The 129,436-nt window shown below is 38.4% G+C and overlaps 2 protein-coding genes across 7 annotated transcripts; one reads left to right on the top strand and one right to left on the bottom strand.

Annotated features, from left to right (window-relative positions):
• Positions 1-34,023: 34,023 nt before the first annotated feature.
• TRAPPC8 (trafficking protein particle complex subunit 8) lies at positions 34,024-87,189 on the bottom strand. 4 transcript variants are annotated; one of them, XM_058831642.1, is made up of 31 exons: positions 86,832-87,189; positions 81,198-81,392; positions 78,492-78,575; positions 75,667-75,756; positions 74,169-74,343; positions 73,629-73,782; positions 72,420-72,501; positions 70,735-70,982; positions 69,050-69,165; positions 67,611-67,761; positions 66,197-66,297; positions 64,612-64,717; positions 62,952-63,083; positions 60,783-61,007; positions 59,633-59,741; positions 58,706-58,900; positions 58,384-58,514; positions 57,229-57,303; positions 56,418-56,544; positions 55,225-55,382; positions 54,010-54,452; positions 51,209-51,356; positions 49,833-49,929; positions 49,316-49,384; positions 49,156-49,196; positions 47,384-47,569; positions 46,779-46,880; positions 40,196-40,243; positions 38,689-38,834; positions 37,048-37,137; positions 34,024-35,062 (listed from the first exon to the last, which is right to left on the bottom strand). In XM_058831642.1, exons 1-31 carry the CDS (start codon positions 86,986-86,988, stop codon positions 34,828-34,830), a joined length of 4,416 nt encoding a protein of 1,471 aa, XP_058687625.1. In that variant the 5' UTR covers positions 86,989-87,189; the 3' UTR covers positions 34,024-34,827. The 4 variants fall into 4 exon arrangements, with proteins under 4 accessions (XP_058687625.1, XP_058687627.1, XP_058687626.1 ...); XM_058831644.1 differs by lacking the exon at positions 78,492-78,575; XM_058831643.1 differs by lacking the exon at positions 40,196-40,243.
• Positions 87,190-109,377: 22,188 nt separating this feature from the next.
• RNF138 (ring finger protein 138) lies at positions 109,378-121,167 on the top strand. Of its 3 annotated transcripts, none has more exons than XM_058833166.1 (7): positions 109,378-109,883; positions 110,781-110,946; positions 112,448-112,563; positions 115,458-115,526; positions 116,017-116,122; positions 116,934-117,007; positions 118,371-121,167. In XM_058833166.1, the coding sequence occupies exons 1-6, from the start codon at positions 109,423-109,425 to the stop codon at positions 116,970-116,972; spliced, it is 957 nt and encodes a 318-aa protein (XP_058689149.1). In that variant the 5' UTR covers positions 109,378-109,422; the 3' UTR covers positions 116,973-117,007; positions 118,371-121,167. The 3 variants fall into 3 exon arrangements, with proteins under 3 accessions (XP_058689149.1, XP_058689148.1, XP_058689147.1); XM_058833165.1 differs by having other exon boundaries at positions 115,461-115,526; positions 116,900-117,007; XM_058833164.1 differs by having other exon boundaries at positions 109,381-109,883; positions 116,900-117,007.
• The last annotated feature ends 8,269 nt before the right edge of the window (positions 121,168-129,436 follow it).

Raw genomic sequence — 129,436 nt, forward strand, 5'->3', positions numbered from 1 at the left:
TCAAAATGAGGTGGTAATTTTGGTCACAAAGGAAACATTTAAAGGATACACAATGTTACAATAAAAGGAAACAACAGTTTCGTAACATAAGCCATAATGAGTCTATCCTTTGTCAGCAGTACAGTCTGTACAGTAAGAACTTCTTTCCTCTATTTCAGTTCTGGTTTGACCTTTTTCAGCTGAATCCAATGAATACTGGTACCAGAACATTGGCACCAATTAATATATTTGGACCAATCTGCCGGTTCAACATGTGCTGCAAGAGCAAGACCACAGAGAGAATCATGGAACCAGTTACGTTAGAAAAGAACTTTTAAGACCATTGAGCCCAACCATTAAGTCAGCACTGCCAAGTCCACCCCTAAACCATGACCCCAGATGCCACATCAGCATGTCTTAAATGCCCCCAGGAATGGTGACTCCGCTACTTCTTTGGGTAGCCTGTTGCAGTGCTTGATCATCCTTTCAGTGGAGAAATTTTTCCTAATACCCAATCTAATCCTCTCCTGTGCAACTTGAGGCCATTTTCTCTCATCCTGTAACTTGTTATCTGAGAGAATAGATCAACCTCCATCTCACTACAGCCTCCTTTCAGGTAGCTGTAGAGAGCAATAATGTTTCTCCTAATCATCCTTTTCTCCAGGTTAAACCACCTCAGCTCCCTCAGCTGCTCCTCATAAGACTTGTGCTCCAGACCCTTCACCAGCTTTGCCAGCTTCTCTGGGCACAGTCTAAGTAAGGAGCTGATTAGTTGAGACAAGCACAACAAAATCAGCTCCCTTTCAGCTGAACTGGGCAGGGACAAGAATGAAAAATAGGAGGGGCCCTAATAGTGTGCCTTCTGAGAGATCACTCTGCCTTAAAGTTAGTTAAAAACTAAAACATTGGGCCTGTCAAATTTGGCTTAGCTGGGAGTGTTGTTTACTTGACCTGCTGAGCAGACAATGCTCTGGTCCTTCAGCTCTCTGGCCCTGCCTCTCCACTGGAGGTGCAGCTGGGACACACTGAAGGAACCTCATCCCCAGGTATTGAGATTGTTTAGGGGTGGTCTGATGCAGAAAGATGTTTAGAAGACGTTTGCAATGGGGGAATGGCAGATTGGACAGTGAATGAAAAGCAAAGTATTTTCAAGCTGTGGACTTCGCCAGTATTTTAAAACAGCAGAGTCATTTCTGTTGTACAGCTCTGTACATCAGAGAGTGCACTGACTGTGACCACAGTCCATGGAGAAGCTGTCTGTGTTCATGCATGTAGAACTGTAAAAATTGCCTGTAGAAAAAAAATATAATTTTCCTCGAGCAGCAGGTAATCAGCATTCAGCAACAGCCTTGTCTCAGCATGAAGCCTGATAGGAAGCAGAGAAATAAGATAATTGAAAAGGAAAATGTTTCAGCACTCAGGACAACTTCTGCCAGTCTCTCTGAACTAAATCTCAACAACTGACTGGCAGACAGTGTCTGCCAGTGTCTCCCTGTCAATGGAATAGGTTGTCCCTGACCCCCTTCAGAAATTGAGACACATCAAACAAAAGACAACAAGACTCATCCTCATTTCATCTCACAGCTATTAATTTTACGGTGTGACTCCTCCAAATAACAGATGCATAGCCAGAGCTGTGCCCAGATTCCAAGTGACGGGAGACCAATTTCCACCACCTTGACTCCTCTAATTACACTGACAAGCCTCCTGAAATCTCTGCTGTGGTTCTTCATCTGAAACAAAAATGCAGATGATTCTCAATAGCGTCTGTTGAGCTGAGAGGAATGAGAGGATTAATTAGTTGCAGTTCATAAAACAATGAGATGAAAATCCGTAAGTAACTGCAAAGTGTAATTGGCAATAATGATGCAATCACCACAGTGCAAGAAGGACGGAACTGGGCCGAGATATTTTACACCTGTAACAATATACATCACTTGCACTGAGACCATGGACAGGGAGAAGTCTGGATCACCAGCTGGCTTTTCTGCTTTGCTGGCTGGGGCAGCTGCCTGCTTTTCCTCGAGACTGCCATGCAGGCAGAGCAGCTGCTCAGCAGAGAGGCATCTCCTCTCCATCTCCAGAGGCCAAATGATCTCCATGGGTCTTAGCAAAAGACCTTTACCGGGGCATTTCTCAGCTCACTGCTGGGGGTTACGGCTAACTTTGGTCTCAGGGTCTGTGAAGTGCCCTATGGAGGAGGGGTTGTGCAGCAGACAGTGCAGTTCTAACCCTTCCAGCCTCACCCCACACCCTGACCCAAGCTGTCAGTCTCCGGATGGTGGGGCAGCCACACGGCAGTGCCTGCCGCCCTTGCAGGCACTCCCAGCTACCACCCTTCTTCACCCAAGGACAAAGGGTTATTCGTGACTAATACTGGTTTTCCTAGCTACAAAACGTCTTCTGTAATTTTATGTACTGCTGGTGATCGAATTTAGCCACACACATTCATCAGACAGCTGCAAGCTTGATTAGTTCTGAGGATAAATAAAATTAATGAATTTAAGGACATTTATAATGCACAAATTTTTGTCCTAACAAACTCTATGAAGAAAGCTTTAATAGGCCTTTATAAAAAGAAGAGAAAAAAAATCAAAACAAAACCCTTCAGGTTTTTTATAAATTATCAGAGAGATGTGTAAAATGCAAGAAAAAATATCAGATATGCAAATAAGCATATGCCTTGCAAAACCTAAACTGCAAGAATCAGTTATATTTAGGAAGACCAACCTGCTGGGCATCATTTCAAACAGTTTATAAGTGTTTCTAAAGACAATTATTACACAAATATTAAAGCACAATTTTAAACACTGTTTATGGAGCGCACCTACAACTCTAAAGGCAGAAGCAAAAATATTAATGCGCTTGAAGAACCTTCGCAAGTTTATTCTTGACAAAAGTATGATATTCAACTGAGGGAGACAGTAGAGAATCCATTCCATTTAGAGTAGTATTTGATTCCAGGGTAGAAGAAAAAACATAATGAATGTGCTATTCTTTTCAGTTGCCAATTGTGATACCTGCCTGGGTATTTTAATACCACAAGGATTTTTAATTAAGAGAGATGACATGTTCAAAGTGAGAATGAAAGAGGCCCTGGCAACAGAGAAACTTGCATTAGACTCTTGTAAGGCACAGAGAGCTCCTCCAAATGACATTATTTTCTCTCTTAGTTTAATAGTCTCACAAATTTTATTTTGCAAGAAGAAATGTCTGGTGATTGCCAAGTAATATATTCCACAAGTTTTAAGATAAATGTTTATGGCTTTTAACTGATTATTTTATTAGGTTAAAATCTGTTTATGAATTTGTGGAAGTGTCTAGGAAACCACCACTATTAAAATAGTGTCAGAGAAGAAATTTCCTATTTACAGGTGATAACAATTTAGAAATCCAAAGTTAAACTCATTTGATGTGGAATTGAGAAATGGGGTATTTTGACAGAATGAAACTAGTTAAGAAATGATGAAGAGGCAAATCCACAAGATGGAGTGAACTTAATATTTGTCTTCATTTACATACTGTTCAATTTCTTTGCATCAGCCAAAGGTCTGGCTCCATCTCTGAATATGAATATACATGGATTTTGTAACCCACAAATATCTGTGGCCAGTATTCAAGAGCGAAATTTAAATGTCTGTGGCCCTTGAGAATTACATTAAGAAGAAATGGATGATAGAATCAATTGTTGCATTTCACAGGAGGCTTATTTCACCAGCTTTGCTGACCTTCTCTGGACATGACCTAAGTAGGGAGCTGACTTGCAGTTAGTCTTTGGGATTGACATAGCCCTTGTATTCTCACTAATAAAAGACACTTGGCCCACATATTTTCACAGAGCTCTCAGTCTACTTCTTGAACTGCATCAATGCAGTTTCTAGAGCAAGGAGGGGATTCATCTTGCATAATTTGAACTATTCAAAAATTCTGTAATTCAAGCCCCAATGACCAACTGGAACTCTATGAATATGCCAGGAAAAAAAGCTACTTCTGTCTCAGGTAGGTTGTTTCCAATGATGAGTATATTTTATCCCAAAAGCCATTGTTGAGAACAGCTGATCTGTACGTTTGTCTTTTTATTTCATTACATTAACTCACAAAAGCCACGTATCAACTCTGTACGCCAAGGAGAACTGTTCATAAGTGAATATGACTTTCATACTATGAAATGACTGTGAGACATGTCTACTACCCCTTTTCCTTACATCAGCGTGTGACTGGTTCAATTATCACAGAATCATTGAATCAGAGAATGATTGGGGCTGGAATGGACCCTGAAGAGCATCTACTTTAAATTTCCCACCACGACTTCCACTAGATCAGGTTACCTAGAGCCCTATCCAACCTGGTCTTGAGCACTTCCAGGGACAGGACATCCACAACTTCTCTGGGCAATTTTTTGAGTGTCTTACTGCCTTCTGAGTAAATAATTTCTTCCTAACATCTAAACTAAAATCTCCTCTCTTTTTGTTTATAAGCATTTTCCTATCATTATTTGTCCATGTAAAACATGGTGCAAAATTTATGCACCTTGACAGGTGTCAGTTCTAGCCTTTGATTTCCTTCTATGGAGGCGATACCTCCTGAGGCAGCAATTCGCTGTGCATCACTACACAATCAGACACAGGGAAGACAATAGACATGCTGGATTACATCCCAGTGTTCTCATCAGTCTGCCCTAGATTAGTCTCTCATTGAAGCAAAGAAGAGACATACTGCTTAATTTTAGGCTCAACCTATAACACACAGGTGCTAAGACTCCAGAAGCAGTAATCTGAGACTTTACAGAACACAAGGAAATTTGGCATAAGATTGGGTGGCTGGTTAAGGGACAATGTGATGATGTGACTTAGAAAAATATGTGTAGGACTTGTATGAAGACATTACAAATTTAGTTGTTATGGAAACAATTAGAAAAGGCACTAACCCATTACAGTTTGTAACAGGTACAAAGGTTTAGAATCAAAAACCTCTTAACATCATTAAGATTATTTAAATAAACTATAATGGACCCTTTGTTATGTCTTTATGATAAAAATATGGAAAAAATAAACTTCAACTTTGTGAGCTATCTTTTAATAATTAGACATAATCCTGGAAATTTCTAACATCCTTTCTTAACAAAGGGGCCCTCAACATCCTGCTGTTGCTCTGCAGTATGAATAAAAAAGCAATGACTTCTTCCCATATCTTGCAAGACAGACAGATTTTCATTTTAATTATTTGTATTTCCACTCACAGATCTCATTGATCAGAAGAATCCCTGTGGTTCTGTTTGTCATATAGGGATATAAAAAAGATGGTATCACGGTACTTATAGCATCCCCTATACACCCAATACCTGTTTGGACTGGAAAGTTTGACATTACTTACAGAGTTTGCCAAGTATAAATCATTACATAAAATCTAAAAATTTATAAAAATGTAGCCATATAGCCACATAACAATTTCCTAAGGTAAGGCAAGGAGTGAGTCACCCTCGCCCTGCCTCTTAGCCTAGGCAGTACTCGATCATAGCTTGTGAACAGTGTGATTTGGCTGAGAGGAATTTCCAAAACACTTTTAAACTTATCCTTCACGTGTAGGCAAATTTTCTATACAAAAGAACTTCTTCAAAATATCTCATGGAGAAGCAACACAATTGCCTGTAAATTTCTGAGTGGTGTCATCTACCATTATATTTGGTATGTGTACTATATCTTACACAAAGTGGTTTTTTTTTTTCACAAGTCAAGAGATGTTGGAAGCAGAACTTGACGTAGGCCTCAGGAGAGTGGAGTAGAGGGGGAGAATTACCTCTCTTGACTTATATAAAAAAACCTCTTTGTGTCTGTAAAAGAAGCACAAGATATAGTACACATACCAAATATAATGGTAGATGACACCACTCAGAAATTTACAGGCAAAAATCTCTTGGGGAATTATGATTGAGCTGGAATTTGGGGAAAATTTTGTGGTTTTGTGAGGAAAACTTCAAAAGAAAAAGCACAAGTTACAGAGGATACTTCTACATTACAGGTAAATAGAAAAAGAAAATCAATTAAGTCATCTTTGTAGTTAGATCTTCAGCCGGGGTATGTCAGCTCACTCATGCAGACTGGAACAAACCCTGGCTGTTGGCACAAGCTGATTCAGCTGCTTCAAAACAGACATTTATTGGAGTATGTACTGAATGAGACAGGATAAATCCAACTTGTTGCCACATTTGAGTAAATGATGCTTTACAGGACAGAACTACCGGTAAGAACATCCCTGGTGCAGTGACATTCAGCCAAGCCACCCAGGCACAAAGAGGCAGCAGTACCCTGCTGTCAAGCCTACCAGAAACAAAGTTACTTGTTTCCATGAAAGAAGTGGAAACCATGTGCACGTTAAAGGCTTTCACAGCTTCCCTTTTAGGATTACAGAAAATTTCTTTAGTAAGAATGCACAGTGCTTGGAAAAGATCCTGACTTCTAGTGGAAAATAGATTTTATCAAATGATGCATTTTGAAAACTAATTGAAGAATATGAAACACTTGATCATTGCATTGTTTACTAAAATAATTATTACAACAGGAATATCATTGCCTGACTTCTAACTTTTGAATGTCTGACTTTTGGAGTTTCACATGTTTTCAACAGAAAATTACTCATTTCCCCATACAAAATGGGGAATATGCCATTCTCAAATCCATATAATAAATAAAATATCCATATAATTCCTGTAACTGTACATGCAACATCCTCTGAGTATTGTGACATCTTATCCTTAAGAGGAAAAGAACAGATTCATAGATGCCCATCATTGAAAAGGAACAACAAAAGCCAGAGGGTCTGCAAAAGCTGAAAAATTTTCTTTGGGAGAGAGAGAATGAATGAATGAATTACCAGTCCTGGCTCCAGCATCATCAGGTTTTTTCACAGCATGTTCTTACCAACAAACTTTGGTTGGCTTCACAGCCATCCAGCTATAGATGTTTGAGACATATACATTAGCATGTTAACTTCTGGGCTTCTACAAGTATCTGAACTTGTTTTTTTTTTTTAAAAAAGGCTTTTTTTCACACATCTTTCATCATGCTTTTTTTTTTTTTTTTTTTTTTTGCTTATCCAATCCAGATTTTTCAATTTGTCCATCAAGCTTATAAAAATTAGAACTAGAAATACACCCCATCAACCATGCTCAATACATTCAACAATTCAAATTCTGAAACTACATGTGTTTTTTCCATGACCTATCAGATGAAGTATTCTTCACAGCCAATCTGTTTCCAAATAAGAAAATCTCTTGTCCTAAGGAGAACTACCAACACCTACAAACAGATTTCCAGATTTCCAGGAATCAGCACATGATGCACGAGCCATTCTCCTCATTTTTAGCTCCCATCTTTCCCTTAAAACACTCAACAAGGTCATTTGCATTAAATTACCTATTGTAAAGCATTACTCATTATAATTAAGAGAAATTATATGAAGAAAGAGAACACATGCATTACAAAAGGTCTATTTGTCTATACATTTAAAAACTGATGCAAAGCATTTTTTCAAAGTTATGTTCCTGACAGGTTTTAGCAATTCATTCTGGCTGAAGGGATTTTTAAACCCTTCTATGTAGTCCTACCATGAACTGGTCATCCATGTCCTAGTTTTTCTCAGAACAGACCTCACATATTGGGTCCAGTGTGTTCTGGCTATTATAAACAGATTCAAAGCATGCTTCCTGCACAATTGACATCAGCGAGTGTCAGCCCTAGCCTCACACATTTTGATATCCTCAGGAATTATCTTGGCAGGATGGACTGTTTGCATTAGGTAACATGAAATCCAGAGCTGTTGGATGCAGAACTTGACGTAGGGCCTCATGAGAGTGGAGTAGAGGGGGAGAATTACCTCTCTTGACTTGTTGGCCACACTGCTTCTGATGCAGCCCAGGATGCAATTGGCCTCCTGGGTCACAAGTAAATCATAGACATTTCCAAATAATAATTTCAGCCCAAACTGCATCTCCAGATTTAATCAGAAGCCAGAAATCTGACTGGAAAAAATACCGTCCTAAGTAAAGCACACAGATTTTGCATCTCAGAGACTGGACAGAGGAATCCAGGCTGGTGATCACAAAAACACACTAAGATTCTGTTAAGCAGGGTGTAAAAGCATCAGCATGTGCAAAGTCAGTCTAGTCTTTCATCACCATTCTTTTAGCACCAGCCCAGACCAGAAGAGCACTGCAGGCCTGGAGACAGGACAGGGCATTGTTGTGATAGAGGTGGCAACAGATAAATAGGCTGCCTGGCACTGGCAGTTCTCTTAATAGAAAACTGTGGTGTTGCCACTCATTTTCCTGCTTAAATTATGAAGACATAAAGCTTTCTCCTGCATGTGCTACTTAGCCAGGAGCAGCTGATAAATTAAAATTAACACCCAGAACCCTCCCAGCACCCCAGCCATATTAGAAAAGGGACTGGAACAGAAATTGCCATCATTTCCTGCTACAGATCCTCAGATCTGTCTATCTTTTATCTGCTGCCATTAGCTTCCTAGATATTTGCAGTCCCAGTTTTCTGTGTCTGTACTCCTAAAGCAGTTGAGAGTACAAGCTTCTTTGCATTCCAGTGACATTTATTTCCTCAACAAAATACATTTCATTTACTTTAAAATGCAAGGAAACAAGTATGTATCTTACTACTGTGATGCTAGGCTGCCCCAAGGATTCAAGACTGGTTTATAACAGCAGTATTTCAAAGAGCAAATGGAGATTAAATATAGGTACAAAATATGAATATTGAAATATCAGAAGTTACTCTCCTACCTTGTCACAGCCCAGCATGGACCTAATAACTTCAAACTTCTATTATATGTCATGTTTAGTTATCAGTACAATAATTACATAACAGGCTTGCTTTCTAATTATTAAATCTATAAATACTGAATTATCTATGTATCTGTCATGTCATGTTTAATTTCAGCAAGTTTTAATGGAAATCATGTAGATGCTTGAGATCACTCCATCCTTGGTACCTACATCTCGGCACATATGTCACTATTTTAGCACCTGCCTACAGTTTCAGACTTGACAGCTATATGTATGTCAATTAGCTGCAAATTCCACTAAATTAGTGCAAGCTGCAGATCTTCAATCAGCCTGAAGAACATTAGGTCTCCAAAAGCAGCAGCTTCAGTGTAACAGCCAACTTCTATATTTAAAAGTTACATTTAAAAAAGAATTATATTGTCCAGAGATATGCATAAATTTTGAGAATATATTGTGAGAGTTGTTTAATATATTTTCCCTACACTCCACCATTACTGTAATGAACTCTTAAGACTTGGACAACTGTTTGGTGTATCAATGTATTCACTATATTAAATGAGATATGTGAACCATCTAAAACATAAATCCTTTTTAAAACCTTCACTTTCAACTGTTATATACCTTTATGGAGGCTCAGACATTATTGCTTAAGATTGGCAGGATTATCAGGAATATCAGAAGAATGAGAAATGTACAGAAGACGAGCAAAGCAGAAGGTTTGGTTAAGTTCAAGAAAGATACTTTTAAATTAGGTCATGGAGTGGTAAAACATTGTGCTCCTTCGAATCTTTTAGGAAGTGCAGGATGATTGGAGCCCGTAGGCACAGATGAGGTAAACCTGCATGCTGTCAGAGACAGTCCATCCCACACACCTGAGTCCAGCACCAGGAAAAGGCAGGGAAGTAGAACTTAGATGTGTTCAGCCTCTTTCACGTCTTGTCTCTACTTACAACAGAGAACCTTGTCAGCATGCAGATGCTTTTGGCAAAAAAAAAATCAATAAAGGATAATTCACTGTAAGAATAAAGTTTACAATAGAAAGTTAAAAATAAATTTTCTGCTTCTTAAGAAATAAATTGCTAAGAGCTGTTGAATAAGAAGCCTTGAGCATAAAAGAGTTAGAAGAATCATGCCTTCCAGAGATTGTGTAATCTAAATCAAGAGGATTGCTTGCTGTCCTTCCTGTGAATCATATATGATCCATCATTTGTCTCTTCTGTAGAACCTTCTGCTTATCTCAGCAGCCAAATTAATTCTTGTCTGTAAAACAGAAAGAATATTTGCAGGGGGTGCTTAACTATTCTCAATTTATTTGTGTGATATGCTTACTGCAGCAGAGCCTTAAAGGATTCCAAGTTCCTGGAGGCTACAAAGAAGGGGAAATGTGCTCTCAGAAAGTAATTAGATAAGGGTATGACAAAGCAAATAAAACTGTACTTTTGTCTTTCCTTTCATTTCTAAAGGAATTGCTATGGGTAAGACTTTTCTGCTGAGAATAGAAAGTTTTTCCTATAAATTGTTTCTGACAGGCTAAGTGCATCTATTTTCAAATTCTGTAAGACTTAATCCAAATGAATGCTTATAAGCAGCAAACTAATTCCACTGATTTTTTTATGCCTCAAGGGACTATTACACCCTCTGTTTTTTTTCTTCTGCAAAATAACAAGCCAGTGAGTCAATGCATTGCTAAAATAGAGGAAGAAGTGAAATAAATTAGAAAATCACAGGCTAAGCTTTGAGAGTTCATGTCACGGATTTTACTCCTCCCTTCGTTCAAGAAAGCACAATACAGTAAAATGAGTGAAAACAGTAACATACCATTACAATGCTATGGTTCAGAAAAAAAAAACCCTTGATTCATGTTGGTGTCTCCTCCAAAGCAGCTCAATGAGTCACTTTTCAACCATTTCTCCTCCCTTAAACCTTAGAACAGACCTTTAGCAGCACTTTTTTTAAACAATGCTTTGTTGGTTTATTCTTGTGTACATAGTTAGAGCTCACTGTATCAGCTCAGTGTAGTGGTGCTGACTTGTACAAGGAGAAGACAATTCCTCTTCAACGCTCTTGCTAAAATATGGCAAAATATTTTTAATGCTAATTGCTACTGCCCCAAATATTTTGGTAGCTGTCTATTGTTTTTTAAGTGAGTCCTATCATAATGCGTATCTTACAAAAAGTACACAGAAATGGGCATGCCTTCTAATGTGGTCAGGAATCAATACAGGCTGCCTGTAGATCTAAGTAGAAACAATGCTCTGGTGCAGGCAAAAGCCTTTCAGTGAAAATGTTTATGTCAGCAATGTATCTTCAGGGTAATCCATCCTTCCTCCATCACAGACTACCTTGGCTGTCAGGTAGATGGGATCATTAAATGCATCCCAAAGGATTACATACTTCATCTGTCCTTCCCTAGGGCCACCTAAAGTACATGGGCAAGGAAGATCTATGTTCTCTCAGGAGCGGAATTCCAGTCATAATTTTAGGGCCAAATTTCCTCATGGGGTTCTATACCTATGGAGTGTGTCCAAAGCTGTATTTTCTGGTCTTTCTATTTTCAGAAATCGAGGAGCACCCAGTGCCATTACGAAAGCCAAGAACAGAGCCTTCCAACTGATCCAGATGGCAGATGACAGTAGGAGAACATAAACATAGCACTATTCCATATCTTGATCCCATAGCCTCTACCAGAAAAGTGCAGGCGCTCTCTGTGCAAACTTTGCTGAGAATCACCTCACCATAAGCACCATACCAAAACCTGGAGACAGAAATATGCAAGAGGGAGAAGTCAACAGGCTAGGCACCAGGCAAAGCAAGAATGATTTCCAAATTTGATTATGACTGCACTGGTGTGCTGAGCTTAGTAGTTTGACATTGCTCAAGTTCTCATCAGTAAGGGAAATATTTGCCATGATTTCCTATATTGAAGAGTTTCATTGTGCATAGAAATCATGAAACTAGCCAGCTAAACATTCCACAGAATGGTAGTTTGCTGGCCTGTAAAGCTAAGGTATATTGCAATTGTGTCTTGTAAAATGTTCCAAAGCAATTATGGCAAAGTCTGAAAAGCTACAGATAAGAACAACTGATACTATTATTCCTGGACTGGGATGAAAGGGATTAAAATGGTATTCATTGCAATGAGTTACTGAGATTTAGCATCTTCTATCCTAGGTTGAGGGTCTTCTGTGAAGAGTAACCTTTATCAAATTTGATTTACACTAAGTTTTCTTCTGTGCTCATAGATTTTCCCACCTATAATTAGCCACAGCTTTCAATACTGCCTGTACCACTGCATGTATAATATTTCCAGTTCCAGAGCAGTGTGAGACCTTCCATTAATGTATATGGTAAAATTTCTAGTAATTTTAAAAATATATATCACAGGGTTTAAAAAGTCACATGCATTGTAAAAAAATAATTTAAGACAAATTAATCTCCATGGTGTGCAGGTCAGGGTGTTTTCTCTGGAAATCATTGCATTACAAAAATTAACAAAATCGGTTTCTCCAATAAACAATATTAGGAGAGAGATGTGAATTATTCAGTCTTTTCCTTTTCAGCCAAATGATTCATCAGTGGTTTAAATCAGGTACTTCAGAGGTATCTCAGATTACATACACAAAGAAATACAAGTTGAATACCAGGAGTTTTGTTCAAGGTCATTCTCAAAGTCTGAATCAGAACAAAAACTGAACTCAGTCCCCCAGACCAAAGCCCTCATGATTTAAATTGAATGTGCTGCAGACAATTCAGAGATGGTACTTGGACAAATGTTTGATGAGATATCTTGAAATGTCTAGGGAGAACAAAGCTCTATTTCTGAAACAGCTTAATCCCAAGGAATTCCTGGAGAAAAGGCAATTTTCTACATCTCTGCTCACATTCATAATATTTATCTGTATTATCTATTATGCTCAGAGCACCTTTTCTCCAGAAGCTGTCAAACCCCTGCATCAGTGAAGAGGTCACATGAGAACAATCATGTCCTCTGTATGTATTAAAATTGTTTTTTGTGGAATTACATAATAATAAAAGCAATATTAGTTATCCAGCCTTGTAAATTCATAAGCACCAATAGCACTACACAGCTCCCACTACATTTTTTAAAGGTCTTGCCATTGTCATTCTAAATCAGCACAGAAAAAAACACTGCAGACAGACCTTTTAACATGGGAAGTAGATTAATTATAATGTTATCTGTGTTTCATTGTTCTTTTTTAGCAAAAAGTATTCAGTTGCTAATAAACAAATAGATTAAAGTGGGCTTAACTTGAATGCTAGGGTGTGATAATATATTTTAGGAAAGTGATAGCCACGTAATGTACAGGGCAAGACAGATTAAAGAAAACTGCAGAAACTTGGGAAACCTTTATACTTACAGGTATTTTCATGGAACCTCAAAGCATAGGCAGCCTCCAAGCAAGAGCTTCCATAGTCATATTTCTGGGCTTAGTCAGAATTGTAAAAGTCCCATTACAAGTACCCAAGTAGTTTTCTGACTTTAGCTAAGAATATAAAACTTGGGTGTTACTTAATGTCCCCTTAAACTACAACAAATGGAACTTTCTCAAGTTTCAGGGAGAGAGTTTTTAAACTTAGGAGAGCCTGTATTTCAGGTATCCTATGTGTCAGCTTTGAACACAACTACAGGTGCTAGTACAAAGTCAAGGCAAGAGGGATTTTGCTCTGCTTTTCCTAGAAAAATATATTGTGAATAGAGTTAAAGTAATGAAAAAGATCTTCTGCCAGCTGTCTTCATGCTGACCTGAAATTCACAGTGGCACAACTCAAAAAAATGCCACTGTTACCACTTGCTTTCCTGCTATGGGGACAGCCCCCTGAGACCTCATTGCCATGCATATGAGTGCAGGAGGAAAGTGAGGACACTGATGTGAAAAAAAGTCAAATATGTCAAGTATGTCAAACTATGTCAAAGTATGTCAAACTGCTAGAGCAGATATGTAAAATCTCCCATATACAGGGCTAGATACATCACATAATTTAATTTAAGGGCAATGACCTCAGGTGTAACTTTCTTCTACCACAGTCAGAAAAAAAAAGAAGAAAAGAAAAGGCCAATCCTTTTATTTGTTTGGATTTTTTCTCCTATTACAGATGTACTGTCTTAACCAGTATTAGAGATAATCCAAAGATGTTCTTGGCAAATGGAAACTACACAAAAATATGATGATGAAAGCACAGCAGAATCTTCCAGATATGAATATATCAGGCCCTTGTTTGAGATAATACATTTCCATTGTTGGTCATTTCTCACTTTCTCTTTACCTCCATCGAGTTTTTGTTTGCAAAGGGAAATCTCTTGTTTCTTGCTTGATCACTGTGACCTGCAGCTGGCTCTTCTCCATTGACAGCAGCTCAGAGTGAAGTGGCAGCACAGCTTTACATGTTTGACTTGGGGGAAACGTGGGATATGTGAAAAGGTACATGGAGAATTTAAGACATCTCAGCAAACAGCTAAAGCTCACTGTTCACACAGCACTGTATTTTAACTCACTGCTGGGTACCAACACTAAAAGCATTCTTCAGCTTTATTTAGTGACCTTGTAGCTGCATTTTTCTTTCAGTGTAATAAGATAGAGTATCTAAATTCCCCATGCCATCTTCCCTGCAGCTTCCTATAAGCTGCTCATTCTCACTGTAGCCCATCACTTGGTTCTACATAAAGTCTCCTCAGTTTCTGTCATCCAGGACACCTCCAGTGAAACCAAGGAGGCTACATGTTCATTCACCAGGAGTTCATTCAGGGAGAATTTTAAGCCTCCTGCATAAGACTAATAATATTCATGACACTTTAATTTTACCAATATTTGTTGCCTTCATTAAGCAAATGCAGAAGAAATCAGGCTTCACATAAAAAGCCTCAGCTCTAGCACCTTCCTGGTGGCCAGTGCTGCAGCATGTGCCCTCAAGAGACAGTAGCAAAGATAGTGACAGGACATTGATCTGCTTTTTCCCGGTTTTTACTAGCCACTCTAGATGAAAATTACTTCAAGGTTGTTGCAGTTTATTTAATTCTTTCTGTTATGGAAACTCTAATCCTACTACTCTACTCAGCTCCCCTCTGTCAAATTTCCAGCAGCAGATCTTGTGTAAAAATGGTAACGGTGTCAGCCTTCTGTGTGATATCAAAATTAGAAAATAAAAACAGATAAAGGAATCTTGACGATCAAGTAAATAAAATTGCATCCTTGTTGATAAACTCAGAGAATGTCCATTAAACAACATTTTGGCCTGAGCAGTCACTTCCAGTTGTTCTTATTTGAGGTGTTTGGAAAACCTCGTTCTTCTGAGCTCTGTAAGTATTTCTTCTTATTCTTTTAAAGTAAATTTTTATCTAAAATTTCACTTTCTAAGGACCAGTAAAGCCATTTTAATCTCGAATTCCCAAGCTGCTAAATCTCCAGAAACCTGCCACCTAAGCAGATACCAAGAACTTCCCCTTCTGCAGACATTTATAATAGTTTCAGAGCTAAGTACAGTAATTAATTTTGCACATTAGAGTCAACATCTCTGAGTGGATTATATAAATGAGGTTTAAAAACAAACAAAGAAAAATGAATGTAAAAATTCTTGTCACATAAAAATTCTATATCTGCTTTTAAAAAGGTATAAAAAGTGAAAAGGTTATAAAGAATGTGCTGAATTAAATTTCAAACTGGTGCTTTCAGACATTCCGAGAGGGTACCACGCTCACTCTGACAGCAGTGCTGACAGCAAGGGAACTGAAGTACTGGAAAGGGATTTGGGTACCTTGAGAACACCTCATCACTGCCCTTAGCTTCTAACATCTCCTCATAATAGCATTCTTCAGCTTTATTTCCCTTATTTCTACATAACATGTTACATTACCTTCATTTTCAATAGCAATTCTCTCAGAAATTCTGAAAATAAAAGCAGAATGCAAGAACAGAGACTAATGTGGACCCAAAGGTGCAGAGCAGAGCCTGGCAGGGCAACATGACAGATAGTCCTCAGAACAGCCAAAGTTCCTCTGTTTTGGTTGGTTATCACTTCTGGTCTTATTCACTGGATTCATACGGTAGTTTTGACCAGGAGAAGATGGGAAAGGAAACTCCCAGGAAATGAGAAAACATTTCCCTCAAAGAGTTCTGGTTTCTTTAGTTAACTGAACATTCTTACCAAGTCTTACAATTTATCCATTGTAATTTCTAGAGTATTTATGCTTTTGTTCTGCTTGTTTCTATATCTGAAAGAGTAACGAGACTCCATATTTTATATAAATTTCTAAATGTTCTCAAGTACTCTATTTCACGTCTCTTTTGTAAGGTGGAAAAGGACACTCAAATTTTCTACTTTCCATTTAGTTGTATGCTACAATGCCTTTGGGAAGCAGCTATTTTCATCATTTTGATTTTAAACAAAAGTCCTGTTTAAGAGCCTTTATTTGGTTTTGAGAATCCTTGCCAAAACAAAACCAGATAATGAGTGACCTGAAATACAATTTCCTTCCACACTGTAGATTCAATGGAACCCTACATCAAAGTAAGAGTAGGGTTTGTGGCCTGTAGGAAAAGCTGAGAGAAGGCAGTTTTCCCCCTCAACAAGAATTTAGTAATGAAGTTCAGTGTCAGGTGCTGCCATAGGAACCTCCTTGAGGCCAGGAAGTTCAGTGAGAGGAAGTCAGTTCTGAGAAAAGGACTAAATGCCAGAGGTAACAATAAGAAAGAGGTGGAAATATGATGCCTTGTTATCCCTGCAGGAACCTATTGCTTCAATTTCCCCTTTTATTGTAAGCAGGATAAAGACACCAAGAATTTCTCATTTTCTGTCTGTGCTTCAGGCTCTTCTGAAGTTATTCTGCTACTGTCACAGCACCCTCTAAGACTCACAGACAGCACTTTGAGAGACCTGTCAGTCTATTACTAATGGAACATTCTCAACTAAGATTTCTATACAAATACAGCTGCTAGTGGAATTTAATTGCCAAATGAGAAAAGATACCTAGCCTGAAAATGTCCTCCAAGCCACCAGTTAATAACACAAGCACTGATTTCCTCATGAAAATATCTTTTATCTCTTGTACTTCACAGCTTACAACGCCCAGCTACATCTCACTCTGATATGCACATGACCATGTACATCCTCACAGGAGGTGAAAAAACATTTCTTAGAAATTAAGATCTGAAATAGATGAGGGAATCTCTTCTCTGATGTCATGCTGCCAGTCTCTCTCTTGTGAGGAAGAAGTTGCATCACTTCAGATTTACATCCTAGACTGCCAAGGCGATGTGATCAAGTACACCAGACCAGCTAGAAAACAAACAAGGAGAAAGGGGGTGATGACTGAAGGGGAAAACACACTAACACGGAGCAAACATGATCCTGGAATGATGGGCTCCAAAACAAGCCATGCTTGCCAACTCTAACCAAAAAGACACCACAAAGGTCAAGCACTCATGTGCTGGCTGCTGCTTTACAGACAGACACTGCCCCTCACTCCCTGTTCCCTGATACAGATCAACTTTTGACAGACAAGTGGAAGGATTTTAGTCCTTTCAGATTAGAATTAGCTCAGAATGGATCCAAATTATTTCTTCTTAAGGGCTGCTTATTTCCATAACCATCCCAGTTGCCAGTGATAAACTGGCAATGGATAATCAATGGGAAATATCTCCTCAGTATTGTTTCAACTTCTTCCTTGAAAAATTAAAGTGGTGGAGGGCAGCCTTGTAGGTGTTGCTTTTCTAAGTTGGCAGGAGTAAGAAATACATATCTATAAACACTTTGGAAGTACCTTACATTAGAAAATGTGACAGAATTTTCCTAGCAGCTAGGAAAAGCTGCATGTTTCTCAGACTGGGACCCTGAGTCTGGGTCAGAAGAGTTTAAAGTCAATACTTATGTACAACCTTCAGGAAATATTACTGTTCCAAACAAACCTACTGGTCAAGCTTGAAGAAAAGGGGAAAGTTTTCTTAGGAATACGAATCATGAAAAATACATTTCTTCAGTGCATAAACAGAAAGTAGATAGTTATCAAAATTTGCAGAACTACGTGGTGAGACATGATTTTTTGACTCATGCAAAAGGGATTCTAAAATTGTTTTAATACCACAGTTCTGTTCAAAATTTTACATAGTTGTTAGATATTGCTTCACAACAAAGGAAAAAACCTATAGTATTTTCCAGGAATTTTTTATGGCTCCAAATTCTTGTGAGTGTTTAGAATGACTCCTTGGGGGAAAGAAACCAAGCCAAAAAGGGGAATAAACAACCATTAACCAGAAAAAGAGAATACCCAGCAATGTGCAGAGGGAGGTCTTCAAAATGGATTTCTCATTCCTGAAGGATATGAGACCATAACTCTGAAACTGTTTTTATGAAAGAGAACTAAAATTGCCTTCTCCTTAGGTACTGGTCGTGATCTTCCAGCTCAACTATAATGCCAACCAAGGAGCTGTATCACGCCTCTTTGGAAGCAGGAGAAGACACATTGTAACTTAGAATTGCCTGGTCTGTGGCTTCCCTCAGGCTTGGCAGATGATAAGTAGATTTCTTCAATCTTGAGCAGTTCACAAGGAAAAGAATGAGAAGTAAAAAACCTTCACCCCTCCCCCTTGATTCAGAAGGCTGGGCAGCATAATGCCCATTCCCCTCCACAGCCCTATCCTTTACTTGAACCAAGAAATGAGAAAATAAAAGACCCACAGGATCAACATCAAGCATCTGTTTTACCAGGGAATCCTCTTGCTCAGAAGCAATCTTCAAATCTCAGAAGCATCTTCCAGGCTGAACATGTAGGCAAAAAATCTTGGTCCAACTGCCATGGAACACTGACATCATCAGTCCAGAGCCTCTACCTTCAATGTGGCCAAGGAAAAACAACACAAAGTGACTTTTCTTCCTGTGACAGCCAGGATCACAGCCTGTAGCTGTTTATTGAAGCCCAGTTGTATAAAGGTTCTTTGTCTGACAGAAGGCTGGATTTTTGAAGAAAAATAGCATATTTCAGTCATGAAATATCTTGGCTATCAGCAAGAATTTTCTATTGGGGTTTGAAAGATGCCAGAAAGCATATGTGCCACACATAAGTCCTGATTGCTACCAACAAGAACTTTTCCTGACAGCCCTAATATTTATTTACAGCATTCCTGTATTTAAATCTGATAGGCAAAAGGCAAAAAACTCACTCTTCAACATTAGATAACATAGAAAATGCCAGCATCATTCAGCTTTGAGCAATCCTCTGAAACACAAATTGTTTCAGTTGTTACACATTTCCAAGAGATGGCACACCTACCATATCATGATGTGTGTTGATGATCCCCCCCATTCATTCCAACATTCCTCTGCAAACACCAACACTTTTCAGTTTGGGAAGATATATACTAAAGGCTGGCCAAATGTTCTTCAATGTCATAATAGTCCCTGCATGCAGCCCAGAAGTTTTACAGGTCCAGTCACATAATACCCTCTTTTAAGCTTCAATTTTTTTCTGTTACAGAACCCCTGTTTGCATAGCAGTTAGTCAGAACATTATCTTTTAATGGAAAAAAAAAGATATTTTTTCTGTTTAAAAGAAGTGTTTCTTGTTTAATTCAAAAGGAACCACCTTTGGTCAGCTCTGACAGCAATTCTTCCTATGCAAGCCAGAAGTACGTCTCAACAGGAGAAGCAGCATCTTAAGCAAAAGGACAAAAGCTCTTGGTATGGAATTCATTCTGTCCAGTGCCTGCTCCCCCAGACTCGTACAACCTTTCTTAGGATCTCACATTCACAGCCCCTTGGTGTCTCTGCAGGGGAAGATGTGCTCCAGTGCTGTGTTGCACCTGAGACCTCATGTCTCTGAGCAAATCCCCTGATCAACAACTTGGTAGCTGAGGTACAAGAGAGAGAAAAAAACCCCAAGTTTGCTTTCCACAGCTCAGTCCTTTCAAAAAGTGTTGAATATTGCAGATTCTCAGGTCCCACTTGCTGTTCTTCTGTGTCTGATGAGATCATTTGGCAGATCACGCGCCCCTCTGCCCAGTTGCCAGGGTAGATGGGCTGTCTCTATTTATTTATTATTTTTTGTATTATTAATATTATTTATATATTTATTTATTAATATAATTATATTGACCCTTCTACTAAATTCAGGAGCATTAAACTCATACAGTGTGGCTCTAGAAAATAATTTAATTTTTTTAAAGACCATGGGATTTTGCGAGAGCAAATTCCAAATTTCCATTCTTTGCCTAATATTTTGAGAGACTAAGATGTAATGCCTTCAAACTTTTAGCCCAATGGATAGTAGCCTGCAGTGAATCTACAGTTTTCCTGTAATTCCCTGGATCCCAGAGCCAGCATTTTAACCTGACAATGAGGCAACAGTGTCTAGAGGACAGGTGATCAACACCTGTGTTTCTTTCAGAGAACTGATGTTAGGAGCCAAAGCTCATCAGCCCAAATTAGCTTTCAGCTTGCATGCAGCGAGCCATCAGCCTGCAGCCGATTCTCTGAGGCTCTGTCCTGCAGGAAGAATTGGAATGCAGGAAAACTTGCCCTCCATGGAGCAGGACCAGGTTAAGGAACATTTACAAACTGAACACACACAGGCCTATGGCCTCTGATCCAACACAACTGTGTTTCTCTCTTTCTGAAATGAGGTGATCAGGGTAGGTTCCCAAGGACTGAAAGAAACTCACGCTGATTTCCCACTTCCTTTCTTCATTTATTTTTAAAGTGTTCTAAAGGAAAGCTAAAATAAAGCTATTCTTTCACAACAGGGGATACAGCTTTACTGTGTGTTTTTATTTATATAGACATACCCACACAAAAATATCATTTACATTTATCTCCCAGGAAGGATATCTTCACCTGATAGCCATCTTTAAGCATCCATTCTCTTCCCTCACTTCTGTGTCTTTCCAAAGAGCCAGAAGGGCTTTGAGCCCTCCTTGAGGGCTAAGAGCACTCAAAGTGTTGGCACTGATCAGAAAAAAAGGTAAAAATCTTTCACTTTACAGAAAATAGATAAATAGAAAAATATGATACGAGACCAACATACACTCAGGCAACTAAGATCTTTCTGCATGCTCAACTGAAACCCATGTTTTAGTTGCAGTGAACACTTATTTTAGTTGGAAGGTCACCACCCACCCCATTTCACACACAAAACCTTAAGGTTTGGCATCGCCTGCTTTTTGTAGAAACAGTCCTAATTTCCAGTTGTTCAATGTGGATCTCGTCCACAGGATGACAAAACATGTCCAGTTCTAGTTTGCTCTTCCTGACAGATACTTCAGTGGAGCATTTTTAAGTGTCACATGAGGGAGATTGTATGGTCCTCTTATGGCAGTGTTGGTGTTCTACAAGGCTCATAAACATGTTACTGTTAGAAAATTTGTCCTAATTCTTACTGATCTATCCAGGATGGCTACCCAAAATAAATTATCCCCTTCTTCTTTGCAACAACCTTGAATAGTACATAAAAATCTGTTGCATTCTCCTCCCACTTCTTCCTCCTCTGAGCTAAATTCCTTTTTGAATATTTTTCATGCTTTCCTTTTAGGTACTATTTTCTTTAGGCTCCCAACCCATTGTTTTTCTGCAATCCAGACCTTATCCTTCAGTCTACAGCCTCAAAGTTGTTGCCATGACCTTCACAACCCATAGGGACATATCTGTGGCTCCTTAACCAGGCACAAATTTGGGAGAAGTTCTTCTTGTTTTCTTATTCTCTTTATGAAAACTGGAATCCTCTGCAGTCACTGGTGGCTTTGGAAATGGGTGGTTTTATAGATTTTCCATTCTTGCATCAGAAGCTTTTTTTTCCCCTGTGTTTAACAGAGGGCTATAAATGTTAGGATCACATTGCCATCTCTCCCAGCAGTTTACTCTGCTGACAGAAACACTCCACAGAGCTCAGGGAACAGACAGAACAGTTGCCTACAGACCTACCAAACAAGACTTTTTTCTCTGAACAGCAAGGGTTTGGATTTTGGGCTTGGTTTGGTTTGTTTTAAACCACTGTATAAATGAGCAATTAACTCACAGCCCCAGCTCAATGGTCCACAACCTCAAACCAGCAGATCATAAATGATGGTTCTCTTTAGAAGCTTCATTTTTCAGCATTTTGCCCACAAAAAGTAAGGGTGACATGAAAGAGTGGAGTGTAGTTATGAGCAAATTCCTTCCTCTTGTGGGAATTCTTTTCTACACCTTTGAAATTCACTGTGCCCTTTCTCATCCTGCTACAGAGTTTTGGGGATGCAGAGGCTACAGCCACAGATAATAGCAATATATTGTGGAATTCCCCATCTGTAGCTGGGTAATAACTGCTCTCACACGAAGTCCATCAGTCCTTCAAATTACTTTGCTCCACACCAAATACTTAAGCCATTCAGTTTTCTCCCTCAAGCCCTTTACCTAAGTATTCTTTGTATATAAACTTTGTCCAGCTTCTCAAAAGGACATATACAATACTTTCACATAACGGCATCATTTCTGCATTTATCATTTTCCTCACCTGTTTCTCTTAGCTGCCCCTTGCTCTACTATTTTGTATTTTAAAGCTAGGTTTGAAGATTACACATCTTTTTAGCCTTTCTCCTCATATTCCTTTGTAAACATTTTTATTGGCTGTAGTATCTTGACATTATAGAACTTACATCATGTCACAGGAAAAAATTATAAAGAACTCTCCTTCCATGACCTTCTGCCAGGACAGCTGTAACAGAGCCCCCAGATCATCTTCATGGCATCAGGCTTAGTCATTCACTGCCTGAAGAATCCTTTCTGTATGGAGTCTAATTCCCTGTGACTTATAGGAACATTTTTTATGTCTCATACGACATTTCTTTAAGCCCTGAGATCTGGCAGGATGCTTGGAAAGCTGCTTCAAGGTTTTTCTTGTAAGTGAGAGTTTCTGGAGTTCTGAGAGGCTTTTGAAACTTCAGTGATTCTAGGTATGGTGCCATAAACATGCAGGTGCAGAACACTACAAGGTGCTAAAGGAACCTGGCATAGACTTACATGAAACCATGTAATATATTTACAGCAAAATTAATGCCACCTGGATTATATCTCCTGCCAGGAATTTCCACATGGTGTTCTCAAGCACATGGTGTGACTCCTGGGGCTGTCCTGTGCAGGGCCAGGAACTGCACTTTGCTGATCCTTGTGGGTCCCTTCCATCTCAGAATATTCTGTGATATCCATTCCCTGAAGAATTATTTCCTCAGTTTTTGGGGAATAGAAGGATGGTGAGGCAAAGAAGGGAATAGTTTAACTTTGAGTTCTGTCTCCTCAGTTGATGTTTTTAGCCACTTCAGCTAACTTTGTTAAACAGTTTCTGCTCATACTCTGCCTTGCAGGCTGGTTTCTCTCACTGAATAAATAATTTGCAACTCACTAATCTAAAGGAAAAATACTGTTTAGAGAGCATCCTTGCAGTATCCTGTGCCTGTCTGAGGCCATGCACACCCTACCAGTGACAGTGAAAGTCTTTGAAACCCCCTGATGGTGGTTACACACTTTCAGTTGACTCCCTATAATCTGGTTTGGAGCTCTGAGAAAACCTGCCCAAGCGTGCAAGTGTTTGGACACAGCTGCTCACAGTTCCTGCTCTCACACAACAGACCTTGCCTCCCTGTATAGGAAAAGATTAGTACACATTGCTCTAAAAAATGGCGTTATCCTTTCACCATATGACATTTAGTGAAAAATTGAAGATGAACTGCAGAAAAATGTCAAATTCAGTTTTCTATTACCAGATGGGAATAAAACCTCACTTCCCAGTGTTTAAATTTCTCTTCATAGGAACTTGTCTGAACTGAATTTATATTTACCATTCACAAAAAGCCAGTAGGAAACTCACAGCTGGGATGTGCTTAATACCTAAGAAACATTTTTTGTTTCAGATCAAAGTACAACCAGTTTATGAGGTGCTAAAAAAATGACTAACAAATCCATCTCCTGCACCTTCTTTAATCATATCTCAACTTCTCAAACAAGTATTTGAAGACCCAGAGAAATAATCTTCTAAGCTGTCACAGGCAATGACACCTTAAAAATATCTCTATGCAAAAGAACTCCATGAATAATTAATTATATTGACCCTTCTACTAAACTTAGGAGCATTAAACTCATACAGTGTGGCTCTAGAGAATCATTTAAGTTTTTTAAAGATCATGGGATTTTGAGAGAGTAAATTCCAAATTTCCATTCTTTGCCTAATGTTTTGAGAGACGAAGAAGTAATGCCTTCAAACTTTTAGCCCAATGGATCGTAGCCTGCAGTGAATCCACAGTTTTCCTGTAATTCCCTGGATCCCAGAGCCGGCATTTTAACCTGACAATGAGGCAACAGGGAGCAAACAATCCACGAACGGAGAAGATCTGTAGGATGAATGAATGTCTGTTTAAAGATCCCCGGGTTCCATAACTACATCACAGAGAGAACGCCTCTCATGACCCATCCGCCAATGTCCCGGGACACCTCCAGAGCAGGAGCGCCACCAGAGCTGTCCCCAGGCAGGGGACAGGGGACAGGGGACAGGGGACAGGGGACAGGGGACAGGGGACAGGGAGGGTGAGGAGGAGCACTCCGGGCCAGGGATTTGGCGCAGCTCGGGGCTCCACTCTGCAATCCTGACCTGCTGCCCCTCACAGGGGACTCTGACAGCCAAAGCCCGGCCCTGTCTGGGCATCCAAACCCTTTATCTCCACCATGAAATCTGGCGTGTTCTCACACCAGTTAAAAGCCCATCCCTCAAAATTTACTCCAGCATACAGAGAGGTGAAGGGGAAGCCTATCTAATAAACCAAAGCAGCTCTAGAGCAAACTCGATTCAGACTCAGGCTGTCCCTGTTGCCACACCGGGCTCTGGGGCTCACATCACACCGAGGCCAGTGCCGAGGAACCAGGGCAGCTCCACAGCCTCTGCAGGGACCCAGGTCTCCCCGAGCACCCAGGGGCTACTGGAGCCAACCTCTTCCATCCCTGCCAGCTGCCATAGGAGGCCACGGGGTCAAATACAAGAAAGCCATAAAAGTACACACACACCCACACCCACATCTGGCAAGAAACATAGATCTATTTGTCACACTTTCAGCACGAGATGAACCTAAAATGTCTCTTAAAATAGAAACTGACCCCAAAAGAGCAGCACATGGTGGAGGGTGGCATGTCAACAACACCACCAACCACACAGCATAATTTCTGGGTGTCCTCTTAGTCATGACACACAGGTACTGAGTTGAATTCTTGCTCATAAATAGTCATTTTATCATTTTCTGAAAAGTTAAAAACTACTACAATAAAAAGCACCTCTACTTAAAACCATTGTTACACTGATTTTTGTGCAAAAAAAAAAAATTATTCTCCTTAAAATTCACATTTTTTCCTCTCAAAATATGATAATGAAACAGAGGGGGATGTAAATCAAAGCCGCCTTGCCATTTTTTATTTTCCCTCTATTGACACATGCCTTTATGTTGATTTATTCCAGTACTGCAAATCAAGAAGTCACACAGACTGTTGATGTAACAAGCAAAATTAAGGCATAGTATACAATTCCCAATATAAGCACATCTCCCAGAAAACTTAAATCCTGTTTTCAAAGCTACTGCCCACCTGGAAACTGTTCTGAGTTTAACAACAAGCCTCCAAAATATCACCAGTCTCTGATTTCATAGAATAGGAGGCAAAGTAACAATATGTACTGAAACATTGATTTCCCCCCCAAAAAGTAACACTTTTAAAGAAAGTGGGTTGCTTAGGAACCTTATTGTCATTTTTGACCCGAAAAATTAGTAGTCAGGGAATTTGAATTGCACTTACGATTAAAGTGAAGCAGTACTTTGATGGAATGCAAAGAGAAAATAACAGGAATCCTGAAAGCCACTACCCCACCTGGCTCTTAAACTGCTCCTTCACATTTTGAAGCTCTGCCCAAAAACTTCCTGCCTCACATTTCTGTCTGGGCAGAATACAAATACTTCTCCTTCTGTAATTTTTAGGTTTGTTTTGCCAGATTCATTTTTGTTTTGCAGAAGACAGTTGTCATGAGCAGAAATTTTAGAGAGGTCTCTGATTATCCATCTTCCTGACCTCCAGCCTAATATTCTTTAAAGCAGTATAAAGGATAATACAGATTTAATCTCAAGAAAAAACCTTTAGAAAAGCTCTCTATTACAGGACACAAGTGTCATGTGAAAATTTAAAAATTCTATCAGCATATTCCTTGGGTTTTGCCAGAAATAGCCACCAGAGCATATCTGCCCCTACTGGTGTTTCCTGATATTTTTACAGAAATGTGAGGGAGAAGGAGGCTATGGCTTTTATGCTAATCTCCTTTTCCCATCGAAGATGAGGAATGATAGTTATATCTTTCCTTCTTCCATTCTGCTAATGAACTGAGAACAGGCAATTTCAAATAGTAAACTTATACAACTTTTCAGATACCATTTTCCACCCTCTTCCTTCTCTTGACCACAGATGCAACAACTGCTCAGAGTTCTCATTTACTCTATCCCCCTTTGTCTTAGCTCCAGTATCAGGACAGAATAAATTTAATTTGGATTAAGTATTTAGTATATTATTTGGATTCTTTTCCCCCCGACCCTTTATAGTTGCCTAGTAACTGTCCCACTTGCATATGGGATAGAGTTCATTTTTTCTTAGTAGTCTATTTTAGATTTAAAATGAGAACATGGACTTGGGAATTTTTGTCCTTGCTCCTAAAGAAATATAGCAAACTTCAATCAATTTCATTGACACAGACACTCTATTAATCAGTGGTTTCCAACATCTAACAACAGTAGTGTGTCAAACAATTGGTTTTGTATTATTAATGTGTAAAACAGGATTTTGAAATGAAGACACAGAATTTTTTCTCCTCAGTCAGGAGCCAGTGCTGCCAGTGCTGTCAGTGCTGTCATTTCACATTTCTGTGTCTTTGGAAATGCTGCATTGATCAATGCATCCATCATAAGGTACTGCATAAGGAACACCAGACCTGACTGTACAATGATGAGCTGCCACACATGACTGAACACCCCTGACAGGAATAATTATCTGTTTAACAAACTTAACTCTCTACAGCAACACACAGGGTTTTTACCAAGATAGCTGATGCAGGGCATTCATGATGAGCAGGACCAGCTATACTCACAGCAGACAATTCTATTTGGTAAACTGCCCTGATTAAGGGTGTGGATAACAGTCCTCATTTCATTTACCACCAAAGTGTTGGAATTTAGCAACTTGCTTTTAGTTGCTAAGTTCCTTCTTAACTATTTTTGCAAGCAGGTCTTTCTGGGCTGCTGTCTCATCTGCCTCGAGGATGCCAATGCAGGTGTGTGGGTCTCACAGCTCACTCTGGGACTGGTGATCAGCCAAGGAGCAGGTGCTTGAGCTCTTGTTTCCATACTCTTTCTCCAGAGCTGCTTGGCACTGCAGGGCTGGAACCTTCCTGTCATGCACTCTTCACTCTCACTGAGATACAGAGCACTGACAGCTCAAGTAGAGCACTAACCCACAGAAAGGATGTTAATTTTAAACCAACACAGTTAAATGCACAAGTTTTCATTGTAAAGATTCCAATCAGGGGGAGAAAAAAAAGAAAAAAAAAAAGCCACAAAGTTGCTCCTTCACAACTGCTTCTCATTTCCACCATACTTACAGCAGCCAAAGTGAGGATGAGGATGGTAGCAAGTGAAAGTTTCCACTACCTTTCTGCCCTTCCACTGTCATCCCAATGCACACATTCTTGTTAGTCTTGTGTAACTGAGGCACACCACTGTGCAAAGACCTCCACTGAAAGGGATTTAAACATCCTATTTTTAATTGGCATTTCTCCATGCTCAGGAAATGAATGCGTTTTCATGGCAACCTTCATCAATGTCAAGTTTCACACACTCAGAAATTATATTGTAAAAGGCTGAAAATACCTACCAAGCCTTCTGAGAGATTCTAGCCCATAGCCGGTTACATAAAAGACTGAACAAAAGTAAACTTTTCTTAGGAGTACATTCAACACCCACACACATTTGCTGAACTCTGCCTTGCAGAGTAAAAAAAGTCTTATCTGGTAGGAAAAAATGTGGTGACAAGCAACCATAATCTATTCCCTATCTCCTTGCAATGTTTTACAGATCCATTATTGAAAAAGTTCTAGATATTACTCTAAAATACATATATACTTCCAAGTGGCATTTCAGTAAGTTAACAAATTACTCTGCTCTAATTTGCATCAATAACAGAACAAATAAATTTAATGGTGTTTTTAGTACATTTGAGGATACAATTCATCCAGAATGCTTAGCACTCAATGTGACCTACAGCTGAAGAGAGTGGATTTGAAAAGCAGCCAGAAAGAGAACATGAACCTCTAAGGCAGTGACATCTCCCGTCTGTGATCTGGAGAATAAAAGCTGTGATCCTTGAGGACAGATGTTAAAGTGAAAAACAGTATTAGCTGTGATTCCTGAGTCTTGTCCTCTTAACCTGACTGATGTGTCCAATCAGTTCTGTCACACCAGGAAAACTTTCTGAGATAGTCTTCTCTTGAGGCCTCCCACTGCTCCTCCCAAGCAGAGCCAGAAGTTCTTTCAAGTGCCACAGCCCTTTCCTCTCTCTGGCAGCTCCCTCCAGTTGTCCATAGCATTACAATCAGGAGGGACTTTTATAGAGGGTTTTTTGGTTATTTTTTGGGGGGAAGTTGTTTGTTGGTCCAATTTTTAAACTTTTCTCATGGCTGCAGAACTCTTGGTACAATCATGTTTTCAAGTATTTCTCCAACATTGTGAGAGTTACCAGTGCGTATTACAAAAATTTGGTATTTTCAAAGTATCTCCTGTATTTAAGAGCCTAGGGTTAACTGCCACTAAAACTAAATGCACCTAATACAAACCTGGTGTCAGCAACTATAAGAAGTGGAGCCCATGTTCTGAGCACACTTTTGTCCCTCTCTCTGGTATGCCCCCAACAACAGCATCTGCACTGAGAAATGAGGAAAGTTGGGTCTATCACTGATGCTTTTATCACAAGGGTAGGAAGGAATATTTTGCCTGGAAATTTCAGGAAGTATTTCTGTTCTTGGTAAGGAGGGGTTCTTACTTCCTCTACAGACTCTTCAATATACAGAAATACCTCTTTCATCCTAGGACTTCAAAGTACCTGGGGATTAAGGGGCAGCTGTTTAAAGATCATCACTAACTTATTTCCTCCAGTAAGTAAAAATCTATAGTTAGAGTCTTGTTTTCTTGTTTCTTTTTTTAATGCAGAATTTGCATCGTCCTGGAGGAAACAGGATAGGGAACTATGCCACAATAAACAGGAGGAGAACAAAACAGCTATTCTAACTTACAAAGAGGTTTTCCTCTTTGTATTCCTCTTCCTATCCCAGAGGAATAACACTTAGAAACATCAGCTGAATTGATTTATACACTGCTTTAGTCTATAAGCAACAATTTTTAAACTGTGTTCATTTTTCCACTTCTTCAGCTACCACCACACAATTAACAGAACTCTTTAACCAAATGACATTTTACAAATTAATGATCTACTCCTGTAAACCAGAAATGTGTTGTAAATAAATCTTCAGTTAAATAGGATCAGGAAACTCTCGGTGTTAAATCTGTATTCATGGTTTTAAAAATAGAAGTGCTGAAAAAATTATCATCTTCTGTTCCAGCCTAGCTTTTACTCTATAAGAGTAATTTTTTTTCCATGAAATTGTTCAAGGGTAATTTTGAAAAGACAGCAAACATTAAGATTTTAAGGGACTGAAGAAAAGGCAATGTGCATATGAAGAGACTGAAGTTCTCAGTGGATTTCCTTTATTGCAAACATCTTTATATTTTAGTATACTCAGAAACAATCCCTTATCTCACTGGAGCAAGAGTGTAGTAAGTGAAAAAGATCCAGGAGTCTTTCCTGTACTCATTGCAATTCAGTGACCTGACTTCTGATACACCTGGGCTGGCTGACTTTTTTGGTGTAGACAGATCTGTGTCACAGTAGATTCTGAATTAAAAGACAATCTTTAATATTAAAAGTTCTGCCCCATTAATCTGACCATGGCTGTCGTTGCACCACATGGCTGCATTCTCCAGGCAGTCTGAGGCAGGGTGATGGCTTTTCAGTAAGGCAGCTGGACTTATAGTTTACAGCTGAAGAATAATGAAAATATTGATTCTTTGGTTTGGTCAAAGGAGGTAAATTTTACCTTTAGATCAGTAAAAAAGCTTTGATGTATTACCAAGATTCTTTACACTGTGTGGTTCTTGTGACCTTGGATTTAAATAATGAGAAACAATCTTTTTTTTTTTTTTTCATTTTTCTATTTATGCACTCCTTCCCAAGGCATAGGCATTTTCTAACACTTTGACAGAATTTTTCTCATAACTTAATGATATTATTGTTATATCTTAACAAACAAGCTATACAGGTAAGTCTCTGTGTTATACCTGGAAAGAAATTTGGTAACAGCTCAAAATACATCCTATGCAGTGGGACCCACACTGGCCATGGGTATCATGTATTATTTCTGCTGAAATTCACTATGTCAGTGAATCCAAACATGAAATTCTTCTGTATTTATCTTGGAACCTTATGCATTTTTTCTGGGGCAGCACACAATTTGAGTGACTGCCAAAGAACAGTTAACTTTGAACCTCGCCATTCTGCTACTGGACTTGGCAAAATCCTATTACAAAAATGAAATTAAAAGTGCAGCTGAGTTTATGCTTCAAGAAACAGTAGAATTTCCTAATACTAAGAACTTTTTCAAAAATACAAATTAATTCTACTTAACAGCTTAAGTACTTTCCTTGTCCAGAGGGAAGAAATACAACTCCAGGAGGAGCCCAGAACTATTTAGTAAACAAAACTAAAGTTTTTTTTGGGGGGGAAAGCTGATGTTTCAAGGCACAGGTCACTAGAGCATTTGTATCTGAACAAAATCTAGTTACTGTCAAAACTGGAAATTAATTGGTGCTCATTTCCTTTGTTAGCTTCAAGTCTAGGATCCTGAGAGTCAGTAATAATTACCAATAACCTATGACATGAGGGATAATAAGGAATACTATTCAGCTTTCTGTGTAAGGACTCAGTGGAAAAGAGATCTCCAAATCTTCTATTGAGAAGTTTCTAAGTACAGAACTGACCTCTCCCTACGTTATTTTTTCCCCGTTATTTTTACCTGAATCTTTGAATGATACCAAAAGGATGTTATAAGCTGCTGAATCTGTCCTCAGTCAAGTCTCAAGTTCCTGATAGAGATAATAACAATTTCATTTTCCCTCCCTACAATGGTCTATATCTTTAAAGCCATTGTAGTGGGTACATCTTTCAGTTATTGCAATTTATCCATAACCTTCCTAGTGTATATCTATGGTGCTTTTCCCAAAAACTACCAACATTTTTGGGAATCACAGTCAGTGTTTCTGATTTTCCTTTTGATTTTTTATATAGTCCCTATTTCATTTATCATTGTAAAAAAAACAGGATGAAAAAGTTATTTTGAGTGGAATTTTTAGAATTCCGTGGGAAATCTAATAATCTTTTATTTAGGAAAAATTTGTTATAAAAATGCAATAGAGACACTGATCACACTCTTTTTCTACTTAGAAAGTTAATGTTTTATTATTTTGAAATAAAAAAAGATAATTTTACTTCTTTTTTCCCCTCATCTTTCATTCTAGATTTTTCACTTACCCCGTGTTTAGTTCTACTTGTTTCACTGGACAGACAGTCTTTCCAGGACAAACAAAGTATTTCAGAAATCTGGCAGATTTTAAACTTTACAAAACTGTATTTAAATTAAGGGGACTTCAGTGGATTTTGTATTAATTGGTACCAAACCAGGCTGTTATCCTCAAACTTCCAAACCTGGAATTGTAACCAACCCCTGCAGACAGCACAAGTTTTCACACTTGATGATGAGTATCAGGAGATACTTAAGTGTGTCTTAAGCCACGGTATAAATGGACCTTTTATGTAATGTACCAGACACTCCTCTAATAAAACAGAAATAATAAACTAAAATTACACCAACCACGACAGTAAGTAAATGGCCATTATGTTTACAAGTTAAGCAATTAACACTGCTTTTGCTACAAACTTTTAGATATTTATTGTTAGTTAAGTCATCATTCCATTACTCAGTATTTAGAAAGGATTTTAATAATGTAGTTTCAGACAGATACAAAGTGAGTTTATGTCACAAGTAATTTAAATATTAATTTATGATAGTTTTTCCTGAATTATAGAGAGGTTATATATATATTATAATTTATATTTATATAATTTATAATACAGAAATTTACGTTACAAGGCAACATATTCAGAAAACTCCACAGCTTTATCAACATAACCATTGCTTTAGAATAAATTTGAGAATACTGTCCTAGTTTCAGCCAAGTACACAGTATTAAAAATATAAGAACACTCCATTTAGAATGATTTCTCCTATTTTTGAGGAAGTAGATGGGGATTGCTGCTTGAGACAAGTAAAAGCACAAGACCTTGCCATGTTATCGTAGTCATCTCCTACAGGATTCTCAGACTCTTGACTGACTCTAAAACTCTATCACTCCAGACTTGCATTGCACAAAATAGCAATCTGTCAATGCAGTATTTCAGCAATTTTTGGCAAAGCAGCCCACAACCACCAGAATTCCCCGAGAAAAGGATGGAGCAACGCATGCCATGACGTATGGAAGGGATGGCAGAATTCACCTCCTCAGGAACAGGTTTGTTGGTTACTCAGCTCAAATGAAAAGCCTAAGTTTATGTCTATTAGTATATGGAATTATTTCTGTATTTTAAGTAATACAAGATAAAATTGTTCCCAAGTTCCCCAGATTGAAACAGGGCATTTTATTTTTCACTAAAACCTGCAGCTTAGAAAGTTTCTTTGTTTTATGTTACAAAGGTAGCAAGAAAGGAAAATTCAGTTGATTCCTAGTACAAAAAAATCCCTTGGATCTCATTGTCTATAAGAGCTTTTTCTAACTATCTCAAAGATGTGATATCATGATCTTCTGTGAGCCACAACATTGCTGTGATAGAAGCACAAGCATGCCTTTGCAGATATACTTACCTGCTCAATGGCAAGACAAGATTAATTTTCATTTCAATAGAACTGCTCTCCATCATCACTCGGAATCTTCACTGTGGACTCCAGTTTACCATGTAAGAAGCCACTAAGGAGGCATGCTTAGCTCTACTTCTATGCTAGCTCCTCTCCTAAGCAATCATATAGTAAAATTCTGATTTTTAGAGCTCCCAAAGACACACTTAGAATTTCTAACAATGCACCAGGAGAGACAACGAGCATGTGTCCAGCTAAGCATTGCTACTGCAATTCCAAGAAAGGAAAAGCTCCACTGTTATATTTGAAATCCAAAAACAGGTTGCCAAGGACCCTCCTCCCCCAAACACCCACGGCTCTTGCTGGGTCTCAGACTGATGAATCACAGACTGCTCAGATGCGCAGGTGAGCGTCAGAGCTTACGCATTTGGGTCTAGAGTGCTGAGAAGCTCCAGGAACTGCTTTGCCCTGCATCATGTCATCTCACTGCTCTCTCATTCCAAGATTCTTGAATCCTCACCTTTTTACCTGCCAGCTGCTGCTCAATGGCAATCTCAGTGTGAATTGCCATTTACACCATCTCCAGCCTCCATCAGACAAGCCCAGTTCCCTCTACAGGGCCTCTCTTCTTTTCATCCAGTTTCTAAACATGATACTCTTGATAACCCACTTTGGACAGGCTGTCTTAAAATATACACCGTGACTTAGAACATTGTGGCCTACAGTGCACAGCTGAATGGCATCAATTATGACTTTTCCTTCCCTAAATGGGTGTGAGAGAGAAAAAGCAATGATGGCACAACTTAAGGCTACAATGTCGAGAATCTTTTAGATTATTCTTTCAAGCTGTGCACCAGGAGAAAAGGACTCAAGGCCTGAAGCAACATACTCATTGTTAGAGAATATTTCAGCATTCTGTTATTTAGCAACGTGATCCACTGTCCTATTAAGTTTGACTATGAAAGTGCTGTGAATGGGTTCCAAGACCTTCAGGGAGTCTAAAGTCCTGGAGACAGTCATACAGTAGTACCAAACATGAGTAAAATTGGACCACTTACCTAAAAAGAATAATATGCATCAGAAGGTAGAGGCAGTGTCTCATACACCAACGTTGTCCTGTGATAGCAGCAGCACCTGTGGATTGCTACAGCTGTATGCAAACGCAAGCAAAAAGGCCACCAGTCCATACAGTGAATATGGTGTATGCTTTATTCTATTTACAGTACATTTGTTATAAATATAATACATTTCTTGAAAATCTTGAGTAGATTTTTTTAAACAGATCAGTTGTTATAGTTACATAATAAAGTAAGTGACAATTTAAATGACAATCTCATGGTTGTGAAATAGTGCATTCTGTTTTGAGATGAATGAGAAAATACTCAAACTGGTTCAAATTAATTTTTTTAAACACCCTAGGTGGACTTTTTATGTAAACCTTGAAAAGCCACCAGTTTCCATAAATATGAAACCAAAATCTTGAACTAAAGAACCAAGAATCAGAAATGGATTTGAGAGACCTTATTGAACTTCACAGTAAGGTTGGGATTTACCATGACTAATGGCTTCAGACAGGAAAAAGCCAATGAGGTTTTCTTTCTGAACCATATCCTAATACAGCCACAAATATTAAACACACCATGCTGGAAGTTGTAACAGCAGTCAAGCTGCATTTTTGACAGGGCATTGGACATACATGTTCAGATCTGCAGTTAAGAGTATTTTATGTTATGAGTATCTTAATTACCAGAGAAGAAATACATTATAAAAGGATAAATGTATTTTCAGTCCAATGTGCCTTGCATTGAGAAACAAACTGACAAATCATCTGAATATTTTGCTATTCTCTCTTCTACACAATCTTTAGTAACAAGTTAGATGTTTGAGGTGCTAGTTAAAAAAAAAACTGCAGCAAAATGTCAACCAGCAATGTAAGAAAAGAATCCCATTTATTTTGTCTTTTAGTGCTTTTTTTTTTTCCAGGAAGTGGTCAGATATTGTTGATAATAATCAGTGCAGGCATGGAGTTCTGCTGACTTGTTTCAAATAAAGTAACTTGGTCCACGAGCTTGGCAAATACTCTGGGGGTTCCAAGGTTATAGACACCTGTATGAACAAAACAAGCTTTGAGCTGCAAGCTATAGACCTCCTGGCCTTTAAGTTGAAGCTTGTACTGTGTTTGCCCGAGCCATGTAAAAGATCCATGTATTTCTAGTGCTTCGGAGCTGAAAAAAAAAAAAAAAAAAAGAGATAAAAATGTTAATTCTCTGCACTTGAAGCATGTATCACCAATTCACAGGACTCCCTCCAAGTTTTCCTAAGATTTCAGAAAGCACTGTGTCCCCCTCACCAGGCCCTTACAAACATTCATACTTTTTAAAAATTTCTCAGAAGTCAGGAGTAGGGAACTTACTTTACTATTCTGGCATCCCTTAGGTGAGTGCCCACTGCCATTTGTCTTTGATGTCTCTGAAGCTGCTGAGTCATTTTGACTGCTTGCCTACAATCACTACCTTTAAATCACCGCCTTCCCAAAATGCAGTATGCTGTCTTTGTTCTGCGAACCCTCCTTATCTTTAAGAGATTTAGGTTTATCTAGCAAGAAAAAGCTAGACTTTGTAAGGATTAACAGTTGCCATCATAGCTACAGACAGAACTCCACTTAACCTTTTATCAAGATACTATAATACAACTTAAAATAACAATCACACGTGTCTGTCTTCTTTCCTACTACATCCATATCCAAACATACCTGCTCCCACAAATGCATGCAGACTCAGAGTACCTAGGATACAGAGTACCTTCGGTAAATTTAAGGATGCTTATGTCCATCCATCAGCTCAATTTAATTCTGGGTCTTACCAAATATTTATTAATGTTCTCTGACTTACTTAAAAATCCTTAGAGTGTCTCTTTAGCTCAGGTGAATCGTAACAAACCTTTAAAATGTTTCTTTGGTCCCTAATGCATTGTACACAGGACATTAATTACACATAGATGTATAATGAAGAACTCTGTGTATTCTCAGCTTTCTAAATAATTGGCATGTAACACTAAATGTAGTAACAAGATCCAAACTGTCACAGCTTAAGGAATTCCTATTTAAGGCATTCTTAGGCCTGTCCCATGAGCTAGAGTTAAATCAGACTGCATGTCACACAGGAATAGTCAATATGGATGTATACTGCTTTAGACCATTGCACTACTACACTAGGAGAGAGTGTGTGGGGGCTTTCTTTTCAAGCAGTTTCAAGGTGCATGAGTACACTATCCTTCCAAAGGATATGTCTCAAAATGTAATACGTGATCATCTGGTGAAGAAACAGCAGCTCAGTGAATGGCTTCCTAATTGTACCTGAAAAGTAAACCATACTTAAATCTTCGGTCTTCCACTTCTGAACATGTGTATTAGGGTCCGGGCTTTTAATATTTTACTTGTCTCCATGGACTGTTGGCAAGAAGCCAGTGCTCCCCCATGACTAAGCACCCCTCAATGTCTTCACAATCTTTCTCCCCTCCCTGGTGGCAAACAGACTAGGTAGTGTTATATCTAAGAGGACAGAAAGGAGGAAAGGGAGCTGTCACCTGCATTACCCATGAGCTGAAGTTGCCTTGTTTAAACAGAAGTGGCAGAATGACAATGGTATAGATATGGTACTGAATTCTCTATCCCACAAAAAATCATCAGTAAAACTTCTAAAAGCAATTCATAAACACTTCCTCAATGCTAGTATTTTCCCACTTACTACTACAGTTCTAAGCAAAAACGCAGTCATAAGAACCAGCTGCTAAACCTACAGGCAGTCTTAAAAATATCCAAGGTTCTACAAAATTTTACATTAAGACAAATTGCAGGAGGAAGCTGTTTTCGACAAATTACACAGTATTTTAAAAATGAAAACCTAACAACTTATGTTTAATAAAGGTTGGTGAAGTGCCTATTTGACTAGTTGAAAAGCATTTCCCTTTTTCTAGAAAAGACCTGCAGTGTGTTTTAACTATTCAAGAGTAACAATTAGAGGCCTTGTCTTAGCAGAGACTGAAGACTCACAGTTAACTGTATGAGCCTTTTATCAATTTCCATTCTTTCAAAGAAGCTACTGTTGAAAAAATACTGTTCTAGATATTCAGTATAGTTAAAATATTACAAGATTTCCCAAGCGAGTAAGGGTTCCTTAAAAATATTGTTTTATTAACATTTGCACACTACCTTGTTGGTTTATGTCGCAAATCAATCATCACATCTACAACAGCCTGGGAACAATTGGAAAGCAGGAGAGTGACAGGTACCAGGCAGAGGCTGCAAAAAGAAACAGTTCCACATTAAAGGAAAAAAGAGTCATTTTGGATAGTCTTAATTATACTCTTAAATAGTTAAAATGAATATGAATAACATGAAATTTATATGTTAGCTGTCAATTAAGCTGGAGTCAAGATAGTGTAGGTAGAAATAGAATCACACTGATGAGAGCTAAATAAAAGTTGTCAATTAAGGCAAACAGCAATGGCTCACTTAGACCAAATGAAGCTACTACCTCCCTTCATCCAGCTGAGAAAGGACAGAAAAAGGATAAATACCACCTCAGTTTACAGGAAATTGGCTTGTGTGACAAGAGACACTCCAGAATGAGATAATATGGTCCAGTATACTATTTTCTGAATTATTGGTTGGCACATTTTGACTGAACACTTTTCTTCTGCACTGCCTCCTGTACAGGAATTGCCAGCCTTAAGCTATAGACTGAACAGTGCCCAACCAGAACAGATAGCACATGTATATCTGGGTTTAATGTAGGCCTTTATCCTCAATAAAACTAATACAGAATTAATATTCTGCTTGTTTACAATTACTATTATTGTTTCTATAAATAATACTGCAGCAAAGGAAGAGCCCAAGATACTGACAGGCAGGAACACAAATTACTGCAACTAAAACAGCACTATATATTCAGCAAGTGATTTGTGTCACTGGAATTTCTTACCATTTCCTAAGAGTTTAAATATCCTAAACTTGAACTGTAAGACAGGAACAATTAGAGACTGTAACCAATAAGAGATGAATGTCTAACAGGGATAATGCATGCTTCATCACTGTCATTAAAATATAACACCGTATAGAACATTTAAATGTTAGATTTTAGAAACAAATCCCTTTATTTTGACAACTTACATTAACTGTTATTAAAAACTGTAACACAGTAGCAAGCTTTCAGATGAAACAACTAAAACCTAAATAGATACCTTCATGTTTCAAATACAACCCATTTAATATTTGGACCTTAAGCCAGGAGGCTTTGTTCATATCATTACAATTTTGAAAAACTCATGGATTTTACAGGCTCTAACCAATTCACTCCAGCAGCAGGCTTTTTGACAGGTTAATTCTGATATTCTTCCAGGAGACAAACCCCAGTGATCTGAACTGTTACCACCTTTCCTTCTGACGTATGTCAGAACCATGTGCAGCTAATCTTGGCAAGTCAGATGCTGTAGACGTAACAGCTCCTTTGAGCTTAAAGTACATCTTTCTTTCTGTCTAGCTTCTCAAAGAAATCACAATGTTTACTCTGACAACAAAAATAAACACAAAGGGAATAGACTATTTTTCTTTCAGTAAATTTGATAACATTACTTGTTAACATTAAAACTGTGAGCTATGGTTTTACAGTCTTTTTTTTTCATGAAACTTTCATTTTACCTATAAACTTCTGAAGCACTGAGTTTAAAAATTTAACAATATTTCATACTTGCATATCAGACTTCAATATCATAACCTGCATAGCATTTCTCAAAAGGATTTATGTCCAATTAACAATATTTCTGAAGTTTCTAAAGGTTATGTTCCACTAACCTTTTTTGATGAAAAGAATGATTGAAAGATTCTGGATAATGAAGACTTGTCTTAATAAGATTAGAAAGCTGCTCTGGTGTTGGTCTTGGAGGTACTGGTGTGTTTTCAGGTCGAGAAAACTTCAGGAGAACAGTTTCTGGTAGTTCCTGAAACAAATTCAGAGTAACATGGAAACTAGTAACATAAGGTACAAGAAATCCAGTCATAGAAGTTACAATTTTCCATTACGAACTACAGCTCATAGGGGAAACAAGTTTGCAGCATCATGAAGCTCACATTTTTTTCCAATGTGATTTGTATTTAAGCATGCTGGATGAGGAACTGGTATGATTTATCTATTACCTTCTTTCTTTCGAGACAGATTTCACAGTTGCTTATGAAAATACCATCTGTGCAAGTGTCACAAAAGCACACTATTGTTGCAGTGGTTTGCTAGTGCTTGGGTTTGGCTTCTAGGGAAAAGGGACAGCATTTACACTGCTCCCTGTTCAGCAGCTGTACCTAGCAACAAAAAAATTATTTGCCTGCCCTAGGAAGCTCAAAACAGGAAAGGCAACACACAAGTTTCCCAGAAGAGATCCAAAGTAAAGCAAACAGAAATTTACATGAACATGTGAACACTGACAGAAGGATTTAATAACAGAGTATCTTTGAAACAAGCACTTGCAGATATGAAAGTTACCTTTTGTCCCCAGCTGAAAGCCCAAGACATGCTCGAACACACTACTTGGGACTCCCCCTAACCCTTTGGACGGAATGAGAGTCTGAAGCAGAAATTAAGTGATACAGAAAGCTGCAACCAGCCTGCATTTGGTGCAGCGTTTCTGTCCAACATCATCTAATCTGGTTTGTGAGCAGGATTTATTCAGGAAGGGGCTGCCCTTTAACATTTACTTATGAACCAATTCTGCAGAAAATCCATCTTTAAAAGCAAAAAAAAAAAAAAAAAAAAAAAAGAATTTGCAGCAGTAAATGTGACTGCCTGCTAAAAACACATGAAACAAGATTTTTAAAAAGCCACCAGTAAGTTGGCACAGCATAATAAAGTTAATACTTTTCATTAAAAGGTGATAGATTCTACCTTTTAAGTTGAAAATAAACATTACAGGCAATGAAACCTAACTTAAAAATAAAACACACTGGGCATTCAAAAATGTGCATGAACACCTTAGTCACTGTGCTGATAATACCAGGAAGATATCAAATGTTTTTTAATAGGCTTGCAAGTCTTCTCTTCAAAAGGAAGAGTAGTTTTCTCAAATAAGTAATTTGAGAAGAAAAAAAGATATTCCATAGTAACAATAAAATACATTTTAAGTGTTGAATGAAATTTGGTGTTTCCATCCTACCCTAACATTGCAAACTGACAGCATGAAACACAGCAGAGATTAAAGGTTTTAATTTAAATTATTCTCTCCCCTCAAATAATAGTCCAACCAATTTTCAAGGCTGTCTTCAACCACACAGCAATATCCTACATACTGTAGTTTGCCCTAGAGTCAATTACCTGTTCCAAGTCCTCCCAATCAGAATTCCCGAGTATTTTTTTAAAACCCTACAAAAGACAAATACGCATATTTACCTCTACAAGTAGACAAGAACATCATGAAATGCAGCAGCAACATTTACTGGTGACAATGCAGAGTGCTGTTAATACTTCAAACCTTTAGTTCTAATATTACACCTCTGTTGAAGGACTGGAAAGCAGCAAAATTAATCATTTCCAGCAGAGCTAAACCTTAATTCCAGCCAGCTTCTGCGTGTCAGAGTCAGAAAAGATGTCTGTCTCTCCAAGTTTAGCTGCTCAAACTCTAGGCTTTTTGTGATTGTGCACCTAGAACAAAGGCTAAGATACGACATTTAGCCCATGATTCTCTTACCTAATGGATGGCTCAAAAAAGAATTAAGCATTTCCAAACAATAACCAAGAAGATGTGGATACAGATCAGAAAGTTACCTAGAGACAGCTAATAAATGCTAAGTTTAAGGATGCATTAAACTCCTGCCCTACTCTGGGGCTTGTGAAATTTGATTTTTAAGCAAAAGGCTTAAAAAACCAAACTAAAAGCCCATAACTACTTGGTGCCTGTACCCTCCCTTCAAGAACATACACCAAGCCGTAACAGCCTTATATTTAGAAACAAAGCAAAAGAAAAATCAAGAACTGAACAGGTGATATTTTGTTGATGAACTCCTAGATTATCAGCGCAAGTGAAGTATTATCTTTTAAAGGGGGGGAAAAAAAAATAAATTCTGGCACCTAAAATCTGCCTGCTGACCCAGTGTGGTTCTTTGCAAAGCCTACTGAAGTGTCACAAGCTCCAGTAACCAGCATAAACTGCATACAAGAAAGCCACATCAATGCTTAGGACTGTCCCATTAAAAAAGTTGTGGTGTAACTTGAGTGTCTTATCTATACAATTGGTAGAGGAAGGGAGGCTTGACTGGAAGAGACTTTGTAAGAGATTGAAAGAGGGGTGTGTGGTTTTGTTACTGTTTTACATTTTATAGCTTCATTTTAAGGCTTTTTTGGTTTTGCCTAAAAATACCTAACAGGCATTAGCACCAGAATGACAGTGCTCCCTCAGTTATGTTCCAAGAGCTATAAACTGGTGCTTGGAAAGTTGTTTCCTATTTTTAGAAAGCTTCTTGTTGCCTAAAGTAATTTACAAAGACCAGCTTCAAACAAATACACTCAAATCTAGACACAAGATTTCTGATTCAAGTAGAATAATCTCAACATTTTAACTTACTTGTGTTACAAGAAAGTCCCAACCATCAGAGTCTGGTATTTTGCTACTTTGAAACAGATATAAAATCATCTCTATCTACACTTCTGAAATGGTGCTTTAGCCATTCACACCAGCTTCAGATTACTTCTGCAATTATACTTAGCTAGAAGTTGAAAAAGGAACATTTTAACATTCTAAGCATCTTTTGATAGATGTAGCAGATAGATCTACCCATAATAGATTCCTTAATATCATAGAATGCGTTTTCAAACTGAAAAGTTCTTCCTTTCCATCAGATGGATAGAAGTGATTTTATCTTCACATACAATCACTTGGAAAAAAATTTATACCTAATATTACACAACTTAAAGTTTTCAGTTTCATAAACAATATTCTTAGAGACTGGGTCAATGTGCTCTTAAGCACACCAGAAAAAGGTAAGCACTGCAATTTGATTTCCAAGTTGTATGGAAAATCAGCATATTTTCCCCATAAACCACGAGTCACACATATCCAAAAGGATTACTGACATGCTCCTTCAAATATGAGGGACCAGTATGCATAGCACAGAAGAAAACCTAAACAGGAAACTCTTGAAGGGAGCTAAGCATAAGTAAACCAGAATATATGAAAGCAGTAGAATAAGAGCGAGACATCTAAGTGATGTGCTTTTCTCCCTTTCCCATTTTAGATCTGAGAATTTCCATTTTAAAACCTTGGTTTTAAGTTGCTTCCTTCACCATGTGACTGATCTATATTCATTCTAGCTCTCAACTACAGAAATGACAACTCCAGGTACAGTATTTTACTGACACCAAGAATAATACATTTGAAAACAGATACCATTAGCTTTGCAGTCCATAATGGGTAAAGCAGCAGATCAAATGCTGCAGGTATTTGGAATATTTAATTTGTGACAATAATATAAGCCAATCCTTCCAAGCTGGTACTATATCTGGTCTATTAATTGATACAACAAAGTGAAAAAATGTGTATTTCAGCTCATGAGGTTGATTTACCCTTAAGAACTTTGTTTTTTCTCTACTGAGGTGGTTTAAGGAAAGTCTTAAATCCATTCCAGCAATCTCTGTTTTATTCAAACATCTCCTCCCACGTATCCTGTAAAAAAAAGTCCTGAACTAGCAAAAGATGTCAGTTTCAGTAATAGGAAAAATAGTTATTTAAACCCTACCCTCTCCTACATTTCAAGAATTCCTGCTTCCAACCAAACTGTTGCTGACTCACTAAGCTGCATGTATTTTGAGAAACAGTCTTACCAAAATTATCCTCTCTGAAGTGAAATACTGCCAAAAAGCCTACATCAATTCTATACACATTTTATGGATTTTACCTTGGGCTAACACTGGTCTAATTCACAGGACTAAATGTGCAGCCCAGAAGATCATGTGCAGTCCTGAAGCACACCTGGGAAGGATGCACACTATTCCCAACACATCAACATTCAAATGACAAACCTCTAGGCTGCTTCTCACCTTCCATCAGTATGAAGTCTTAGCAAACCAGAAGTGTGTCAAAGGCCCTATTACTTCCACCCCACCATATTACACTGACACTTTTCTTTTGTCATCTTTTGGATTGAATTCACCCGAGAAAAACAGAGAAGAGAGCAGTAAGAAATAATATTAATCAACAGCCCTGACTGTGACTGGATGTTTAATGCATTTAAAGTTTTTGTCCTTTCACTAATTTAAGGTAGAGAGATCAAGAAGAAGAGACAGAATAGCTGTATTTCAGGCGCAATCTTAAGTTTACCTTCAGTTAAAACTACCTGGTTCCAAAAAGTATGTTGCAGAAGGGAAATAGAACTTATAGCAGTATCATTGTTGAAAAAACCAGTGATTTAAAATACTCAGCTGAATTTATAAGTGAGGCTTTTTTTACTTGGCCTGAAATGGATCTATTCAAAGCAATTCACTTTATTTACACTTTATGTGACTTTTTTCTTTATATCTTGCTGCCTGTGACTATTAACATATCACTTTGTGGTACCTTCTGATTCAAGGCAACAAACTATACTTAGCATTTTTTCTCCTACCTTTGGCCAAAGGACATTTTTTCAAAAATACAAATGAAAGGAAGGATAAGAAGACAAATGTTTTCCACGTAATCTTGAGAGATTTCTATATGAAACAAATAAATGCTTTAACAAAGCCAATATTCTGTAAGTGTTTCTTCAGCACACTACATGTTATGACTCCAAACTTCCAGAACATAAAAGCGTAAGTAAGTAGTTCATCAAATTTCCTGGTAGGCCTACTGTGTCCAGTAGCCTACACTCAATGGCAGTGCTATTTTGTTATACAAAAAAATCTCTACTGTAAACAACAATAAAAAACATCTGTATTCAGTGACAGAAAACCAGCTTTCAAGTCATAGTTATTGTAGTGGTTGGAACAAAAAAGGATTAGTATTTTTAATTCTATGTGCACATGAATTTGAGCATCAAAGAACTTGTATAGAATTTTAGTGTTACTTACGTTTTTAATATTTTGGTACATATCAAGATTTTACCATGAAAAACATTTTAGCCCTTCCCCAAGCCCCACTGTAACCAGAGGTTATAACATCTTGATTTTATCAAATACTACAGCAAGTTATGCTACTGTGACAAAGGAATAATTGCACCCTGTTGTGTGTTCCACATCCCTGTTGAGCATTAAATGTCCCACAAGGAACCAAGCAGAAGTAAGCACCCATCACTATGGCTTAGTCAGCAGCCTAACATTTTACACACATACGAGGATTAAGTTATGTCAGTTCACCCAGCTATCAATCTACTAGCAACTGCGGGAACAACTTAAACGTAACAGTGCTGAAGAAGTGAAGTGTTCTTCACTATAGTGCTTTACTGAAGCTTTGTTTCCCCAAACAGTAGTAGAAGCTTCTGTGAATCCTAACTACATATTTAGAAGCTGGCAAAGAGTTAATCTGAGATACACCACAACTGACAACGTAGCAGAAGCCAACCAATAAAGAGAATTTAACCAAAATATAAAGCAAGTGATCTCATTTTTTTCAACAGAGTTATTTATTAATTTGGCTAAGATTTGAGCAATTTCTCAGAGCAATAAAATAAATAAGGGGGTGGTGGTGTAGAGAGAATTTTGTTCATGTTTCTTCAATGTCCACTGTGAGACTGTTCTTGGGCTGTCTGTGACTGCCAGACACAAAAATTCCTTTGCTGGATACAACAGCATGAAGCAAAAGAAGTCAAGAATAGAGTCACTGCAAACGAGCAACAAATAAAACTCAGCAATAAATGCAAAGTGGACTCTTGCATCCTAGGTGACACCTGTTCAGAATCTGGAATTAATTTTTCCCCAGATCAGAGCCGCCCTTTATCATGTATGAACTGATAACCCACATGTGCTGGTAAAAAAACATGCACCTCCAACTCCCTCTGCTGTTGAGTCCTCAGAAAACAACCAACTTCAATACTGTCATCACAAGACAACTCTGGAGTTTCCAACTGTGTTCATGACTTAGGAGAATACAGACTTACAAGACAAAACTATATACTGAAAATATTAAATCAGAAGTGTGGGTTTGGGATTTTCTACCACTGTTACTCCCCAGCTTTCCACTGCTTGTGATACTTTAATGCAAAAGCAAGATAATTCAAAGACAACATGCAATTTTTAAGAGATTAAGTACATTATTTTCTCTATCTAGGCTAATTTAATTATATTTTGGGGATTCTTTTAATTCTTCAGTGTGGACTGAATGAAGTAGACTGCTGCAAAGTCTCAAATCAATTAATTTGTTATACTTCACCTTCTAGCTCAGAGCAGTTTATCCTCTCCTGACAGTATTATGAGTCAATTTTTAAAAAAGTAGTACGTCAAGATATGCAATTTCTCGATTCTCAGCAGTCCTGAGATCACAGGTTCTTAAAACTCCAATTACTCTTATAGCAGATTTCAACTGCATGACAACGCAGATGCTTTTTTGCTTTCAAACAAGGCACAGAATGCTTCAAAGGAAGTGTGTTCCTCATGCTTAAGGATGTGAATACAATAATCAATGTAGAATCTATATGAAGATAGCTGTAATAAAACCTGATGAGAAACAGATTTTAGATAGAGAACACTAATAGAGTAGCCTATATTCCTCAAACAAAATGAGAGCACATATAGATCCTTCCTTGCTGCTGGTGGCAGGATTAATTTCTTTACTTAGAAATTGATTGTGATACAGACAAATAGAGATCCAGTCAAAAAGAAATGCAAATTTCTACCCATACCCTATTCAGGCATTTGCTTATTTTAGGATGCAGATATAATTCATTTCTATTTTCTCTTTCTATTCATTTGTGAGAATCAGAACTTAATGAGATCAGAAGTTCACAGTATTTTGTTTCCTAACCTTAGACGTCTACAGTGTGATCTACTGTTCTACATATACATTAAGACAGGAAAAGTAATACCTGAGGGGGCAGTTGTCATTAGATTAATACAGCCTCTTGCATTACTCAGCATAGCTACAGCCTATGTGTGCAAATTCCCATTTATTTCATAGCACAAAGAACTAAATGGAAAAAATTATCTTAGCAATGTACAAATACTTAAAGGCTTATGAACCAAAGCCAAATGCACAGCTTCAGAGTAATTCTACTTGCATTATAGCATGGTATTTATAGGAAGACATTTGTCCTGTATTGTTTTCTTGACAAAATTAATATATAGTACTCTTTGCTGCAAATTTATGAGCCCACTAAAAACTATACATTATGTTTGCAATATTGGTAAAAACATTAAGAATGGTACCAAAACAAGAAGGAACAGCAATGTGCTGCTCGGGAGAAGACTAAACAAGCAGCCCAAGACTTATTTCCTCTTACTCTGCACATCAGTCTTCTTTATCCACATAAACTGAATTTAGTACAGATGTTTTTCCAGAACCGTATCTGTAACTTCCATAGTTGTTATTAATTCATGTACCAAAAGACAGCCATCAGTTTCTTATAGATGCTGTTTTCTTTCATCAAGCAAAACAACTATAAACTTCACCATTTACTATTAACTTTGTTATGAAATAATCATTACCTTTCATACCATTAACAAGCTTCTAGCTCTATCTGAAACACCAAAGAACAGTTTACTTCAACAACAGCTCATCAATATGCTTACCTGCACATTGCTTTTCTCATGTTTCAACTGGGCCTGTCTACACCAATACAAAAGACTAAGCAAACCTGGAGTAAGTCAGTCTGAATTATTTAGTAATAACACTTATCTGATGTTAAGATTGTACAAAAGCTTCCACTTATACACTAGAGGATTCATTGAGTCCATTTAGAGAAAGAAGCAATTGTAAAGGAAAACTTCAGTAGATTACCTGCTTCTGAGGAAATGAAAAGGCCTCCTTCCCAACTGTGTTAAGGGCAACGTGATGCTGGCCCTCCAAAATAAGCTGTTTGTTGTCTTCCACAACATATGCCTACAGAACATAATGCAAAGACATTTGCAGACCAGAAACTATTTAAGATTCATAACACAGAATTACTGACTGCTCCCTAACTTAGGTAGAATATGCTGTACTAATCAAGACTTAGAGGCTAGAATGACATATTTATGCCAATTTCCACTGCTTCAAATGAGACTCTTCTTCAAAGCAGATTGGGTCACTCTTAAGAGGTATGTAAGATTAAGCATTAACAAACCTCTTAGTTTAAGATCTCCTAATTTTCTCTTTTAAAAGAGAACTTACAAGAACTGAGTGAATCCAGAGTAATGTAAAAATATTTAAGGACACGTACTACAGTAATAGATACTAAGACTATCTTTGCTTCTTGCATCATTATAGTTCATTTGATTGTTTTCAGAAAAAAAATCACCCATAAATTTCATATGTATATGCCAAGTTCAGGATGCCACATGAAATTATTTTCTGACTGTAATGTTTCATGTTCAAATTACCACAAAGGCTACAACCATACATACCTTCCACAGTACCACAATGTTCAAATCAACTTCACTGCATCTTTGTATCAATCTGACGGTTTCATCAAAGGATTGTTTCACTGCCCTTTGAGATGCATGAGTATGAGACTGCACATGTGTTCTTTTAAATTCAGAGGATAAGCTTTGGAAAAAGAAGTCTGCACAAGGACTGGCTGAACTTATTATCTACAAGAGAAAAATAAAGAAGGAAGTGTTCAGAACAGGATGCGAGCTGCCTCAGGTTGCTTTAACAGAGCTCATCATTGCAGCATTTCAGTTGCATTATCACAGTTGCTTCCCTTTGCAAAGGTACAGGATGCCAGACACCTTGGTTTCTGTGCCTGACCCATTAGAGATCAGCCCTATCTAAAGGGTTGCTGAAGGTAATACAGGGAAAACAGAGCTATAATTTGCTAATTTAGAACTATAAGTACAAAACTTGGAAATAGGAGCTTTGATTATTATCACAAAGCAGCCTACTGTGACATACCGAGTCTATTAGAGAGAGCTGAAGCATCCAACTAAGTCACACAAAAGTCATTTTTACTTCCGACAAATGGCACAAAAAGTAATTTTGCTAATATTTTCCTCAGCTTAGCTAGAATTATTTATCCAAGTTAGGAACATTTACTTTGCTAGCAACAGCAGAGATAACAGATTGCACAGTACATCCCCATAGATACAAGGCACAAACAGAAGCACTGTGCTGTCATGTGTACAAAACTCTTCCAACACCAAAACCCTGGTGAGCAAACTGGTTTTTAAGAGCAACAGCAATGATAATGTGCACTTTTGGAGACAACAGAGTAAGCAAGCAACTTTAGCTTCGCAACCCCACTCTTTCAAAACTTCTAGCTTTTCCAGAATATGTTCTTGCAGAGCTGCCAATCATTGCACTAGCAGAATGCTAATACCCAGGGAGAAAATCCACTTCTGGAGCAACTGCTCAGAAGGGAGGACACCCTCCCCATCCCCCCACTGTAATAAAATGTTGTCCAGGAAAGCTAAAGTTTCTGTAGCTCAGATTGCAACCCTAATAATGCAGAGGGGATCATCTACCTCAGAGTTTGAGTCCTAACTTCAATTTATATGCCTATGAAATGAAATGGCAGTGAATAGGTTTTCTTTGGCTTTAAAAGCTGAATATATACAGGAAAAATGTATGCTCAGCATAAAATATGCAATCTGACATTCAACAGATTAAATCCACTATGCAGATTTCTGACCTAATGGAAGTGGACTAATTTTCTCAGGTTTTGGAAATACATATGTAGTACCAAGATAATTTACTGAAAGAATTATTCAGTATATGTATGTTTAAAAAAAGATTAGAAGAGCATGATAGTCTAGAATCCTAAACTTGTAGAAAAATCAGACTCCTTGAACTCACTGCAACCTCCTGTAGCAGTTTTGAAATTCTGGGATCGACACCCATTGGTCTTCCAGTTTTTCAAATATGCTGTAGAAGTTTTAGCCTATTTTACTAAAAGTATAATTAAGAAAAATAATCTGATATCTGCAGGCCTTTACTAGAAAACTAGATGGCTAGGATATATTTAAAATAACTACTCTGAAGAGCTGAAAAGGAAGGAAAAGCATTAGCAAAAAAAGCCAGCATTGTAATGTGATTCCAAAGTAGTTCAGCTGTGAAGCTGGGGTCCTAATAATCCTGACTATACACCAGCCTAGGTTACCTTACCACCTCTTTGTCCTTTCACATGACAGGGACACCTTACATAAGACAAAATATGCGGTTGGACCCATCCACCTACCTGTTCATTTCCAAAGACAATATCTGCAAATGTGTAATTTTCTAAGGGATAAAAAGAGAAAGCACTGCTTTAGCATCATGAGAAGTCACAACTTCAGCATACAGTATCCAAAAGAGTATATTTTTTTCAAAAAAGTTACCACATTCAGGATAGAACTTACCTGCCGAGTTTTTGCATCTCACTGCTTTAAAACACAACTTTGCTTTCTCTCTGCTAGCCAGTTTAGTATCTGAAAGTAAAAGGTGGTAAGATATTTTTTTCACCCTAAGCATAATCACAGTTCCTTAGACAAAAGTCTCAAGTCTTGGACATTCACAAAAAGGAATGATGACACTCAACATACTTCAATCAAGCATAGCAACAACCAATCAGGCACACAACACAACCACACTTCTTGTGAGGAGAGTTATCAGCCACCCCAGACATGGATTTCTCTACATCACAGAAACAATTCACCTGTAAGTTAAGCTTGTTTTTAAAATTAATTAAGTCTGAATAAGTTATCTGTAAATATACATTTCTTGAAATATAACAAAAGAAGGGCTTTAGTATGTTTGAAATGGATAGTTTTTGGAAACTAATTATTCTGAAAGCCAAATTTAGCTCCTTGTAAGATTCTTCTGTTTTTATCAGCCAGAAGCTAGACTCAACATCATTTTTGTGATAAAGATACACACCTTTGTCTCCAGAGATGTTAACAGATTTTTGAAGCTTCCAGTGCTTGCTATTGCTTGAAACTTGCACTATATGAAATTCCTTTACACCCGTCTCACTCTAAGGAACAGACAAAAGTTATGTCAAAGAAAACCAATCACAACTGTGATGTGCTATATTGCACAGTAAGTGTTCACTGCAAGGTGGCACTGCTAGAATCTTAATTTAACTCATTATTCACACCACTCATAACACACAGTACTTAGAGACAAGGAGAGATTTAAGACCCACTATAAAGTAAAGCAACAGTCCCAGATCACAGCAACTTCCAATTCAAGTAAACAAAGCCACACGAAGAAGAAATAAGGATCCCCCAGAAAAAGACCCACAAGCTAGTATTTTAAATTAAGAACAACTTTAACAAAAACTAGGCTTTTTAACTCCAATGCAGAACACTGTCCACAAAGTTACTTAGTTTTTAGGATTACTTAAGGAGCATTGCTATATCATAAATCCTAGAAACTGAAGATCTATTTTGGGTTTACATATATACACACAATAAAATGTAGCTTTTGGAGTTGGCTTCCTTTCTTGTAAAGAGTGAGGTGATAGTGGAAAAATAAGCCTCACATCGTTAACTTGGTAGGTCCTTCATATAAACACTCCTCCCTCCTTAAAGGAGTGGACAATACTCAGTAAATGAAGAAAAAAAAACCCAGAGTGTACACACCTTTAAAAGAAAACAAGAAATCAGCTCAGTGGTTCCACTACCAGCTAAGTGTCTATGAATTCTACGAATAGACAATTCAGTTACCTTGTTTTGTGACTGAAAAAATGGGAGCAGCTTTACCAAAAAATGAGTAAATTTAAATTAGCATGGTTTGAGAAAAACTGAGTATTTTCATTTGCTTTAGTAAGTCAACAGATCACAACAGACATATCTATATTTGGATTATATTAGCCAAAATGTTTTTATAGTTTAGTGATAAATGTAAATATAAACTTCCTTCAAGTTGGAGCTTAAATTTTGACTTTGACATTACCACTAATTCTACCAGTGTTTTCTCTGAAAGAGAAACTTCTGAAAGGTTTCACGGGACAAACAGCTCTGAATGAGACAACCTTGGAAGCTGCAATCAAGAACATTCATCAATTTGGAATAAATCTTCCTAAAAACACTATGAGCTATAGTCTTGCAATATGATTAGTATAGGTAAATTCCAGAGAGTTAGGATATAACTTCTTATTAATATTCTTTCCAACAGAAATTGAATGGTCAAATATGCAAGGTTTTGGGTTTTTTTCCTTGTTTGCAAAGTTACTGTAGAAAAAATTGAGTCTTGGTTCATATCTGCTGAGCTTCAGGACAGTATTATTTTAAATACAAGTAACAACTTACAGTATTGATATTTTCTACATCCACAAAGAGTAACATGTTGTCCCCTCTGCCTTCTTCATCCCCAAGTGCATTACTTCTGCAGACAGTAGCCCGAATGTGCAGAGACCGGCTTGTACAAATAACTGCAGTGTGCCTTAATACTCTATGACTAGGAAAGGGAGGAAGGCGAAGGAGAGAAAAAAAAAAAAATACATTTTGAACAACCAGGACTGCCCAGAACATGACATCAAAAAATTTAGCTTTTATGTTTGCCAATATTAAGCCCATTAGACAATTTGTCCACTTCAACCACCAAATATACACTTTTCACTGAAGATACCCTATCAAACCTACTTTATTTTTAACCATCTTGCTGCATGGGTAGGTGCTCTTTAAACACACAGTCTCAGCCATGTGAAATATTGGAGAAAAAGGTTCAGTTGTTACCATAAGGAAAAATACTTCAGAAATGTTGCAGATGTAAGACAACCGGCAGAGTGAAAGCAAATAGACATGCATTGGCACACAGATACCATCAAGCTATTTAATGCCACCAAATGCTCCAGAACACAGTTTCTGAGTAAATAAGCCAGAGAAAGAACACTATTTAGTCACATCGCTTGCCATAAATATTTACTAAAAAGCAATTAGAATACCACTGCATGTAATAAATTCTCCTGAAAAGAGAATTATTAAAAAAAAATTAAAAAAAAAAAAAAAAGAGAGAACTGAACCACTGCTACCCTGCCTTTTCCCAGGCATGCTCAACCTCCAGGACAGCAGTCCCTTTGTGAAAGTTATCGTCCTTCTTTTCTAAAGATGAATACAATTCCATTCTTAGACACCATCAAAACACATGATCTTTTTCCTACGTAGAAGTTTTCAGTTACCATAACTTCCATTTGGAAACATTTTAGCGGTATGTAAAAAGTTTGATAGGCACTACCTACTAAATATGTTGAAACGCCCTGTAACACCTGATTTTGGAAGGAAAAAAAATCAGTGGCTTCCTAAACTCTACTTCAAAATGTCACAATTACAGAAGAAACTTTGAAGTTTTGCAGTTAATATTCAGATATACAGATACGTATATAGCTTTCAAGCACAAATTACATCATTTTCTGAACACTTAAAAGCTATGCCCAGTCTAAAAAGAGCTCTCTTACACCAGAGCAATTCCCTTAAGTTCCCCTCAAAACTTCAGTATAGTAAGGAACAAGTACATTACCCAAACAACCCTCTTCCATCCCTTAAACACCTCTGTTTCTGAATACTATGAGCTGTAGGAGGACAAACTCCCTATTCCTACAGACTAGATTAGAGCCAAATGAAATGCTAATTTTGGTATTTCAGAAGCTACAGAAAAATATAAACCAAGGGTGCATTTGCATGACTTCAGTTTTGAGACTATGCTACTGATTCACTCTCAACCATCTTCAACTTACTCTGCTTTGGTTTACACTGGAAACCAGTCTCACAGCACATGAACTTTGTTTCTCTCTCAGAACTAGCCTAGAAAACAAGCTTCAGCAACAAGACATTCAGTCCATCTTACTAGAGTTTATCTGTACCCTGGTACAGACACCAAGTGTGCAGGTTTAGGTTGGGACTGTTAATTTTCTCCACAGTAGCTGGTAAGTGGTCATGTTTTGGATTTGTGCTAGAAATAGTGCTGACACAGGAATGTTTTTGTTATTGCTGAGAAGGGCTTGAACAGGATCAAGGCCCTTTCTGCTTCTCACCTCACCCCACCAGCAAGCAGGCTGGGGTTGTACAAAAAGGTGACATGGCTGACATCCAACTGACCAACAGGATACTCCATACCATACGGTGTCATGCTCAGCTTCCACCCTCAAATTAAGCCTTCTGATCTTGTTTTTCATAGTTGTAGCTACTTTCTCAGGAAAGTAACTGTAAACATAGATGTTCAGGCATTCCTTTTAAGAAACATCTTTTGATGGACCTTTCGCATGACCAGTGTGCTTAGGAAGGTGGTAACTTAATTATCCAACCCCTGGTCACTGGCAAGAATCTATATATATATATATATATATATACTGGAGTCAGAGAATAAAGTCATGAGTTTTTGTTCCTAAAGGCAGTAGTGTGAATCATTTTGTGTCCTCTAGCAACACTCAGCAATAAAACTAGGGAGAAAGAAAAAGCAGGGCCTGATGACATATTTTCCCAAGTAATCATTACACATGATGGAGCCCCCTCTTTTCTGAAAACCTGCCTGCCCAGAGGAAGTGGTGAATTAATTTCTTGGGGTTGCTTTAGCTTGTGACATCAAACTTGACAGTGGAATCTCTCAGGATGGTCCAAAAAGGAACTATACAACAGCATGCAAGTCAAACTTGGTATTTAATCCCTCCAAAGAGAACATCTTTCATCACAATACAATTACTAACCAAATTTTAACTAAGAACAAAATCTTTCATTCAAGGTAGACAAGATTTTGTTTTATAAAATGTAGAAATAAATTAGGTTATGATTTTTCACCTCAAAGATGTGGTTCCAGAGGAACTAAATACGAACAAAGTTTGTTTTAACAGAATTCCATTAACCCTCCTTCTATTAAATTATTTTAATAGTTTAGTATTTACTACTTCAAATAAAGCAGTGTAGGCTATACAATTTCCTATGAAAATTAGATCATATATTAGAAAAAAATCTGCTTAAAATAGCAGATAACAGACCATTTTCACATCATCACAGCAATTGAGAGAAATCCAGTAATACTTTCAGCATTACAATCACAGACTCACAGAATCTAATGTGTCTAATAAGCACAACAGAAAATGTAGATTAGGTAAACTTACCACATTTTTGAGTGCTTTTTAACACTTTCGTAGTAAAACAAGAAGTTAATTTCATGAACACCTTCTTCATCTGGTCCCCGTAACCACATTGGCAGCTGTACTGAAGCCCCAGGAAGAAGAACAGCATCAGGAAGTGGAACCTGTATTACTTCAGGTGAACCTCCTGTACCAACCCCAAAGTCTGCAGAAGAAGCTGAAGACAGCAGTGCTGTTCGCACTGAGGTAGGATCTGTCACAACAGTCTTGTAAGCACTACAGTTCTCAGAGGCTGAAGGACTTAGTGGCGTTAGAACAGCAGTATTTCCACCAAAAGTGAAAAATTCTGGATGCTTAGAAACAACCTTCAGTGCAGTAAGAGGACACTTGCTTACATTTACAAATTCTACGTATGCTTTTCTGATTTCTCCACAGAGAAGCCCTGTAGGAAAATTTATAAAGAACACCTGTATGGGAGAGAAAAGGAGAAAATAAAAACCTGAACACTGAGCCAAGTTGGGAATGCCATGAAAACATCCATTAACACAAATTATACTGCTGCCTAGAGCTTCCAGAGGGGAAGTGAAGAGGGAGGTTCACCTGAAATCCAGTGATCAGACATGTGGGAATGGCTCAAAGCTGCACCAGGGGAGCTTTAGACTGGACATTAAGATGCATTTCTGTATAGAGAGGGTGGTCAAACAGTGGAATAGGCTTCCTAGAGAGGTGGTCAATGCCCCAAGCCTGTCACTGTTCAAGAGGCATTTGGACAAAGACATTAACATACTGTAACTTGGTCAGGCAGCTGGACTGGATGATCACTGTAGTCCCATCTAGCTGATCCATCCCAATCTATAGGGCCCTGTCATTAATCAGTCACTCACACCATTTTAATAACCCTAGAGCACCATATTTTAATTAACTAGCTAGAATAACTTTTCTAAATGAATGGCAGGCAAGCAGAAAAAAAAAGCTTCTTTGCCTGTTCCCTGTTCACCTTAAAATCTGGCTACCAAAGCTGTTGCTAACTAAAATTCTGAAGGGAATATATCAATTTCAGAAGGATACTAATTTTGAGGCTTCAAGTTTCAACTGAAAAAACCCACTGAAGTTTGTCATTGACAGATCAGAAATTACCTGGAAAGATTTAGGCATTAACAAAATCCAAGCTGTCGTTGTTAGGGCTACATTTATAAACTGCTATTTTCTCAAAACTGTCAATAAGAATTAGTTACATACCTCCAACAAAGGCATTTCTTCTGTAATAATGGGATCTAAACGTCGATCAGGTCCATATTTAATAGATGTTTTTTCCTCTTTTGTGTTATTAAGTCGAGGTCCTTGGATTTCCAAATCTTGTCGTCCTCGTACAGATAACCCATTGGAAACAAATTTTCCTGAAAAAAATTTTAAAACTTTTCTTTAGTTGGGTTTTTTCAAGTAATTCCTGACTTTGTCTCTAAGAAATGATCCAAAGTTCCCAATCCAATCTTGAAAGTCATTTTAGTTTTTGTTATTGGGCCCGTGCAGTGTTCATTGATTAAGCAACATCACCAACAAAGAACTATTCAAAGTTTACAGTCACATAACACATGGTTAGTTCAAGTTCCAACAGCCAGTTATCTATTGTTGTGGACTTATTCTGCCCTTCAATAGTTTGACTACAACTGGAAGAGAAGCAGCAGACATACTGCATGAAGCTGATGCATTTATTTCCTTTCCCAATTTCTGCCAGGCTAGAACAGTCTCTTAGAGGATTATTTCCTTTAAAGACAGCCACCACTCCCCAAATCATTTTTATTCAAAAGGTTTCAGCCTCTAGATAAACAAGTTTCTGTTTCTTTCAGATACTTTCACATGTTTTAATCTCCATTTCCTCTAACAACTAAATTCTCCATGTGAGAGAATTTCAGATGACTGATCCAACAAAACAGATCAAGTAGCATGCATTCAATTGCCCATTTATATATTAATGTAAAAGAAAGAATTCAAGATACTAAAAAAACCCTGCATCAGCCAAATTTAAATTTGGGAATCTATAAAAAGAACTTAAATGTAACATTTAGACAGGAGTTGAAAGTTAAAGCAAAAAGATGAAAAAGAAAAATGAATGGCAAGAAAGTCAATGAAAGTTTGTATAAATTCAACATGGCATAGATGGAATATTTACATTTTGCTTTTTTACTGGTTTCAAATTTTTAACAGATTTAAAAGGAGCAATAAAATATGGATACGGCATCCTTCCTCATGGGATTCCTACAAGAGCCAATCTGTTCCTTTCCCATTTCAGCTGTTTCTCTTATTTCTACATCCCTACCTGATGGAAGGCCTTGTATCATGGCAAACACTGAACACTGGAATTCAGTTCTACTCTGCAGAAGCCACGTCTCTTCCTTCCAGAAACACACAATTTAAGGTAATAGCACACTTACCTGTCTGTAATCCAACAGAAGGATCTATCCCATCTAATGATACAGCACCTTGAACACTGCCAAGATTATAAACGACTCCCAGAATATGTAGCTCCCCTGTTTGATGGGGAAAGAGCTTTAGTCTTGCCTGTGGAGATATGTTAAATTTTTGTTGTTGTTGCTACTAGAAAGAAGAATTATTACAGTTAAATGTCCAATTGCTAAACACACTCACAGCTACATTTACTTTATAGCTATGTCAGACATAACTGCACCAGTAAATATATATCATTTACTAGATTCAAAATTTCATACACATGGAAACCAGTTCAGAGCTGAGAAATGTTCATTACATTAGGAAAAATTCTTTCAAGTTAACTTTTATTGTGATTAACAGGGGCAGAACCACAGAATGATGGAAGCTGGAATGGACTTCTGGAGGTCATTGTGCCCAAATTGCCTGCTCAAGCAGGACCATCTACAGCCAGCTGCCCAGGACCATATCCAACGGGCTCTTAACATCTCCCAATATGGATACTCCCACAGTCTCTCTGAGCAACCTATGCCAAGTGCTCAAGCACCATCATGTTTACAAAATAAGTGTTACAAATAAAGTTATAAATGTTTCTTGATGCTCAGGAGAAGCCTCGTGTACCCACTGTCTCTGGTTCTGTCACATTTATACAAAGCGATAGGATATATCAGATACTGGAATTTCTGATTCAGTCATGTGTTCTGCCAGTATAGCATGAAGTTCAGATCATAACAAGTCTGAAATGCACACTAAAATTCAACTGAAAAGACTATTTTTAAAACAGAGTATAGTACTTACCACTTTTGTCTCCTCACTATTAATTAAAAATTCTGCTATTGCTTCAGTTCCTACCATATCTTCATCACACGTACCCTGAAAAGAAGAAACAGCTCTTTAGATACTATTACTCCTAGGCAGAAAGTGTGTCATAAATAATATTTCCAATACCCTTCCTTAAGTGCTCAAGGAAAAAAATCATACAAACTTCCAAACAGTTAGGAAAAGCAAGTGCTGCATGCTCAGCATCTCAGCATTTATGAATTAAAAAAGCAGCTTGAGAGCTCAGTAAACATTTATTTAGGAGAAATTTAAGATTTAGCACTATTAAACTGGAACCAGTCCAAATCTGTTTCATTGATATTCACAGAAGTACTTATCACACCATTAAAGCAGCAGTTCACATCAGAACTGTAGGGAAAGTGTATGGTAAGCCTTGAGATTTAAACTATGTGGAATCATGTTTATAACTCTGGTAAATACTTACAGCACCTTTAGAGATCATTGTGTTCCCAATGTTTTGGCCAGGAAAACAAATGATTTAGGCATTTACTGTACCATTCAGTATTAGAACATATTAAAACCTTTAAAACCTGGATGTGACAACAATCCATCAGAGCTTTTTCTCAGCATTAGTTGGAGTATTAACTTGAACAGTAGCACAACACGAACAGTAGCACAATAGCTCATCTAAAGTATTCAGAACATTAATTTTTAATTTTCATTTCTCTTCTAATCAAGATACCAAGATGTTCCTGTGTTATACAAGCAGTTTTTCAAAACACACATTTCACTATGTACAGTAGCTCAAATAAGAAAAGGGTATTTGATAACCTACTGACACTGATACTTGCAGGTCACAGCTAGAGTGATCAAAACAGATGCAGTACACATACGATGAAATCTTGGAAGTATTTTGTTTTGCATTCAGCTTTACAATACATGTTACAACTTGTTTGTTGACTTGGCTGCTTTGTGCCCTACAGATCTAAGAAAATCTAGCTAGTATAAAAATATCAGTAGCTAGTTTTCCCTTGCCCTTTTTTTTAGTTTACACTTAAACCTCTGTGTTTAATGTTTATACTTAAATGTTTTCGTATTATAGAATTTTGAATACTCAACATATACTCCGTACCTGCAGCTGTTTGGGTTGGAAAAGGATGAAGCTTCCCTTACCTGTTCTTTCGTTTCTCCATCATGCTTTGCACTGAAGTCTTTAGGTTGAAACTTCCACAGCAATGAAAGGTCAGTCAAAAGAAGTGGAACTTTCAGAGGGTTTCGGAAGGACACTTCTACAGTTATTGGTTCTGTCAAAAAGGTGCAAGAAAATAATGACAACAGGCTTTCCCCATCACAGTCTGAAGGCTCACCTATCTCAGTATTCATATACAAACAACCTACACAAGAATGTTGGTTCAAATCTGTAGTAAGACAGAAAATATTAATACAAATTTATCTAACTCAGTTTATTTCTGAAGTGTAAAAATCTTGACTTTACCTTCTATCACTGCAAGAGGAAATTTGGAGTTATCTGAGTAGCGATTTAAACAGAATTGTGTTGGCTGAAAGTTTGAAGGTATTGTTCCTTTATTTATCACAGACACAACTTGCTCCTCAAGCTCCTTCCACTGTTGTGATGATTCCGAGTCATACTCCTGATCCAGGCTTACATGTGTAGCTGCCTGCTTTTCACCTGAGGAGAGAAAGGCAGTCTTAGAAGGTGAGAAGAGCAACGTGCAACAGCTGCATCAGAGGGTTGCACTGGCAATTTGGTAACTACTCTTAAAATATTTTAAGTTCTAGGTCAGTATCATTCTTATGCTACAACTGATTTTAAAAAGTGAAGTGTAGTACAGTTTGAAACACACCTATGGAAGACAACACTGAGAATAATTTGAGTACAGTTCAATTTGAATACCATGGCATTCCAAGATTTTAGCATGATGCAAGGTATATTCAGGCTACAGATCATTTTTCTTTGTTACAGACTACAACCCCACAATACAGCCCTGGTTTATGTAAGAATTTCCACTCAGGTTTCTTTGTATTCAGGAATCAGAGTGTTTAAATACTTCATCCTAGAGGAAGTTAACTGTAAAGCTAATTTGTAGCATTGCCACTGGTGTCCAGTATTTGCTACAGCAATAAGAATCCCTTTCATGTAGCTCATTACACACTTCTATTGAAGCTTTCCAGGTGAGAAAAACAGTGATAGTACAACCACATACTCAGATTTTGTATTTACACAGGAAGTCTGAAAACATCCAGCAAGTAGGTATTAAGTTCAAGCTCTTCTTTTGAAATATTTTTAAGTCACCCAGTCACTCTAGTTTTACACAATGACTGACTTAAATGCACCAACTCTTCCACGTATTTTGATTCCTTAAAAAAGGGACTTGAAACTATTTACTTAAAATTTTCTAACCTTCTGCTGGTCGTCGATCATGGCCAAAGAAAACACGAGTTGCTGAGCTGTTAATATATGGTAAAGGGAGCTGTGGTAAGGGACCATCAGGTGACAGCTGAGCTGCATTCTGGGCAAAGGAGCAAGAAAACAGAGTGTCATGTACCTTACCAATGGTAAGGAAGCCAAGCTAAAAACACTCAATGTTTGAACAGGGAGTACATTTAGGATAGAATAAATAATTTCAATTAACTGTTTGACATAGTTTATTTCTCTTTAATAAGAGTTTATGAAATCTTTACGGGAAAAGAATAATTCTTTTAACTCTGAAATCTAATCACTATTGTGGCTGCATTGCTATTACAAGCTTTATTTGATGCAAAGCTTGACTGTCTAATTCAGAATTTGATAAGCTACATTTACTAACCCACCACCATTAAACAAGACTGCTGACAAGCTGAGCTGCGGATTCAAACACCAGCTTTTGAGTAAGGTGTGCCATAACTTAAACACCACAGAAATTCTGTTCTTAAGCTTTAAAAGACTGTATCTACATGGCTGCATATTGTGTAGCAATATCAGCACTAAACACCCCATAATATATATGGCATACTGCAATCCAGAATCACCCCGTGAACTTAAACACAGCTCCATGAGTCACTTGATCCATCTAATTTTATCTTTATTAAAGAATGAAATCCACTATATGGATGTTGACAGAGCTACCTAGTCTTTATTAAATATGTATTATCAAAAGCCCCCAAATTCATTACAAATTGATCAAAACAGGACAAATCCATTTCCTCTAAGAAACTATGAAACTTATCACAACTACAATTAAGCCATGATCCTCAAAAAACAGACTTTATTACAATAAAAATACATACACTACTGTAATATTAACCTTTACTTATCCCCATCTGTGAAAGTACTACACACATGAGGTGCAGCATATGTGGGATTTTGAAGTCTGAGGAAAAAAACTGAACACATCAACTAGATTAAAAAACCCAAAACAACTCTGGAACAAAGCAGATAAAATAGAAAATCATTTAATGATTTAATAGAAAATTGGTAGTAATAAAATTACTTATTTTAGCACTTATATTTAGTACTTATTTAGTATTTATTTTATTCAAGAAACAAGAGACAAGGAAATCATTTACCTTACCTTATAGACATAAAGATATTCTCGTAAAAAAGCTCCTTGCTGAGCTGGAGGTTGTTTACTGTCATTGATCAAAATATGCCTGAATGCAGACACAGCATTGTCCAGCTGACGAAGCGTAAAGGACTGACGACCAATGGTGAAGTTAATGTGGTCTTCTGCAAGAGACCAACCCTTCCCTTTGTAAACCTGCATGGCTTGACAGTAGCAACGTAAGGCATGTCTCTTCTGCAAGAAAAAAGGTAATTTCTCAAATAATCCCATTATCCACTGCCTGTAATTATAACATTACGAAGACTGAACAGTAAGTCAGAAAAGTAGATTCTACCACATCACCACCACTATGTGAAGTGTAATGTTTCAGAATTGTGCCTCACAGAATCCAGTCAATACTAATCTAAGCACAGAGGTGTTTGTTCCGGCAGTAGAGCCTGGCCTCCAGATTAAGTTCACATTTTCAAAGACTATAGTAACAGGCAGTAAGTTGAAAAGCAAATAACAAGCAACGACTACTTTTAGAATAATGTTTGAAGTTCCTTTAGGACTTTAGACTGCTAAAATCTACAGAGCTCTACTGGCATGCCTCAAGACATAAGCTGGATTTAACACATTTCATTCCACCCAAACTGAACTTTCAGTGTGATACTTTCAGCCAACTGTTGTTTAGTATACATACCTGGGACAAAAAATGCATGCCAAGAAAACAAACAAAACACAGACCTACAGTACATACAAGAAAAATTACCAATCACCACATCAGCCACTGGGAGATAGATGGCCTGATCCCAGTCAGCTCCACAGTTTCTTTCCTGTACATCAGGACCCAGGCATTCAATCCCAAGTCTAGGTATTGAACAGCTGTATAGACATTCACTGTACAGCTAAGTCTCAGCTTCTAAAAAATGGCAACAGCATTCCCTTACAGCACTAATGGAGACAAAATCTAATATAAGTTCACACTGGCATGGTGATGACAGCAGAGTACAAGCACTGAAAAATTAACATCAGCATGTACTAGTGACACTTTAAAATACGGTATCACGGTCTGCAGCTAAACAGCCTGGCTGCTTTCTCTTCAGTAGCACTTCATATTTTGGTACCCTAACAATATGAAAAAAAAATAGCTACATTTCCTGTAACACTGAAAAACTATTTCTTGGAAACCAGAATTCCTACAAATATTAGACACAAATAACAAAGAGAACTGTTACACAAAGTCAAAACTGTACAAAACACATTCACTTTCCCAGACAAAGAACAAGATATAAAAGAATAAATACATGAAAAACTGATCAATAGCTTCCTGTCAGTACTATTCTGTCCTAACAGACAGGAAAACTACTGCATGAAGAAAACCAAGGAGGGGGAGAAGTACTCCCACTATTCCTCACATCACAGAAGCCAACAATGCAAAAAACCACCTTTTTTTTTGTCTCACCAAGACAGTGAGGCTGAGATTAGGTGGGAGAAAATCCTCAACCAACACCACAGGACTTTGTTCCTAATAGAATTTTGACATCTTGGTTCTCCTGTACTGTCTTGAAATAACCTCAGCAGGAATCAAGCGCAAGCATATCTTTACAGAATGTATCCCAGAATTAATGCAGAAACAAGTGCAGAAGTTCTATCCAAAAAAGTTTCTCTACCATAGTTAGAGCTGCCTGCAAAGGAATGTGAATGGGAGTAAAAACAATCTCATCTCTATTGGTTTAACTGCCACTTACATCTAACAGGCATAGAGATGCTTTGGTTTGTCATGCAGTAACTGTTCACAAACCTGCAACTCCAATAAAGAACATGTATTTAAGGCACCAGGAAAAACAAATATCTAGATTTTGCTATTATTCTAATAAACTGAATAAATTCACCCTTATCTCAAGAGTAAAAATATTCCTTTGCCAAAAAAAGCCTTGAAAATTACTGTGTATAAAATGAGACTCAAAAATGAAAACATCACTTAAGTTTCAAGCCAGAGATCTTCAGCATTACTTCAGAAAAGCAGTAATAGACTAGGGTGGTCAATCCAGAAGTAATTTTCAGAAGATTACAGAACAGAATACTGCAGACTAATACAGGAGTGTCAGAAGCCAAGCATCTTTTTCCAGGCTTATAACACTCTTAACACATTTTTCAAATTATCTAGTACCGGGCATATTTTCCATGAATACTTACCTGACCTGCTTTACTAAATCTGTGGCCAGCCAATATCATATGAAATGCAAACTTTCTAACCATGGGACTTTTCATGTTTATAAAACAATGGGCTGCCTGCTCCAATAGGAGTGCACTGCGAAGATCTGAATCCTGTTTAAAAGGAAAAAAGAAGAATTAGCCTGAATTGAATAAAGGTAACAGTGGCATTTTAATGCTAAGAGGGACAGTAAGTTGGAAGAGTTCTATGAAGTTAAAGATTCTTTTATATGCAAACATATACATATGTGAGCACAAAAAAATAACACAAAGTATTTTTCAACAGTGTTCAATACCATCATGTTCTTACTTCTAGTGAAGCATATATGAACCTGTTTCAGTATGAGCAACAAAAGAAATATTTTCTGCTTTTTCAGTTACTCAGGCTACAGTTTCAAACACCATTACCTCTGAAGCACTCTCCTACCTTTTCCCCTCCCTCCCCCTGCAGATATTAAGTCCAGAACCAAAAAATAAGACCTCTACCAAGATGACTGAAAAATAGAGGGAGCAATGAAACTTGGTGTATTTTTATGACATGAACCTTTTGAACCTATTGATTTCTTAATGTACAATTTCTTACTGTGATACTCTTCTCTTCTCCTGCCAATACACAGCTATATTACTTTAACCAATCAGAACAGAATCTACTTGATTTTACCACAGCTCAACTCCATGCTATCACTGATGTTCAAGTATATATCTTGACCATAAATATAAGTCTCTGAGACACCAATATAGTATCCTGTGAAGATTTTCCTTGCAACTACCAAAATGCTCCATAGGCATACTATTGTATGTACAGTGCAATTTTAAGTTGTAAAATGACCATGCAGAGCTAATAGTATTTAAATTCCTTGCCTAAATATCTTAGGCTGCTCTTGTAAACATTGCTAGCAAGCTTAATTTGAAAGGACAAGAATGAAGCTACAGAGACACTCGAGAAAGAAAATTAGAAAACTAAACAGATTTATTCCACGCTTGTCTCAGGAAAGTCTCAGAAGCATCACATTTGGTGCAGCTGGCCATGAAGCCAAAAATACCAGTTAGACTTCCCTCCAACCTTTAAAGGAGATGCTACACTATCACTGGAATTACATTTTTCTTCACTCCTTTTCAAGGAAGACAATTCCTGGGTCAGAAGCTGATTCCATGCTTAATTTCTGACAATTAATATCAGAGAAGTGTAGGGTTTCACTTAGACAGTAAGATTCTAATGATTTGTACCACCTGAACTATAGTAATGCCTCAGTTGCTTAAGCTGTAGAGAACTTCTGATTATATATGGGATAGCATCCACTGTGGCTCTGGCAAGCCATGCTAATACTTTTAACACATGAGTTTGTAAGCTACACCATCCAAGAGCTAAGCAACTGTCAAAGAAAATTAGTTACAAAGCCAAAGATAACATATTTAGCATGGTTAAGGAAGTCAAGCAAGTCATTTGCCTAGAAAAATAATAACTGTACTAGTTCCTTCACCTACAGTGTAAACAGCTTTCTTCACTTCATGCTCTATACCTGTTCATTTGCTACCTTTGGCTAGAAAATATTGTAGGACAAGAATCAGAAGGTAACCTAGAAGTGTTTGGATAAGAAAACAAATAGTGAGAGGGCAGAAATGGAAAAAAACTAAGTTTTACCTCACTGGTTAAACGAATCAGAAGAGCAGCTGCCTCTGAATATTTGCTTTGACTTTTTAAGATTTCAGCACTAAGCAGTACACAGCGCTCAGCCAGAACCATGTTCCTAAAGTAAAAACATACATGTATTAATAAATATTTATCAAAATAAACCTCTGAAAACTTTTTATCTCAAATCTTACTATTTTCTATACATGGCATCAGACTGAGGTTCTGTTGCTTATTTCTTCTTAAAGCAAAATATATGAAAGTTCACTCTCCACAATACAATTACATACAGATTGACACATTAAGTGTTCAATCCTACTATAACAGGAGCTTTATGAAAGTCAAAGCTGGAGAGAGTTTTTAAGAACAGTACTGTATTTGTAAAAATAGCAACTAAAACAATCTGATAAACAAGAAGTCCAAGTCAGAAGCAGGTTGTACTGGCAGGTTGTACCTGGGTACCAGGTGCCCATCAAGATGCTCTGTCACACCCCCTGCTCAGCAACACAGGGGAAGAGGATCAGACTAAAAACCTCATGTGCCCAGAAAGGGACAGCAAGATCACTCACCAGTTAGTCACAGGCAAAACAAGCTTGTTTCATCTTGTTCGGGAAAGATTAATTTATTTCCAATTAATAACTGAATAGCACAGTGATAAATAAAACCAGAAATAAAGCACCTTCTCCTGACAAATCCTCCTTCCCAGGCTCAAGTTTACTCCCAACTCTTCTACTTCCTCCTCCCCACAGTCAGGGCAGGGGAAGAGGGAAAAGGAGCTGTGGTCACTTCATAACATTTCTCCTCTGTTGCTTCTTCCTCCACATCCTCCTCCCCTGTTCCAATGTGGGGACCCTCCCATAGATGCAGTTCTTCAAGAACTGCTTCCATGTGTATCTTTTCTGCAGCGTACAGTCCTTCAGGAACTGACTGTTTCAGTGTGGTTTTCCACAGGTCACAGCTCCTGTCAGCAACCTGCTGTGGCATAGACTCTGTACAGGCTACAGCCACCTTCAGGGTACATGCACCTGTTCTGGTATTGGGACAGGCTGCAGGGTAGATCCCTGCTTCCCATGCGCCTCTGTGGACTGCAAGGGAAAATCTGTTTCAGTATGGTATTCACCACAGGTGGCAGGGAAGTGCCGCCTTCTGACCTTGGTATCAGCAGGGCTGTTTCTCTCATTTTCTAACTCCTTTCTCACAGCTGCTGCACAGCTATTTTTACCCTTTATTAAATGTGTTATCACAGAGGTAACAGCAGCACGACCAGCTTGGACAGCAACAAGTCCATTTTGGAGCTGAGTGAAAACTGATTCTGCCACAAGCAACTTCAGCTGTCTTCTCAAAGAAACCTTCCTTGCAGCCATCCCACTACCTTAAAATATACCATGTGAATTCAATACACAAGTTCAATAAGCACTCTGTTAAGAATAGAGCAGATCTCCTTTCATGCTATCCTAGATATGTTAGTTTATCTTAGTCATTAAAAAGTTACCATCACTATGTGATATACTGGCACAATTTTACTGTGCAGGGCAAAAAAGTTAAGCCACCAGATCTTTCGACTTTCACTGGATCAGAACAAAAGAAAGCAACATACTTGCAGATATCTCGATAGGTCTGAATTGCTGTCTCCATATAATGAGCAGGATATGGCCTAGGAGCTCCAGGTTGAAGAAAAGCTGATACTGCTGCCATTTCCTACAAGAGAAATTCTGTACTGTCACTGTAATCTTTTCAACAAATCATAAACGTCAAAAGAGTGAAGAACATGTTTCAATAGCTACTAGATACAAGATCTTCATCTAATCAGTTACAGGCATATAAAAGTATCAATACACTGTAAGTGACAAAAGGATTAATACAACAGCTTGTGTATGGCCCTACTTACAATTAGCCAGAGAGTTACACACAGAAGTGTTTGCAGTTGACAGTACCCTCAACGTTGTGCAGAAGCATTGATTCAGTACAGTTCTATAAGTCCAAAAGAATTTCCTATTATCTGGAAGATTGTTCCTGTAAAGTAGCACTACCATGTACTTTAAGATGAGGACTGTTTTTTGAGTTTTGCTTAAGTGAAATTACATGATCAGCTTCCAAGGAAACTCTAGTATAAAGATGCAGTCTGAAATTTTACTTCTTTTCTCATTGATTGAAAATATGAGAGCAAAGATTTTCTGCAGAAAGTAAACACTAAGACTAGTAGATTGGAACAAATTCATAATTAAGATTGCTTCCATTCATTTGGAAATTAAGATTTCTTATTACTCTGCTTATTCAGATTATCCAAATGCACAGCAACTGTCTGAACTGAAAAAACAGACATTTAAGTAAAATTTTTAATCAAGAAGTAAAGGTGTACAATAATGCTTCCATAGCTCTGTGAAGCAGTTTCAAATTTTAGCAAGTTAACCAGACTAAAGTTTACAATACATATCTTCTAAAAATTGATAAAATTACTCATTTTCCCCCAGTACTCCCATTTATCTTGTTGAAAATTACTTTAGTCTTAAACACCTTCATTCTTAGGAAGAAATTATGAATGAGTATGTGTTTAGAGTGAAATTCAGTAGTGACATATTCAAAGTATAGCCTTCAAGTTTTAAATACCCCAAAAACAGGTACAATACCATATTTATAGTGACAGAGTAATGAATTTCTGGCAAATAAGTATTTTGCCTAAGTCTGTAAGAGACACTATAAAGCTATTTTACATCTGGCTTTGTGTAATCAGTTTAAAAATCCATTTTTCTGGAGGTTGCATTCTAGGTTTTCTCCCTTCCATATTTTAAGCATTAACTCCCCAGTTTTTATTCATATCTTTATTCCCTTCATATAACAGCAGAAAACAGATTTTACAACACTTTAGAGTTTCCTAAAGGCATACAGAAGATCTAGAAGACAGTTACAAATTTGGAGGTAGAGGGGAGAGACTGCATTTTGTTACCTTCAGACAAACATTAGAGATTATTATAAAAAGTTCACAGAATGTTCATATTATGTGAAGTACCAACCAGTGCTCCAGCTGCATAAAGCATTGCCTGATCATTTAAGAAGTCCTTCTTTGCTGTATGGTAACAGCTATATGCAAGTTCATAGTGCTGCACCAAAAAGCACAAGTCTGCCATTTTCCGGATTTGAAGCTCTGGTGCTTCTGGTGGATACCTATAAATACAAATATTTAAATTCAAAGTCATCCTCTCTCATTTTAATATCTATTCACAAAGTAGTATTAAAACCTGCATTGCTTCAGCTTTGCCCAAAACCAGCTAAGTGAAACTGCTTCCTTTCTGCCACATGTAACTTGGGTTTCATATACTACTTTCTGATTAGCAAGAGTCACTGTTCCAGTAACATTCAAAGCACACACTCCTCTAAGCCAAGAAATAGAGTTTATAACTACCACTGAAACTGCTCTGTCAGATTAACCATTAGAGCTAAACAGTGCTGTGTGAGTACAAAAAAAAAAAAAAAAAATAAGACTTTGACTATTCACTTGGCTGTAAGTTGTTACTTCTCCACATTTCTCTTGAAAGAAATAAGTCCACTAAAAAACTCTGCTTTATGCCAAAACACTGTGCAAGTTCCTGTCCTCTGCAAGCATCAATCTAATTTTTGGTTCATCCTATATATATATGATTCACTTCAGTAATAATCAAATACATTTTCACACTTACATGTCAAATCCTGTAGGAAGTGAACTACGCTTACAAGTTCAAAACAGAAAGCAGGAATTAGCAACATTTTGATTACGAATCCAAAGACAGGCAACATAGACATTCAAAGCTGCATGTGCATGTCAAGGACATTAACCTTGACTAGACAATGACCAATTATTTAGACTTCTGTGGTAAAGACATCTGGAGAGTGATTATCATTATTATACATCCTAATTCACAGAGGAAAGTCACCAAATACAGAATTAGTATTTTGGTAACACTTAAAACCTGATTTTAGTGTATACTAAGAAACAGGTGCACTAAGTATGAAATTGCCTTTAGTTTAGCTCTTGAACACATTGCAAAAGCAATATATTCAACACTCTGCTGGAGCAAATTGGAGAGTTATATAAGCAAAAGCACCTATACATGGGGTTTGGCTATAATAACAGGTGAAACAGCTTGTACAAATTTTAGAAAAATATCCCTTGTGGCAAACTACAACTTCTTTTTATTATTATTACTCTTAAAAACATGTGTTCATATTAACTTAGCTTCATTGTAAATAGAGCAGGCAGACAACTCTGCAAACAGTCTATTTTACTCCCTTCTTTAAATTCTGCTATGCTTTTATTGTACATATTCAGGCACAATACTTTTCATGATTTTTCTAACTGAAGTCATTCACTACACTTCTGGTTTAGTTTACTTTGCAGAACACCATCAAATAAACACATGCCCTCCTGTCCCTAAAAAAGTTGCATTTATATCTAAAACTAACTGAGAATACTTACAGCAAACCAGACGTATTCTTGAGTTCATTTATACTTTTCTCTGGAACCTTGCTGCCACTAAACCATTTTTTAGTAGCAGTAAACAGTGATCGGCTCAAGCCTTTCCTGGATATTAACTGGAGAAAGACATTGAATTAGAGCACTACATCGCAAGAAATGTAAGCTAAATTAATAGAAAAATCTAAGCTTCATCATGGCTTTGTAAATTGTTTTTTCTTCCATAAAACAGAAATAAATAAAAGGAATAAAACAACTAAGAACACACTTTTTTAGAATTAATCTCTGACAGTGAGACAGAACTTCATATTGATTTTCATATATTCATAATTCATATATTTATCTCAGACAGTTAAAGTTCAATATTCTTTCTGTAAACTGGAGAAACAGCCACCTTAAGAACATAAACACTTGATACATCTAAATTCTAACAATTCTAAATAATTAGAACATCTAATTTGGGGTATTAGTCCAACCTAAAATCTAGACTAAGTGCATACTACAACAAAGAACATTCTGACACCTTCCAGATAAAGCATTATCACACCATGAGCATCAATTTCAAGTGTCAAAAGTATGGGGCAAGCAAGGTTACACAACTTCATTCTTTTAGATCATTTGCACTTAGAAAGAAACTTCTGCAGGGAATCACCACTCCCATCCTATAAGCAAACTGTATCACTCTTTAAGGATAATTTTAAAAAGCAGAGCATCTCTCTTTTCTTATCAGGACTAGGAATGTATCATTGCAGTCCTGTTTGCTATACTTTATATAACCACTTCTTTTTAATGTTTCTTCATAAAACTTACTAAGCATAAACATGGTCAGCATATACAATTAAATTCAATCAATTCAGGGAGTGAGTGTTCCTTGGACATGATCCTTAGAATGAAAAGCCCTCATACTTTAAGCTTTAACTTGAATAGACAATCCAATCAAAATAAAATCAGAGCTCAGATAACAGATAGATATTTGGGTCCAAGACTTGATGTTAAATACAGTAATTTGATTGCACTAATGTAAGTCAATCCATCTCTGTGGCTGTTCAAGAGCATACAGGAGTGAAACACTTGTAAAAGAAAGGACTTCACTGTGATGCAAATAACTTTAATGCATGCACTTAACATGGACATGATATTAATCACAGCTCCAAAAAATCCTAGCTTGAGAGCAGCATGTTCCCTGCAAAAACTGCTGAGATCAACAGAATTACACGATTCGGGGTGACCCTGAATTTCTTTTCTGTCAAGCAGCAACTAAAGGATGAAGGTTTTTTTGCAGATGACTATAGATTAAATACATTTCTTAAATTTAGCTGTGTATTCTAATATTGAAACACAAAGTCCAGTTTGTTCCCTGTGCCAGAATCATCCAAGAGCAAAGAATATTGAGATTTTAAGGTCAAAAGCCAATTTCCCTAGGAAGAGTTCAGACAGGCTTTCACCAAGAAGCCACCTTGCACCGGAGCTGTTGATACAAATTAGCTCTTGCTTTTCTAAAGACAAATTGAGCAATAATGAGAACTTCAGTTATTTCTCTTAAATCTACTTACAGTTTTTAGCAAGACTGTTGAATCATCATATGTAGAAGGAAGTAATACTGTCAAAACAGATTTCTGGATAACGGGATTTATACCCCAACCACTTTTCCTTATTATAGCATGAAGTGTCTTTAAGGCTAAACTGACCTGATCATTGAGCTGTCGAATTGTTTTCTCTATGTGTGGCAAAAGTCCCCGAAATGTGAATTCCTGTATGAACTGCCTAATTCGATCATGATCTGTGAGAGTTAAACAAGCACCATGAGGTGTCCCAGAATTTGACTTCTTTGAGTCTTGCAGTGATGTAGAAGCCTTCATGTAATCAGTGCTATCCAAACTGCCACTGGGATGATCCAGTTGAAGGGGGTGAGTCTTAAAATTATTTGACAAGCCATCTGTTGAAAGATTGAAACAAAAACCCCAGCAAGTATAAAGTTACTTAAACATTTTGGGTTTTAAAGGTCATTTTTAATAACCTACCTCAAAACTTTCCTTTCTCAGAACTCTGGAAAGTAAAGCAATTCACCAGCTGTTCTGCAGATTAATGCTGAGCAGGCAGCAGCAGAGCACTGAGTATTGCATCATTCCTGGAATTCTCAGAGTTCTCAGAAAGCTCAGGGAATCTCAAGAACTACAAATGGCTAAATATATATGGTTTTCATTCTCAACTACAATGCAAAAAATCTTCCAATATACTGACTAATATCAACAACATTGAAGGAAAACTATGTAAACATTAAAATCAAAATAAAACATTCATGAAAGTCGGAAATGCAGCAATTACTACAATAGCTCCATTGTGTCCATTATTTTTTCTCTGCTTATGTTTTAAAGTTTAAAAAAAACCAAAACAACAATAACAAAACAAACCTCATTTTCTAAGCCCTTCCAAGCAATCATGATGTAAAACAATTTTCTCCTAAGTCCTCTTTGTTCAGTGAGAAGAACTGCTGACCACTATTGCATTTAACTCTCTAAAATAGACTGAAATACTGCCTCACTCTAAGACTTTAGCAGTTCTCTGATTTATAAGAAAATCAGCTTGTCCTATCTGGCACCAAGCAATGCTGAGCTGTGAAAGCAAATCTGTAACAGATTTTATTCATGAAATGTAAAGCTGAATTTGTAAAGTTCAATTAGCAGCTCCCAGACTACATCTGGGCTGCAATGCCCTAGAAAGATGGCAACTGTAGGCTGTCCCACACATGCCAGGTCTCCACACGCCTTTCAGGTGAGGTATGAAGGATCTGGGCTGAAGCAGGCCAGACAATGCACGGCACCTCACTTCTTCCCTATCTAATGATGATTCTCATCTGAATCCTACAAAGCTATCCTAATTTTTTTTTAAGGGTGCATTAATTTTCAATTTAATTTACTACTCTCTCTCATCCAAAAGCTGAGTTCCAAGGTAAGTGCTTCCAAACAACTTATAAACTAAGCACTTCCCTGACATTCACAGATTTAATACCAAAATCAAGGATAAAAAAACCTCCAAAACTTCAGCTTCCAAGTTATAGCAAAGCACACAAACCAAAACTTTCATTATTATGAAAATTGACCATTTAATTCTATGCTCTTTTCACTAATTATGAGAGTTTGCAAGACAATATGCTTAAACTCACAAAGTATGAGCTCAATACATCATTAGCCATCTCATTAAGGAGATGACACCAATCAGGTGGTCAGTACTACAGCATTTTTCTTTGAGGACACTTAGAACATTCAGCAAACCATTACTCTGAGTTCCCTAACAAATAATCTAATTAATTAAAGAGATAAGAAAGTTGTGTAAATGCTATAAAATCAAGTTTTTCATAAAGTTACAAAAATACCTTTAATTTCACTGTCTATGCCATCTGATATCAAGTGATCAGTACTCTTGTTTGAAACAACAGTATAATCTTCATAGGAATCCTGCCAGAAAAAGGGGGGGGTGGAAAAGGCAGAACTTTAGTATTACTCAACCACATATAGGAGTCAGTAAACAGTAGTTGTCAACTTCTGTTGATTGTTAATAAGTTAACTGTTAATAAGTTAATAAGCTAACTGAATTACTACAACAGCTTTGTTTGTTCACATATATTAATTTCTCTAAGTAATTTCTGAGGCTTTAAGAAACTGTCTTATTTTAGTGATGAGAGTTGCATTCACCAAATGAAGCAAGTACCTTCTGAGCTGCTCAACTAGCTTCCCTGTTAACGAAAACAACTCCAACTCTTACACAGCAGAGCCTACAGCAGCAGAAATATATTCCCTAAAAGCAACTCCTGAATAAGCTCACACACACACAAATCTATGTGGCACAGTTAACATGGATAAAAATATAAAAAGAAAAATATCTGATTAGTTTATGGTGGCCTATAACTCACTGGTCCTCTTAGTTTATAGAATATGAAATGTTTTGACTTTTCAGTACCAGCTACATTTGGTAACAAAATATGATTCCAGGAAACCTTTTAATCATAAGAAGTTGTAACTGCAGTCAAAAGCAAACTCAAAAAAGAAGATTTTTCGTTTTAAAGCCAAAAATACAGTTATTTATGGCAAACTCAAAACACACTATCACTTGCAATCTTAGCAGATGACAGACCAGACTAAACCACAAGAAGTTATCACAAAACCCACACATACTCCCACAAAACAACACAGCCACACTATACAGTGAAGAACAGAAGACCCAGGAAAAAACAAAATTTAAGACTGAAGACAACAAAAATGAAGGTAGAAAACTACTATGAACAGGACACTTCTGAGGTTCCTCTCACAGCTCTTAAGGCACAAGTCTATTACTTCTGTGCTGTCAGTCTATTTCAGACAGTCCAGTATTTCAGCGCTCCTTACTGTCAACTTAAGCAGCATAGAGGACAGTTCCTACTGAGGACTCATGCCTTCACAAAAAGTCACAGCTGCGTCAGAAGTGTCTTAACTGTCAATCAGCTCAATCTGTAGAAGCATGTATGTATAACACTAAGGTGAAACTTAATGCAACTAAAATGATTTTCACAGGCCCCTTAAAAACTTTTTATAGAATACTGTAATACCTGGTTCTGGATAGTGTTTTTCTGAAGGTACTGACTCCAAGGATCTGGTATCTGTTCATCTGCTCCTCTGTTAGACACCCGAGAATTTATTTTCAGCAAATAGCAACCCTGAGTTCCATATCTCTGTTTCATCTCTTCATAAATGGAATCGGCTCTGAAACAGTAAAACAACACTTATCCTACCTTGATATCGAACTAACTATAGAGTGTGTACTGAAACAAGCTATTTTAGACTATTATCCATAGGGCTTAAATGGAAAATTCTCCTATTTTTATAACAATCTCTTATGCAAGAGTAAAACTGAGAATCTTTGAGAATCACTTCATCAAGCTAGCATAGAAAGTATCTACCCCAAAAGCTGGGACTGATTAATTTCATTTTACATGAACATAAGAAGATCTAAAAATAATACTTTCAAATATCTGCCTTGATAATAGCATACTGGCTAATGGATCCTGTTGCATGTCTAATCTCAACAGAATTTATCAATACAAGCATTTCAGTCCAAGAGCTGATTTGTAAGCTCACTGATGACCCACCTTTGTTCCTCTCCTGTGCTTACATCGTGCAGTAACACATAGTATTTGAGCGTGTTTGGTATAAACCACTTGGGATATGAGTATTCACTACTGTGCTGAATCCGATGTTGTTCTTGAGACAGCTTCAGGAACTGCTCCACAGGGTCAGGTTCACTAGAAGAAACTACCAGCATACCTGAATTCATTATTAAGGACATATACCCAAAGAACACAGGGACAACTACTGCTCATAGAATAAAATAGGAAGTGTATAAAATAGAATAGATGAGTACAATACTTAAGCATGTAAAATATACTACCACAAAAGTATGTGCAATTAGAATTTGGCCTTTGTCTCAATAAAAAACTATCAGTTAACTAACATCTGTAAAATGTGATGCAACAGGAGTTTGCTCCAATTCTGACAGATCTAAGTTTAAGCTCTTACATGATAGTTCATTTAGGATTTTATATAGAGACCAGATGTTGACATAGCAAACATGTAGCTGAAATTCATCCCCACTGTATTTTAGCTTTCAACTTCCAAGGAGAGCTGGGGCCTTAAGTTACCACCTGAACAACAGTGATGTTGATAACTTTCCAGCATTCATAAACACAGCAACACCGCCTGAGTAAAAAGCCAAAGTGCTCACATTTTTACTCCAATGCAACTACACAATCATGAACAAGGAACATCCCCTGCTACATCTACTCACCAAATCAAAAGGCATTAATTCAGAGAAGTCAGAAAGCAAAGTTATACTTTAAATCTTATGAAAATTCAGAAGTCAGAATCAGTATTTTGCAAAGTCAATTCTGCACAAGTGTGGCCATTAACATACCTTTCCACTATACTGAAATTATAACGTTCAGTACAGAATTAGGAACAGAGTGTCATAAAACCTGCAGCATCGTAACTACTGCAAAGCTAAACACCAGCTACATCATGAAACAGTGATTATTTTCAGTTTCCCTGTAGAAAACCAAATTGGGCCTAAGCTTTGGTAAAAAAGGTAAAAGTATTCAGGCATCATTTCAGTCTTTCCAGACTTCTTTTTGTCTAGCATAGCTCAAAGTTCACCACATTTCCAAAACATCATCTCCCCAACCTCCACCACTCCAACTACTTACAAAAAGCTATTAAAAAGCAGCAGATGCATGCCAAACACATTCTTCTATTGTAGATAAGGGACAGTCAATAGATACTGAAAGAGCTACAGCAGAAAGTGTCTTAGGATGATGGAGTTTCATTTACAGGTATTGGCTTTGAGCTCACTTTGACACAAAAAGAGTGTGTGGAGAAGGGGAAAAAACCCCAATACAAACACCAAAAAACAGGCCAAACAGTCAAAAAGAAACCCTGATGCCCTCATAAAATCAGTCTGTGTAGTCAGATACAGTAGAAAAATATATAGGCTTCAAATCGTAATTGTGAAAGAGTTACTGCAAAATTTTCTGTCTCCTACATTGCATTTTGTAACAGTCTTCCCTGGAGCAGTCTGTAACATTCAAAGGATACAAGCAACATAGTGGTTTAAGAATTCGTGATCAGATGCAGGCATGGACTGAAGAAAGCACTCTCTGTAAGATTCAAACCAAGGAGTAGTAGCTGAAATACACAATAAAAGAGGACAAATTAGACTATTCAGTGAAACTTGTTTACCCATTAATGAAAAGGAAGTATGAAAGACTACACCTGAAAGTGAAGCCTGCAAACTCTGACAAGGTTTGCACAGCAGGAGAAATACAAGGGAACAGTCCGAAGAGAAAGTATTTTAGATGTACACAAGTAGGAGAAACAGTAACACTTAAATCCTACAAAACTGAATAGCACCTTAATCACCACTTTCCTCAACACTGTAGGCTCACAGGTATTCAGTCCTTGTTGAACCGACTTCTCTTTACCACCCCTTTAAACACCCATACACTTGGTAAAGAAAGAAATAAATTCTTCTAGCAGTCATTGAACTTCTCAGCTAGAGATGTAAGAATTGACCAAGAAACAAAATTCATTTTTGAGTATGTAGAAGAACTAAGGATTACCAAAATCTTATGCTGCCTGTTTTCTACAAGTGTTAACTTGGCTTCACATCAGTCTCCTTCCCATACCTTGCTAAAATAAACAGTTCAGCTGGCAAAGATCCAAGATAAAACCTCACATCCGAGTTGTGCCATTAATGCCTAATAATTTTAACCTGCCATGTTCAATGTCCTTTTACAATACAGATTTCATTTTCCTAAAAGTAACAAATCAAGAGAAACCAAGGATGTCTGGGACATCAAAAAAATATGTGAATCTAATATTGTCCATTTCTTTCCAGCTATGGGTCAAACAATGAACTATTCATAAGCCTGCTCTGTGCCATCTTAATTATCCAAATCCTTTCTTTTGAGAGGGAAACAGATTCCAGAGCAAAAAATCAATCCACTTTCAATAACTGAAGTAACTGGAATCCAGTGCCATCTCACCTGCAAACTAGAAAACAATAACTAATGGACAAAAAAATTAACAAAATCTGAAATTATTTTCTTTATATGACCCTAAAAAAACAACACTGGTAGACTTTAGTAAGTAAATAAAAATTTCTAATGCTTTGTAAAGCTCCCATGCACCCCCCTCATAAAGGCCAAGCCAAACCACTATCTTGATTTCTTAATTTTTATATTGGAATTATCTTGTAGGGCATTAATTTAATGCATTTTGTTTAATCCTACATTATCAAACCATTTTAGATTGGCTTCAGACACACAGAAGCCAGATACAGTCACACTTTAATTCAGTCTAGCAGTCAGCACATGTCACATTAAAGAAAAAGCCTAATAGGAGACAAACTTCCAGTTTTTGATTACAGCCCTTCTAGAAACTGCTCTCTGAGTACTCATCTAGGATATAAAAAGCTTTTGGCTTTACTGACTCCTACATGCAAACATGCCAACTATTTAAATTAAGGAAAACACAGCCTGTTATTATTAAAAACAAGCCATAAGAAAGTGACTCATACATTTTTTTCACAAGTATAGCAAGCCGTGCAGTAATTTGGGTTCAAAGTAAACACTGTTAAACAACCTAAGGCAAAATTGTCAACCACACTGTACTTTCAAGCACTGTTTTCAAATTTTCACTTCTGTTTTACAGCTGAATCACAGCAAAATAAAAAAATAAAAAAAAAACACTTTCTTTTTTTTTTAAATCTGAGAGTTACAAACAGAGAAGTACTACTTTGTTTTGTGGATTGGTTACCCTGCCCTCTTTTTTCATTAGGCCTACTAAAAACCTTGGAAGCAGCCTCAAAGGCAACTGGATTCCCTCTACACAACAACATTAACAGGATTCACTTGAGCCTTTTACAGTCTGTAATCACTTATTGTAGATACTTGATAAACACACACCATATTCAAAACAGAAGCATTATTTGAAAAAATTTCACAACTGTAACATCTCATAACATGTTACAGCAGTGCAGACCAACACAGTCATTTAGGTACCCATACCTATATGTTTTGCACTTTTCCAGTAATATGTTTCCAGTATGCTGGAACAGAACTGAAGTTGTTAACATATTCAGAAATTATTAAGAAGAAAAAAAGAAGTAATATTTGTACATAACAGCTAAAGAATGGAAAGTCTATTTCCTGAAGTTTTGCACCCTCCTTTAGGCATTTAGCAGGATCTCAACAGATACTACTGAAAGGATAGCTATTATTAAACGAAGGCATAAACTATAATAATATATAAAACTGAAAAACATCAAAACCTGGCTCTTATAGACCACGATGCAGAGACTTGAGAGGTCAATAACCGATGTGATTTGGTAGCAATAAGTCAGCAGTAAGTCAGTAAGTAAGTATGTTTTAGAAAGCTTCTTCCTTTTTCTTAAGGGTCATACTCCAGAAAGAATTATCAATATAGCAGAGACCTATGTGTTTTAAGTACAGTCTTAAGCACTTGAGTTCCAACTTAAAAAGTGTTACTATCCCCTGAGAAAGAAGCCCTCTGGAGCAACAGAAAGTATATTTGAAATACAGCACAGTGACAGTGCACAGTTTCATAGGATCAAACAATCCAGTGTTTTTAATAGCACGTAATTTACCACCACCACTTTTACTGATTGCATGGAAAGACCAAATGATTTTGATTAACAAGAGTAGAAATGTGATTAAAAGAAAAATTAAAACAACCACTACCAACGATTTTTCAGTTAGGGGGAAAAAATGGAGGAACACACATCTACGTCCAGAAAAGTGCTGAATAGTTGTAGAAGATGGTAAGGAAAGGTGGATGGGGCACATGGAAAAGGAGTAAAGGGCAATTTGGCAAATCAGCACCAACCACAAAAAAAATACCTGAATAGAATGTGGATGTGTTCAGTTCCATCAGTGTCTCTTTCCAATTACTGTACCAAGGAACACTAGCTTTAACTGAGCGATCTGATAGAAAAAACATGATATTATTATACTAAAAAGGCTCAGACGCAAACACACTCTCAGCTTTTACACTCTGGTAGCGTGAAGTAGGAAAAAATCTATACCATGCAAGCCCATGAGGGGTATTGAAGAGATTTGACTCCAGCTAACCTTAATCATGAATATTTCAGGCTTCTCAACATTTGACAGTGTACTTTAATGGAAATCAATATTAATTTCTAGCTCAGCACCAATTCTAGGCTTTAACAAAAATGGAAATTCTATCAAGTAGCAAAGATTTAAGTTGCAAAGATGTTAATTCTATTATACTAGTTGGAAGATACTCTAAATCTAAGGCCCTAACTTGTGAGATTTCCCAGCCTACAGTACTATTACATACATTAGCCGCTGAAAGCGGTTGCCCCAACATTCTCTTTCATCTCAGTCATATTCCTCCAATGCCTCATGCCAGCATTTATATCATGGAGCCCTAAACAAACATAGCCAGGGAACTGACCTAGCTGAAAAATTTTTTTTCTTCTCTCAAATAGTTTAATTCTTTAGTGGGATCATTTTTCTTCACTTTCTACATGCACTAGTACATGGGAGAAGCAGGCATAGCTGAACATAAGCAACTTTTCAACAGTCAAATGAGTCTCTCAGCACTAGATTATAGAACTGTAAGAATATTAAACAAAATTGTAACAAAGAAGGATTGCAAACAATTAAATCAATGCAACACAGCAGTTCCAAAACTTTTCTCAAAAAAAGAGCAGGATTATGACCCCAGAGTCTGAAACAGTCATACCTCAGTTTCTTAAACAATGTTTAATTTCTTCAAAACAGACTGCACTTGATCATCATTAAAATTAAGGAAGTATCTTTTAATATCATTATCCTAGAAAACTAATTCACTCCCAAAAAAGAACAAATTAAAAAACTGACAAGAGTATTTCCCATTTACATGCCAAATTATTATGTTCTGCTGTCAGGAATTAATGCATCCCTTGGTTTAAATAAAATGCTCTAAAAAAGTTGAAAAAAAAAGAACCCTAAATGTCTTAGTAAATACTCATATTAATCTAAACATAAAGGAACACTACTTCGTACTTCCTCATATTCCCTTAGAGTGTGATGTTCCCCCCTCAAGAGCACTGTGTTTTGTGCCTGAAACCCCCTGAAACAGGGTTCCACTGAACAACGAAGTTAGTACATTAATTTGTCCTTCTGTGTGTTCTTAAACAGTTTATACACCTCTCCTCCTGCAAAGTAAGCATATAGCCAGTCTGAATGGAAATGAGAACCTAATCACTGAGAGATAAAAGATAGTCAAAGATGGTAATTTGTACATCCGAGGCTCCAGCAGCAAATATGGAAAACAAAAGGAGAGATATTAGCTTCTACAACCATAAAGCATTACTTAATATAGCCACTATTTTTCTTCCCTTCTTTCAACACCTCACTTCTGAACTAAGGTCATTAGAAACCTCATGGAAAAGCCTCCTCACTGAAACCATTCTGCTTTCTTAGGGTCTTTCCAGCTCTAGAACTGAAGCAAACCTACCATCAGAAAAAAAAAAAATTCCTAACAAAATGGCAATTCACCAATGTGACCTGTAAACAAGGGCACAGAATTTGAAAAAGATGTGGGATATTCAACATATCTCAAAAACAAGATGTTTCCAGGCTCAGGTCTTTTGCTTTATAACCAACACAGGACATCACGTTGAAGATGTAGCTCATAAATTACGTATCAAAGACATAAGAATTATGCCATTTTTCCATCAACATAAAAAAAAAAGTTACTACAGCAACATCAGTTACTAATCCTCACAAAGTTTTATCAGTCTATTGCTATAGCAGAGCCAAACTCTTCACTGCAGGCTGAACTTTAAATACAATAAAATACACGTGTTTAAATAGGACAGTGCATACATGCTTTGAAATAAGTATGTGCTCAGAGGCTTTAATGGATTAGGGTCTTAATTGGGAAGAGTTTAATCTTCTCAGCTCCTAAGATCAGGTCTCATTTAGCATTATTCACAATGTCTCATCCCTTGGAGATCTGAGAAAAAAACATTTTTAGAATACTCTAGTCAATTTGACAGTGAAATATGAAGCACAAGTTCCACAGAAGAAAAAAAAAAATAAAAAGACAAGGAATCAAAGGAGTCACATGCCTTTCCTCAAAGTTTTTCCTTAAGCTTTTTATGACTTTATCATAAAAAATAAAAGAAGCCAGGATAACTAATTTCAAAATAAAGTTGTACATTAGTACCAACACTAAGTTCTGATACTTATTCTGTCAAGTGCAACACGTCACGGTATAAGTTTTGTAACACAAAAATTTCACAACCAAAGCATCGGTAATTGGTACATTAAAGTAATGATTTAACACAAGTTAAGAAGTAGTACAACATTAGGAAAATTAATTAGGAAATTAGGAAAATTAAAATTATTAAGTTCAACCACTCTTTCAGCATTATATAAAGCCAAAACTATTTGAAAAATCCAAAGTTTAGTAAAAGTAATGTCTCAAAACTGATAAAAACTCTTTTTAGTACATGCCATGAAGCCAAAATAAAGGCTAGAAACCTCTCAACCAATTCCAGTTTACATTATGAAAAATACAATATTGTTACATACCACTGATGTTGAGATCATAATCTCCAGCTGTGATCACATTAGCTACCAGTCCTTCAGCAGGCTGACTGACAGACACAACATCATGCAAAAGCTTCCGAATGGCACCGGGCTGAGGTGGGTGAGTAATGATGTTGTTGACAGCGATCTTCAAATTTTTAATGATATGAAGCTGATTATTAGGATCTCTCATGTGAACTAAAAAGGAAAAAGAAGATGATTTGTTGAGGAATATAACAGACAGTTAAAATAGTTTTTATAAATTAATCTTTTTCCAACACGTTTTTTTAAAGATTGCTCCACTAAACTTCTCCATCATCAATTTTAGATCATTGTCCATAATGCTTGGCTACCAAAAACGGAGAGGGGAAAGGTGGTAACAAAAACTTACTTTATGTTCAATATTAGGCTCATCTAGGCAGACTGGTTAAAGAACAGCATAGGATCTTAGCTGTAAGAATATCCACTCCATCTAACATACTACGTGTGCATCCTACACTGATGCATTCACTTCCTTGCAGAACTATCAACTTTCACAGGAAAGCCATACGAACTACGTATGGATTTCACACAACACATCATGTTTCAAGGAAACACCAGTTTCCAAGAAACCCCCCTCACACAAATAAATAGCATTTGAGAAACTTGATAGGGATAACGTAGTATTCTTTCATCCAAAATTAACATATCCTAAAAGACAAGCTGAGAGAGCTGGGGCTGCTCATCCTGGAGAAGGGAGGAGACATACCTTAGAGCAGCCTTTCAGTACCTTCAAGAGCACTGGAAAGGTTCCAGGGCATGTAGTGACAGGACAAGGGGGAATGGCTTAAAACTGAAAGAGGACAGATTTAGACCTGATATTGGGAAGAAATTCATTACTGCGAGAATGGTGAGGCATTGGAACAGGTTGCCCAAAAAAGCTGTGGATGTTCCAACACTGGAACAGTTCAAGGCCTGGCTGGATGGGGATGTGACCAACTTGGTCTAATGGAAAGCCACCCTAACCACAGCATGGTAAAATAAGAACTACATGTTCCTGAAGGTCCCCTTTAAGCCTAAACCATTCTATGATTTTTAACACAATAGCTTCCTTTGTAGAATCTTTGTGAATATTGCTCCCTAAAGCCATCTGTTTTTAAAAACCTATTCATGACATTTTAGACACTCATTACAATTCTGGGCCTGATGTGATTTTTCATGTAATTTTACCCTATTTCAAACCACAACCACCAAGCAAGCCAGGCTGTAAGTGCAGGCAGGACACACTGACTACAACTGCCTAAGCCACGTAGTGCTACCACATGCCCCACAGCACAGCCCTTGACTCCTCAGCATGCTGTTTTCACAAATTCCTGTATAGCATGTAAAAGATAGGACAAAGGTAAATTCTTGCTGTTTTCTTCATCTTTCAACTAACTACAGGATTCATACCATAAAGGTCTGAAACTGAGTTTTCAATCTGTTCCAGCCTGGAAAGCACTCCACAGCTTTTCCACAAGCGTCTTCAGAAGTGACAAGCACACAGCTAAAGTCAGATCACACTAGATGTGTTTACAATCCATCTTAAATGTTAAAACACATTTCTAATGTCGTTCAAACCTTGATTGGTACAGCTCTACCTTCCTCAATCACATATTCACTTCCAAGCTTTACCCTGCACTCAAACTCATGGGAAAACACAGTAAAGCAGATCAGAAAACTTGTCCTGCCATAAACAACCTAAAAATGTGTGGGATTTTTCAGCTGTAAGTTTCAGATTGAACTTATACAGCATAAGGCTATATCAACATCAGAAAGGGCAATTGTGCTGGCTAAACTTTACTTATTTCAGTTCAGCATTTCTATCGGAAAGCTGAAGAAGTTGTTTTGGATGAGGCTTTTTTCATCTTATCACATTGGTAAATTATCAACCCTACTGCCATGCAATTACTGAAATTATCAAATGTAAAGGAAGTGGCAGGAACAAACAACCAGGAAACTAGTTTGCCTTCACCAGCACAGCTATAACACTGTAACTCATCCTTGCTGTCTGTCCTAAAACATAACAGCCATAATAATGAAAAGCAACCACACTGCCATACATAAACACAGATGACATCTCTGGCGTATGTTTAATGTTAAGGACTGAAATAACAGCCATACTTGGAACCCCAAAAAGTGCTTAATACCAAAAAAAACATGTCTAGGGTTATACACTTCCTTCAAATGTTTATACGATCATTTCAGAAAGTACTTTGCCAAAAGTGGCAGCAGTAGTGTGTACTAGAACAGTATCTTTCTCATCAGAAGTTGAAAACAATCAGATGCTAAGTTACACATGAACAAGAAATTCCTAACATCACACTAAGCTTGAATAAGCACAGTATTCCCATTATACTTCCTTGCATCTTGCACATATTTAAGGCTTAGAATAAGATAAAGTTATCACAAGCTCTCCTTTTTTTTGTTAAGGTCAAACACTTTGGTTTAAAAGTAACCAATACTATCTTAAAGTGATACTTGCTGACATTACACTGCAATTCTCCCTCCCACAAAGGCAGTATTAGTTCATGGAGTGTTTTTAAAGAGTCTTAAAAACAGGACCCTATTTTAAAGGAAACCTACCTATATACACAATATATGCCTACCATATATATACATATATACACACATGTATATATATATAATATATACAATGCATACACTTGTTAAATCAGGCATCACTTGTTACTAACAAACAAAAGTTAAGAAAGACAAACATTTTGAGAACAAATATGAAGGTATAAAATCCTTAGTACACTTTTGGTTCCCTTTATTAAAGGCAGTTGAAAATTTGGGGACGGTTTTGTTTTGCTCTCCTCTAAAGTCAAGACTTAAGGGGACAGTAAAGCTGTGCTTTTACTTTTTTTAAATGTTTCTCCTAACAGGAGGTGACTTACTTGCTGAAGTCAAGAGGCTAAAATTTACAAGACAGAGCACCCTGAATCTGTGCTCAGGACACCCTACCATGGCAGTTTGCTGAACATTGCAAGGGTATTTTTGGCTACACCAACATTAGCAAGTCACTGATAGGCCAAAGTCAATGAGCAGATTAAATACTGATTTGTGCAAAGGGTGGTCCCACTGCATCTACATTACATATCTTTGTGGGGTTCTACTTGAAATTAGATAGAATCTGGCCTCCTTGGATTGAGCAACCTCAACAGTGTGTGGCTTTACACTATCTGAAGAATCATACTCTGTTTTGGTCCTTCAAATCTCTGTTAGCACATGAAGGATGACTGATATGTGCACAGTAGAGAACTCAGCTTATTTCCTGTTAATCAGAATTGTTTTGCACATATATCAGTAGTTTAATTTCATAACTGCACTGCTTCTCTAAGCAAGAAGGGTGACGAACACACAGCCTTCAGCTGGATCATAAGCCATGTAATCCTAATTTCAGACAAAAACATGTATTGTAACAGGACTCTAAAAATGCAGTAGCAAATCCATGATGGAGCTTTTCAAGTTATAGAAGAATTCAAGAATCAATGCATGTACTTTAAATTTCAGCATAAGTAACGAACAGCTTATTTCTAAAGGAATGGAACACCAATCAATCCAATTGTATGTTACAAATTCAAGGGAATAGCCACTCAGTAAAGAGAAATGGATTAATTTAAAATGGACAACATTTCATACCCCCTTAAGGAAAATTGTGCTTAGAAAGGAAGACACCAAAACACAGTTACAGAGTCACAGAATTGTTATAGTTGAAAGGGATCACTGGAGATCATCAACTCCAACCTCCCTGCCAAGGCAGGATCACCTTGAGCAGGTAACAGGAACTGTCCAAGTGGGTTTGGAATGTCTCCAGAGGGAAACTCCACAACCTCCCTAGGCAGCCTGTTCCATCGCTCTGTCACCTACACTGGAAAGAAGCTTTTCTTCATATTGAAGCAGAACTTCTTGTATTTTAGCTTATAGCCACTGCTCTTCACAGAATCCTATAACAGTTATCACAATCATACATAATATAGTAATAATAATAATAATAATAACAATATAACCAAAAGCAGTAAAACACAGCATGTCATGTACACACACTCTGCTGTACCACAATCAGATCACTAATCATGCCTTTCTTCCTCCCTGTCCTTACCCTCACACATGCTGCTTCTAACACAAGAATTTACAGTCAGCATGCAGTTACATTTTTTCCAGGGAGCATGAAGAGGAAGTCACTCTTGGAGTGGCTTGTGGCCTGCTGGATCAGAATACACACAGAGTACTGCAGCAACAAAACCCACCGTAACAAGCATCACTCAGGGAACACTGAGGATAATTCAGGTTTGCAAGCTCCTTAACTACCAAAATAATTGGAGCAGAATAGTTGCAAGTAAGTGAATTAATTAACCTTCCAAGTGAACGTTTCATTTTGAGTACTCTGCCTGGTTTTGTTTGTTAGATGCGTTTTGAGAGCCTTTCACTGAAAGAAAGAGATAATTAAGTTCAGAACTCTAAAGATGTGAGCATCAGCGGGGTTTTTTTTTGTTTATCTCTGGTGCATTCTTGCATAGTTCACAAGCATTGCTAAACAAAATGAAAAACATTTATAAACAAGTTACAGTTGATAAGTCACTAAGACTCACCTGAAAATTAAGGCATATTTTAAACACAAAGTAGCTTTTAAGCTGTTGCCATTTTTGAAGAGAGAAATGCAAAACTGTAATGAGAATGACAGTACAAGCTTCATTTTCTCGTACTCTTTCCTCAGCATATGACATGCAGAGGCTACAGCCTAAGCTACATGTCTGTCAGAAACCAAATTGACAAATGTCATTGCATCACTATTCTGACAAGCAGTTCTCTGCAAACTGCTGTCCTGCACACTACTGTAATGAACGCAGCTTGAAATACATACCTTACCTAAATTAAAAGCAAACAAATTCCAGATAGTAAGTTAGAGCAACACAGCTAAAAATTTCTGTTGTTTCTCTTAAGTGGCCAATCTCCAGTTTTCCTGCTGCTTCACATGGTCATTTTACCGATGCCACATAAGCAGCTCGATTCCGACTTCTTTGAACAGGTCTTACTCACAGAAACGTCAACAAAAACAAAAAAAAGCGTATAGGATAAAGCTACAGGCGAGAGAAAAGAAAGCCCTGCAACTGAAATTACGATTAATGTTTCTTAAAGACTGGCCGTACTTTCAACGCCTGGCTACCGCAAGTGTGAAATCCCGTAGAGGCTACAGCAACAGTGAGGTACGAGTACTGGGGAGGTACCAGCAAAGTGGTTTCAATGGAAGACAAAAATCCGCCTGGAAGAGCTGAATATACAAACACCTTTCTCTTCAGCCGTGAGATGTCCCCAGGAGAAGCCAAACTTCCCAGGTCCCGCAGAACGAACGAAATTAAGCTGACTTAACAGCTGTCACCTGCGACAACCCCGGCAAACGCGTGTCTCCGCCGAGCCTGTCAGGGCTCCAGGTGACACCCACCCGGGCGGCCGCCGTCACGGCGCCGGGAAGGGGTGTCGGGCCGGTCCCGCCGGCGCAGCCCCGGCAGGCACAGCCGTGCGGGACCCCCGTCCCCGAAGGCCGCGGGCGGAAGGGAGCGGCGGCGCCGCCTCCCCCGCCCCGTGTAAACAACGCGCTCCGTTCCCGGCACCGACCTTCCGAGGTGAGGCGGCAGAAGGGCCTGACCAGCTCGGAGAAGCTGAGGTTGTTCCTGCGGGTGAGCCGCTCCGCCTCTTCGCTGCACAGCGCGGCCACCAAGGGCACGAACGAGTCCTGGATGAACTCCTGCACCGACTGCACGCACTGGGCCATCGCCGCCGCCGCCGCCGCCGCTCGGGGCCGCCCGAGACGGCCCCGCCACCTTTCTCCGCAATGCTCCGGATTATTCCCTCCCTCCTTCCCTGGTCGGTGCCTGTCGGCGGCTCCCGCCCGGGCCCCGCTCAGCGCCCGCCGAGCGCCGCCATGTTGCGCCTCAGCCGAGCCCCTCGGGGAGCGCCCGCTCCCGGCGGCCCCCGCGCCCGCTCATGTGATTGGCCAAGGGGGCGGCACCGGAGCGGGGAGGGGGAGGCGACGGTGGCCGGCCGGAGGGGGGAGGGTTGGGTCGTGCTCCCCCTGTACCTCCCCCCCCGGAGCGGAGAGTTGGTGCGGTCCGGAAGGGTGGGGGCGCCGGGCCGTGGGATGCTCCAGGGGGATTCCTGGCGCCGGGAAGCGGATTTGGTCACCAAACAGGAAAAACATTGCTGTCGGATTTAGCTAAAAAAAAAAAAACAACCAAAACCAAAAACAAACATAAACAAACACAAAAATAACAACAAAAAGCGCCAAAATTACCCCAAAACAAGAAAAACAGGGAAAAAAAGCGCCCCGAAAAAACAACAAAAAAGCACCAAAATAACATCAAAACAAAACAAGAAAATTGGAAAAAAAAAATCAAAAAAGGGCCAAAATTACCCCAAAACAAAACAAAGGGGGGAAAAGTCAAAACCAAGAAGAAAATTCCAAAACAAAACAAAACAAAAAGAAAAGCTCCAAAGCGCCAACCATAAAGACACCAAAATAACCCCAAAGCAAAACAAGAAAAATATGCAAAACAGCGACAAAAAAGCACCACAATTACACACTGCCCCTCCAATAAAAAAATAGGGGGGAGGAGAGAAATAAAAAACATCCACAAAGAAAGGGAAACAAGCACACCAAAAGAACCCCAAAACAAAAAGCCCACACGCAAAAAAAAGTACACGCATAAAACCCATGAATTTTTAGCCATAAACTAAAACACAAGTTCTGCTTCAATATGAGGAAGAACTTCTTTCCACTGAGGGTGGCAGAGCCCTGGAACAGATGCCCAAGGAGGTAATGGAGTTTCCCTCTCTGGAAATGTGTCCCACCTGGACACATTCCTGTGTCACTCGCTCCAGGTAACCCTGCATTGGCAGGGGGGTTGGATTCGATGATCTCCAGAGGCCCCTTCTAACCTTAACAATTCTGATATTCTGTTAAAAAGCAAAGTGTTGCTGGGGTGTTTTCTGGCAGATCTGTCAGTGCTCAGTTGTATGCAAGACATTCAAACTGGGCAAAATAGCTTCATTTTTAAAGCTTTGCCCATTAAAGCATGATATTAAACAAAATCCTTTTTGCACAGCATGGTGGACAGCTGTCCTGGGGGATTCCCTGGCATCAGGAAGCTGGTTTGTGGTGGGACAAGGCTCGGCATTTGGTCCCAAAACCTCCCCCAGAGGAAAGCGGTTCTGTCAGTTTTGGTTTTTTTTTTAAAAAAAAAGGAAAGAATGAAACAAAATGCCCACAATAACAACAACAACCACAACAAAACGCCAATAATAAAAGCAGAAAAAATACCCCAAAAAACCCAAATAGAACCACCAAAAAAACACATGAATCTCACCAGAATGGTTAACTTATGCACAGAAGGCTCCACTTGAACTTCTTTACAGTGTGGGTTAATCTGGTGTGATTTTCTAGAGAGGTTTGCAGAGTCTAGGGTCTCCCTCACTGGAGATACTTGAGAACTGTCTGGATGCAATCTCCTGCTACATGCTCCAGGGTGACCCTGCTTGAGCAGGGAGGTTGGACCAGATGGCCACAGTTGTCCCTTCCAACCTGACCTGCTCTGTGATTCTGTTAAAAATTAAGGAGCTGTTTGGGTGTTCTCAGGTGGACCTGACATCACTGCTCAGATGTATGCATGAAATTCAAATGGGGAAAAATAGCTCCTTCTTTTTTGTCCTTTTACATTTGTCGCCTGAGTAAGGCAGTCATGCGGAAGGAAGACAACAGTGATCATCCATCATGAAATAAGTCATTTTGAACATGTTATTTACAAAAAAGGAGTACTGTAGTAGGGCTGACTTTTAACACCCAGCCAGGGACAGTCCTTGGGACAGGGCTTGTAAACATCACAAAAAAGACCATCCTCTGTGAATGAAAACATGTTTTATAATATTTTCAGTAAGAAAATAAAATCTAATAGGCCATACAAGTTGCTTTTTTTCAGTATTGGGTCCTGGGAATGTTATCTAAAAGCTACTAAATATTGAAGAAATTTTTTTTTTTTTACTTAGATGGATTATTAGAACAAGGGGAAGGCAAACTTCCACAATATTTATGGCTTATCCACATTTGGAAGTTCCTCAGAGCTATTCCAAAATCATGTTTTCACAGATACTTTAACCTAGGACCTCCACATGGACGCTTTGGGAGAATGGTGCTTTTCTCTCATTCCTCTTGATCCATTACTGAACACTACATGAGTTATATCCAGTAGAGCGAAGTGGATCAGAAGTTCTCATCCTGTGCACACATGACTTGAGATTAAAAATTATTTTAAAATTCTGACCATCATCTTCTCCTTCTGGCAAAGATTCAAATTTCATGTGGCTATTATCAATCTTCAGTAACCACTATAGAATGACAAATCATTCCTTTGAATTGTAATTGTGTTGGAGTTGTTTTTTTATTATTATTATAGCAGCTTTAAACTTCTATTTGTGTGCTCAGAGTTTATTCTCTGTGAATGCAAACATGCTGTACACATTTTCCTTTTACCCAGTATTAAAAAATTTGTGCTTAGAATGTCTGTCTCTTTGGATGATCTCTCCCAGTAGGACACTGTCTACAGGACAAATTTTGTCACGCTAATTTAATGCTGCTCTGCCATCTCATGGACTGCTCTCCTAAGACAAGGTAACAGAATCACAGAATCAATTAGGCTGGAAAAGACCTCTGAGATCATAGAGTCCAGCCTTTGAGAGAACGTCACCTTGTCAACTAAACCACAGCACCGAGTGCCCTGCCCAGTCATTTCTTGAACACTTCCAGGGATGGTGACTCAGAACTTTTTGATGTAGCTTTGGACTTGCCTGGAGTACTGAGGAGAGATGAACAACCCCATCTTCAATGAATACAGCAGTTCAGAGTATTGTATCCTAGATCTGTTACTAAAAAATGAAGTAGTCAATTAGGATTCAAATACCTTTCTTTACAAAGCAGAATATTCATTTGAAGGAATATAATATATCATTGCTAATGACTTGTAGCACCCTAAGTCTGGCAATCTGTGCATAACATTTTTCTTTCAGATTCTGACAATGTACAAATAGATAGGATAGAGAGTAGACAGAAGTAAAAATAGATAACACAATGTCATGAATCCATGTTTTAACCATCTGAATTATTTAACTGAAAATACTGATTACTACAGAGAAAGCATACCGAATTCCATCAAAGGAAATGGTATCTAAGCAGAAGTCAGAGAGTGTAGGATGGAAAGGGACAGGGGAGGCCTAATCAGGGAATAGAAAAAGAGAACAAATAGTAAAAATGTGTCATGAATAGACTGGAGCATAAACATCACTGAGACACAAAAATATATCCACTGTTTCAATTGTAAGAATAACCAGAACATGACTGTAAAAATTGGAGAGGAAATTGCTTAGCTTCTATTTTTAAGATTGCCATTTCTTTGCTGCTGCCAGTTGTGCTTTTGTACTTCTTTGGGCTGGAAGCTTCCTGAACTTGTAAGTTTTGCAATTCTTTTATGCAGATAACCAAGCTAGATCTTTCTGCTGAACTCAGCTACTGCTGAGGAAGTTCATTTGAAAGGGTTTTTCAATCTGTTACTAAAATATTTGTATTACTGTGTACGTTTAAAACAGAGGAAAAATATATAAAATTTCAAGAAGTGCAATCTCAGGTTGAATCCAATATTTTCATTTGCATTTAAATATGGGATGTAGTTGTTTCCCTGTGGTAGTTACAGGCTAAACTATGTCTTTGAAAGTTTACAACATGGACTCCCAGCTCTTTGCAAACTTCAACTGCACATTTCAGTTTATGCCCAGTTCAAATTTCTGAGTTACAGAATTAATGTTTTTCACAGTAATCCTCGACAGCATAGCTTGAAATGAAATTTCTAAGATTTAGCCAAAATCACACAAAAAGGAGGAGGGGTGGAGTTGGTCGGTTGTGGGTTTTTTTAATGAACCACAGCAATACAAGACGTACAACCTGTTGTGTGGTAACTCCTAAAGGTTAATATGGGACCCTGATTTCTCAACTTTTGGATTTGCTTATGACCTTAACAAACCTGAACAATGTGGTCATCTGTGTCAGCAGTCTCTGGTATGGAAGATGAATTGCTGCCAGAGTGAAGCTATGGTTCCTGCAGTCTGCCATGCATCCGTAGCCCTCTAAGTTTCACTGCTTTCCACAGATCAGTAAAAGCTCTTGAAATGCCCTCCTGCAGCTTGCAAGACAAAGGAAAAACAACATATGTACAGAAGAAAGAGGAACTCCTCCTAAGCTGAATCAACACAGCTTGTCTTTTCCCAAAAAACAAGGAAAAAACCCAGTTCTTAAGGAAGATTTTAGACAGCAAGGCAGTCAGAACTGTTCCAGGGGCCTCAAGTGTGTACCAAGGCCAGGGTGCCTGGGACATGGTCCAGGTGATCCTCTGTACAGAGTCTGCTGGCTGAAGCAGAAGGTCAGATCTGGAGCTGCGAGGATTAATGGGAAAGGTTTGCCCAGCCGTGCTTCAAGGTGGTAGCAGGGGTCAATCTCCAGCTCTCCTGAATCAAAGATTCACTCTCCCTGACTACTTGGGATTCCACTCTCCCTGATGGGCATGGGATGGGAACGGGTGATCATGCAGTAAACCTTCCAGGCATGATAATACAGTTCTTCCAGTGAACAGCTGCTGGTATTTAGAGAGAGCTAGGAGTAGCTCCTGATGACCCTGTTCTGGCTGAAAATTCTGAAGTAATAATACTCTATGACCTCTCTTTTGTTACCCAGAACCAGCCGTCTACGGCTCCCTGACTCTGTCCAGGATTAGCTGCAATCTTCCATTCTTTGCTGGTAATAAAAGAGAGGGACAAGTAGAAAAAAAGAAGAAATTAAGTAAAACAAGTGGATCAAAACTCAGCAAGACAGTTCTTGGATCCATTCATCACAAAACTTTGGACACATACAAATATTACCACTTTCCTTGTAAGAAAAAGTGAAGTTCTCACACTCACTTTCTCACACACTCTCATGCTTCCTTTTTCCTAATTATCTCAGAGATTTCTAACTGAAGTCTGTCATCCTTGCTGCTCATTTCTTTTCAAATGTAGTCAGATAATCTTCCTGATTCTGGGGGTCCCTTTGTCAGGGAAATCCCTAGGTTTGTTGCCTGCCACTTGCTGAAACTGAGTCACTAAACTAACAAAGGACAACAAACTGGTTCTTTATTTGCAGGCAGCATTTGTACTAATTTCTTCAAAGCCTAGTCACATGCCAAAGTCCTACATATAATGTGTCCCTATAACAAGGTGTCTCCTGCAGCATTTATGATTAGTGAATGGGAGGTAAGCACTGGTTACAGTATGCATACACAGAAATGTAGGCAAATAAGTGAAAGTATGAATTAAAACTGATTAATTAAATCTGGTTCCTCAGATTCCACTCTGCTTTCAGAGTGATGTGAAATTTAAGCAACATAAAGGGGGAAAACCATCACTGGAGCAATAATTAGAGAAATGACACCTGGGAATGTAGAAATGCATGTGGATATGTGATTTCATGAATATACTACATCTGTTCACCTGAGGTGACTCCACATAATTATTTTCTTTTAAAGTCAAATGGCAGTGTGCTTTATGCAGAGGCATTTGCCAAGAAATCTTAACAGTCCATTTTTTATCATCTTTTTTCCTTAAAACAGAGTCATGGCACATTATTGTTATTTCCAACCAGATTTTCTATATTCAACATATTTGAGTAATTACTCCTGGAGACAGAAGATGAAAATTAACCAAACACTAGATTCTCATTTAAAAATCAGTATTTTCCTGGTTCACAAAGAGTATTTTTTCTGAGGTATCTGGATACGTAAATACAGTGCTACGTAATGCAAAGTCATAAAATAATAATAAAATGCTGTGAGATGATAACATCAGTTTTCCATTGTTCACTAGATATTACTCCAGGGGATAAAATCAATTTGAGATTTCCTGTCTTTCCTATGATTAGAATCACCTCTCGGTCCTTCCACAAACATACTTCTTTTACTACATTTAAGAGACCAACAAACAATGGAAACAAAGAAGGAAGTGGGATAGATTCAGCATTACAATACTGGTTCCCAAATTAGAAAACCCTGACCAGAGGATTTAATCAGTTTTTCTTCCGTGTCTTGTGTCTTGTGTCCTGTACCAGACATGGCAAGGTAAAATCCAAACTCTCCAGCCACTTCTAAACAGCCTGCTTAATTTTTTGCATTTAGTAATTCTATTTATTTCAGAAAGTTATTTCACATTCCTAACTTTTTCTATCCCCAAAATGACAGCTGGTAGGAGATTTCAAAACTTCAACTCTTGTTCCAGTTTAAGGGGAAAAAAATAAATGATGTCATTTCTTGAGGAAGAGAAATTAACTGTTAGTTCTACACCTACTATACTTTACCAAAGTCTTCATATGCTCCTGAGCTGAGGCTGGCAAAGAGGTGTAATGCCACTAGTCTGAGTGTGAGCACTGTGGCTATGCCCTTGTAAGGCCATTTGAAGTTTTTGTGATAACTTGCTTCCCCTTCCCCTCCTATTCATGATTCCTCAGGGCCTCTTTTCACTCTGGTTCACTTTCCAAAAGCCTGGTGGATCAATCAAACTGTCCAGATCCCTCAGCTAGGCACCAGCTCAGGCCGGCTGGTTCCTTCCCAGAAGTTTCTTTGGAGGAAATTGCAGGGTAGGTACAGAGGAAAATTGAACATTAACACAAGCCTGCATTCTCTCACGGAGAAAAATAATTTAGTCATTGCAAATAATTTCTTCTTTAAATTGATCAGGAAAGCAGTGAGTGGTACTGGTCAGGTGATCATACATGGCAAAACAATAGACAAATCTAGAAAGCTAAGCCAGCAGATGTGTTAATAACTTGCAAAGAAACATGGGTGGGGGGAAAAAATAATTATGAAGAAAGCTGGACTTGGAAAGACGATTCTGTAAGGAAAAAGCATTGGACTCAAATCTCAGTGAGATGAGGATGACAGAACAATACTCCGCAGGTAAGTGAAGGACAGGCAGGAGAGAAGGTCCTCACGACTGCAGTGTGGCGGTCAATGAATCTGTGTGGAAGCCACAGCTACAAACAGGATCAGAGCTTGAGGCAAATACAAGGAACAGGGAAATCAAAATACTGAAGGAAGTTTCAAAAGTTTTCCTATATGTTGATACCAAAAAGTAAATTTTGGGCACTGTATTGCCACTTTATCATGGAAGAAGTGATTTCATAAATTAACAAAAGGATTTTAAACCTTCTCTTAAAATCCTAGCCATTAAAGATATTGGTACTTATAAGGCTTATCTTTTCGGCCATCTTTTCTTATTCACAAGGTTTTTCCCTGGGGGAACTATAGTTTCTCAAGGTAAAAGCACAAGCTAGAAATTACACCATGATTTTATAAAACCAGCTTCATGTCAACACATGCTTTCACCAGGCACCATGTGTCTACTTCAAGTGACCTTACCCAATTACTTAACTGTATGACTCACTCTAACAAAGGTTAAGACATTAAGGTTTTAGAAAGTTACACCAAATAATATAATTGTCAGAGATTACTTTCTCATATAATAGTGTCATTAAAATCAGGTAAATAGATGAAGGGTCATGATGTAAATAAAATCACTAAATTAAAATTCACATATCAAGGCAACAGCATTGCTGCCTGACATACGTGCATGCTGTAATGTCTCCTTTTTGGGAGTAGGAAATCCTTGCCTCTTTCTGACTTGGATAAATGACAGGAAACTCATATGAAGAAACACTCTACAATCTTAGCATTTTCAACTAGGACAAGGGAACAAAGAGAAAAGGCAGTTTGGTGTGTTCTTTTCAGGTCAGTCAACATCCTTTGTTGTGCTTCAACATGTGTCCTCAACTGTAAAACCACGGCTTCTGTGTGGGTGGGAAAATGCCCTGTGATTTAACAGCAGTGTTCATTATATGCATGCTCAGGTTACACCAGAAGAAAGTATCCCAGATCCTCTGCTTGCGAAACATTGCAGATGTTTCCCTTCAATTTTCCCCTTGTTGTTGTGCAAATTATCTGTGGGCACAGGTTATCTGATGTATGCTATGCCTTGGATAAGAAAAAAAAATTAGCCAAGTTGCACTAGCAGAGTTTCTTTCACTTGCCCTGCACTTAAGAACAGTGAATCCTGTGCCATAAATATCTTATTTTTCAGCTTATACTTTTGTTTTTCCCATCAGAAGTCATTTGGCTTCGTTGATAGCAGAGCTACCAGAGAAGTGCAAACTGCTTCTTCACCCTGCTGCCAGGTTGTGTTCAGCAACTAGTTCATCTTCCAGAAGTATAGCACACATTTTTCTCCCTGGATATTTGAGATTGCACTTGACACTTTAGGATCTGCTTTCTCTGAATGGGTCCAATTTATCCTGGAATCCAGATTGTGCTGTGCAATCTACATTGCCACCATGATTAATCCCTTCATCTTTGCTTCCAGCATCTGCAAATACAATCACTTGGTGTTTTTATATTTATTTCTACAATGCCTGTAAAAATATTTCCTATGGTAAAGTCAGGTACGTATGTTTCTGACGCTACTTTGTAAGATCTGCCATACAGCATTTCTTGTTTCCTAAGTATCTCACTTATATTATATAATGTTAATTTATATTAGTTTGAAGGCCATGAAAGACTAGGTTAAATACCCTATAGAACTGTATTACATCAGCACAGTTACAAAACCCAATTATAATTGGAGTTCATCAGAATACAACCTGAATTGAGCTTGCCAAGTCCTGTGGCTAAAACCAAATTAGTGAGCATCAATATACTTCTACTGATGGTACATCTTTTGCATTTTATAACTGATGGCGTCAAACCTGTTTGAGTTCATCATTGGGGGACTTCCAGTGCATGCTCAGAACTATTAATAATGATTAACAGCAACTCTTCAGCCAGTTCACCTGGGGTTATTGTATGAAAGTTCTCCCTTCCTTTTAGAATATTTATTTCTTTTTATAATTTTATTAATGCAGTTTAAAACTTATTTTGGCCTAGCAAATTATCCAGTACTCAGACCAGATGTAAATTCATCCTTTTGCTCATTACTAAATACTATAGCTAACATTAGCATTCTCCTATCAATCTAGCACCAAATCTTACCTGCAGTTTTACCTTCTTTTGTTTCTACTTTAGATTTCCTTCTGCTGTCCCTCATTTTACTAGGCTTGAATTTTCTTTTGATTTGTGTGGTAATTTTTATTGACATATTTATATTTGCTATCTACTACTAACTATTGCCTAAGATGCTTTAAATAAAACTATTCATTTTAATATTTAAATTACTGCTTAATACCATGTAATTAAGTCTTCTGATAGACACTCTAATTTTAATTACTGCTGTTAATTTTCTCATCTAATACATTCTCAATTTTCCTTATTTTTTAAGTACTTTTTTTCTAGGAAACTTAAAATCAGGCATATGTAGAATATATCTGTATGTGTGTATCTTCAGTAAATGCAAACACTTCTGTAAATGCCTACTCAGCCGTAAACACGTGCACATATAACAGAGCTTGGCTGAGCCTGTTCTCCTTGTGACCTCATTTGATGTAATTGGTTGTGAGCATTTTATCTCCAGGTCACCACAGTCTTCCAGCCTGGTGCTCATTCCAGCCCTTCCCACCACAGTCAGGTTTCCATGTGTGCCATCTACTGAGTACTGGAAAAATATCATCAGTAATTCCTGAAATCTCTAATGCAGTTTTACCACTGTCTTCATGTCTTCCATTCTTCATGTCAACAATGACAATGCCATTTCTGTTTTCACATATTATTGACAGGTACTTAAGGGCTTATTTGCTGGGTATTTTAGTGTTGGTTTGTTGGTCTGTTGTTTTTGGGTTTTTTTAAAGCTCTTTACTTTTAACCATACTCATTTAATGTTTTCCATATGTTATTCATTCTTACATTAAGTCAGATTTTAAATGCATGTGTGATTTACCAGAAGAAAATCCCTACAGATTTAGTCCCCAATTGATTTTTTTAATAATCTTTGCACTTAATTATCTTAGAGTGGCTAATGACCTTTTATCACATTAGATTATTAATGCTGTCATATGCAAAGAAATTGAATTTGGGTGTAATTTAGATCTAAATCTTAAGCAAGTGACACCAGGTGTAACGCACTAATAGACAAAATTAAAGTCCAGCCAGTGGCATGGTATTACTATTTTCCTCATGATTTATTAGATACTAAAGGAAACCGGTAGCTGTCAGAGGAAATTCAGATTCAATTCTGACTGACAAGATTGCACATGTGCTGGAACATAGTTTGTTGCGGTTTCTGTAACAATGCATGCTGCTATCCTGGTTTTTGTGGGTTTTACCTAAGATGATATACAATTCTTAGATATGCTTTATTTTTCATCAGGGGGAGTAGCACAGGAGTAAATAGCAAGCAGGAAATATTCCTGTCCTGCTGTCATTACATGTTTGATTTAGCAAGTTAATAACATGACTGTAAAGGCTGTTTATATGAGATAATAATCACTGCAGCGTTTGGGCCTAGGAAATGCTGATAACTTCTCCAAAACCAAATCTGTGATGGAAATTTCCAAGAAAATCACTTGGACAGAAGATTACTAGTTTTACTGCAGGCCAGATGCAGACTGAAAGATAACTGAACATGGTGATGCTTTCATCTTGGAGGTGCCAAGTCTACTGCATTTCCCATTTTATTTCTTACTCAAAAGTGGGTCATACTTGACTTTGGTTCTGTAAAAATATCAAGCTGTGGAAAATACATTGGATACTGGAAAATATATTCATAAATTGCCAGATATTAGTTTTTTATGGTTATATTTTCAAATTTTCTCAGTAATAAAGAAAAAATAATATTCTGCTATGATAAAAAAACACTGCCCAAAAGATATTGCAGCCTGACTGTATTTAATAGGGCAGATGCAACATTTAGCCAGATGAGAAGAACCTAGACAGATCCCAAAACACTTATATGCATTTCTGAATGTATCATATATTTTCCAGTACCTGTAGAAATAAGTAGAACACTATCTTTGTTCTTTGAGTGCTCACACGCCTGAGGACAACTAGAAGGAATCAGCTTTTCTTTTTCTTCATCACAGGCAAAACAAACCCAACAGTTGCTTTGGTAGATTGCTTTGACAGCTGCATTAAGGTCACTGTGTGATGTTTGTAGATGTTCAACTCCTTCCATGATTTTCGCTTGGCTTGTGCACTCATTTCCACTGTGGGTAGATAAGCTTCATGCACAGGGATAAATGACGTGAGAGACTATGACAGGAAAAATCACAGCTTTGTTTCCACAGCTCAGCACTCCTTGAGCACTTTAACTTCCACTAAAATTAACCTACATTGGGTCTGTTAGCCAACACAAGAACGTGTCTCATATCTTCTGTTGCCCTATCTTGTAATTTGCCACAGACATCCCCGTCACAGCTATCATCAGAGTACTGAGTAAAGAAATAAGTCTAAAAACAGATAAAAATGAGAATCCTTCATAATCTTTACAAATAGAGCAAACCAAATTTCTCTGAAATATCTGTTGTCATTGTTTATAACATCTAGCCATTAAGTCTTTCCCTATTTTCTTTGACAGGTAATTGCTGGTCCATCATGCTGGCACAAGGAATGTGGGCCACAACTGCCCACGCCTGATGAAACACCATCTCCAGTGCTAATGGAAATGTGTTTTTAAAAGTAATCAATGACTGAATCATTGGCTTTGAGATTACTTACCTCTGCCTACCACTGTTTTAAATGCCTTGTCAGTTACATCTGTGCTTGACAGTGACTCCCTTTCCAAGCCTGGCATTTGGCACATCAGCATCCTTCTGCTGATCATGGCAGGCAGAAGGGTCACTTAAGCCAGTGTTCAGGAATAATTCCGGGGAGAGAAAAATGAAAAAAATAAAAGGATGAAAGGTCTCCTTGCATGTTTCTGATCTCCTTTGTTTCCAGGATCACTCATTGGCCTCAGAAGCTTATTCAGCTTTGCAGTGTTCCTTCCCAACATTGATCCAGCTAAGCAGTTGTGCTTTTTTCGCTATTCATCTGGTAGGGCTTGTTTTCACTTTTTACGCCAGGTCACAGATTATGGAAAATTAGGTCCTCCTGAGCTAAGACACACAAATATAGACATGCATGTCTAAAAGTCCAACCGTTTAGAGCAGCCTCAGTATCTCCTAGATGTACTAATATATGAGCTTTTGTTTGATTTGGGAAGTGTTAGGCAGCCTCTGGCTAGAGACTCATGGCAATTGTTTGAAGGCTAGGCAGGAAGGGGAAAAATTGTAGGGCTTTAGCAGTTTTCAGTCGACGTATTGAGGTACTTAGGTTTTATATAATCTATCCGCACTGTGTTTTGTTTGTTTACTTGTTTGTTGTGTTTAGGTGTAGTCTGAGCAAACAAACTGATAAATTGGGTTAAGGGTGGAAGGCTTTTTGTGGTTGAACCTGAAATTTTTGCAAATTGTTTTCACAGTCAAGTGAAGAAATCACTAATAGCAAAAGGCCATTCGCATATAATGCATGAGTGCAGTTGTTCTTCACCAATCTTTCCATCCTTTATATCAACTCTTTTTCCTGCTACTGACAGTTTTAGAGGGAGGATGAACAAACAGGCAAAGGGGAATCTGATTTTATATTCTGTTACATTAAAAGGGGAAATCTCTCAGACAGCATTTGTGAACCTTGTACAGAGTTATTTATAGAAGATTCATCTGTTCCTCAGGGAAACAAAGAAACCTTTTCAACCCTGTCTAAAGTACAGGAATGATCTAAGTTAAAACCTGCCTGAGGGCAAACAGTGTGTAACAATTCAGAGTTTATCCTTGGACAGGGAGCATGTTGGGTCTCTGCTGTACCAAATTTGCACCTTGAGCAATCATTTATATTTCTGTGAAATAACTGCAAAATACTACCTTTTGTCTGACTTAGGCTTTGATTGTATTTTATATGGCTCTGTGGAGCTATAGATGATGGTGGCTTCCAAAGCAGAAGATCGATCACAGGCTGTTAAGTATGTTAGAAATGCTGTTGCAGAGTGCTCTGGCAAGCTTGGCAAGTTGTTTTACAGTGGTTTGAGGTTTTGCTTGTCTCCAGCCCCACTCTCTGCCGGAGCTGCCTTCTACATAGCAGAGCTGGTGAGAGCAACGTGGACTCCTGCCTTAGCAAGTTCTGATGCAAATATCAGCATTTTAGCAACGGGGGAAACAGGTGGATTTGCTTTAAAATGGCAAACTGAGTAGAAGCATCTGAGGAAAAGTCTGTGATACACTGAACGTTGCAGTCTGGTACAACAGCTTCTTCTAGCTCCTCCAAAGCCAGAGGGGCTGTCAGTGAGTCAGTCAGTGTGCATCCTTTGTTTTGTCCTTCCATGCAGCCCCAGGCTGTTATTTTGAGCTTCAGATCTCTATCTCGACACGATGGAAAGCAGTAAGCAAATGTAAAGGAAGGCCTTTTCCTCTCCCATTAACACCAGTAGTTTTCAATAATGCTCAGACACTTAAAGGACAGCAATGTTTTTTCTATATCTCTGCAAGAAAATTCACCAAAGCTTAACCGTCATATCTGACAAATTTGACAAAAGCTGAAATAAGCTCTCAAAAGCAGCTCCAGTGACCACTAATTCAATCTGCTGTTATTCCTAAAACCAGAGACGTGGCTAAATGACTGTCAGAGGTAGGTGTGCCTTTACCCGGTCCAGGAACCACTTGCCACATAACAGCCTAAGACTTCCCTTGCATCTGCTGCCTAAAACCCCCGAGTGTAACTCTCCATCTCCTGACTTCATCAAATGTTGGAGAAAATGCAGTGTCTCAACAGTCTGGATAGTTTATAGCATCATAGAATATCCTGAGTTTGAAGGGACCCTCAGGATCATAGAATCCAGATCCTGGCCCTGCACAGGACAATCCCAAAATCGTTTTCCCTAATAGAAGCAGCATGAAATATTCTTCTGTTTCCAGGCTCAGAAAGACTTTCAGTAAGCTGTTCATGTGCATATTTGTGACATTGTCCAGCAGCAACATTAAAAGAATAAAATAATCTTTGCTGTGATGTCAGGTTTTGAAATTATTGGCTGTAGGCTTTGTCTAGCCCATGGGGAATGAGTTCCTCCTGCTTTCAGTGAATCTTCACACTCATTGTGCGTTTTGGTTCTACTAGGAGGCTCAGCTTGTCTGTTTTCAGCGCTCTGCTTGATGCAAGCAGGACTGTAGGACTAATTAGCCCAATCTTAACAACATATTCTAAGAACAAATATCCTGCATGTTACACCAGGGATGTCATGGTGCAAAATGTTTATTCTTGTTTATACACGCTGTCTTATTGAAAGCCTATTTTAAAGCATTTGGTTTTGTTTCTTTCTATTTGTAGATTCTGTCATTTCTGTATTTCTGCAGGTTTGAAGAATATGGCATGGATGTGTCCTTACTGCTGCACTTACCTTCCTTCTGAAGGAATTCTAGACACTGATATTGCCAAGACAGAAAGTACATACTGAAATTGAACAGAATGCAAAACCTTGGTTTGCAGACTTGAACACTAACTGCTAAATAATTCCAGAGATGTATCCATGCATGAGAACTAACACTATTAAGATCCTTTTTTAATGACAGGAACAAACAGAAATTCCACCAGCATAATGATGGAAGAACAAGTTTTTGTAATTCATCAAGCTCATATCTAAAAGAGCTCTAAAACAGTCTGCCAGTGCCATTGCAGATGTTAAGCTCAGACTTAAACCTACGGGAGCTGAATCTTCTTGACCCACTACATTTTTTTTTTTGGCTTTGACTGGATAAAGGACATAAAAAATACCTCATGATTGTGCTTCTTCAGAAGTATAGTACTTCACTGTTACATGGAGGTTCTGAGTTAATGGAAATCAGACAGCCAGTAGCAGCAGCAACAACAAACCCCAATTATCCTTAATGAATATGTAAGAAAGTTTGGCTGAAGACTACACTGAGGTCAGAATCAGGCCCCCACATTGGAATATTCTTTGCTTTTAGTATAGTTGGTCTAGATTTTTATCATGAAAAACGAGCCAGATGTGATCTGGGAGGGTCCCCCTCCCCAAACTACATTTTTCTCCCTTTTGCCCTCCAGATTTAATTAAAAAATATTAAGAGCCAGAATAATGGACAAATAAATTCACCACAAACTAATAATTATTTCACCAAAATGGACTTTACTTTTATAAGCTGAATGTTATTACTATATAACATATTAGTGCAGTACTGACCCAGTAATAAAATGCTTGAGGAACTTAGCCAGTAGTCAAAGGAGATTCTTCCCTAGGTATAGCCACAATGTTGTAATAAGGTTTGAACTAGAATATACTGAGTAATGATTTAGCATGAATGAGTCACGGTATAAAACATAACAAGCTGCTGTTTCTCACTACTTAGGTATGTCTGAGTAAAATGAGACTTCATTTAAGAACTTATGAAAAAATACATAGAAAAATACGGACCTATGAAGACTTGCTGTAACAAGGTAGACCTCAGTGTTGAAGACATTTCAAAAACATTTTTAAATTTATTATCCCAACATAGTAAATTCAATTTGGTAGAATTCTTTGTTGATCTTGTTCTGGTTTGTTTTGTTTGAGTTGGACTTGTTTCTGTTTCATGTAATTCAACATGAATCCTTTACTAATATTTTCAAATTATAATACTGAAATAGTACTTGAGATGGATACTATTTTTTGTGTATGACTACAAAATACATTTTACTGGCATTTAGCAGTTTGATAGAATTTAATTCCACATGACCTGCTTTCTAGAAACAGCCATATTTTGAAAAGTCAGAAGTTTTTGCTGTTTTTCTTGGGGGAGAATTATGTTTATTTTCAAATAGAACTCCTTTAAAATGTTGAGTAAGACTGATCATAATCTAAATGTAAATGACCATCTCCTAAGAATTTGTTCTTCAGAAATCGTTTTGAATTAAGATTGGCAGCTCTTATGCTATATAGAAAAAATATTTATTTTAAAAATATATGTGTGTTGTATGTCAAAAGTTCAAATTCTTTATTCCTTTAATTTTCTTTCAGAGTAGGACATGTTAGAGAGTTCAGTTAAGTGTGTAGCCACTCTAAAATGACTCAGGTCTTGAAATTTTGTTTTAGTTTTGTCCATTAATGATAAGAAGCAATTTTGATATCACTATTGAAATGTTTTTATTTATTAAAGTCCCTTTGTTCTTTGCTGTACAAATTCCTAAATGACATGTTATTCAGGTTGCTGAAGGCAGACTTATTTCCTTATCAGTTACTGTTCTGATGCTCAGAACATTTGTCCACAAACATTTGAAAATTTAACTGAGCTGAAAAATTGTCTCCACCATGCAACAAGACCATGCTCTGTACTGAAAAATGAATAGGAATCCTCTGCTAAGAGGTGTCGATACTCAGTGAGCACTCCTGGGAATTGATAGTTTGGTCACGCCTGCCCCAAGAATATCACAGCAACTAAATGTTGCTTTTAGAAAATGCCTGTAGTGATAGTGATCAGTATTTTCATCTGTTCTTCTCTAAGGTTATGAATAACCATAACATAGGTTGAGTGCTTTTCTGGATCGATATCCTGACATGCTGGCACAGTTCTGTGCAGCATCCATTAGCAAGGCTGACCTCTTGCCAGCAGAGCATACATCAGGTGCCTGTTACACACCCATGCTGCAGTCTGGCATGGCAAAAGAGGGATCCCTAAGATGTCTGGCCAAGGAAATCTCAATACTTCTTTTATGGTTTGTAGTACCAAAAATGTATCAGTTACTCAGCACCCTCTAAAAGCATACTACTTCTTGTTCCCAGATCCTCCTTTCCTTATTGCCCATGCAAAGTCAATGAGGGTGAGTTAATGGGCCATGTCTCATGCACCACAGATCAGAAAGGCCAGCGGTAGTAATGTATATAAGCATATTATTTTACTGAATTTGCACTTTAAACTGATTAATTCTAGCAACCATTTCTGATAGGAAATAATAAAGAAAGTATATTAATTGTTTAATTGGTTTTGACAGCAGAGTACAAATGTACTTATAATTTTCCCCCTCCCCATCTCTCATAGACAAGCAGGTATGCACACAATATTTAAAATTTTAGCACTCTTATAACTGTGAGTGCTGGCTGGACCACTGAAAACGTGTAGTAAGTCTTATAATGGATACAACAAACAGTTACTACAGCCAAGTCAAAGAGCATTGTCCAGTGACTAGCCCGATTTTAAATCCAGCATGTGCTATTTCTACTGCCCTAACTCAGATTTGTGTATCATTTCCTGCGTATTCTTGTCTGGGTTTTGAAATTATAATTTGAAAACTGCTTATGTGGTCTTATATAGGAGTCTGTCATAGTGAGAGGGTTAACATTTTTTCCTCTAAGCTTTGATAACTTCCCATAAATGGCTTCATTCTGAAGGTCCGTGAAGGCTGCAAGGTCTTACTGTGACTTCATTTGTAGGTTTGAGGTCAATAAGGTGTAGACTTGGATCTTGACAAACATAATTTATTTCTCTGATGATTATTTGCCATGACATTTTAGACTCTGACTCTCACATCTCACAGAAGAGGTGTTTTAGAGAGGTTACAGATTCAAGGACCTGTAGACAAATCAACTAGCACTCCCATTTCCCACGGTGGGTGGGAAGGAGGAAACACACTCAGTTCCCTTTAATACTGCAGCTTAGTTTTCACTTTAACCATGACCATATAAGACAGAACCCCAAGTAAATGAAACATTCACACAGAGTGTATAGAGTTTGCACCTTTATATGAGTTAATGCTTTAATGTGTACCATATACAGGTACACTGGCTTTTACAGCAGCCTCTCCTATTTGTTTGCAGCTCCATTCCAGGAGCAAACCAATATTGTGTGTGTTGAGGATGCCAGTGCAATGCTGCAGGTAATGACAAACAGCAGCATTTCAGATGCAACAGGACCAAACAAATTGGAACAAATCCCCCCTCAAAATAGCATTGGGTGTACTACCTACTGCCAAGGGCTGCCCATAAGTTTCCATTTACAGTGCAAGATGAGACTTAAAATAAGCAAAGTTGGTTAAATGAAAGCTGTTTTGAAATGATAGGAAGAAATGAATATTCTATTTATAATAAGAAAAAATTGAACCCTGTTCAAGAGAATGGAATCTTTTAACTAACCTGTATTCTTACTGTGTAAGTTTAAAAAAGCATGTAAGTTAAAAAAGCATTTTTTTACATGTACAGTATAACATAGTATCTTTCAAAGATAAACTGTAAAAAATGAAAATTCATGTTCATTCATTGAAGCATATACAGTGACTAAAGTGGCTTTACTCACATGGTAACATTAACAAGAAAACTACCCTCTAGACTTACGGCTTTGGAATCAGAAAGTAGCTCCTTTTTGGGAAAAGAAAGGTTCAGTGTGTCATGCGCTTGGGAAAGTTGCTTTCCTTTTCTTTGAGAACTGTCCTCACAAAAGAAAACTCCTCAGTCAGAAAGATGGACAGTGCTCCTCCAAAGGTGTTGCAGTGTTGCTCGATATGGTGGGAACATTTGTGTAACTAAAAAAAATCTAGTCTGCCAGAGCAAAGTAGCCTAAAACACAGGGGAAAAGCTATTTGATTTATGGCCTCCTGGACATCCAAAAAACTTTTTACATGCATGAAATAAGCTGTAGGAGCATTGTCCTTAGTTTTGTCTTTGGCTGCCAGTGTTTGCAGATATACCTGGCAAGAGCAAAAAAGATGTCCTTCCTCTCGCACATGGCACCTTCTGACCTCTCTACAGTTACACAGCTTTGTCTCTTTCCCCTTCTGCTCACATCCATCTTTGACTGCTCCCACAGAACAAATCTCTGCATTTTTCATATGGGCAAGTAGGCGCGCTGTTCTTGCACCAGCATTGTCAAGAAAGCTACCAGAATAGTTGTACAAAAAGTATTTGTACAAAGTTGTACAATAGTTGTTCAAAGGTGATCTAAAATGTGCTTTTTGAGTGGCAGTTTATCCTTGTGAACAGTAGTTTACGTGCAGTTCTAAATGTTTTCACTGTTGAGATTTCATTTCACAAACACATTTTATCACAAGAAATAAAAAGTTGGAAGGGCCATTGGTTTCATTTCATCTAAGAAGTCTGATTTAAAATGCTCTCCTTCAAATAAATGTGTTTCATAAACTTCAGCTGCCTGATTTCTCTTTACATGTTGTTTATGTGAATGGCAAAAACTATGTCAGATTTACAAGGCTGGTGCCATGCTCTATATTGCTCCATGGCATATAAGTTTTCAGCTCCAAGGTCACAGCTTTATTAAGGGATCAAGATTTACAATAACGTTAACAAGAGCATGAATGCCTCCACAGACACCCTCCTGTAGTTTACTTCCCTAAAGTCACCTGCAGTTTTTCCCCCTGCCAAAGCTACTAATCGATAAATACTGTGGTCTCTTGAACAAAGTTCAAATGGATCTATCGTGTTGCTTTAGTAATAAATCTTTGCTTTTGTTTCACATCTGCCTTCAAAAGACATAATCTTCTTTACCTGCTGTAATTAAACTTCCTAACAGACTTATCTGGTGATTAAAACCTGCTCCCTTTATAAAGATTGAGAAACTGAGGCATAAGGCCATGTTTTGATGAAGTCATACAAGAAGAGTAAGAGACTTGGAAGCCCATCTCTGCCAGCCTCCCATGTGCTGAAGGCCATGCTGCCTGTACCCCAATGGTAGCTGTGTAGCATCTGAACTGAGGCTTCTGTAATTCTTTTCACATACTGTCACGGCCTGGCTAGGGTGCCCCTGAAGCTGATACACAGCTGTGGTGTCATCCTCACTGACACAAGCATATACAAGAAGCACTCTGCAGGCTACTTACCACTTAAAGGTAAAAAAAGACACTCTGTGTCTTCTTCTGGCTGTCCCTGCAGTGCTGATGAGGTTACTGCTACCAACTGCTGCTAATCATCCACTCAGATTGACTGGTCCGGCTTCCTGCTTCATTTCATGGAAGATAATCAATCACTTTAAACAGTAGGGGGTTTTACCAGCCTATGAACATCCCAGATAACCCTTAGCAGCAGTAATGAGAGGAGGGTAGCACAGCTATGGTTACCAGAGGACAACTTACCACAACACCTCAAATCCCAGACTGCCTTCCCATGGGAGATCCCAGGGGTTCTGCCTTTTCCACCAGATTTTCTCCCAACCTGAAGCATGGGCAGCGAATGTCCCAGCCCAGGCAACTCAATTCATGTTGGGCCAAAGGCTTTGAAAGTGCTTCCCTTGAGAGTTTCAGAACACTTGGTACTTAGAGGTATGCAAATTTTGTCACCATGTGGTCTAAAAAGAAGGTATTCAGGGCAGTGATTGGCTCTTGTTCTGCTGTCTCTGCTCTTCCTTAGGAAGACACTAACATTAATAGGTAACAGTCGTTGTGACAGATACAAGAACACAAAGCCGGTTCACAGAATCACAGGATGGTTTGTCTCTCATCTTCACCTGAAGAGAGACCTTAGCTTCAGCTTCACTCCCTGCAGTTCCCTCTCCCCTCAAAACTGTGAGCCCAGATGGCTTTTGCCAAAGCCCATGGACATTGCCTCTTGCTGCTGATCACTAGCAGCTACAAGAAGCAGCTCTGATGGATGTCTAAGGCATTTAGGCTTTCATTCAGTTTTGAAATGCTGGAGTCTGAAAGCATATGTGAACCACAGCTCTGAATGTTTTGCACTCTCTCCCGAAAGTCTAACCCCACGCCAGAGAGGGGGACCTCCCCACCTAGAGATCTCCTCTGAACATCTAACTATGGTACAGACAGCTGCTGCCAAGGAGACAGGGAAAACCAAGATGAAGGATCCATTTTCTCTCAGTCCTGGCACTGGAACAGGTTGTTGTGGAAGTTGTGGATGCTCCATTCCTGCAAGTGTTCAAGCCCAGGTTTGGATGGAGCTCTGAGCAACCTGGACTAGTGAAAGGTGTCCTTGCCCAGGGCACAGCAGATGGAACTAGATGATCTTTAAGGTCCCTTCCAACCCAAACCATTCTATAATCTCTGAGCAAAAAAGACCAAGCCTAGTCTGAATCTTAGATTTATTATGATTATCACCTTCATAAATTAATATAATTTATATACTCTCTACAAATCTCTTTCTTTTTAAAGCATTCTCAACATTTTACTTTTTGTTTATATGCCAAGAGTTATGTCCAGATGAGATTAGTGCTAGATATGCTTAATAGGTCCAAAAGTCTTCTGTATCTGGACGAATCTGTTGGCATCACTATACAGATAGACAGATATTCTTTAAAGTCCTTATTCTGGAAGAAAAGCACAGTGATACCACTGAATTAAGATTTTTATTTTTTTTTTTTGGTCAGGATCATTCAGGAGGCTGAAAACTTGCCCCAACTCTGAGAAATACCACTGAAACTACTCAATAAAATGACCACTAGTGCCAGCCACAGAATTCCAGCATCAGTTAGGTTGGAGAAAACCTCTGATATCATCAAATCCAACCTATAACAGAACACCACCATTGTCAGCTATAGCACAGCATTAAGTCCCATGTCCCATCCTTTCTTAAAAATCCCCAGGAATGCTGATGCCATCACCTCCCTGAGAAACCCATTCCAATGTTTAATCATCCGGAAGAAATTCCTCCTGGTGTCCAACCAAAACCTCCTCTGGCACAGCCTGAGGCTGATTCCTCTTGTCCTGTCACTTGTTACCTGGGGGAAGAGGCCGATCCCCACCTGACTACACCCTCCTTTCAGACTGAGAGCGATAAGGTCACCCCCAAGCCTCCTTTTCTCCAGGACAAGCAACCCCAGCTCCCTCAGCCGCTCCTCAGTTATGCTCCAGACCCCTCACCAGCTCTGCTGCCCTTCTCTGGTCTCGCTTCAGCACCCCAGTGTCCTTCCCGGTGTCAGGGGCCTAGAACTGAACACTGGATTCGAGGTGCGGCCTGACCGGTGCTGAGTACAGGGAGACTGGACGATTAGAAATCTTCTAAATCTTCAAGTAACCAGATCTAGAAATAAGCCAGAGCCTGAGCGGCGTCACCGTGCAGCTTTGAGGCGCGGCTGTTGCGCGGAAGGGCGGCGGGGCGGGCGCAGCGCGGTGGGCGGAGCGGGGAAGCCTCCCGGTCAGGGCGGAGCGGGGGCCGTGTCGTAGCAGCCCTGCCGGGCCGGGAGGCGATCGCCATGGAAACCCCGGCCCCGCCCCCGCCCCCCGGGTGCCGCCGGGAGCGCGGCCGGAGCTGCCGGGTCCCTCCTCTCCGGGCAGCGCCAGGTAGAGCGCGGGGCGGGGCTCGCCGCGGGCCGGGCGGGAGGAGCCGCGAGGGGCGGCAGGCGGAGCCCCGGCCGGGCTCGTTCCGCTGCCCCGCCGCTGCCCGGCCCGGATCCCACCCTGTGCCGGTGCCCCCAGCCATCCACTCTCGGACCCCCGGCAGCGCCCCCCGAGAGCGAAGCGGGGCCGGGCTCTCCTCTGCCCGCCAGGGCGGGGCTTGTTCGTCGTCCCCGGTCCTGGCGGAGAGGCCCTTACGTGTTGCCATGGCCGAGGGGGCCGCGGCGGCCCCGGCGTGCTTCAGCGAGGATGATTTTTACTGCCCGGTGTGCCAGGAGGTGTTCAAAACGCCCGTGAGGACCGCCAACTGCCAGCACGTGTGGGTATCCCGACCCCCCGCCCCTTCCCAAGCCTTTTCCTCGCCTCCTCCGGCTCTCCGCCTTGTGATCCTCGGCTCCCCCCGCTCCCGGCGCACGGACCCTCGGCCTGGAGCCGCTGGCGGTGAGGATGCGAGCCCAGTGCCGCCCCAGCCTCCCCTCGCCTCTTTCTTTTGTAGCCGACAAGGACCGGTCATTTAGGAGAAGCCCCCCCCACCTCCCCGGGTGTCTGGTCGGCGGTGGGGGAGTTTCGCTGTGCTGTCTGAGCTAACTCGCGGTTTTTAACTTCGTGGTTTTCCCCGTTCCTTTTCGAACAAGGACGGTAGTGTGAGTTGTTCTCTCTTTTCAGCTCATCTATTCAGCATTTTTTTTCCAGAGGGACGTTTGATTACAACGTGCCACTTTGTAGAAAAGCAAAATAGCTTTGGCAGCTGGTGCGTAAGGAAAGAGAGCTGCAAAAGCTGGTGAGCTGAGGTCTCTGGAAACGCGCGCTGAATGAAGCTTTGCAGTGGTCTTGGCTCTGCTTAAGCACAATAAACAGAAGTTACTTTGATAAGATTATCGAAAATCACGTGCTTGCTGCGCCATTTAATATCTCATTAGTGATCAATCTGGTGTGCAGCTCGGTAGTACTAGTCAATAAATAAGAAGAGTTTTACCTAGAGTGCATTGCCAAGCTCCCCTGATTTCCATGTACTTCATTGTAAGCACCATTATTTCATATTTCTTTTAAATACCGAACTTTGTATTTGGCAAACTATTACTCTGATACCTCTTTTTTTTTTTTTTTTTTTTTTTATATACCTCCCCCGCTAACAATCATCCAGCTCTCTTCAAGGACAAAGTATGTAACTCTGTATATTTTGCTAACCTGTATTTGTGGTAACTTTTCAATTTAGGTTTTGCAGGAAGTGCTTCTTGACAGCTATAAGAGAAAGTGGAACACATTGTCCTCTCTGCCGGGGGAGCGTGACTAAAAAAGAAAGAACATATCCCAAAAGGGCTCTAGATGTTGAAAACAGTATGAAGAAAGCTTCTGGGGGCTGTAGATGCTGTGAGAAGCAGGTAGAGTAAAACTTTTAAAAAAGTTGAATAATTTTTTTGTGTTTTTCTCCGGACACACCTTTACTGTGTGTCATTCTCCTCTTGGAGCTGAAGAGCCTATAGCAGTTTGAACTTAGCTTTGTATGGCTTGTATGTATACTGGGCATGCAGTGCCTGCTAGCTGTACCTAACATGTGTAAACTGAAAGAGCATCTTGAATTTGTCAATAAAGGCATTTTAAGTGGAGTGCCAGTTTTTCCCTAAAAAGATGGAAAAAAAGGGTATAGCTATAAAACTGGCAAAAGGAAAGTTAAGGAGCTGAACATGAAAATTGCAGATACATGGAAAACCTCAGAAACTCTCAGTATGGAAATGCAACTGCTTTTAGCTGCCATAAAATTTAATTTAAAACCAAAAAAATGTGAGTTGATTAGTAGCAGTGCCCACATGATCAATCATATGTAATTTCCTCCTTCCCCATCAGTCCTTTTACATTCCTTTCATTTCCTATCCCCTTAAAGGATTCATTATGTTTGGAACACTGGGTGAAATCTTGACCCTCACTGAAACCAAGAGTAACGTCTCTTTTGCTATAAACAGATTCAGGATTTCAGCCACACTTTTTGTTTATAACAAAATGCATCAAATCCAGGTAGTTTTTATGTTGGTTGCATTTCACCTTCTGCCAATGTGAAGATCAGCACTAATGGAATCATCAGCTGCTTGCATTGTTCCACATGATTCATTGGGATGAAAAGTGAGGAGAAAGAAACTGATAGCAAGTTGGTGAATGGGAAGGAAGAACCAAACAGAATAACTTCAATGGAATTTAGGCACAGGCATGTGAGATACAATCTTGTTCAGCCTCTAGACCTGTGAGCACCTTCTGACAGTGCTGTTGGACCTGGAATTCAGATTTAGGGCATGTCCAGCAGAGCTGTCTTCTGACAAATAAAAGCAACTCATTCTCTTAATTTGAATTAAAGGTCAATAGGCGGCCTTAAGCTGGTGATCATTCACCTATTTTTTTTCCCTCCCCTGCCACTGAGTAAAGGAACACACCTAATGCAAAAAGAAAATGTTCCTCTGCATGAGGTAACAGCAGGCCAGAGAAGACTGAAGGAGCAGTGGTGCTTATCCGATCCTCACAGCCACTCTGTTATAGCTCATCACCTATTGATCGTGGATCTGGGATGTGTAGTTCCAGTGACTTTTTTTTCAGTTAAATGGTGTTTGCTTGCATCTTTCATCCCTGAGAGCTCTCAGATGTCCAGCAGTTTGAGTGGCAGTGTTCTCCAGTCTCACAGAGTGACACTGGCTCTGAGGAGAGAGGAATCAGAGATGTCCTGTTGGTGAAGAAAGTATTCATGCTCAGAAGGGAGACACAAATTCTGGTTTCTGCTGCCGATGAGGTCTAAATAATTCCTGCATGCATTGCTTTCTGTTGGCAGAATTATCTCTTCCTTCTTTCTATCCCTGGATTGCTTAATATGATTTGAATAATTTGGCATTTTATTTTCAGGTTAGATTTTCATGGATGAGACAGCATTATAAAACGTGTAAGAAGTATCAGGATGAATATGGTGTTTCTTCAATTATTCCAAACTTACAGATTTCCCAAGATGCAACAGGGAACAGGTAATCAGGGTGTTCTGTGTGTAACTGTACATCTTCTTTCCCCACCCCTCACCCCATGGAGAGTACTTTTTTCCAGGGCATTCCTTCTATTTGCATTAATTAATAATATTTCGTGATTCAAAATACGAGTTTTTCCAGGTATTTTTCTCTATTCTTAGCAGACAGAAGAAAACCTTTCTGCATGAAGGCTTTGAAATGTCTTCTAGAGACTCTCCTAAGAAGTATTTAATATTTGTAGCTTGCTTTCCTTACCTTGACAGCATTTGGGCAGCTTGCTTTGTAACATATTTCATAATATTTACCTCTGGAGAAGTTCCTGTCTATTTTTATTCCCCCTCCCCTTTCCTAAGTTTGTTTTAATGGGTATCCTGTTTCAAAACATTACTGTGCAAGCTTTTGCTTTTTGATTGAATTTATTTTGAGCAGATCCCTTATGAAATATATAAGGAACTCTAGTGTGCTACACACTGTAAAATCAAATGACACTTGCCATTTGTTTTCAGGCAGTAAAGCTAATTTTTTTTCCCCATAAATTCTCACTAATGGTAGGGATTGAGGATTTTTGGTTATTTTTGAAAAGCTTTTTATGTGTTCATTTCACAGAGCTTTATTATATATATCCCATCCTTTATTTTTTTTTCCCATTGATTTTCTATTTTTAGTAGTCTGAACTTGTCTGTTTGGCTTTCAACAAATCAGTCTATTGAAAGCTGAAGCTGTAACTGGAATTAGCTGCAGCAATGTTTCACAGAAGTGTCTGCATATTCTGATATCACTATTTATACAGTTTGCCACAGTAGAATACCTGTGATTATAATATCACAGAAGTATAAAAAAATTTACCATTACCATATTTGTGACTTTAAATATCCATGTTCTTAGCATGTCTATACAGTTTCTTCTGGCTTAGGTAGAGGAGCATATACGGTCAAATTTACTTCTAAAATGTTCTTCTGCTTTACTCTTCCTTTAGGAAAAAAAGTTTATTTGATGTTCAGCATAAGAAAACTTACCTTGCTGTAGTTGAAAGTTGCAAACTATTTGTGTGACTACGTGGCAGTTAAAGGCCTATTTAAACCTTCCTAGGCCAAAATAACTTAGAAAGTGCTACCTGTGTTACATTCATATAGTTCGTAATGCTTTTTGAGCTACTTGGCTGTCACCAGCATTGCCAGTCTTGTTGACTAAGTCTTTGTTGTGTTATATGCCACTTTGCTGTGAAGTTGTGTAGTAAGCCACCAAGCATCACCGTGGTAATTAAATTGTGCAGAGAGGTCCCAGTTGACTAGAAATCAGCAAATGTAATGTCCATCTATGTGAAGGAGCAGAAGGATGATCCAGGGAACTACAGACCTGTCAGACTGACAGGTGTCAGTCTAATACTTGGGTGTATCAGGGAAGGTAATGGAGCGGATCATCCTGAGTACCATCATGTAGCATGTGCAGGACTACCCGGGAATCTGGCCCAGCCAACATGGGTTTACAAAAGTCAGGTCCTGGCTGACCAACCTGATCTCCTTCTATGACAAAGTGACCCGCTTAGTAGATGAGGGGCTAACTGTGGATGCTGTCTGTCTAGACTTCAGGAAAACATTTGACGAAGTCCCACTGTACTCTTCTGGAGAAGCTGGCAGGCTATGGCTTGGACAGGTGTGCTCTTCACTGAGTGAAAAAACTAACTGGATGGGGAGGCCCAGAGACAGGTGGTGAATGTAGTTACATCCAGTTGGCCCCTGGTCACTAGTGGTGCTTCCCAGGGTTCAGTTTGGGGCCACTCCTGTTTAACACCTTTATTGTTGATTTGGATGAGTGGATTGAGTGCTCTCTCTGTGAATTTGCAGATGATAGCAAGTTGGGTGGGAGTGTTGATCTGCTGGAGGGCAGGAAGGTTCTGCAGAGGGATCTGGACAGGCTGGATCAATGGCCTGAGGCCAATGGTGTGAGGTTCAACAAGGCCAAATGTCAGGTCTCACAGTTTGGTCACAACAACTCCAGACAGCACTGGCTGCACAGGCTGCGGGGAAAAGTGGCTGGAAAGTGCCCCAATGGAAAAGGACCAGAGGGTGCTGGTTGACAGTTTAAGCCACAATCTCACAGTGTGACCAGGTGGCATCCTGGCCTGCATCAGGAGTAGTGTGGCCAGCAGGACCAGGGCAGTGATGGTCCCCCAGAACTCAGCAGTCAGGCCATACGTCAAATCGTGTGTTCAGTTCTGGGCCACTGAATCCAAGGAGGACATTGAGGTGCTGGAGCGATTTCAGAGAAGGGCAGTGGAGCTGGGGAAGGGTCTGGAGCACAAGTCCTATGGTGGGCAGCTGAGGGAGCTGGGGTTGTTTATTGTGGAGAAAAGGAAGCTCAAGGAAGACCTCATTGCTGCAGTTAGTTGAGACAAGGTTGTTTTGAGGGGAGGGTCAGTTTCTTCTGCCATGTCTTGAAGTAAAAGAACGAGGTGAAATGGCCTTAAGTTGCACCAGGGAATGTTCAGATTAGATAGCAGAAAGTTTTTGGTTTTTTTTACCAAAAGAGCGTGGTCAGGCATTGGAATAAATTGCCCAGGGTGATGGTGGAGTCACCATCTCTGGAGGTATTCAAGAGGTGTCTGGATGTGGCACTTGGGGATATGATTTAGGGGTGATAATGGTCGTGCTGGGTTGACAGTTGGACAGATAATCTTGAAGGTTTCTTTCAGCCATGGTGATTCTGAAAATACTGAGACATAGGTTGATCCAAAGGAAAAGTTGTGAGGGTTAGGATATGTGCCATTGTAGTTTGCCTTGAAATTCATGGGACTTAATGTATATTTCCCCCTACTTCTGTTGCTGTTAAACTTTTAAAATGTTGATAGTTGAGTAAAATAATCTCAAGTTTCATTGTTTTTTTTTCTTAATTTCAAGTAGCAGGAGTGATATGATATCTGATACTGGCGAGATGGCTAATAATCAAATACTTCAAGGAGAAACAAGGTAGGTTGCTTACTTGTCTATAGTTGTTATTAAAATAGATTCTGATAGTCACAGTGCAAACTTCTGCTAATGGAAAAACTAAAACACAAAAAACCCACACAAAACCAGCAGGAGCTATATTTATAGAGTCCTGTAGTTTCTTGTACACTTCTATCTATTTCTTAGAATTTGGATATTTCAGTACTTTGTTGAAGGATGGACTAAAAGGTGTTACAAAAAAGCAAAACCAGGGTGTAGCTGCAGTGGGAACAAAAGAAACCAAGTCTCAGAAGAGTGCATTTAGGCATACCAATTGTAAATGTACTTCAAAATTGCAGTTTGGTAGTAGCACTGGGATGCCTTTAGATCTGCTAATATGTCAGTAGGGGTGGGGGGGGTTTTTCTGTTGTTACCAAAGCAAGGGAAAACAATGATAGCTTCATTTGTATGCTTGCTTAACACTACTTCTGAAACTCTTTTCTGTTAAATACTGTTGTGTTTCTGTTTACAGTGGACACCCAACCTTCAAATGCCCCCTGTGTCAGGAAGCCAATTTTACTAGACAGCGCTTGCTGGATCACTGTAATAATAGACATCTTTATCAGATCGTTCCTGTGGTAAGTGGAGTTGCTTATGTATGTTTTTTAAGCTACTTTCATTGTAATTATGTGGACAGCTTTAACTGTGTTAGTCTATATCTGTAACAATCACTGTGGTTTGAGAAAGACAGACAATACACTTCATGCAGTGCATTTAAATTGAGGAGTGACTTTGATGTGAGAACGTTTCATGTCCAGCCTGCTGGTTCTAAGGCATTTCTGACTTAGCTGTGTTATTTATCTTGATCTGAAACAGGCTTAGTTTTTGAGCCTGATGCTTAACTCTTCTTTATTTAGTAGTTCAAATCTGTTTCTATAGAATCCCAGTTGTAATGTAACTACTGTTTCATATGAAACCTACAGCCACTTGAAAAGTAATCCAAAGTAACCAGAGAGTCTGAAAGAGAAAAACCTGTTTGATTTTCTATTATTTTCATCTGTACAGTGTGTTATTTTTTCTTTTGACTTACTTGATCGTCTCAGTTGTATGAAAAATCTCCCAAACAATAAGTAGGATGCAGTAGTCACTTTTCTAAATTAACTCAGACAGGTAAGATAATCTTCCACTCCTAAGAGAAACATTTTAGAAATTGACCAAGTTGAAATGTAATTTTTGAGTGTTACACAATTGAGGAAAAGCGTACTTAGCAGTATGATTTGATATTAATGTCTTACTGTATTTTGGTAGTGGATGAGTAATAGACTAGTTATTCCTGTAGAACATGTCTTTAATGCATTCTGTATCGCCAATAACTTTTTTTCATTCTGTTTCTTCCCTTCCCACTCCAAATTCAGATCTGTCCTATTTGTGTATCTCTTCCTTGGGCAGATACTAACCAGGTTACTAGAAATCTTGTTAGCCATCTAAATCTAAGACACCGGTTTGACTACGGAGAATTTGTGGTAAGCTTTTTCTTCTTTGATGTATGGAGGAAAAAATGTTATTTTTTTTTCTAAAAATCAAAATGCCAAATAAAAATTTTGTACTTAACATATACAAAAGTACATGTACAACTCTGGACATGCTGTGTTTCTGTTCTGTATGGAACTCAGAAGCAGACCTATGTGTTCTTAAACTTTGTTATCAACGTGAAGTGCTACTGGGAATAGGTGTTGTCAGTAGTTAAACAGCTCCAAGCTGATGAGTTAAGTCTTTGGTTTAATGTTCTCAATCTAATCTATTTATTGCTTTTACTCTGTTTATTAGAACAGCTTATTACTGCTGTTTCTAGGGGAAATGAAATAGATGCCACTCTGTTTTATGGACATTGTTGACCTTTTAATGCAGAAATTGTGAAAATATATTCTCAGGACTCAGTGTGTGGCTTGACTAGCTGATATTGCTGCTACAGCTGCTCTTCCTGTTTGTTGTGAGAGAGACTGAAAAAGAGATGTGTCACTTAATCAGTTTAGTCTGCCTCTTTTCAGGCTCTCTTTGAGTAAATGACCTTGAAGTAGGTGCAGAACTGTATACACAGATGTAGTCAATCGCTGATTCATAAGTCAAGCCAACCATTTGGGTTCTGCATGTGGGATCAGGGAGCTGGAAAGTTTGTGGCTTTTTCTACAGAGTTTGACAGGCTTTGGGGTGTGCAACAGCCAGCCTCACTGGGTCAGGATGGCAAAGATGATCTATCTTGTCCTTTGAGTTAACTGTGATAAAGGCCTGAAGAACTAGGGTTTGATAGAGGGGATTGGGTTCTTCACCATGAGTGCATGTTTGATGACCTAAAACTGGGGAAACTGCCAGAGTTGTACTTAAGGGATTGATTACTCTGGCATATTAAGAACCTGGAGGATATTTCTGCAAAAAGTAGCAGACTTTTTGTGTTCTGTGTTTGCTTTCTCATTTTAAGCAGTGTATTCACAACAATCTATGATTGGTGTTGTCTGGGGATGCCATTTTGTTTTTATTAATGGAGGATGTTTTGGCTGGTTAGAAGCCCTGTTAAAAGAATTGCATGACACAGTCAGCTTTCCTGAGCTGGCTGTTCCATAATGTAATCAAGCCAGGGAGAGGAGAGGGACCCTTCTGCTTAATGAGTCTTGTCCCACTCAACTGATTCTTCACCTGTCTCATGTGTCTCTTGGTACTTGGTTCAATAAAAGATTCTGTGCAATATAAACAATCATATAGTAGCATAAAGATAAAGAGTGTTTGTCAAGGTGCCATTTCCTATGTAAAAACAGAAGATGAAGATTAAACTAATGACTATGCCATATCTTGAATATTTGTCCATTTTGATGATGTTTTCATTTTGTTTAGAATCTTCAGCTTGATGAAGAAGCCCAATACCAAAATGCAGTTCAAGAATCCTGTCATGTGAACTTTTAAAGTAGAGCCCCCTTCATCTTCATACTGATTATCTGAGAGAAAAATTACTTTATTCTGTTGGTGATCCGAAGGGTATATTAATAAAAATTGTTCAGTAACCACTTTTTGGGCTAAGCTTCTTTTCACGCTCATAAAGACTTCTGATAAATGATTTTATTGAAGCTCAACCTTGACATCTTGACTTGAGTTCTGCCCGTATGGAATTAGGGACATTTTTGGAACTTCTCACTCTTGTCTTGATATTCTCTAACTTTTACTACTCTGTTAATTACATGTTCATACGATTAATGTAGGATGTTTTAATTCACCAAAACCAACTTTGAAAGTATCTTTAGAAAGACATGTAGTGATGCTCTGTTGGGGTTCTTCAAGTTCAGCTGTCTTCTAAGGTGTCTTATAATTTAATTTTTTTTCCCTTCCTGCCGAGGACAGGCATTTGTCCTTCCAAGGACTAATTTTATTTTGATGTTGTGATTTGTTTTTTACTATTCCTATGTGACTGAAAATAACAGCTTAAAATATTAAAATATTTCATTTCTATAGATTAACAATGCAGAGCAGGGCTTTTTTCACCTTTCATTGAGAAAGAATGATGCCATTGCCTAGGAATAACTAAATTTGTCTTTTCCTCTTTGGGAATAACTAAAATAGGATGCTTGCTTACTAATGTGATGACTGAAGACTATTCTCTGTACTCCTAACTCCTAAGGAAGATTACGTATTTTCTGAGCAAATCAAGATGACATGCAGAAAGGTATACTTTTTTGGCCTATGCCTGTGACCAGATTTTACTGGAGCTTTTTAAGAACTTCTGGTCTTGCATTTGAAAGAACTTCTGGTCTTGCATTTGTTTTGGTCTGTCCTGTCTTTCATGGAAGGCAACAACTAAACTGGCTTCACACCTACCAAAACTTTTATTTTTGTAAAGCTGTTTGAAAACTGTACACCTCCTGCATCCAAAGGCTTCTAAAAGCAGTTAAGGAGAAAGAAACTTACTCTAAAATAGTTACCAACATATTTTAACAGTTCCTGTTCCAGATCTCTGCCTTCCCAACAAGAGCATTGTTAAAATTGGAGAAAATAGTAATAATGCAATTTTGAATCTCAATGGAAAATCCATTTGTAAAAACTTTGAAAATCTTATTATATAATGCTAAAAGGGAGAAGGGGAAAGAAGGCTGCACAGCATACATTTCAAAATTTTAAATAGTGTTCTGAACATACAGCTGTTAGGACTGACTGCATTCTCTGTTTCCATTACCCATTATCAAGCTATCATTATTAATGAGCATCGCATATGTGGTGGAAAACACCCCCAGTAATTTTCTTAGTCTAGATTGTGATTTATGTGTAGTAGTATCAGTTGTGCAGCCAAAGTACAGTCTGCTTCTCATGCCCTGCCTCCCTGTTACTCTCCAAATAGAGGTTTTGATTCTTTAAATGCTGAGGTATTTCATATTCCAAAACTGGTAAGGTTGAACTGCCTCATTTTACAATGTAATGTGTTTCAGAACTGCAAGTTCTAATTTATTGAGTGTTGTTACTAACCCACTATACATCTTAACTTTTCTATCTTAATTTTTTTATGAGTGTAAAACATTATTGAAGGCATTGCTGGCTAAAATTCAGAGCAAGTTGTCTATTTCAGAAATAGCTGTCTATTTCAAATAACTTCTCTGAAGGTTATATCCTTTTATAACAACACTTTTTGCATTTTTTTACCATCTCACTACAGTATTTTGACAGCAGACCACACTTGGAACTTGTATTCCAGTTCCTTATTTGCCCCCATACACGTCTGTGTATTCTCACTTGTCTGTCAGCTCTAGTGCATGTGCAACCACATACTGATTTGGAGTGGTTCACTGAGCCAACAAAAAAAAAATTCAGATTTTTAATTTTGCTCTGTAAAGCCAACTATGAAACAGTGCCCTTAAACGTCAAGGTACCTGATGCTGAAGTTTTACCTTTTTAAAATAAAAACACATACTATGGTGATTTATTACTGCTTATGTTTCCTAAGGAGTTTAACAGTTACATTAGTTTAGCTAACTTTTTTAGATTCAATAAAATGTTTATATGATCTGGCAATAAATGCCTACAGCCAATACAGATTCTGAATGCCTCATGGACACTGGAACTAGTTATTTCTATTACTTGAATATATCTTGGGAATTGCAAATGGAATGACATCTGTTTTAAAACTCTGGGATGCAATTTTTTCTATAGCAATAATTAGTTGTCACTTGATGAGCATTTTAGTCATGTTTAAATGTTGAGAGACTTGAATACACATTTTAAAGCAACAAATGTGTATTAATGCAATACAAAAAAACCTTTCAAAACATTTATCCTCTTTATTTAAAATTTGTATTGGCAGGTGCTGCCTTGCTTAAGATTTTGTACTTTTAATATTAAGCGATTGCATCCAATACATTCACTAGTTAAGCATTTAATGAAAATTAAACTATTTGAATATGTTGCTGCTGGTCATGATCTTTCTCACTGAAACTCAGACATGTGCAAAAAGCTGTGTGTTTGTGATGGGGATGCCCAAAAAAATGAAATCTGTACTAGAAGATTGCTTCTTAACAATGTTTTCATGCTCCTGTTGCATTATGTATGGTTTCAGTACGTTATGTTTGAATTGTACCTTCTGGGTTTTTTCCTATTAAAGTATTTTATTTTCTATTTTTCTTTTTGTTGCATAATAAAGATGATCAGTTCCCTTGGTGCTACTTCTTCCTTTTCAGATGCTTTCTAAAACTTAAATATGTGATCAGTTGTATGTCTATACACTTTGAGTTTTTGGAATGGTGTGTATGCTGCTGGAATGATGAGATGTGACTGGTGATGCATCTGTGAGCTGACAGGTTACCTTATGTCATACCTTGGGTACTTCCAGCTATCAGAAAAGATTATAGGGTGGCCCAGATCTACTTTGTGCATCATTTCTTGCTTCCATGTTTGTTTCTTGCTTTCCCATGTAATGTTAATAGAGAAATAACGTCCTAAAAGGCCACAGAAAGAGGTATGTAACACTTGCGGTCATTAACAAACCTTGTTATTTAAATGTAGATTTTCTCAGAAGATACAATACTTTTCTGAGAAAAAATGCAAGTAAACTTGGGCTAGTTGCAAGTTTTAACCAGGAAGGTGGTAGCTAGTTGATATATCCTTCTGCCCTCTGTTCTTGTGCTGAAGAAAACTTTGGTTATTTCTTGTGCTTTTGCATTCTAAGGACACACAGATGGTATTGCAGTAATAAAATTGACTTAATGTGTTACTTTAACAGACAGAAATGTAACAAAATTATGTAAATTTACTTTTTGTTAATTTATTCTTTCTAATCTAATTTTCTGATCTCTAAGTAAGCCTCTGTATCTTCTGAATCTCTTTATTAGCCCTTTGTTGGAGATTTCATTTGATTTGATTTTATTACAGCAATTCATATTTCACTACTTAAGAGAGAATGCATGTAATGTGTTTAATTCTCATTGGCAATATCTTGGTTATAAGATACTTGAGCTCTGTAAAACTTCCCTTTGTTCTCCGGTCTTAAGCTAGGGCCTTGGTCCCAGGGAGAGAGGGGTATTTTTGTGCACCCAGTTTATCTTCCAACAGGTAGTTGGAACTAGAAGGCTTTCTGTGTTTGGGAAACATTCCTGGGTCCCTCTTTTTCAGATTTGACTTTTAAGTCTGGTGAGGTTTGAATGGGTGTCTGTGGTGACTCTGCTATAAAAGTGAATAGTGTACTTTTTATATCCTTTGTTTTATTCAGAAACAGACACACCAGTTCCTGAATACTGTTAGGGGATGGGACAGTGTTTAGTACATGTGGTAAAGTGTGCGTTTGTGAAATGACTACAGAACCTAGCATCTAAGGCTGCCTTACTGCGAGACAAAAGAGCTGCAAGAATATCTGACAGGCATCTTCAGGTTTCTTTTAGAATTGGAGAAACAAGCAATGAAAGGGCATAAAAACTACATGGTCTGTTCTCCATGCAGTGTACATTTGTTCCAGAAATCAGGTTTGTTTCCTGTTGTGGCTGTACTTGAAAACACATTGGAGACAAAATCAAAGGTGTCTGCAATGAGAAGGCATTTCAATAATGTTAAAATTTCTACTTCCCAGGGAATTGCCAGACTTACTACTGTCAAAGCATGGGGGTTTTTTGTCTCATGGGTGGAGTAGGTCTATACAATTTATTGTATTTCTCAGACTCTAGGTCTGCTTTGGGAAAGACCAGTTTTTACCTCTTCATTTTCCAGTTCTAACCAGCCTTATTTGTAACGTTTTTGTGGACATGCTCAGGAAAGAGCTAAGAAAGTGAATTTTACGATTACTGCCTCACCGTGAGTCACACTGTTAGGAAACTGAGGTCAAGGAGGGAGGGGGGAGTCATCACTGCCAAATGCATTCTGTGGAATAGCATTTGATTCTATTTCAAATTTGTGCCTTAAAGTACTCTGTATATATTTAGAGGCATTCCTAGAGGCTTCCTCTGTGAAGCTGTAGGTTATTTCCCAGGTCTTAGAGACAGAATACTGTTATTATGACTTGCTTAATCTTAGAAGGATGTGTAGTCACTGAGAAAAGTGCTTCTTGCTGTTACTATACATTCTTTCTCTACTGTTGCGTTTCTGTCACTCATTTTTTCATTGAATGGCTTGCGTTAGGATGAACGTGAAAGATAATCTCATACCAACCCCCTGCCATGGGCAGGGGCACCTTCCACTGGAAGGTTGCTCAAAACTATCCAGCCTGGCCTTGAACATTCCAGGGCTGGGGCATGCACAGCTTTCTTGGGAAACCTGTTCCAATGTCTCACCACCTGTTTTCCTCTACATGCATTTCCCTACAGCAGTTCTCATAAATATACACTATGTGTTTCCCTCCCACTCCATTTTCTCTCTTTTAAAGGAGTCAGCAATTAAATTGCTACAATTATATTACTTGGCTACTAATTATTGTTTCATATTCTGTATGTTTTATAAGCTCCTCTGGCTGTGCCCTTAATATGGGCCTGGTGTGGGCCGCAGGGGTGAATACAGTAACCAAGAAGCTTAGCACCAATAATTTCCAGAGTTCTCCAGTCATGTTTACTTGTGTGGCTAGAGGAGTTTATCTTTCTCAGAATGTGTTTGCACTTGGAAAGAATCTGAAAGTCTTAGCAGGTAGATTTTATTGCTTTTAAACATATTTTAAGGCATTTACTTTGTTGCTTTCTGTAGGGGGAGGATCTGGTTTAGGATTGGAGAGATTAGGATCAGGTTGAAAATCAAAACCTTTTCTCAAAGCCTGGTTCTTTGATGGTAATAGCATACTTTTTTGCCTGGAAAACCTTGTGTTAGGTTCTCTGGTTTTGCAGGTATTGACTGAAGAGTGTGGGATGTTTTTTCTCCCAGGTAACTTCTGTGGCCCTACTGCAAGAGAAGGTGAGATTCACATATCACCTTAGTTGTCAGACTGATCAAACTTGAGTAGTTTCTTGTATGATTTTATTTTTTTGTCTTTCATAATTCAAACCACCAGAGGGCACTGAATATTTTTGGGTACTCTAAATAAGTATGTAAGGGTGATAATTCAATAAGTAGTTGTACTCCAGAACACTATTAGATACGGAATTTCTCTCCTGATGTTTCATAAAATGCAATAAATCTTTTATGGATTTTGGGGGATTAAGAGACTGGCTGGGGTCATTCCATTCTACAGAAAGAATACTTGCAACTTACTTTAAAACCTTAAAATTAGAGATTTACGTACGTTGGTTTATCATCTGTGGCAAGTGAGCAGTGTTGCCCCCTGGACTCCACTCTGGGAAGGATGGAGTGCTCCCCTGTTCACGAGTGAGCATTCAATGTGACACGTACTTGCAGGAGCTCTCCTTGCCCAAGGGCGTTCTCCAGAGGCCTCTGGAGCTCGGGCGCTGTAGTGCAGGCGAGAGGCACACGGGGGCAGCTGGGGACTGATGCATTCTGTGACAGTGACAAGGGGTTAGAGCTCCTTCCTGACTTCTCCTTTCGTGAGGCTGCACACATAGCGTCGCCCTCGCTCATTCCATCTGCTGCGGAGCTGTGAGCGCTGCCAGGTGCTCCGTCCAGGTGCGCTGCGTTATCCCTTCTTGGCATTCACGATAGTCTGGGGTTGGGACAGCCCTCTGGTGTGAAGGAGCAATTGTAGCAGCTAAGGTTTACACTGCTTCAGCTGAGACTGAATTCTCCCTGGAGCGTGCTTCTGCAGTGGCATGATAGTGGCCAGCCACAAGCACTTCAGTAGCTGCTCATCAGTGACAGTTCGTTTCACACCGTAATCTGATTCATATTTATCATGAAATGTGTTTGTGTAAAAACATGTCAGACATGATTCAGCAGCCTGGGAGAAGGAGGGAGGTGTAATCCCGTATGAGTTATTTAATTTATGAAGCATTGTGTTCTTACACGTACAAGAAATTATGGTTAAAGTATGTCTGAAGTGGCAGCAGGCAGGAAGGTGTGTGATGTTATACCCAAGGTTCTGCCATTTGCTTTTTAACCTTACTTTTTAATTTACCCGTAGCTAAGCAGGGCGAGGAAGCTGAAGGTCTGCTTCATTTTCTTGATAAACTCTTAATGAAAGCAAACATGCCTTGTTTGCTCCTCTGCAAGTAGTTGGAACACTTGTATTAGATATCTAGTGTAATTTTCACTTTTTTACATTACATCCCATGTGACACCTGCTGGGTAAACACTGGAGCTTCCTATCTTTAAATATTTAGGTGTTCAACTTGTAAGATTCTGGATTTGATTGAGGGTCTATTATCTTTCAGGTTTATCTGACAACTCTTATCTTCATTGCTGCTTTGCCTCATCAGCCAAGGATATAACACTGCAACAGTATCTCTCTGTTTGGGAGATTAACTGAAAAAGTGAATTTAATTTGTGGAAGATAATCCGGGAAGCTTGAGACAGGGCAAGGGACAATCCGCTATCTGAGGGTAATAGAGCATCTAAGTATCCTCCTGCTCTTTTCACATTTAAGCTGTAAGCACTGCTGTGAGTGGGATACATAATGTTCTGCAAACCAGCACTTTTTCTGTTATGTAATGAATCCATATCACTCAAAGCTGACACTGAAACTTGCCATCAGATAGGTTCCACCCAAATGTCAATGAGCAGTCATGAATCACCATTGTTTGCTGAGCAGTACAGATGGCAAAATTACCAAAGCATCTCTGCTATGTTATAGAAGGTTAACAAAACTATTAAAATATGAAACTACCTACCAAAAATTCTAAAAAATCACTGTATTTACTATATCACTATATTCTACTAAAATCACTAACTTTACTTGGGTTTATGGTTCTCAGTAGTTAGCTGAAATTGTTTTCCAATTAAGTTCCTTTTGCTTTTAAGAGAGCATTCTTGCTCTCTTCCCTTCATTTTTTTCCAATCTTTCTTCCCCCATTACTGTCTCTTCCGGTATTATTACAAAGCTTTGTAACTTCACAAAGAAGAGTAAAACAGATGATTCTTCCCATCTGCATTGGATGATGCCTGATGAATGTTCCTTCTTCTGCAGCAAGGCAGGGGAAAAACACTGCAGTATCTTTAATGCTGTGCTTAGGAAGAGCCCACAGGCAACAGTGCCACTAGGAAGGCATGATGACACAGTGCCTGTCCCAAGGAACATGCAGTCTGCTTTGGGATGCTCTCCATCTCTCTGATGCTCACAAAGTAAGATCAGCAGGAGATCCAGGCAGTCACTTGCAACTGAGCTGCAGCAAGCTCCACAACAAGCTCGGATGTCTTTCATTTTCTTCGTTTCTCTTAAGCAGCATGAGAGCCTGTGGGGAAAGAAATGTAATTGACTGGCAAAAGCTCAGATTTTGCAGGTGTCTCTTACAGTTACTCAGGGCTCATTAGATATCTTAGCACTCGTAAAAGTTGTGAAACATGTTCAAGGCAAAGAACTGCAAGAAAGGAAAAAGCAATCAGCCAGTTAAAGACCTGCTCCTTTTCCTTTGCATTTAATGTTTCTATTTTTCTTCAGACTCAGAGCTTGCACTCAGGATACTAGTGGTCTACTTGCAGATCAAAATGTTAATGGAAATAACATTCTTGAATTCCACAGGTCTCTGACTGTGTCAAGAAAGGACATACATTATTTTGGCTGTCATACGTTAAGGAAACTTCTCAGCCTGACCATTCACAAGACTCTCAGGCATCTCAGTCTGCAGCTTGCAAGCTGAGCTGCCTCAACCAGGTGCATTCCTCAACATATATGCCCTGGTAGCTGTGGAACAAAGACATAATCTAAGACTGCCATTCTTTTTATTCTTCTGAAAATGCACACTGTCTATTCAAGTTGCACTACTGTATATTAATTCATCTCCAGTTATACTCTGTTATTTCTTACTATGGGCCTCAGTCTTGGAGGTATGATATGGCTGTATTCATCTGGTAAGAAAAATAGAAGGAGTCCCATAGGAAAACCATGAAGAAAAATAAGAGGTATGTTGCCAGACCACAGAGAGTAAGTTAGTAATAAGGCAAGATGTTTGTCATTGTAGAGAACATGGTCACAAAAGTAGATAAGATCTATTGGAAAAAATCTTCCATGGTTAGACAGAAAAAAAACTTCCTGAAGAGTGCACCTACATGAATTATTTTCTTCTCAACATGTATTAAAAAGCCCATTTTAGTTACTTCCTGGGTGACACTGAATTTTCTTTCAAGAGCTTCTATCTTAAAAGCCTGAAGTTCTGTTATTAGCTTACTCTTTATTTTTCCATTGCACCTTACTTTATTTTACTAGATGACCAGTTGAGGTGTCAAAACTCTGAGTTTGTTTAATGAAAGAGCAGTGTGTGTTAGCACATAACTTTTTGTGCTTTCTCTCTTTGGTGTCACTATATGCCAATTCTCACACCTGCTAATGTTTTCTTTAGGTAACTCACTTTTTAGCCAGTCTTGAAAGCAGCAGTGGTCATGATATAAAGTATCATACAACTCTTCATGCCCCTATCTACTATTGACAAGAATTTGGTGTGAGCTCCTAGTAGTGGTTGATACATCTTAGAAGTGAGATGGGGAATTGTAGTGATTATTTCCATTTAAAAGGGAGCAGAAAAGCAGAGTGTTAGGCTTTGTTCCAGCATCAGGTAGTAAGACCAAAATTGTGCTATTTCTGTTGAGTTCACCATCTACAGAAAGCCCTTGTAAGGTATTTTTTAAGCAAGCATTATCATCATCACTATTCCTATTTACCGTGCTTTCGCTCACATCACAGAGTAGTTCTTGCATGTACAAGATGAATTCTTTTGTTTTGAAATAAGCCAGAATATGTTCTGCAGATCCCTGCCTTATGCAATCCAGTTGTTAACATGGATGTCCAGACCTTGGGATCAAATCAGAGCCAGACTAAAGAAGAGCCCTTTCAGATTTGAACAGCATAGATGCCAGGTTCTTACGCCAGATGTTTCAATGTATGTATCTGTTACACTCGGTTTGAAGTAATGGTTACTGTGGACATGGCCAGTCTAACACAGGGGGCCTTCAAAAGCACTACCATCATTTTTCAGGGACCAAAGTTGTGTCTAAGGCCCTGACATATTTGGTCCACTGTTGTGCATATTGAGAAGATAAGACAATGAAGAAAACCTTATTGATGAACTGGTGGGAACTTGACCCTTAAGAGAAACAATGTGTTGGGAACTTAACCTGTGAAAGAAGAACAATACACAATGGAGCTGTTGTTAACATGGAGGTGCTGTCATGAGCCATTGTGGCCTCATCTCACACTCTGGCCAAGTGTGAGATGTCCTGGTAACTGGAAAAATTCCACTCCAAGAGGAGGAGGTATGAGGTGTGGTTCTGGGGTGGAGGGGCTGAAAAGGACCAGATGCATGCCATTTGGATCCAGGGGACTCCCTGAAGGTGCAGTGTCTGCCTGCCCCTCCCACCTGAGCACCATGCTCCATCTCGTTCTCCTGCTCAGTGGCTTTTCAAAGAATCTGGGGGTTGGTATGTATTATTTGCTACTGCATCTAATAAAAACAAATCTGTTTTGCAATCACAGTTGGGTTTCAGGTATTTTCTGCACGGGCATCCTCCAGAACCCATAACATTAATGACAATGAGGATGGAATACCCAGAGGACAAAAACTGATGCAAAGAAAGGACAGGGCTTGGGCAGTGGGGCACATGGTTGCACCAGCAGAGTGAAATGCATAGCTGTACTGAGAGACACTGTTCCATGTGTGCTTGGGACATATGGGAGGTCCAGACTTCATCTGTGTACCCAGTTGTGTATACTTAGTAATGTTTTTCTGTGTCCAAAGTGTAATCACTGTCATACACTTGTTGTTGCATGGTGTATTGTAAACATATTTCAAGTACTTTTCAGATTCCAGTAGGAAGAACTCTTAGTCCTTTGCATTTATGGTGTCTCTGGACCATACCACTAGAACTAGAGTTATTTCTTCACTATTTTTGTCTTTGTTATCACATCCTTATGTGAGTGCATTGGTAAAGATATTTCATAAAAAAGGAACCTCGGGCCATGGCTCCACCAGTGGTGCAACCAGGGTGGACATTGGAACTGTGGAGCACATTGTGGGACAAGCTTGAAACTTGTACAAGTATTAAGCCCAAGCCATGGGAGGCTAAAAATCCCATTGCAGTATTGAAATATTGGGGAAAATTTGTGCAAACTACTCAGAAATGCTCTGAAGAGCGGCTTTTTCATGCTGGACACATGGCTGAATGTGTGTTATTTGCATACAAAGTTGCAGTTGAAAAGAATACAGAGCTTGAAAAACAGTCAAACAAGACAAGGATGTAGAAGAGCTGAGGGCCAATATAATGTTGCAAAGGCAAGCATTTGTAGCTGCTGCTGCTGCACTGCAACCTGAGATCTCAATAAGTTAGATCTGTAAGTAAGGTTAAGTTTTAAATTAAAAGTTAATTATTTAATAATGTTAAGTGTGATTCCTCTGTTAAATAGTTGCAGTTAA

This window comes from Poecile atricapillus, chromosome 2 (assembly GCF_030490865.1).
Source record: "Poecile atricapillus isolate bPoeAtr1 chromosome 2, bPoeAtr1.hap1, whole genome shotgun sequence".
In the NCBI taxonomy this organism is placed as follows: domain Eukaryota; kingdom Metazoa; phylum Chordata; class Aves; order Passeriformes; family Paridae; genus Poecile; species Poecile atricapillus.

What these genes read in the sequence shown, in the direction of transcription:
- RNF138 (XM_058833164.1), top strand. Translation starts at nt 109,423, where the DNA reads ATGGAAACCCCGGCCCCGCCCCCGCCCCCCGGGTGCCGCCGGGAGCGC. An exon ending in GTAGATGCTGTGAGAAGCAG is followed by an intron (nt 110,947 to 112,447) that starts GTAGAGTAAAAC and finishes TTTTATTTTCAG; the next exon opens with GTTAGATTTTCATGGATGAG. An exon ending in TTTATCAGATCGTTCCTGTG is followed by an intron (nt 116,123 to 116,899) that starts GTAAGTGGAGTT and finishes CTCCAAATTCAG; the next exon opens with ATCTGTCCTATTTGTGTATC.
- TRAPPC8 (XM_058831642.1), bottom strand. Translation starts at nt 86,988, where the DNA reads ATGGCCCAGTGCGTGCAGTCGGTGCAGGAGTTCATCCAGGACTCGTTC. An exon ending in TCCTCTTGCAGTGATAGAAG is followed by an intron (nt 58,515 to 58,705) that starts GTAAAGTCAAGA and finishes CCTTTTTGACAG; the next exon opens with AACCAATAACTGTAGAAGTG. An exon ending in ATGGAGAAACGAAAGAACAG is followed by an intron (nt 57,304 to 58,383) that starts GTAAGGGAAGCT and finishes TCTTCTTTTCAG; the next exon opens with GGTACGTGTGATGAAGATAT.